General features: G+C 41.5%; 2 pseudogenes; both read left to right on the plus strand.

The window, feature by feature from the left end:
- Positions 1 to 138676: 138676 nt before the first annotated feature.
- LOC148009201 (transcription factor TGA5-like) lies at positions 138677 to 142429 on the plus strand (annotated as a pseudogene).
- A 119-nt stretch (positions 142430 to 142548) lies between these two features.
- Positions 142549 to 144179, plus strand: part of LOC148009202 (pyrophosphate-energized vacuolar membrane proton pump 1 pseudogene) — a 1919-nt pseudogene continuing 288 nt past the window's right edge.

A 144179-nucleotide genomic window follows, 5' to 3' on the forward strand; every position in this document is an offset into this window, starting at 1 on the left:
TATGCATACAATCCATTATCCATCTAGTGGAGAACCTCTCTACCGCTTTATAGGTACCAAGAACTTCTTATACAATGATACTACCACATAGTCCTTGCTCCCCTTAGTTATATTCTTCCAATGGTCTAAAACATTGTGTCTAAATACTTATGGCACCACTCTCTTGTGCAAGCCATCACCCTCCTCCCATCATCATTCATGATCACAACACGTGTTTTGCAATCTATGAGATATCCATACCCTATTGGGATATGTCTAAGGTGCACCCTCTCCCACATATGACCATGATTTTGGGCATAATCATGAGAACCAGGCATATCTGTGGGAAGGGTATCTCTTGGAGTAGCACCCATAGGGATGCCACCTAGAAACATCCTAGCAAAACTTGAAGTCATGGAAGTAGACATCCCTATAGGTGTGACAAACCCTAGAGGTGGCAAGTGTCCACTAGAGCACAAGGAGCTTTTGAACAATTCCTACATAGTAAAACTACTAGAATATAGGAAATTCTCCAATTTTTCCTAGGTACATATATGTGCATTCCCCATGTATAACTACGGAATTACATTCCCTACATCCCGAAGTACTAAATCCTAGGCGTGCATGTATGAATTCCCTACATATAACTAGGGAATTTAATTCCCCACATTTTGAAATAGGGATTGATTAGGCCATATAACTAGGGAATCCTATTCCCCACATATTAGGGAATTATAGTTGGTGACACAACTAGGAAATTGAATTCCCCACATTTCATACTAGGGAATTACAAATAGCTTTATAAAGAATTATATGTATTTTGCAAAAAATGAGAAATAATGATATCACGATATACTTTGTGAAAGATGGTCAATAAACAAATGAGGCTTATGTTAGTTAATTCACTTAATAATTTAACATTGGTTCTCATCCTTTTTTACTAATTTTTACAAAAATTTTCTCCTTACTCTACTAAATGTTACTTGGTGGTGCACCAAGCCCTTTAAAGGTAACTATATTAATTCCATATTACAAAGAATTGGCTTGATATCAATCATCACTTGGATGCCAAGAAGTCTTCTGAAGCCCCTCTTTCCAATAAAGGCTCAATTCAATAACACAAAACATTAAGGTTGACAAGCTAATCAACATTAATATTAACAAACACAATATTAGTGAGTTTGTGAATCTCCCAATTTCCATTTTTTGAATACTAAAAAGGTAACACCCGGATAACATGCCTATAAGTTTCTCAAAACCATATGATGTGATCTATCACTGGAAAGTGCTTGAAGAAGGGAATCTATTGAGCTATAGAGTACTTGATTTGAAGTTATAGTGTACAAGTTATGACAAATCCAAATATTTAACCACGAGTCCCAAACTTATGGGAAATTCCCATATTCCCCAATATGGTGTTAACATGCCACCATAAGACCTGAATGGCTGTATGGCCATTTAAGTACTCTTATATTCTAGAAAGAATCTCACTTTAGAAAACCTAGCTTTAAATAAAGACTATCAAAATTCTATCATGTGAGTCTCTACATCTAAATTTTCTTTGCCCCCATTCTTTTTTGGGTGTATAGATATGATTCCAAGAAATCCAAGATATGCTAGAATGCATAGAGTCCTTTTTCTAAAGCATGAGACTAATAGATTGTGTGATTCCTCACAAATTAGTATTTGAATGAGGAAGCATTGACAAGTAATGTGAAACCATGGAAAACGTGATTGTCTAAGCAAACATTACACTCACATGAAAATGCCATACTTGTCATTTCTAACATATAAATTTATCAGTAATGTGAGTGGATATCCACCAATCAAGAAATTTTCTAGGTAAGACATTCACCCCCAAGTGTCTCCTAATATTGCCCTAAGTTACCACCTCCCCTTGCCAACCGAAAGATAACATGTCTCATTATGTACAATTTATAAGAGAAAGTTTGGAGGTATGAACATGCAATCTTGAAGCTAATGCAAAAAAGTCACATATGTCCATGGCTTTGTGAAGATTTTCCTTGTCAACTTTCAAGAAGGTAAATCTATCATTTGCCAATGCTTGACCAATTAGTTGTTTCTAGATCTTGACCTCGACAAGGGGGACTCTATACGTTGAAGGACACTATCGTCGACCTTGATGTGAAGATCTTGATCAATAACCCAATGCAATGTTATCCATATTCATGCTTCTTCCATGAGGTCGATGCAAAGTTGACTTGGGACCTATACATGTGAATGGGGAAGCATTTGTGAAGATGATACTGATTGTGCTTCCAACGCTTGTGATTGTGGTGGTGGATTTTCTTGATCCTGACCTTGATGGGGGGCTCTCCAAGGTGAAGGAAACCATCGTTGGCCTTGATGTAGGGATCTTAATCAATAACGAAGGGAAATGTTATCCATATGCACACTTCTTCCATGAGATCAATGTGAAGTTGACTGCGGACCTCATACGTGTGAATGTGGAAGCAATTATGAAGACAATGTTAACTGTGCTTCCAAGCATGCTCAATGACAAGTGCAGTGCCATTGTGAACATTGGGTCTTGAGCTATGTCAATACTAGCATCACATCCCCTCTATGCAATATTATATATATTGGCACTAGAGGGTACATCGCTTCTATCTCTATGTGCATTAAGAGCAAGTATCCTGCATGTGAAATTCTTCTACATGTGTTGGTAATGAGCAGGAATGTATGGATAATAGGGCTACCCACAAGCTGAATTGTTTTCTATTATCATCTAAAATTATTATGTAGACGCATTGAAGAATTCTCTAGAAACTTGTATGTGGAGTACAAGCATAGTGGAGTTGATGTGTAGTTTTAGGTATGCTCCTTCTCTTACTTATACTAAAATATGGATAGTATATTGTTAAGGTACCACGTACGATGTTACACGAGGGGTGATCAAGAGCAAGCCTCACTAACAACCCGATGATGAGATGTTAAGGAGTGCCGGTTGGGGTAATTGACTTTGTTGAATGCACAACTCAATTTGAAAAATTTAAATATTTGATAATACACCACAAGCCACATATAGAAACAAGACAAAACACAATGCCTCTTGAAGCTCGAAACAACTAAAAACCCGAATGTGGGTAGAGCATCACACAACCACAACACAACGAAAATACCAACAATTCCAAAACAAACCAAGTGAGATATATTTTCATACCTTAACAACCTTGAGCCAATGCTTGGCGCTTTGACACCCAAAAGCCCCAACTTCCAAATTGACATGACAAGAGCTCACTCTAGCATGTGACCCTCCACTCTCCTCTCTCACAAAATATAGTTGTAATTAAGGGGGAAGGCCCTTAACTCTCCATTCTCATCTCCTTATATAGTTTTCTATCCACACTCACACACATTAGGCTTTTGCTTTCAGCTTTTGGCTTTTGCTTTTCTACTGCTTTTCACTATTTTCGTTTTTTCTGCCCTAAGCCTGTTTGCAACTTGTTTGAATCATAACTTCATCATTTGAACTCCGAATATAGTTGTTCGGGTACTCAAAATGATCCGAACGCATCTGGTCGACAAGCCACCGTGGGCAGAATTACAAAAAATCTATAAAAAAATATGCAATAATATTGATATTCGTAAATCACATCATTTTTCTCCATTTTTTATCTTGGACGACTTATTTCCTTCCTTGGCCTATTGTTCTTGTAATTGCACACACTTTCAGCATACATGTCCTCTTTTCCTTCAAGAAATTATCGTTGATGATGTAAAACGTACGATCTTTTTCCTTTGATCCTTGAGTCTTCAAAATAAATATTCTCTGGATATGAACATGTTTTTTATGCAGTGTGCCCTAGTAGGAATATGCTATGAAAGAGAACTTTGTGCACAACCATACATGATTTAGAATAATATGTAATGTTGGATCCGTGATATGCAACCAATCAATCGATGCTACGCACAAAAATAATGTATGCATTGAAGAAATTGTGCCTAGTCTATCTACATATAATCATGCATCATGAAAAATGCAAATAAAATTTCTTGATTAATTTAAAATTCCTTATCCTCACCTCTCAACTCTCATCAATAAAATATAAATCTCTGCTCCACCCATCCAAAATCTTACAATCACTCTAGAAAATGATGGTCCTCAAGATATTGACCAGATATGAACAACCCATCTCACAATTGGTGGCATCCTTCACGACCCTCTAAACTCACCCAACCTCCTTACACACTCAACCAGAGGTTCCTAACTTTGTGATGAGAATCCCAAATATCGTGTGTGCAAGAAATGTGCGTGCTCAATGACAGGTACTCGCTCATGTGCACGTGCATCTAAGATTTACTACATATAGTTGCAATGGACCTCATGCCGTGCTAGTGCTCAATGATGGTGCAAAACGTGCATAATCCCAACCCATGGTATGGAAGTATTTGATAAAAATAGGAGACGACCCCCAAGTGCAATACATAAAAAAGTGCAACGTGAAGTGCTCGCGAACCATATTCCCCATGATGTGCAAAAGTCTCAATAGGAAAACATACCTAGCTCCTCAATGTTCAGTAGCTATTGACAAACACAAGCTTCATCCTATTCAAAAAAATACCAAGCTTGACCAACGCTATCAAGTTTCACACTCAACAAATCAAACAAAATGACAGAAGCAAATCCTAGGCTAAACAAACACAAGAAATCCAACTACGAAATAACAAAACAAACTATCACGCACATAACTAAGCTAGCAAAAATCAAACCTAACTACAGTTTGACTAGGGCTTTTTTAATTTTCATAAAAACACTTGACAACACCACTATGAGTAGCTACCTTCTTCAATTGTCTTTAAGATCATGGACTTTTGACAATGAAATTTCTATTGAAGTAGTTTGCAAAAATTTCTTTTACTCTTAAGGTACTAGTATTGGAAAGCCACATGAGAGCAAGATAAGAAGCCCAAATATTTACAATTTGTTTCTTGCTTGACCAGAAACAGGTTATGGGGAACTTTTAATCATTTCCTACATAGGAAATAAAAAGGGAATTCCCTATCAATTCCCTAGTAAAAAATACACATAAGTAGGGAAGTAAATCATAGGAAAAATGGAACATTTCCTAGTTTGAGAAACTAGAGAATCACATTTGAAATTTCCTACATAGGAAAATTTCCCTACATAGGAAAAAATGTGATTTCCTTACATAGGAAAATTTTCCTACTTTTCCTACATATAAAAATTTCCCTACATAGGGAAAAATAAAATTTCCTACCCTCCTTTCTTTAACTAGGAAATGTTCCATTTTCCCTATGATTTACTTTTCCTACTTATGTGTGTTTAACTAGGGAATTAATAGGGATTCCTCCTTTTTTTCTTTCTTATGTAAAAAAATTTCTATGTGTGGGGATTTTCCAACATACGAAAATTTTATTGTCTCTCTACATGAGAAATTTTTCTTGCATATGATAGTTTCCCTATCTAGAAAAATTCTTGTATAAATCTATTTTTTATCTACCTAGAGATATTACATTTTTACTAGTTTGCACATGCTTGCTTTTGTCTATTTTTAAGTAAAAATTTATATTAAGAATTCTCAACTAGAAATTTACATGGAGATTATTTAGTTAACTTCAAATAAGACCTAGTGCACATATAATTGATTAATATAAACTCAACAAATAAAAAAATCAATACATAGTGTCAATGAAAGAGGAAAAATAAATGTTCTAAAGTAATAATGAGTTTACAAATGAGCAGTGTATAATAACACTATGCTACAATCTTCACATCGAGACTAATCATATTGTTGCTTGTGGCTATTACAATCTTCCCATTCTCTAAAAGTCAATGAATAATATCATGTATCATATTATCACTTGTTGGTTTTTTTTGAATCCTTACAAAAGACCTGAAAGCTAACATTGGTTTTTTAAAGATTTTTATATGTACTTTTCAATGAAAAGTACATATCATAAATCGTATGCACACCGAGGTACTTTAAAAGTATCGTCTCCATATTTTCTTTCGTCATATCAATCTACATTATAAAATAAATCACAAAATATTCTATTAATATATTTTTAAAAAAATAATTAAAATATAATAATAAAAAATACATATTGATATTATTAGGTTATAAATGAATACCATGTACAAATAAAAAATAATTCTCAAGAAAGTTATCCTTTGAATATCACTGAAAATATCAATTTCAATGCTTGGATTTGAAATATTCTTACATTTCGAATCCAAATAAAATAACTAAATTAGATTATTCTTCCAATGTAAAAGTTATAAAAATACAAGATTCATGTATAATACATTTAGTTTCTTTTCTTTGATGTTGTTACCTCTTTTTTTGCTTGTTTGTTGCAAACAATTCATCATTTTTTTGTTTGACTTAAAAAAATATAGATAATTAAATAATAAATTACATTTAGAATTTCACAACGTTATGTAAATGTAACCATCACATAAATATTAATATTTACCTTTCGCTTTCTCAAAAATTTTAGTGTTACTTTATAATTTTCCTCATCTACATAAATCTATATTTGAAAATAAACATATTAATAAGATTTAAAAATATATAATTAGAATATTTAAAAAGAAGATATACCTTATCTTTGCTTGAGTTGTTGATGTTCTGTTGTATAATTTCTTTAGAATATACTCTTTTTGTTAAACCATGTAACACCAACTTTGAAAAGCTTGCATGAATTTCCATATCAAGATCCTCATCTTCATTTTCAACATCCTTTAGTAATAACACATTTTAACAAAGTAAATAATAAGATAAAATGTTAAAAATACAAATATGCAATCAAAATAAATTTTAACATAAATATCAAAACTTGATTTGTTGTATAATCTTGAAATTCTTGAAAGCTTTCTTCTCCTTCGACAAACATATTTATCTTCCACGAAAAATAAATATTCATATATAAACATATATAAAATATACATTTTTTCATAAAATCATAAAAAATTTAAATAAAATCTTTACCTATAATGATATACCTCTCTTTTTATCTTCATGCAAACCTTCCAAGATGTTTTTTTCTCCAGGAGGCTAAGATAATACCACACATATATATTAAATACATGAAATATCATAAAAGCTTAAAAATCATGCATTAAAAAATAAACACACAATTTTATAAGATACATTTTCCAAGGCTTGATCAACTGGAATATCATCCATAGTCGGAACATATACATCTTGCTTCTGAGAGTCAACAACAAGAGTATGTACTTCACACTACCATCAAAAGGTATATATATGGGTATGGAAGAAGTGAACCTAACAAGATAATCATAAAACCAAACATATGAATAATATTATCTTACTGGTGATGCTACTGTATTTGAAATCATATCTTTAGATATAGGTTCAACGTTATCCAAACTTTCCACTCCAAAAAAAGGCTGTGGACTCTTTCTATATGCCAAAAAATTAATGGATTAACCAACTAGAATTATTTGTCTCAAATATTAGGAAAGTTAATGAGAAAAAATTTGACTAACTTACCTTCTTTCGAAGGCCCTTTCTCCTCCAATACTTCCTCTCATATTGCCTTGTACTTTTCCACCAGTTATAAATATCACGCTCCACAAGTACTCACATCCATGAAACTTCAATGGAAAAAATTCATGGTGATTTTGAGAGATTATTAATTCAATATTTTCTTTTTCAAGCTTTTTGTAGAGTAGATAATTTAACTTGGAGGGGTCAAACCATCTTCGTATCCGCCGATAATTTTCAAGCATGATTGCATGTTTCCTTTTAAAGGATTCAACCAAGAGTTTTTTCCCATAAAATCTACCATTTTCTCTCCTTTCCAAGGTGGGTGGTCAAAAGATTTCATCATATGACGGTAGGCGGATTATACCTTATGAAACTTGATGAAACATTAAGACCAGTAACATCCTTATCTTCCTTTCATGCATTATCTCTTGTAAAATCTTTAGTAATATTTTTTCCTATATTTGCACACAATTAATCAAAGTTTATGTTGATATTAAGATTATAAAATTTTGAGAAAGTAAAGAAACAAATAAAAAACAATGTATTAAGATTGAACCACGTGTTATTGTACCTTTCACCTTATTCATCATAGAATCCACAAGCCCAAGTAAGTTGGGATCTTCACTCATCATCTTCTTTAGAAGAGCCATCATCTCTATGCTAGAAGCTAACATTTGAAACCTACACAAATGTAGTGACTATGAGAAAATGGATATTAATTCTATTGAAAAAATATTAGACATCATAAAAAAGAACGTTAATAAACATACCATCATAAGATTGTTGAGTCATGTGCAAATCAACATGATATAATAGGTATGATTTTTTTTCTTTTATTGATTATCATTGCTTTTGTTTTGATTGCATGCCATCACTTTTGTGTGGATACACACAACCACCAATCTTTCCATTCTGGATCCTCTCCTCTCACCTTCCAAATACTTTCTTGCAAGTGGACATTAGTCAACCATCCCACTTTAACTTGCTTCATTTCATAATTAACTGACCTTATGATGGCATATTTTAAGTCATTTGGCCCACACAATGCTGATAAATCACATTTCATATAAATGATTTCATTCTCCTCTTACCAAGGAGGGATACAACCAATGCAACCTATCTTTGTTAACTGTGACCTTAGTCTCAAATCCTTTGTCTCATATGCAATAATAGAATTTCCATGCTGAAGAATGATAAATTTATGTAATAATGATTGTATTGGTCTAATACAATCCCATGAAAATGGCACAAAGGTATTTTGCAAGCGAGTCATGCCTGTAGTGGTATCCACAACCAAACTTTCATGGCCCCTTTCAATCATAATACATTACCTATACTAATGTGCACCAAAGAAAAGCCTCACTTCACCGTGACATTCTAATGAGAAAAGTGATGATATGCATGCTTTCCAATGACCAACATTTATATCAACACTGGTATTGTCGTCACATCTTACAACTACTCTATCTTTTTCTTTATAAGTTTCTCCCTTAATAAATACTTTTTTGTTCTATTACTCATTCCACCTCTATGTTGAAATTTTGATGGATGTACCTCCTTTCATCACTAGTTGCATTCCTGTATCTCAACCTCTCTCCTCCTATTACTATTCCCTTTGTTATTTTTGCTATTTTGCATCCACAATCATTAGCTTTTGTAGAAAACCTCCATAACTCTTTTGCTTTATCAACACATGATACATGCATGAGACCTGATGTATGCCATTCTGAACGTTTTGAACATCTATAAAGATGCACTAAGTATCCATCAGGTGGCAAGAGAGCTGTGTGAAACTGTCTTATCATCCTTTGATGTGGCATAAGTTTGTCAAGCTAGTCTTTTATTATATGAATGAGTACCCTGTAAAGAAACTCTGCCTTCAATAATTTTCATAAGAAATTTCATTGTCTTTGTTTTTTGTTTTGATATTAACATATGTCAAGACCATTCGTTCATATGTATAACACCAAAAAGCATCATAGCTACCATGACGAAGAATATCATCCAGGAACTCTCTGAAACCTATAATTGATATAATAAAAATATACATTATTAAATTAAAATATAGATACTATAAACACATAAACAAAAGAAAATTTGAGAAGAGTTTATACCTGCAACATGCTCCAACGGTGTTGAGTTGGATCCTAAGAGATCTTCAGACCTTACTCTCCAAGAACCAAGCAATTCTCTCAAAGTATCTACATCTTCTGTAGATCAACCATGATCACAAGTGTAGTTGTAAAAAGCTTGAGCAATGTCTATGAGTAGTAATCCCATGTCATTAAAGACATTTGGAATGCCTTCAACCTCACACAATACATATGGCAGAAACCATTGTATCCAATTTTGATTTTCTTCGGCCTTGTAGCTTTCAGAATATTTACTAGGGTACCTTGGCCATCCACTATATCATATAGAGTACAGAGTTACTTTTGTAACATGATGTGTTGCCTCATCAATTTGTGTTTTGACTTTATTGTCCACAGTCCTTATTAGAGCATAGTATACTTTGAGAACAAAGTGAGAGCCAAAATATGCATGCAATCATATACAAGATCCAAGGACAAATCAAAGCCGTAGAGATCATATAATCTCCACAAGAATGATCTACCAAAAAGTCCCGCTTTTTTTAAATTTTCATCCCTATCTACTTGAGTGAGAGCTCTTTCTGCCATAATCATAGAAGTAACCATTTCATCACTTGATTTTTTGATTGCTCTATGTTTCAATTGAAAGCTGTTTTGATCATATAAGTAATGTCCTGATCCCGCACTTTCCAAGGTAGCTATCTGATGCTACGAGGCATATTCCACGCTAGATTCCGTGAGGTTTTGCGGTGGATTCTGTAAAATCTTATTACCGGGGCTCATACACAAGGTGGACTCTTTGTGCGAGAAGTCAATGGGGACGCCTATCCTTTTCGAGCGTTTTGTTAATCTAATGTGTAAGTGGGTGATTCCATAGCGGGTGATTCCGCAAAATACATATTTAAATTAATAAACATTTATGAGTTTTTGAGTGCGCACTCGTAATAAATTAAGGTTAAGATTGATTTCCAAGCAATTTATTTTTGTAGCTGAAGACAGCTAGGTATTCACTTTTGTCAGTTTAATAGTATTATTTTTCTAACAATTGTGAATGCTTTAGTTGATGTGTAGAGCAAGCAGCGGTGGCATTGGGAAGCATTGGAGGATAGCGTGTATTCAAATTATCATCAATTTTTTATGGGCGTGTATCTTAGGTATAGCGCCTATATTTTGACGCGCTTATTTATCAAAGCACTTGATATTTATTTATTACTTTTGTATGTGCATGGGTGTAGATTTAAATATTTGTATTGGACATTGTATTTGGGTACCGCCTGACTTCTTGGGCGCCCAATTGCTTTAATTCTTTAGTGGCACAAAAGCAAACACAAAAGCTAAAGCGTGCTATTTTGTAAATTGGGCTATTTCTTGAGCTTGAAGATGAATAATATTTAAAATACATTCTTTGTGGAGCACACACACAAGGCATGGGGGGAGATTGCACCCAATTGGTCTCATGTTCATGTCGTTCAAGCTTTCTTCACTCATTGATTTTTGTGCAAAAAGTAGAGTTCTATTGTTTTGGGGACCTTCTAACGTTCACTATGCGCACATGCGGCGTCCGATCTGTGCACCAGTGGTATCAAAGCGAAGCTGAGATCGAGAGCTTCCAATCGCTTACCATCTCACGCGAAGGTGGAGCTCCTGGAATGATGGATCTCTACAGTCAGTCTCGTGGCAAACGGTCGATACTAGTGTGTTCTTGGCAATCAATAACCCTGTGCTGTACACTCAGATCGCGAGGGACTAGCCTCTGTAGGCGGAGGACCACGTGGACAGTTCCTTCATCAAGTCATTGAGTACAGATAAGAAGTTCCATTCATAGTTCTTCAAGTTTGCATAAAAAGCTTATTAAGCTTTACAAGAAGCTTATTAAAAAAGCTTTCTTAATCATTTTTATCTGCCTGCGGCAACAGTATGAACTGGCCGCCGTCGACTCTGGCGAGGACATACTCAGGTCCTCAAAATTGACTCTTAATTAACAAAGCTTTAAACTCCAAGTTCTCTTAGTTACTCAAGTCACTAAGGTCATCATAATTATCTTCAACAACTATCATAAAGGCAGTTCATACTCACCAACACACAAATAAGTCTAGTACTCTCTGAAAGTCCCTGTTCACACTTGCAGTCTTGCTGAACCAGTTTCAGCAAAAGTAGAAGTTTACACGCAGACTATACACACAATTATTTTCTTGGAAGACGATTTTGACAACGAATTTCACAATCGTAAAGGAGAAAGACTACAAAAGCCAAATTTTAAAAAAATACAAGCCTTGTAAACCCGCCTTTGAGCTACACTCATCCTGCTAATAAGGTTTCAAGTGTGTGAGGTCTTTTGGAATTTTGCAGGATGACTAATCAAAACATGGACGATCTTATGGCTGAAGGTGATTTACCCGAACCAACAATGGAGCAAAAGTTGGATTTGATTATGATACAGTTACAAGAGGAACGAAGAGCACGACAAGCTTTGCAAGCTCAATTGGCCAATCTGCAACAAACTACCACGGACCAAGATGGATCGCAACCTGAAGATCTTATACGACGTACCATCGATGCAACACTTGAAGCCCAAACCATTCGGAAAGAAAAAAATATAAGTAAAAGAAACTTCAAATTTCGTACTTTCAATGGATCACGCGATGGACAGACTGTTCTTGCTTTTATCAGTCAATTTGATGATTATTTCCATGAAGAAATATATGCTGAGAAATACAAAATTAAATGTGTCACTAACCATTTAGTTGACCAAGCGTCTTTATGGTGGACTGTGGTCCGCAAAAGCGTTGATTGTTCCACCACATGGGAGACTTTCTAAAAGAAATTTTTGCAAAATTTTCTTCCTCCCCAATTCCACGAAAAAGCAATCAAGCAATGGGATCTTCTACAACAAAGGGATTGCGAACCTATTTCCCAATACACTGAACGTTTCTGGAATGCTCTATTGCAACTACGTATGCTCGAAGATGTACCTGAAGCAACTCATAAACGCAAGTTTATGTCTGGCCTACTTGGACATTTTTATGTGGAAGTCAATATGTTCAAGCCAACAATCCTTGAAGATGCAATTTCCTTGGCCCATGACACTGAAGAAAAAATTCGCGGACGAGACAAGCGACCACAACAATTTCCAACTAATGGTAATTATGGTTCCAAACAATTCAATTCAAATTTTTGAAGATTCAATCTCAGTCAAATCCCAACATTTCTAAACTTCCTACCATTACCAATAATGTATCCAAAGCAAAACCCATAGTTTGTTACAAATATCATCAATCTGAACATCTAGCAGCCAATTTTCAATCCAAGAAGCCATCCGTCCATATCAACTATCTGGAAGCAATAGAAGATAAAGAACGTGAGGAAATGTTGGACTTTACGCAAGATGACAACGACATTGGTACTACTTCGGATACTTTGCCAGGTATGCCAACTTCCCATTCCTTATTAACAATGAAATGTTTTGTGCATGGTAAAGAAAAGACTATTTTACATGATGATAGGAGCACACATGACTTTATTTCTGCAAAATTAGTCAAAGAATTGAATTTACATACTGTTTCTACACATTATCGCATCAAGGCTACATTCTTAGGTATGAGATATAATGGAACACAAGAGGTGCATTATTTAGAAATTAAAATTGGTGATTATACTGAATGAAGAGATTTCTTAGTTGTACCTTTGCAATCTAGTGACATTATCTTAGGAATGCCCTGGCGTCATCAATACAATCCTGATATAGATTATTCTATGCATTCAATTAAAATTTATTTTCAAGGAAAAAAAATCACACTACATGGTATGCACGCTTCTAATAATTTTCCATTGCTTACTCATACTCAGGATAAACGTGCATTACATAAAAATGGAAAATTTTATTTAATATGGGTGAATGAAATTCAAGCTAAAGAAAAACAGATGCATCCTAGGCATGCAAAATTTCTTGCCCAATTTCAAGATTTTTTTGCTACCGATTTACCATCTGGATTACCATCTTTACGACCTGAAGATCATAAGACAGATTTAATTCGTGGAACACAACCACCATGTAAAGCACCATATAGACATAACCAAATTGAATAGAAAGAAATTCAAAACCAAATAGAAGAATTGCTTAAACAAAGGATTAATTAGACCTAATAGTTCTCCATTTGGTGCACCTATTCTATTAGTAAAAAAGAAAAATAATACCTATCGCATGTGCATTGATTATTGTGCCCTAAATAAAATTACTGTTAAGAATAAATACCCGATTCCTAGGGTAGATGATCTTATGGATAAGCTACAAGGATCTGCCATGTTCAATAAGATAGATCTTAAATCTAGATATCATCAAGTAAGATTGGACAAATTTGATATATTCAAAACTGCATTTAGAACACAATTTGGAGACTATGAGTTTCTGGTTATGCCTTTCGGTCTAACTAATGCACTAGCCACAATCAATTGTATGATGAATCGCATATTTCTGAAACATCAGCATTGTGTCATTGTTTTCTTTGGTGACATTAGTTTTCAGTAAAAATAAGAATGAGCATTATGAACATTTGTCTTTAGTTTTTAAGTTATTCAAAGACAATTACTTATATGCTAATCCTGAAAAGAGTGAATTCTTCCAAACAGAAATTGAATATCTTGTAACGTGTCCCCTAGTATCGTCCAGGACACGTCTTAGCAGTCCATCAGAAAGGATATCTAGAAAACTCCACTCCGCACTCCCATTGAATGTTACGGGTTTTGCGATCTAGGCCTTCCCGCGTCTGCCACGTACCCGAAGTATCCTAGCCGTTCCCACTTAGGATCGACTGGAATTAGGGTTTTCCTGTTTGGTCATTAGCTAACAGCAACTAGCCTCAGACTCGAGCGAACTACTTTATGCAGAAATGCCAGGTCCGAAGCGGATTTACGCTGCACTTGGTTCAAGGAGAATGGGAAACGAGAGGGATGCAAAGCTCAACCTCTCTGCCATAAGGCATAGTCCCATTTCGTTCCCCTAAAACAACGTAAATTGGGTAAGACGTAACTCTAGGTCATGTTTCTCGTTATTCGTTTTGATGATGATGATCATCCACTGTTCTTCGAGATTTTGGAGAAAAATTCTCGGCTAACCGGGACCACCCAACCATAGGACGGACCCATGGCCCATCCTCCACACTTTCCTCGGTTTGTTTTAGTTATGTAATTATCTAATACATTAATTTAACATATAACAATCAACTTCTTTAATTAACCCTGTTAAGCACTGGTTCCTTCACGTAATCTTACCATGTGACATAGAAAAAACAATATCAAGAAAGTTCTTTTAACATTTCATCATTTTATCTTTGAAATACAAGGAGTTCCGCCTGTAGGCTTGTCCATAATCCGCCCGAAGGCTATCCAGTGATCCTTAGGGATCACTATTCCAAGCTTCTGCCCGTAAACTAGTATGCGGGCCTCGACATCCAATCCCTAGTCACGTTTGCCTCTTGTGCAGGACCCGGAAGGCGAGGGATTTACGGCCAGAGCCCCCCCTGGCACCCAAGCGTCCTCCTACTCCAAGTAGAGCTCAACGGAGAGACCTCTTGTGGTGGGTTCGGTCCACGTTCCCGATGCGGTGAACAACCCCCTTGGTTAGGGTTAGGCAGGTAGTCGGGGGAAATTGAAACTGCCTCTTCCTTCAGGCCTTTAACCTAAAGTATAGGTACTCATTTAATTTGTAATTCATAATTCAAACAGAGCCCTAAAATCTCTAGCAAGCACAAACATTTCCATTAATTAACCGTGTTGCTTGGCAAATTGCGAAGGAAGTGTTCTTTCCTTTTGAGTGTATCAGCACTCGTTCCCAAGGTGTCTTGTAAATTGGCAAGATCCTTTATATTCCCGTGTAGGGCGCACCTTATTAACCCAACTTGGTTAACCCTAAAGTTTCCTTAGATATGCTAGTTTCCAGTTTACAACTTTCCTTATTTAGAAGGATATCCAAAAATACGTCTTTTTACAAGATAACTTGCGTAGGGATCTGCCATCCTTGATGAGGGTTTTTATCCTTTCTCCTTGTGAATCAATCACAAGAATAAATGATTTCGTACTTGTTGCGCAAGTCCTGCAATGGAGTAATCTATTTAGATCCTTTGAACTAGGCCTAGGGTTTCTTTTTTTTAAGAACCTTAGGGACAAACCCTAGTTCCTTATCTTTACGAATTTATTGTCTCTACAGTAAGGAAGGAGTCAAGTACTTGGCATACGAATGTTTCTATGTTTAGATTGGTTTAGTTATCTTTTGGAATGTAATATTAATCGTCTTGTCATGGTTCTGCTATCCTTGTGACAATTTACTTTCCAGTCAATACAGTTTAATTTTAACTTCCATTTTCCTTACAGATAAACTCATGCCAAATAACAACATTTGCCTTGCTAAGATGTGCAATTAGCAAAGATAACTTCCTAGTAATTTGAGCATCGAAAGAAACCTTTCATGAATTTAACCATTTACAATGATTCGTTGCGAAAGGAATAAGACTAATGGTGCAAGATATAATTTCTACACCTTAGGATTTAACTAAAATATACTACTATAGTAAATGGATAATCTTGCTTGTAATTTATAATGCTTGATGCAATTTGAAGAAAACTAAGTTCTATTCATTATCATTCATTCAAATAAGCTAAACTTCTTTATTACAAATAACTCGGATAAATATATCCTATCCCTTACAATTTCTCTTTGCATGATCAACTTAAACCCAAATAAAAGCCAAGAAGAAAAACCTGGTTTTGGGGTGAGATATCAACATGGATACCGGGAGATGATCCTCCCGCGGCTACGGCTTGGACTTTCTTAGGAGGCATCGCAAGTGTGGTCCATCGAACGTGGAAGTAGCTTTACCACTCCTCCTTAGAATTCCACCGTCGCTCCCTTGCACCGTTCGTCAAAAGTAATTTTTTTTGGAAGGCTCTCTCCTTGAATTCGGGAATTCGAAAGGGTGTTTTAGAAACTTTTACAACTAAGACCCATTGAAGCCATGGGGAAGGCTTAATGGCCTTTGTAAGCTCGCACGAACGGAAATAACAAGGTGTGGAGAAGACACAAGGTGTAGGAGAGCTTTAAGGAAAAATAATAGCCGTAAAGGTTATAAGTAAGGGTCTAAGGACCCTTAGGTCAAACTTGGAGGAAAAGGGCTTATGGGGGCTTACACATGGGGGAGGGTGAAAGGTTTTGAAGCCAAGGTAAAGGCTTAAGGGGTAATCACGGGAGAAGTGGTTTTAAGAGCCCACAGGAAGGGGGTGATTCCAAAGCCAAGGGAATAGGCCTTTTAGGGATTATACACAGGTAAAGAAGTAATAAGACCCTTAAGGCCTTTGTGCTCATGCGGGGGGAAGTGACTCCAAAGTGAAAGGAAAAGGGTTTTAGCACCAGGGGGGGGTGGGGGTGAAAGGGGGCTTACGGGATTTTTAATGCGATGGGGGAAAAAAGGGGGGGAAAGGGGGTAGTAGGGTATAGGAAGGGGGTTTTAAGAGGCCCCCCCTTTGGAAGCTTACAAGCTTCCAGAAGCTTGGGGGGGGGGGTGGTTATGGCCATCCTTCCTGATGGCGAATTGGAGGCGGCTCCTCCCTCCCTTGACAGCGACGCCTATCTACTGCCCAGGCGGCCAGCAATAGCGTCCCTTCTCAGTCTTCAAGCAGCAGCTCACGTACCTCCTTCCCCTCCTCTCACGGCTACAGCGTCATGATCTTCGGCGGCCCCCTTTACATTTCTACTGCCCCTGATTTAAATAGGGGAGGGGAGGGGGATCCTCCCTCCCCTGCGTGTCATCACGCATGCTTCCCCCCCTCGCCCCAAGCTCCACCAAGGAGCTTACTCACTCCTTCTATTCCCCTCCCCCTCCAGCTCGTCAGTCGGCTGGGGGGATAAGGGGAATTTTTATTAAAAAAATCATTATCCAATTCGTTTTTATGGAGTTGGTACATGCGGCCTTTTGGAATATTACATTCTCTCCCCCTTAGAAGAATCGAGATGTCCTCATCTCGAGATAAACTGGGGATACTGATGGATGAGAGTGCCTTCATCTATCCAGGTGGCATCCTCTTCGGAATAATCTTTCCACTGGACGAGGCATTCTCTTAAGGTTCTAGATCTTAACTGTCTCTCCCTAACATCTAAGATTCTATCCGGCCTTAGTTCAAGGACTCCTTGACTAGGCATTACAATTTGTTGGTCATCGAGTACATGATTAGGGTTGGGTACATATTTTTTCAAGAGGCTGATATGGAATACATTGTGAACTTTTAGGTTCTCAGGGAGTTGCAATTTATAAGCATTGGGTCCTAGGCATTTGAGGATTGTGGACGGCCCACAATACCTTGGACCTAGCTTCTTTCATTCTCCTAGGGATAGAGAACTCTTTTTAGGGCGTACACGAATGAAGACCATGTCTCCTTCTTCGAAGATTCTTTCTTGACGTTTCAAATCTGCATATGCCTTTTGTCTATCCTTGGCCGCTTGTATGTCTTGTCTTATTGACTTTATTTGATCATCCATGTCTTCCAACATCTGTCTTGACGCTTCAACTCTTAGGGTTGGATCAGAAAAGTTTAGGGGACTTGGACAATCATGACCATACAATGCCTGGAAAGGAGTCATCTGAATGCTCTACTGGTAAGAAGCATTGTAGGCAAATTCAACCAAAGGCAAGAATTGAATCCACCTCTTTGGCTCTCGACAGTAGTATGCCCTAAGCATATCCTCGATGACTTGATTTACTCGCTCTGTTTGGCCATCCGTTTGGGGATGGTAGGCGGTGCTAAAACAGAGTTGAGTTCCAAAAGCTTCAAAGGTAGCTCTCCAAAAGTGTGATGTGAAGAGAGAATCTCGATCACTAATGATTCTTCTAGGTAACCCATGTAGCTTGAATATCTCCTTGATAAACAATCTTGCAATGTCGCAGGCTTTATAATTTGTCTTTACTAGAATCAGGTGTGCAACCTTGGTAAGCATGTCAACCACAACCATAATGGAATTGTATCCTCCTTGGACTTGGGGTAAGCCCACAACAAAATCCATACTGATGAATTCCCATTTCATTTGGGGAATGTCAAGCGGCTGCAGTTTCCATGGCATCATGACATGTTTGGCTTTGATACGTTGGCAAGACAAACACTCAGTGACATACTTGAGAACGTCACCTTTAAGACTCTCCCAATGATAGCTCTTCCTAACTGCATTAAGAGTCTTAGCATAGCCAGGATGTCCTGCAAAAGGAGAATCATGAGCTTCCCATAATATCTTCTGCTTAAGTGACTGGCTTGCTGGTATACATAGCCTTGTTTTGTAGTAGACAAGTCCATTATCAATGGAAAATTCCTGATACTTAGCTTGCAACTTCTAATTCTGCTCCTTGGTAGATATTTCCTTTATCATTGTTTGGTAGGCCAAATCATGGCATGCTTCCTCTCTAGCTAGTTCAAGTATAGGGTTGTTTGGTATGGATACTTTTGTAGCCAGAGATCTGGCCGTTGATTGATTCTGCAAGATTAGGGAATTTAGGAATGCCTTGCGACTGAGTGCATTGGCAATTACATTATCCTTCCCTGGTCGGTACTTGATTTCAAAATCATATTCCTCCAATACTTCAATCCATCGACGTTGTCTCATGTTGAGTTCGTTCTGGGTAAAAATCCATTTGAGACTCTTATGATCGGTTACTAGAGTAAACTTGTTACCGAACAGGTAGTGTCTCCAAAGCTTTAGAGCATGGATGACAGCTAGTAATTCTAGATCATGCATGGCATAATTCTTTTCATGACTCTTCAATTTCCTTGAAGAGTATGCTACTGGATGACCTTCCTACATACATACACACCCCAAGGCCAGAATGCTAGCATCAGTTACTACCTCAAACTCCTTATTGAGGTTAGGAAGTTTTAGAATAGGAATCTATTGAAGGTGGCAGGTGCATTGGTAAGCCCGAATGACATAACCAGGAACTCAAAGTGCCCATATCTTGTATTGAAGGCTGTCTTTGGAATATCATCTTCCTTGATCCTTATCTGATAGTAACCTGACCTGAGATCAATCTTGGAGAAGATCTTTGCACCCTTAAGATGATCAAGAAGCTCATCTATTCTAGGAATAGGATACTTGTTCTTGATTGTTGATTGATTCAACCCCCGGTAATCAATACATAGTCGAAGGGTCCCATCTTTCTTTTTTTGGAATAGTACTAGAGCTCCCCACAGTGAGTTGCTAGGCCGAATGTAACCCTAATCTAACAGTTGCTTGAGTTGTTCCTTCAACACAATTGATTCCGGTATGGACATTCTATAAGGTCCCTTTGCAATTGGTGCAGCTCCAGGTACTAGCCTAATCTCATGATCTACTTCTCTTTGAGGTGGAAGTTCAATCAGTTCCTTAGGGAATACGTTAGCGTATTCCTTTAGCCAAGAAGGTCCTTCATGAGACTCTTGCTTTTGATCTAACTTGTTGAGTTTGATCAGGTAAACGGATAATTCTTTTCTGACTCCTTTTATGATTCGAGATACTTTGGCTGATTGGATTCTTGGCACTCCTGCCTCACCTTGAGTTGTGACAAGTTCCCTTTCAGAGTTTCGAAAGGAAACTTGACCCTTTCCACAGTGGATGTGGGCGTCCTTGAATCCATCCCAAGTAGACACTCATGGATACCTAAACTCATGACTCTGAATTTGACTGAAGTCTTCTTTCCTCCCAGAAAGAATTCCACCTTAGCAGTTTGCTTGGTACAAGTTACCTCACGACTGTTTGCCAATCCCACAAGCAGGGTAGGTGCTTCTACTATGGCTATTCCTAATCTTTTTGCACATGCTGGTAAGATAAAGAAATGTGTACTGCCACAATCAATCAAGGTTTTGAAACCTTTACCTTGATAGTCCGACAGTGTTTGAATCACCGAGAACTGGCGATTCGGCCCTTTCTTGTGTAAAATGGCATGGACTATCACTCTTTTGAATTCTGTTTCCATAGTCGGATCTTCCTCTTCTTCTTCTTCGCATCTTTGCCTATTGGAAATTCAGGCAGTTCTTTCCTCTTCCACAGGTGGCGACTCCTTCACCGTGGCCTGCACCTTGGAAAGGCGTTTGATGATGTCCTCCGCTGAGCTTGGGACATTGCCTCTTGAAGTGACCGGGCTTGTTGCAATGGAAACAACGGAGGTTTCGGTCATTACTTTGAGTGGGAACAAAGTTGTTGACATTATTTGTCCTTGCTTTCTTCCTTTATCCCTGATTGTGACCTTCAACTCTCTTCATTTGAGGTCTGAATGCTCCTTTGTTCGGGTCATTATAGGACCAAGTTTTGTTACCCCTTGGTCTAGCTTGCACCTCGTGAATTATAGACGCCGCTCGAATGAGTGCATCCTCAAGATCTGATGGACGCATAGATTTGAGACGGGTATTTACGGGTGGATTTAAGCCCGCACAAAATTTGGACACCTGTTGCGTCATGTCCATTTGTGGCGCATACTTTAAAAGTGAGACGAATTTAGAGTAGTATGCGTCAAGAGTGAGTCCTAGTTGTTTTAGCTTGTAGAACTAATTCATTTTCTGCGTACGATATGCAGGTGGCAAATATCTTCCCTGCACGGCTTTCTTCAACTTCTCCCAGGTAATGGACCCCTCTGAAGTCCCTTGATCCCTGCACCATTGCTTCCACCAAAGTCTGGCTTCGCCGGTGAGTTTTAACTTGGGAAGCATGGCCTGGTTGGTAGGTGTAGTACTAGCTGCTTCAAAGTAATCCTCCATGGATTCAATCCAAATTTCAACATCAGCCTGGACGAATCTGCCTCTCCCGTCAAACTCGGGTGGCTTTATCTGCTTGAGGAGGAACTTCTTCTCCTGGGTCACAGCAGTACTTGATGTAGGAGGTGAATTTGGAACCTGTACTTGGGGTTGTGCCTGGATAAAAGTTTTCTTAACGTTATTACATGATAATCGACGTTAGCTTATCTTTCATTTTTTAGTTCAGCTATCTCGTAAATAATGAAGCTACTTAACTTTTTAACAACTCTTATGCACAGCCAGATATTGATAAAAAGAAGTCTTTATTTGTATTTACATGGGCATAGCCTTATACAATGTTTCGTGTGACGATAAGCCAATCATTACATTCAGTTTGGAGAGAACAACGTTGTATTGCATTTGTCTACAAGAACTATGTAATACTAGGGTTTTGGGTCATGGATCTTTAGGAATCGATAATTCATTGGACGTTCAGGATACCCTTTCTGTTGGAATCCATACTTCTCATGGCGGCCCAACACTTTAATCCTGTTGGCTGGGATTACACGGGTTGCTTCCTCATATACATATGAGTTCATTTCAACCCTCCGACCTTGAATATGTAAAATCGAATTTACGTGAGCTTCCACAAAAATGAACAGCTTTACGACTTTCAAGTCTTCCAACCACTGAATCCTCTTTAGGTTGGTCTGTAGATAAGCAAACCGGTGGGTGGCTATATAGTAGATTCCTGAAGACCCCGTCCATCTTCGTTCTATGTATAAAGGTGATGGATTATAAACTTGCTCTAGGATGTTCATCATCCCAATTCTTTGTCTATAAAGGGGAGAATGCATTGCAGTCATAAACATGACCCGAAATACCAAAAACTTGTTCCACGCTTCATAATTCTGCAAGACAGCATTGACGATGAGAAAATGTTTGGACAGCAACAATTTCTTTACTTCCTTTTATTGAGATCTCATAAAAACAATTCCGTTGTTGGTCGGCTCTGATACCAACTGTAACGTGTCCCCTAATATCATCAAGGACACGTCTTAGCAGTCCATCGGAAAGGATGTCTAGAAAACTCCGCCCGGCACTCCCATGGAATGTTACGGGTTTTGCGATCTAGGTCTTCCCGCGTCTGCCACATAGTGGAAGTATCCTGGCCGTTCCCACTTAGGATCGACTGGAATTAGGGTTTTCCTATTTGGTCATTAGCTAACAGCAACTAGCGTCAAACCCGAGCGAACTACTTTACGCAGAAATGCTAGGTCCGAAGCGGATTCACGCTGCACTTAGTTCAAGGAGAATGGTAAATGAGAGGGATGCAAAGCTCAACCTCTCTGCCATCAGGCATAGTCCCATTCCATTCCCCTAAAACAGCGTAAATCGGGTAAGACGTAACTCTAGGTCATCGTTCTCGTTATTCATTTTGATGATGATGATCATCTGCTGTTCTTCGAGATTTTTGAGAAAAGTTCCCGGCTAACCAGGACCACCCAACCGTAGGACGGACCCATGGCCCATCCTCCGCACTTTCCTCGGTTTGTTTTAGTTATGTAATTATCTAACACATTAATTTGACATATAACAATCAGCTTCTTTAATTAACCCTGTTAAGCACTGGTTCCTTCATGTAATCTTACCATGTGACATAGAAAAAACAATATCAAGAAAATTCTTTTAACATTTCATCATTTTATATTTGAAATACAAGGAATTCCGCATGTAGGCTTGTCTATAATCCGCCCGAAGGCTATCCAATGATCCTCAAGGATCACTATTCCAAGCTTCCGCCCGTAAACTTGTCAAGATTGTGGGAGAGAAGGAAGGAGACTCACTTGTAGCTTTCTTGCTTGCACAATGGGGGAATACACACAAGGGTGGAGGCTGAAAACAGTTTTCCTCTTCTTAGTTGTGTAAGCCAAAAGAACTCTAGTACAAAGAAATAGAAGAACCCTATATATGGGTCTCAAACCAAACTCAACTAACTAAGGTGGCATACTAACTGAGCCACGAACTAGAGTAGATAAGGATAGCTATCATGTAGCTATTATTCATGGGCGGTGTACCAACCGCGTCTGCAACTGACAAGTTGGTGACATAAATACACAACGGTCACCCTGGCATATCACGAGTGGAGCTCGATATCTCAACACTCCCCCTCGAGCTCAATCCCAATTCCTGCACACCAAGAAGGTCTCTAAACTTGCGCAGTTTCTCTGCGCCCAATGCCTTCGCGAATATGTCAGCTACCTGATCCTCTGTGCTAACATAAACTAGATCAATAAGACCTAGTAAAACCCTCTCTCGCACATAGTGATAATGCACCTCAATGTGCTTTGTTCTAGCATGATAGACTGGGTTATTTGCCAAGTGTATACTACTCATGTTGTCACAATAAATGACAACTGGTCCATCTGTAGACTGATGCATATCATAAAGTAGCTTATGCAACCAAGCTACCTCACATGCAGCCATTGCTGCACCCCTGTACTCAGCCTCTGTGCTCGAGAAGGCAACTGTAGGCTGTTTCTTGCTGCTCCAAGTGACTGCAGCACTCCCAAAAGAGAACACATATCCACTGGCAGATCGTTATCAGAAATACTACCAGCCCAATCAGCATCAGTGTATCCATGCAACTGTATCTGAACCCCAGTCTCATAAAATAGTCCATACTGCAATGTGGACTTCACATACCTGAGTATGCATCTAGCCGCATCCAAATGTGGTTTCCTTGGAGCCTGCATAAACTGACTTACCAATCCAACACCATAGCTCAAATCTGGCCTGGTAATAGTCATATAAATCAAACTTCCTACTATGCGTTTACACATAGTAGGGTCTTCTAGAAGCCCACCTGCATCTGTACTCAGCTTCACACACTGCTCCAAAGGAACTGAAATAGGCTTACAGCCTGTCATCCCATATTTGGACAGCATGTCCAATCCATACTGCCTCTACAAGAGCTGTATCCCACTTGGTGATCTAATCACCTCAATGCCCAAGAAATAACGCAGCTCTCCCAAATCCTTCATCTCAAACTTCTACTTCAATAGCATTTTCACATGAAGGATATCTTCATCACTGTTACCTGTCATAATCAAATCATCGACATAAATGACAAGTAGCGTAATACCTTTCTCTGTTTTTCTCACATAAAGTGAGAAATCTGCCTTGGAAATCTGAAAGCCAATAGTGACAAGATACTGTCCTATCTTGTCAGACCATGCTCTAGGTGCTTGCTTCAAGCCATACAAGGCTTTCTTCAACCTGCAAACAAACTCAGGATGAACAGCATGCACATAACCTGGTGGCTGCTCCATATAGACCTCTTCTTGCAAATCACCATGCAAGAAGGCATTCTTTACATCCATCTGATGTAAAGACCATCCCTTTGATGCAGCCATAGCAATGACTGCTCTTACGGTTGCCATCCTTGCAACCGGACTGAATGTTTCTTCATAGTCAATGCCATATGTTTGTGCATACCCCTTGACTACTAATCTTGCCTTGTATCTGTTCACAGAACAATCTGCATTGTGCTTCACCTTATAAACCCACTTACAACCAATTGCATTTTTACCTTTAGGCAAAGGTACCAATTCCCATGTAGCATTTGCTTCCAAGGCATCCATTTCTTCATCCATGGCTTTCTCCCATTTTTCTTTTCCCATGGCTTGCTCAAAAGAAGTGGGTTCTGGTTCCTGTATCACTTTGACCATATATGCATAGTGAATGGCTGTAAATCCATCATATTTCAGCCTATCCACAGGATAACTAGCTCTCGTAGACCTGCGCAAAGTAGGTTCACTCCCAGGTGCTCTCAAAACATCCCTGGTCTTCCTTACTCCAGGTGTAACAATAGAAGGAATACCCAACTCATCATCAATGCTCTGTTCTGAGCCACTGGATTCACCATCCACATAAGAGTGACCTGCATTCACATCAAACATGGGCTGATCAACCTTCTCTTTTCCTTTTCGTGATACTTGCATACCACTATCTGCATTACTTTGAGAAGATTCTCCTGATCTCAATCTGCCTGTCCATGGCGAAGAATGTGAACCACTACTAGAGGACGCTCCAGGTCCACTAATATTTTGTGACTGCTGCTGTGAATTCTGTGCAGCATTACCATTTTGTGCATCTACATCATCAATCACATTTACTGGTTTATACCAGCTACTCATCTCATCAAAAACAATATCTCTGCTCACTGTAAACTTACGAGTAGAAGGGTTATAGCATCTATACCCTTTTTGCTGCAGAGAGTAACCAATAAAGATGCACTTCTCAGTTTTTGGATCCAACTTGGATCTCAACTCATCTGGCACATGTACATAGGCAATGCAACCAAAAATTTTCAAATGAGAAATATCTGGTTTCCTACCAGTATACCTCTCCTCTGGAGTCATTCCATGTATTGCTTCAGTGGGAGTCCTGTTCATTAAGTAGACTGCTGTAGCAACTGCTTCAGCCCAATAAAAATCTGGCAAGTCTTTTTCATTGAGCATGGCACGAGATACCTCTCCAATATGCTTGTTTTTCCTTTTTGAAATTCCATTTTGTTGTGGGGTATGACTGCATGAATATTGCTGCTTTATGCCATGCTCCTGTAGGAACCTTGCAAACTCATTTGAGAGGTACTCTCCCCCTCCATCTGACCTTAGGAATTTTATCTGCAGGCCTGTTTCTTTTTCAACTATCGCTTTAAGAGTTTTGAAATGCCCAAAAACTTTACTTTTCTTTTTCATAAAATACACCCAAACTTTTCTGCTATAGTCATCAATAAAACTGACAAAATAATGACAGCCTCCAAGAGATGTAGCTTTAGTTGTCCACACATCAGAGTGGATTAATTCCAATGGCTTCTTACTCTCTTGAACATGTCTAGAAAATGGTTTCCTTGCCTGTTTTCCAAACTGACAGGCTTCACATACCTTATGCATTTTTGCAACCTTGAATTTGGAGAATCCTGCAACAATATTTTGGGCCTGCATTGATTTAAGTCACTGTACATTAACATGACCAATGCGTTTATGCCAGATATCAATATCTGCAACTACACCGGTCCCATGTGCAAACATTGCTGCACTCAATTCAGACATGCCTGCATCCAATGTAAACATTCTGCCCTTCTTCTTTCCTTTTGCTATCAAGCGACCTTTATTTTTCATATCCTCAACAAAGCATCCATGAGGATTAAATCTGACTTGCAAGCCCTGCTCAACCATTTGACCAACAGAAACCAAATTCTTGGTGATATTCGGGACATGAAATACATCGGACAAGTATTTCTTTTTCCCATCCTGCATAGACAAGGGAATTTTTCCAATCTGCATAATAGGATGTGCAGTATCATCACCAGTCTCCACAAATCCTGGTTTTTCCATTTTTCTTGCATCCTCCATCCATTCTGCATGACCTGTCATGTGGTTTGATGCACCTGAGTCAACATACCATACATCATTGCTTTCTTCTACACTTGTCATAGAATTGTTCATGTGCTGCACCATAAACAAGTGCTCATTTCTGTCATCACCCTGTCTACTAGAAGATGCATAATTTCCTTGTTGCAGTTTTCCATTCATGATGTCATTCTGCTTTTTATAGCAATCTTTAGCCATATGACCCATTTTACCACAGTAGTAGCATTCAACATTACTGTTTGCATTTTGGCCTCTTTGCCATCCATCACGACCTCTTTGGCTCCCCCTGCCTCTAGAGTTACCACGTCCTCCTCCATAGGACTAGTTTTTCTGAGTTTGCTGCATATTCTGATTTCTTCCACGGCCTCCAAATCGACCTCCTCTACCTCTGCCTCTACCTCTTCCAGCATTTGAGTAGAAGACAGCTTCTTTTGAAGTTCCTCCTTAAGAAGATGCACCACCATTTCTCTGTTCCTTAGAAATTAGAAGAGCAATCAACTCCTCAAAATCAGAAAATCTTTCACGAACTGAAATGGATGTCCGAAACTGTGTATAATCCTTTCCTAGACCATTCAAGGTCACAGAAACTAAATCATCATCTTCCACTGGTGACCCAATGGAAGCAAGTGCATCTGCAATCTTCTTCACCTTCATGTGGTAGTCGTTGATGCTCATATTTTCTCTTTGCACATTGTGCAACTCTTGCTTGAGCTGCATTTTCCTGGCTTGCGTATTTGTGCTATACATTTTTGACAAAGTATCCCATGCCTCCTTTGGCGTACTTGCATCCTGAATATGCACAATCATAGAGTCTGAAATGCTGATAGACAGCCAATACATAACTTTCCTGGCTCTCTCATGCCATGCTTTAAATGCCTGCATTTGCTGTTGATTGGGAACATCAGGAAGAACTGGTTCTTCTTCATTTCCTGCAACAAATTCCCAATATCCTTTTCCCATAAGGAAATTTGTCATTCTAAACTTCCATGCTTGGAAGTTGTTCTTGTCAAGATTTTCAGTGACAATCTGTGAAAGAGAATCAGATGTCATTACAGAAGACTGCAAAAAATTCTATCACTGCAAAAAACACAGCTTCACCCTCACACGGGAAAATCTGCAAAACTGACGAAAGTGGTATTTGACCACACAATCACTTCCTAGTGACGATTTTGCATCAACAGGCAACAGGGATGATTCTGTAACTCCCAATGTCTATGCACACAAGCATACAATGCAATTTTTACAGTAACTTTTCACCGACTTGTAGAACAGTGGCTGCACAGCATAAAATTGGGCCTTTTCCTGAGTGCGTGCAGAAAACTTCCGCCTCCAAAACAGGCCCCGAAATGGCCTCAAATCAGAAAAACAAGGTCGCCTAGGCTAAAGCCCTCTCCCGCAGCATATACTGCCCTCTTGCTTCATCGCGAAGGGCGTCTCAACCTGAGACAATGCACTCCTGCACTTTCCGGCTGTGCTACCTACAGATATCTGCTCCCAAAACAGAAAATGAAAGCAACACTGCTCCTCTTACCAGAACACCGCAAGCATGGCTTGCTTTCTTGAGCTCCTTACCACGAACAAGGCTCTGATACCATGTCAAGATTGTGGGAGAGAAGGAAGGAGTCTCACTTGTAGCTTTCTTGCTTGCACAATGGGGGAATACACACAAGGGTGGAGGTTGAAAACAATTTTCCTCTTCTTAGTTGTGTAAGCCAAAAGAACTCTAGTACAAAGAAATAGAAGAACCCTATATATGGGTCTCAAACCAAACTCAACTAACTAAGGTGTCATACTAACTGAGCCACGAACTAGAGTAGATAAGGATAGCTATCATGTAGCTATTATTCATGGGCGGTGTACCAACCGCGTCTACAACTGACAAGTCGGTGACATAAATACACAACGGTCACCCTGGCGTATCACGAGTGGAGCTCGATATCTCAACAAAACTAGTATGCGGGCCTCGAGATCCAATCCCGAGTCACGTTAGCCTCTTGTGCAGGACCCGGAAGGCAAGGGATTTATGGCGAGAGCCCCCCCTGGCACCAAGCGTCCTCCTACTCCAAGTAGAGCTCAATGGAGAGACCTCTCACAGTGGGTTTGGTCCACATTCCCGGTGCGGTGAACAACCCCCTTGGTTAGGGTTAGGCAGGTAGTCGGGGGTAACTGAAACTGCCTCTTCCTTCAAGCCTTTAACCTGAAGTATAGGTACTCATTTAATTTGTAATTCATAATTCAAACAGAGCCCTAAAATCTCTAGCAAGCACAAAAATTTCCATTAATCAACCGTGTTGCTTGGCAAACTGCGAAGGAAGTGTTCTTTCCTTTTGAGTGTATCAGCACTCGTTCCCAAGGTGTCTTGTAAATTGGCAAGATCCTTTACATTTCGGTGTAGGGCGTACCTTATTAACCCAACTTGGTTAACCCTAAAGTTCCTTAGATATGCTAGTTTCCAGTTTACAACTTTCCTTATTTAGAAGGATATCCAAAAATACGTCTTTTTACAAGATAACTTGCATAGGGATTTGCCATCCTTGATGAGGGTTTTTACCCTTTCTCCTTGTGAATCAATCACAAGAGTAAACGATTTCGTACTTGTTGCGCATGTCCTGCAATGGAGTAATCTGTTTAGATCCTTTAAACTGATGTATGTCAGGCCTAGGGTTTCTTTGTTTTAAGAACCTTAGGGACAAACCCTAGTTCCTTATCTTTACGAATTTATTGTCCCTACAGCAAGGAAAGTAGTCAAGTGCTTAGGGTATGAATGTTTCTATGTTTAGATTGGTTTAGTTATCTTTTGGAAGGTAATATTAATCGTCTTGTCACGGTTTTGCTATCCTTGTGACAATTTACTTTCCAGTCAATACAGTTTAATTTTAACTTCCGTTTTCCTTACAGATGAACTCATGCCAAATAATAACATTTGCCTTGCTAAAATGTGCAATTAGCAAAGATAAATTCCTAGTAATTTGAGCATCAAAAGAAACCTTTCATGAATTTAACCATTTACAATGATTCGTTGTGAAAGGAATAAGACTAATGGTGCAAGATATAATTTCTACACCTTAGGATTTAACTAAAATATACTACTATAGTAAATGGATAATCTTGCTTGTAATTTATAATGCTTGATGCAATTTGAAGAAAACTAAGTTCTATTCATTATCATTCATTCAAATAAGCTAAACTTCTTTATTACAAATAACTCGGATAAATATATCCTATCCCTAACAATTTCTCTTTGCATGATCAACTTAAACCCGAATTAAAGCCAAGAAGAAAAACCTGGTTTTGGGGTGAGATATCCACATGGATACCGGGAGATGATCCTCCCACGGCTACGCCTTGGACTTTCTTAGGAGGCATCGCAAGTGTGGTCCGTCAAACGTGGAAGCAGCTTTACCAGTCCTCCTTAGAATTCCACCGTCGCTCCCTTGCACTGTTCATCAAAAGTAGTTTTTTTTGGAAGGCTCCCTCCTTGAATTGGGGAATTCGAAAGGGTGTTTTAGAAACTTTTACAACTAAGACCCATTGAAGCCATGGGGAAGGCGTAATGGCCTTTGTAAGCTCGCACAAATGGAAATAACAAGGTGTGGAGAAGACACAAGGTGTAGGAGAGCTTTAAGGGAAAATAATAGCCATAAAGGTTATAAGTAAGGGTCTAAGGACCCTTAGGTCAAACTTGGAGAAAAAGGGCTTATGGGGGCTTACACATGGGGGAGGGTGAAAGGTTTTGAAGCCAAGGTAAAGGCTTAAGGGGTAATCACGGGAGAAGTGGTTTTAAGAGCCCACAGGAAGGGGGTGATTCCAAAGCCAAGGGAATAGGTCTTTTAGGGATTATACACAGGTAAAGAAGTAATAAGACCCTTAAGGCCTTTGTGCTCATGGGGGGGGAGTGACTCCAAAGTGAAAGGAAAAGGGTTTTAGCACGGGGGGGGGGGGGGGGAAGGGGAGGGGTGAAAGGGGGCTTACGAGATTTTAAACCCAGGGGGGAAAAAAGGGCGGGAAATGGGGTAGTAGGATATAGGAAGGGGGTTTTAAGAGGCCCCCCCTTTGGAAGCTTCCAAGCTTCCAGAAGGTTGGGGGGGGGGGTATGGCCGTCCTTCCTTACGGCGAATTGGAGGAGGCTCCTCCCTTCCTTGATGGTGACACCTATCTACTACTGCCTAGGCGGCCAGCAACAACGTCCCTTCTGAGTCTTCAAGCGGCAGCTCACGTACCTCCTTCCCCTCTCTCTCACGGCTACAACGTCATGATCTCGGACGGCCCCCTTTACATTCCTGCTGCCCCTGATTTAAATAGGGGAGGGGAGGGGGATCCTTCTTAGAAGAGACTTCAATAGACCATTCTTCTTAGTAGTTACTGACGCAAGTGGATGCTTTGAGTAGAAGACCGACAATTCAAAATATTTCTGTGATATCATTTTATTCCCTTATTTCCTATGAAAGATACTTATCATCAGGATCCTACTTTTCAAGCTGATTGGAATAAACTAGTTGCAAATAATTGGATTCCTATTCATTCATTGTCCTACACTAATGGATTTATGTTTTATGAAAAAAGATTATGTGTGACTGTTCCATTTCGATCATTTGTTTTGCATGAAATTCATTGTCCTCCATATCAAGGTCATAGAGGAATTATATCTACTTTGCATACATTGATTGAAGATTTTTATTGGCCACATATGGACACTAATGTATCTACTTTTGTATCTGAATGCTTAATTTGTCAAAGAGGAAAATGACACCATGGTAAACAATATGGTTTACTAATGCCATTATCCATTCCATCACGACCATGGGAACAGATTTCAATGGATTTTATTACTGGTCTACCTAACACTAAAGTTAATCATAATATGATTTGGACTGTTGTAGATAGGTTTAGCAAACAAGGATATTTTATTCCATGCAAGAAAACCTTAACTGCATCTCAAGTTGCTCAATTGTTTTTGAAAACTGTTTTCACTAACTATGCTTTACCAAAAGTCATTATTTCTGATCGTGATTCTAGATTCTGCAACACTTTTTGGATTACTTTGTTTGCTAACTTAGGAACAAAGATTGATTTCTCATTTGCATTTTATCTTGAAACAAATGATCAAACAGAAGCTACTAATAGTACTATTTTAGATCTTTTGCGTGCACAATTTCAAAACCACATACATGGGATACATATCTACATTTACTTCAGTTTGCATATAATAACACACCACATACATCTACAAAGAAAGCACCATTTGAAATTATCTATGGATATCGATTACCTACACTTGTTACATCATTATCAAATAAAATTCAGATTGCTGATAATATTACTAACATGCATGCTACTATTTTTGATGAAGTTAAATATATGATTGCCAAAGCCCAGCAATCATACACAAAACAAGCAAACAAGAAAAGATAGGCTATGAATTTTAAAGTTGATGATTATGTTTGGTTATGAATTGAAAAACATAGATTACAAAGTGTAGATAAACACCCCATTGTCAAATTAGCACCTAGATTTTATGGACCATTCAAGATGATACACAAAATCAATGACAATGCATTTAAACTAGAACTACCACAACATTAGAAAATCCACAACACCTTCCATATCAGTTTATTACGACCTTTTAGAGGCCAATTACCTGTACACCCTATCTATGAAAACCCTCCTTTGCTAGATGATGAAAGTGAAATTCTTTAGCGTGAAACTATTATAGATACTGACTTTATGACCACTAGAATTGGCCGTAGATATTCTAGATATTTGGTCAAGTTTAAAAATCATCCTGTTGAAGAGGCCCAATGGATGCACACAAGAGACCTAAGTGCTTTCCCCACACTGCTAGCTCCACATTGAGCTAATAGCAATTGAGGACAATTGCTATCCCACCTCGGGGGTATGATGCCAGGAGGCATATTCCACGGTGGATTCCGTGAGGTTTTGCAGTGGATTCCATAAAATTTTATTACCGAGGCTCATACACAAGGTGGATTCTTTGTGCAAGAAGTCGATGGGCACGCCTATTCTTTTTGGGCATTTTATTAATGTAATGTGTAAGTGGGTGATTCCATAGCGGGTGATTCCGAAAAATACATATTTAAATTAATAAACGTTTATGAGTTTTGAGTGCACACTCGTAATAAATTAAGGTTAGGATTGATTTCTAATCAATTTATTTTTGTAGCTAAAGACTGCTAGGTATTCACTTTTGTCGGTTTAATAGTATTATTTTTCTAACAATTGTGAATGCTTCAGTTGATGTGTAAAATAAGTAGCGGTGGCATTGGGAAGCATTGGAGGATAACGTGTATTCAAATTATCATCAATTTTTTATGGGCGCGTATCTTAGGCATGGTGCCTATATTTTGACATGCTTATTTATCAAAGCGCTTGATATTTATTTATTACTTTTGTATGTGCATGGGCGAACAATTTAAATATTTGTATTGGACATTGTATTTGGGTACCGTGCCTAACTTCTTGGGCACCCAATAGCTTTAATTCTTTAGTGGCACAAAAGCAAACAAAGCTAAAGCATGCTATTTTGTAAATTGGGCTATTTCTTGAGCTTGAAGATGAATAATATTTAAAATACATACTTTATGGAGTGCACACACAAGGCATGGGGGGAGATTGCACCCAATTGGTCTCATGTTCATGTCATGCAAGATTTCTTCATTGATTTTTGTGCAAAATGTAGAGTTCTATTGTTCTTGGGGACCTTTTGACGCTCACTATGCGTGCATATGGCGTCCGATCTGTGCACCACTATCGCTTTGTGTCTATGACAAAAAGATTGACCACCCTCTTTAAAAGATCCAATCTTGCATTGATCTGGATGGTCACCAGTTACCATCATTAGCATGGCACATGCAATGAATCTTCTATTGAGAGAATTTCTATATTCAGTAATGTGTGTGATTGGATAATTGAAATATACTTTAAATCCATCAACAAACATACTATCCAACTCATCAAACAATGGTTGCATGAAGACATGAAAAAGCTTGCTAGAGCTCCCAAGCACCTTTTTACATCTGAATGGAATAAATAAAACTGGTATAACTCAAATAAAAGAGTTCTTTCCAACATTGAGGACCTTCACCTCAACAACTCCACAATTCTTTTGGGTTGTCTTTGAGGCCTAAAACCCGTCCCATTGTAATTTTTTTTAAAAAAATGTGGATCACCTTGCTCATCAAAACCAAGAAATATATATATATATATATATATATATATATAAGTAATCGATATCAAAGATTATTCATGGGATTTTTAAAAATCTACGTTGCAATAAAGTGTACCTGGTAAAATAAAGTAAATACAATAATATAGCATTATATATGGAAATATATAATGGGAATAGAAGATAAGAAAGAGGAAATGTATACTCCAAATATATAAGAATGATCGAGAATGTTTAGTAGTAAACCTTGTTGTTGTATAATCACAAAATACAAGGGTGTACATAAATATTTGGAAGCCAATATTTGCATTGAATCATAACATAAAAGGATTTAAAGCTTCCAAAGAATGTTGTTCATTATATTATAAGTAGAGTGAGTACATCACAATTGGATAGCCAAGTTTTTCGCTTGTAGTACAATAGAGAAAAACCACTATCTAAGGTGGTACATTTGACGTATGGGTGAACCCTCCTTGGATCCACTATTTCTGGTCTCATAATCCTCATCCAAAGCATTTAAACTTGCTTGATCTTCATTCCCCTTCTCCGTCTTGATTCTCTTGTGCCTATAGCAAAGAGCAAAAGAGTACGATGCTCACTTTATCTCCCTTTCCCTTCTTCCTCTTGATTCTCTGGTATCTGTGTCAAAGAGCAAGTGATTACAATAAGAAAATGATTGAAATGCTTCAAATAACACCCTATATAACAAATTGTAGACTACTTATAAATATTTCTTATTTTATTGAAGTTCTTGTGGCACAAGAATATTATTGCTAATTGTCTTTCTATCTCTTAAGAGGTAACCCCATATATCTTGTCTATTGTGTCATTGATGATATGTTTTCTTGGACTTTGTTGGAAGTTGGCCCATAATATCCATATATTGGACTTTTTTGGAAGTTGGCCCATAATATCCATGTATTTGATAATAGAGATATACATTACAAGATATAAGTAATGTTAGAAACACATAAGCTTAATGAAATGAATTATTCATACAAAAAAAAATCTGCCTCACATGAAACTCATCCTCTTGATCCAAAATGTGAGGCTCTATATTGTTTCATCTAGATACAATGCACCTCTTTATGTTGCTAATCGATAACCCCTTCCATTGCTCACTTCTTTACTTCCTTCCACTCTAGTATATGAGCAATAGTAAGTTCTCCCATTGGAGGGAGACCTTGCTCTATCCTTTGCGTATTGGTATATGCATGCCACATCAATAATGACCTCTTCTGAATAACATTTATTATTTCTACCAACAAGCATTGTTTTTGTTTGTGATGGAGATCCTTGAGGGGATGACTGATGTCATGTATCTATCCTTAGTCATGATGGCTGAGGACAAGATTTCATAATCTATGTTGATGGATGTGATCTAGAAAATTGAGGTTTAGACCCTTGAGGCTATGTTGCATTCCATAATTTATATGGTATAAGCTTTGACATATAGTTAAACATCTCCTCAGAGATGGGGGCATACATAAAGTAAGCCCGCATCTCAGTCACCATATTTTCCTGGTTTGATTTCTAGGAGGATGAAATCGGGAACATGTATAACATGGCAATAAACAAACAAATATGCATTTTGAAATAAGCATCCACAAGCTATTTTGTAATTTTTAACGTATAAATAGATCTAAAAATATATTTTATTATCATATAGGTGAACATGGAACAAAACACTAGAGGAGAAAATGTACCTTGATGTATGCTTTGAAAAAGAAGATGTTGCATAAGCAAACACAAGCACAAGCTAACAAATAACAACACATAAGTAAAAGACTTTGCATAAGAATATAGGATTAATATTACTTATTGTTAACATCTTTTACATATGAGAATGACTTGTTACCATTGTGATACCACTTCGATTTCAATAATACAACATCTATTTTACTCAGTGATTGACTATAAATTTACTTACGTGTTTACCAATGCAAGAATTTGTGGGATAAAGCATTTAAAAACATGTTTGTTTACATATGATAAGCCATCTTCTATTCCATGTTTACCACCATAATGAGGAAATAGGAAAATAAACATTTACTAAAGTGTTTACCTATGTAGGAAAGTTGTAGGGTGACTAATGTACATAGCCATTTTGATGCACCCATGTAAATAACAAGGAAAACCCCCAACTCTTGTTCGGCCAAGGATCACAAAGCATAATATCTTGAGCTAAATATCTCATCTATGACTGCTACTTATTTTTTCAACAATCATAAAGAAATAGGAAACAATTGAAGAGACAAAGGAACAAGATAATCATTGAATACACAAGCTTCATGTATCATTAGTGAAGAGAAGGAAACCAATAGAGAGCATACCTTTTCTATCTATCAAAGAGGAGGAGTAAGAGGAGAAGGAAAGGGCTCCTCACACATGTGGGTTGAGAAAGGTAAGGCTTCTCCTCCCCATGGGTTATCAATCTTCATTTCTTTTTCTGTTTCGGTATTTGAAATAGTGTATAAAAAATAAGATTGGATGCCATTTGGAATGGAAGGGTTTAAAAGATTTGGAACATCTAGTTTCTATTATTGGTAGAGTCAGAGGTATGTTTTGATGCACATTGCGACATGATAAGGAGAGATAATGCATGCACGATGATAGACAACGTCTGTATTAAATTCTTAACATAGCTGCACAATTTCATGATTGTGCATGGGTTTTGAAGGCCCATTGATTGATTGGGGAATACGTCCATATCCTTAGGAGGGAAGTCCCCTCCACATCCTCAAGCTTACTTTTCTTCTAGTGATATAGATTATGAAACTTTACATTTGTATCATTACTTGGTATGGTTAGGGCTAAAGATAAAATGTATGTGTAACCATTGTCAAGGATGCATTTGAGAGGCACATGGAATCACAATAAAAATTTATGAAGAATGGAATCCCAAAAATCATTAGTAATGTCTTGCTCAATGAAGAGTTAAATGAACTACCACTTGAATTGAAGATATATGTTTATAGTGACTTGGAGGTTTGCTAAATACAAGAGTCCAATGGGCATCCACACATGCTACCATATGTACCATGAAAGGAGGCCAAGAACCAATGAGAGGAGACATAGGTGCCATATTATGTAGAAATTGATGACTTCAAGGGTGATGAGCCTCCTCACGAAATTAAAAAGGAGGATTTATTGGGAAATATGGCCCATAACTTCTTTTCTCATGAGAGAAGTGAGAGAGATGATGGAATGGAGCATAAGTATACATATACTTTGGCATGAACCCCATTACATGAAGGGTGTTGATTCTCTATGCAATTGAGAATTTGCATAAACATAATGGATTTGGCTAGCTAGACCTCCAACACATGAAAACGTCCATATTAGCATCCATGTTATCTTAAAGTACTTGGTTAACCAAAGTCATAACTCATGGGGTGTGAACTCACAACATCTTAGTATGTTGTCCTAGTCTCTCTCTTTTCTCCTCTCACTTTCTTATAGAAATGAAAGTACATGTCTCATATTATGCACATTAGCCAATGTTCTTTAGTACATACAAGCAAACCTATGGACGATGGAGAATGGAACCTAATGCAAATACATCTTCAATTTCATATTGCATTTAATTTATATTCAATGATATAGTTCTATAGGTTCCATATAACAAATGATTTTATACATTAAGAAATGACAAATTTCAATTCATTATTTTAATATAAAAACAAAAAGATATTTATACAATCCCATAGAACCCATAACTCTAATATCCTACCAATTGTGCACTTTATGCTTACATGTACACTTATATTGAGCATAAAAAGACCATAAAAATAGAAAATCTTTAAAAAACACTAAATATGAATAATCCTAACAAGTGGGAACTCTAAACAAACAAAAAAAGAATTACCATAAAATTAGAACTTCTAAACAAAAATACTAACCAAGAATTTGCTCATGACAGTCCATGTCTCGAAATCCTATACTGGAACCTTAGTATATTTCTCAATCCTAACATTTTGAATATTTTTAGCCCATGATTAGAATGTAAGGATGGGGAAATATATTTAGATTTGTGGTGCAAGAATTGGACATTTAGGTGGCATGACTTAGGTAATTGAATACTCGGTTACTTAAATCATGTCAACCTATGCCTCAAAATCCTTCATCTTAATATGAGCATATTTCTTAGTCCTACTACTTTGATTATGGGTATATAATTTTATAATTTTAGAATATGAAAGTATAATTAAGTCTAGGAAGCATGATTTTGAGTCTTGGGTTACACGAGTTAGTCAACTGAATATAAAGGTTTCTATATAGCTTCCACTATTCCATACAAAGTATTGTGATCATTATTGATCCCCGAATTCCTAGAGTCTAGAGATTCCCTAAAAGTTAGCTTAACAATCAATTTCTTCTTTTGGAAAATATGGCCCTTTACTACATGGAGGTCATCTCTTACAACTGGAAGTTGTCTTTCTCTATGTTGAAAATTTGTATAGTACCATATACGAGTCTAAAAGTAGAGTATACCAACATGAGCAGAAATCTAAATAGGTAACATAAATACTAGTGAGAAATTGTTAAGTGTTAAAGATCTCTAGGTTTGATTTGAAGGTCTCAAAGCTAGGTTTTTCAACATAGCTAGTAGCAAAACAATTTATCTATGTTTCATTTCATGTGTTATGAGAGAGGTGGTAGAGTTGTTCTCCATCCTTTATTTATCTTTTCCTTTACACAAGATTCAAGAATTTTCAAACATTGTAAATGCAACAAACAATTGTATCTTGTAGTGAATCATAAAATCTCAAGGATTAAGCAATGTGTATATTAAATGGGTACACTTACATTATTTGCGAGACTATCAAATCTCTTCTGAAAGGAGATTAAAGTTAATAAAAATGATATATAAATCTACATTTGATCATAACAAAGATGAAAAATTTCATGGTTGGTCCAACTATTAGACATGAACTTCAATATCTAAGGTTAATGTCATCAAACACTATAGTGGATTATGTTACTGGTGTAGAGGAGAGAGAAGATGGAACTCAATGGTAGGTTAGAGAAGCTTGGTTTCAATACTTGCAAATTGATGCATATTCAATGAACCAATTATCAAAGTTGAAAGCTATGTCTCCACTCAAGGATTAATCATTTTAGAGAAAATGAGAAAGCCTTCTCTCCCTTGCACAAGATATTGTAGTTGTAATGTAGATATGAACAATGTCTCAACCATTTTAGAGCATTCCTTATTACAAATGGTGGCATATAACATTTTGGGGATTTGTGGATGAAATCTATACTCATGTATATATAATCCGTAAGCCTTGGTATCCAAAGGTATCACATCATGAGTTCCTTGTGACCTTACAAGAAATCTTGGTTGACAATATTTATGGCACAACATAGTACATAGCAAGAACAATAAATCACAATGGCACTATGAATACAAACATGAATGGAAATAAAAATGCTTTCCTGATGGACAATCATGTGCTTGTAGAGTATAAATGGAGAAGCAATCAACAATGTGTGGTATGGGCACAAAAATGGAAGGAAGAAAATAAAAACCAAGACGATTCTTATAACATCGTTGAAACATACTAAATGCACTATATGAAAATGTACATAAAATGTGGTGTTTATGTAATTTTATTTTAAGGAAATGATCTTTAATGAAATTTATGATTTGAAATATATAATATACACTACAATATACATGCCTCATACAGACATTCAAAGCGAGGAAATTGTTCATTAAAAAAATTGCCCATGTCATTGCTAAACGTGTTGGTATCAGAGTCTCCATAAAATTGTAGCTATTTGTGTCAGTATTTGCATTGCTATTACCGTCGCAATTTGTGTCGATTTTGTGATACTAATAGCAACGCAAATAGCGATGCTTTGCAATGTGTATTGCGATTCTAATAGTGACACGTGCAATTTATTTGCAATGCTAATAGGGACCGTTACAAAGAAAAAAAATTGTGGCCCTACCACATATAGCATTATGTGTTGTATTTATAATCTACAAGTGGATTACATGTTAAGTGTGAAATGGCCCCATCAAGATGAGCACAAAATGTACTTGAACCCACAAGAGTGATACATAGAATAAGTACGAGATGGTTGAAGAAAACTCATGGAATTATGGCAAGATACAAAGTGTGATAGCAACATATTATATAGAAGATGCCTACATAAATCATAGGACAAAAAAAGAAGAGGATGTGCACTCTATAAATCCAAGCGCGATTTAAAAGCTTGTCTTGATGCAAAGGAGCATCAAACAAACTTTGCAAAATGAACAACTACACATTATTCCACCATACATAATACATTTTAATAAAAATAATAACTACAGACAAGAAAGATTATTGACTTATTGGGCTGTCGCGTGTATACAGTCTATCGATCAATATAGTGAAACCGTGTCCCTCTGTATATTGAGTCTCCAGGTCTGTGGGATCGTGGTTTATAATGGAGTGCTACAAAGAAAACAAAATACAACTATTAGAAACATGATTATCAGTACAAGTAATATTGCAAATAAGAAAGCAAGAAGAACAAAAGAAAAACTTACAAAATCCTTCAAAAAAGTCTTGTGGTTTCCACTCTCAAGATGATGGACCATCCCTCCCACTAGTCGTGCCCTCACTGCCTCTTGCTGCTATCATCAACATCTTGGAGAATGTGTAGCCTCCTCCTTGAGTCTCTGCTAGTCATGTGCATCTAACCACTCGGGCTTTAAGGAACCACTCTTGAGTGCCTTGCATGCGTTTGCTATCGTCTGTGTGACATGTACGCACATTGTCCTGACGGTCCATGTCCACCACTGCAAACCTTAGGGCGAAGTTTTTCGCCAATAATTTGAACACATTAGTCAACATCATTAGGAATTTATTTTTCATTGTGTGTGTCTTTTTGTTTGCATTTTTGCATGATGCACAAGCACATGTAGTTAGGCTAGGCACATTTCCTTCAGTGCATTTATAAATTTTTTGTAGAAGCATCATTTAATTGATTGCATTGCATGGATTTTAATTTGCAAACCACATGAATGATTGAGCACAAAATTCTTGTAATATTTCCGCGTACCCCGTACCGCAAATATTAACTTTTCGCACGCCGTGTAAACCCTGTGCAAGAGTATTTCCCTACTTCGTGATTATTGGTAACCTAATCCACACCCTGCATGCTCGAAAATGAGGTCCCACGTCGAGAATTAAAGGCCGGGGTTGAGGACCGAAAAACCGCAAGGGAACGACCGCTTGGGAAGGGCAATAGGATAAATACAATGCAATTTATTTTTTTTTTTACTATTATCCCTTCCCCCAGCCGATGCATGGCTGGAGGAGAGGGAGTGGGAGGGGGATGGCCAAGAAGGAGTGAAGTGGGGACTGCATGAGGGGAGTCCTCCACGTGTGTGGAGGCCCTCTTCCCCACCCCCATGCCTATATAAACACCCCCCATCAAGGGGGTGTGGTAGAGAGAGGAACTGTGGGAGAGAGCTTGAAGGAGAGGACGGCTGTGATAGAGAGCTGGAAGGGGAGGTCGCCGTGCTGGTCGCCGAGCAGGAGGAGGTCGCCCAGTCCGCCGCTAGCTGCCGGTCCGCCAGCCACCGCCACGAACCGCCATCGCTGCCACCCTGACCCCGGCCATCTCAGGCTGCCCCGCCACGTTGGATCACCCCCCTCCCCCCCCACGTGTTTCTGTGGAAGCTCAGAAGCTTCTTAGAAGCTTCTTTAGAAGCTTCTAAGAGGGGGCCTCCTTAAGCCCCCTTCCCACCACATTTCCAAGAAGACCTCTTCATACCCCTCCCCGGAACTTTGAAGAGGGGACGATGAAGCCATAAAGACCCCACAAGAACCATCAAAAAGGCTCTCGCAAAAAGATTTTTAAACCGCAAGCCGTCCGATATTAATTTCCATGCCGATTCGAGTTTTCTTGAAAGACTCCTAAAGCCTTTGCCGCAAGTACCATCCCGAAAAGGAATCTTCCGCATACAAGGATAAAGGCAAAGGTCGGAAGGCCGCATTCTGAGGCCAGTCACTTCGTAGACCGCAAGGGCAAATCATAAGTCGAATCCACGTCTACAATGGCCCCAAAAAGATCACAAGGCGCGACCGCGGGAGGCTCATCTCCGAATGTACAAGTGGACATCTCCCCGAGCCCTCAAGTCCAGGTTCCTTCGAGTTATTCTCGCATGATTAGGCACGCTTAGCTCATAAAAGGAATTGCATTTTTACACTTAATTTTAATGCATACGGAAATTGGAAAGAAATACATGTGATAAAGCATCTCTTGAAACATTAGGCAAGGTTGAATTATGTCATGAATTTGAACGATTAGAAGGCTAGTTGCATGTAGTTTTGGTACATTATCAAAGTAACGAGTCTAATCCTAGGCAAGGAAATGGGATTTATAAGTGCATTATCTTTCGTCCTAGACATGGTAGAAATAAGCGTGTGCCGCATGTTAGGCAACATCCTTCTCGTAATGATTTCGTGAGGCAAGGTTAACCCCATAAGGTATTATCCGAAAAGGAATAATAGAGTACGAAGATGATCTTATGAACTTGCAAATAGCATGTAAGATGGAATAAGTTAACACTAGCTTTGGATGAGTTTCATTGACTACTTCGTAGCTAGGAGAATGTTGTGTATTGCGTAATCGTCATGCGAAAAATGACATTCATTAAGAACCGCATTTAGGAGTCAAAGCATAAGATGCCAAAGTGTAGACAACAAGGTTGTAGGTATGACTATTGATGTAAGACCTAGTAGTCCTAGGAAAAGTAGTACCCAGATTATTGTGCACCAGAGAAGGATAAAGTTATCATGGACCATGTGTTGCGTAAAAACAATAAACCGCATGTTTACGCGAATTGGTGGAGTTATAACTATTGTCCTCCGTTAGATTTAGTTTATTACCTTTAGAAGGATCATCCTTGTCGCAAGACAAGCATAATTGAATTGACTAAACCACAAGGATTCATATGGGCATGATTGAGTCGATATGATAAGTATCCCAAGTGTTAACTAGGGTTAGTGCAATAATAATTCGACCTAGCATTACACTGGTTGCCAAGACAAAACCCGCGAATCTAAAGATCTTACCCACGTTCATGAAATGTCGAATCAATTGGATTTTCATACATGAAATGATCTAAGGTTTTATCCTAAGGATCATTCGTTCAAAGTGATGAAACTCCGACGGAGTTGCTTATCTTTAGTACCATGGGCCAACATAACTAGGAATAGTTTGGAGGATACCCTAAAACCCTGTTACTTGGCTGGAGGTAAATTCCGTGACCGGAAAATGCTAAGCAATGGGTGGAATGATCCTGTGAAATTAGATGCAATACATGTGCAAAAAGCTGCAACATTGTATAGACTTGAGATTTGTCCACAAGAGAGTTTTGTCATCTCTCGAAATGAGGTTGGCAAGTTATTGAAGGAATTTAACTTACAAGAGGATGAGTAATCATCCTGTTACTCACTTTCCTTGGGGAATAATTGCCAAGGGAAAGGAAAGTTAGGTATTTGCAAAGGACCAGACAATAAACTAAAGCGACATGGTCGCTGGATCCTGCCACAACAAAACCTAATGTATTGGTAGGGTATGACCCTAACCCAAGAATGATAGGAATCTTGCCAAGTTGCAATTGATTCCGGATCGAATGCGGGTTGCATTCGGGGAAAAGGAGTCACTCCTTAACAGTTTGCCAGCTAAACGACCACTGGAAATTGATTGTGCTTGTAACAGTTTAGAAAGCACTGTTTGCATTGTTTGCTTAATGAACTAAAGGATGAAAATACATCTAAATACTTCAGGTTGAAGGCCTGAAGGGAGAGGCAGCTTCAGTTACCCCCGACTGCCTGCCTAACCCTAACCAAGGGGGTTGTTAGCTGCGCCGGGAACGTGGACCGAACCCGCCGTGAGAGGTCTCTCCGTTGAGTTCTGCTTGGAGCAGGAGGACGCTTGGGTGCCAAGGGGGGCTCTGGCTGTAAATCCCTCGCCTTCCGGGCCCTGCACAAGAGACTAACGTGACTCGGGATTGGATCTCGAGGCCCGCATACTAGTCTACGGGCGGAAACTTGGATTAGTGATCCCTGGTGGATTACTGGATAGCCTTCGGGCGGATTATGAATATGCCTACGGGCGGGAACTCCTTGTATTGCAAAGATAAAAGGATAAAATGATAATAAAGAAGTTGTTTGGCATTGTTTTCTTTATGTCCTGTGATAAGATTACGTGAAGGAACCAGTGCTTAACAGGGTTAATCAAGGAAGCTGTTTGTTATATGTCAAACTAATGTGGTAGGTAATTACATAACTAAAACAAGCCGAGGAAAGTGCGGAGGATGGACCATGGGTCCGTCCTACGGATGGGTGGTCCCGGTTAGCCGGGAACTTTTCTCAAAGCATTCGACGAACAGAAGGACGATCGACATCACCGAAACAAGTAATGAGAACGATGACTCAGAATTACCGATTACCCGATTCAAGCTGTTTTAGGGGAACGGAATGGGACTATGCCTTTTGGCAGAGAGGTCGAGCCTTGCATCCCTCTCGTTTCCCATTCTCCTTGAACCAAGTGCAACATGAATCCGCTTCAGACCTGGCGTTTCTGCGTAAAGTAGTTCGATCAGGTCTGACGCTAGTCGCTGTTAGTAAAATGACCAAACAATTCCAGTCGATCCTAGTGGGAATGGCCAGGACGCTTCCGTTACGTGGCAGACGCGGAAAGTCCTAGATTGCAAAACCCGCAACATTCAGTGGGAGTGCCGGGTGGAGTTTTCTAGACAACCTTTCCGATGGACTGCTAAGACGTGTCCTAGAGGATTCTAGTGGACACGTTACAGTTGGTATCAGAGCCGACTTACAATGGAATTGTTTTCATAAGATTTCATTAGAAGTGAAGTAAAGAAATTGTTCCTGTCCAAACATTTTCTCATCTTCAATACTGTCTTGCAGAATTACGAGGCGTGGAACAAGTTTTTGGTGTTCCGGATCATGTTCATGACTGCAATGCATTCTCCGCATTATAGGCAGAGAATTGAAATGATGAACATCTTGGAGCAGATTTATAATCCATCACCGCTATATATAGAACGAAGATGGACTGGGTCTTCAGGAATCTACTACATAGCTGCCCACCGGTTCGCTTATCTACAGACCAACCTGAAGAGGATCAAGTGGTTGGAAGATTTGAAAGTCGTGAAGCTGTTCATTTTTGTGGAAGCTCACGTGAATTCGACTTTGCATATTCGAGGTCGTAGAGTTGAATTAAACTCATATGTTTATGAGGAAGTAACCCGTGTAATTCCAGCTGATAGGATTAAGGTATTGGGCCGCCATGGGAAGTATGGTTTCCAGCGGAAAGGATATCCTGAACTTCCGATGAATTATCAATTCCTAAAGATACATGACCCAAAACCCTACTATTACACAGTTCCTGTAGACAAATCCAATACAATGTTGTTCTCCCCAAACTAAATGTAATAATTGGATTATCATCACTCGAGATGTTGTATGAGGCTACGCCATATAAATATAAATAAGGACTTCTTTTTATCACTATCCGATTGTGCATCAGGGTTGTTGCATAAAGTTAAATAGCTTCATGAGTTACGAAATAGTTGAACTAAAGATAAGCTAATTATTATATTATAATGTTAAGAAAACTTTTACCCAGGTGCAACCCCAGGTACAGGTTCCAAATTCACCCCCTACATCAAGTACGACTGTGATCCAGGAGAAGAAGTTCCTCCTCAAACAAATAAAACCACCCGAGTTTGACGGGAGAGGCAGAGTCGTCCAGTCAGACGCTGAGATTTGGATTGAATCTATGGAGGACTACTTCGAAGCCGCTGGCACTGCACCCACCAATCAAGCCATGCTCGCCAAATTAAAACTCACCGGTGACGCCAGACTATGGTGGAAACAATGGTGCAGGGATCAAGGGATTTCAGAGGGGTCCGTTACCTGGGAGAAGTTAAAGCAAGCCGTGCAAGGGAGATATTTGCCGCCCGCATATCGTACTCAGAAAATGAATGAGTTTTATGAGCTAAAACAGTTAGGACTCACGCTTGACGCATACTACTCTAAGTTTGTCTCACTCTTAAAGTATGCGCCACGAATGGACATGACACAGCAGGTGTCCAAATTTTGCGCAGGCTTAAATCCACCTGTAAATACTCGTCTCGAATCTATGCGTCCAACAGATCTTCAGGATGCACTCATTCGAGCAGCACCTATAATTCAGGAAGTACAAGCTAAACCAAGGAGTATTAAGAATTGGGCTTATAGCAACCCAAGCAGAGGAGCATTCAGACCTCAGATTAAGAGAGTTCAAGGCCACAATCAGGGACAAAGGAAGAAAGCAAGGACAAATAACGTCAACAACTTTGTTCCTACTCACAGTAATGGCCGAAACCTCCGATGTTTCCACTGCAACGAACTTGGTCACTTCAGAAGGGAATGTCCCAAGCTTAGCGAGGGACACCGTCAAGGTGCTGGCCGCAGGCAGGGAGCCGCCGCCCGTGGAAGGGGAAGAGCTGCCTGCATTACCAATAGGCAAAGATGTGAAGCAGAGGAAGAGGAAGATCCGACTATGGAAGCGGATTTCGAAAGAGCGACGGTCCATGCCGCTCTACACAAGAAGGGACCGAATCGCCAGTTCTCGGTAATTCAAGCACCGTCGGACTATCAAGGTAAAGGTTTCAAAACCTTGATTGATTGTGGTAGTACACATTCCTTTATCTCACCAGCATGTGCTAAGAGATTAGGAATAGCCACAGTAGAAGCACCTACCCTACTTGTGGAATTGGCAAACGGTCGTGAGGTAACTTGTGCTAGGCAAACTGCTAAGGAGGAGTTCTATCTGGGAGGGAAGAAAACCTCAGTCAAATTCAGAGTCATGAACTTAGGCATCCATGAGTGTCTACTCGGGATGGATTGGCTTAAGCCCAATGACGCCCACATCCACTGTGGAAAGGGTCAAGTTTCCTTTCGAAACTCTGACAGAGAGTTTGTTACGACTCAAGGTGAGGCAGGAGTGCCGAGAATCCAGCTAGCCAAGGTATCGCGGATCATAAAAGGGGTTAGGAAAGGATTACCTGTTTACTTGATCAAACTCAACAAGTTAGATCAAAAGCAAGAGTCTCATGAGGGACCCTCTTGGCTAAAAGAATATGCTGACGTATTCCCTGAGGAATTAACTGAACTTCCACCTCCAAGAGAAGTTGATCATGAAATAAGGCTAATACCTGGAGCTGCGCCAATTGCAAAGAGACCTTATAGAATGTCTATTCCGGAAGCTATTGAGTTGAAGGAACAACTCAAGCAACTGTTAGATCAGGGCTACATCCGGCCTAGCAATTCACCATGGGGAGCTCCAGTCCTATTTCAGAAAAAGAAAGATGGGACACTTCGACTATGTATTGATTACCGTGGGTTGAATCAATCAACAGTCAAGAACAAGTACCCTATTCCTAGAATAGATGAGCTTCTTGATCGCCTTCAAGGTGCAAAGATCTTCTCCAAAATTGATCTCAGATCAGGCTACTATCAAATCAGGATCAAGGATGAGGATATTCCAAAAACGGCCTTCAATACAAGATATGGGCACTTTGAATTCTTGGTTATGTCATTCGGACTTACAAATGCACCTGCCACTTTCAATAGGTTAATGCACGATATTTTTAGGCCATATCTTGATGATTTCGTGCTTGTCTTCTTCGACGACATTTTAGTCTATTCTAAACAGGAAGAAGATCATGAGGCCCAACTACGGATTGTGTTGGAGACAATGAGGTCTCATAAGCTGTATGCAAAAATGAAGAAGTGTGCATTCTTCAAACGTCAGATTGAATATCTAGGATTCATAGTATCATCAAAAGGAATATCAGTGGATCCGGCCAAAGTCAGAGATGTGCTTGAATGGCCAATACCAGTATCGGTCAAAGAGATACGTAGTTTTCTTGGCTTGACAGGATGGTATAGGATCTTTATCAAAAACTATGCTTTGATTGCAGCACCTCTTACCGACTTACTAAAGAAGCAAACTTCTATTACATGGTCAACTCCCGAGCAAAATAGCTTCGATCAATTGAAGCAATGTTTGGTATCAGCACCTATTCTGAGACTTCCTGATCTCAATAAGGAGTTCGAGGTAGTAACTGATGCTAGCATTCTTGCATTGGGGTGTGTTCTTATGCAGGAAGGTCATCCAATAGCATATTCTTCAAGGAAATTGAAGAGTCACGAAAAGAATTATGCCACTCATGATCTGAAGTTATTAGCTGTCATCCATGCTCTAAAGCTTTGGAGACACTACCTGTTGGGAAATAAGTTCACTCTAGTAACCGATCATAAGAGTCTCAAATGGATTTTTACCCAGAACAAGCTCAACATGAGGCAACGTCGATGGATTGAAGTATTGGAGGAATATGATTTTGAAATCAAGTATCGACCAGGGAAAGAGAATGTAGTTGCCGATGCACTCAGTCGCAAGGCATTCCTAAACTCCCTAATCTTGCAGAATCCATCAACGGCAAGATCTCTGGCTACAAAGGTATCCATGCCAAGCAACCCTATACTCGAACTAGCTAGAGAGGAAGCATGCCATGACTTAGCTTACCAAGCAATGATAAAAGAAATATCTACCAAGGATCAGAATCCGAAGTTGCAAGCAAAGTATCATGAATTTTCTATTGACAATGGACTTATTTACTATAGAACAAGGCTATGTATACCAGTAAGCCAGTCACTTAAGCAGAAGATATTGTGGGAAGCTCATGATTCCCCTTTCGCCGGACATCCTGGCTATGCAAAAACTCTTAATGCAGTCAGGAAGAGCAATTATTGGGAGAGGCTCAAAGGTGACGTCCTCAAATATGTCACCGAATGTTTGTCTTGCCAACGTATCAAGGCTGAACATGTCATGATGCCAGGGAAATTACAACCCCTTGACATTCCCCAAATGAAATGGGAATTCATCAGTATGGATTTTGTGGTGGGCTTACCCCAAGTCCAAGGAGGATACAACTCCATTATGGTTGTAGTTGACATGCTTACTAAGGTTGCACACCTGATTCCAGTAAAGACAAACTATAAAGCCTCCGATATTGCAAGAGTGTTTATCAAAGAAATATTCAAGCTACATGGGTTACCTAGAAGGATCATTAGCGATCGAGATTCTCTTTTCACTTCTCACTTCTGGAGAGCTATCTTTGAAGCTATTGGGACTCAACTCTATTTTAGCACTGCCTACCATCCCCAAACAGATGGACAAACAGAGCGAGTAAATCAAATCATTGAGGATATGCTTAGGGCTTACTGCTGTCGAGAGCCAAAGAGATGGATTCAATACTTGCCGTTAGTAGAATTTGCCTACAATGCTTCTTACCAGCAGAGCATTCAAATGACTCCTTTTCAGGCATTGTATGGTCATGATTGTCGAAGTCCCCTAAATTTTTCTAATCCTACCCTGAGAGTGGAAACTTCAAGACAAATGTTGGAGGACATGGATTACCAAATAAGGTCAATAAGACAAGACATACAAGCAGCCAAAGATAGACAAAAGGCATATGCAGATTTGAAGCGCCAAGAGCGGATCTTCGGAGAAGGAGACATGGTCTTCATTCGAGTACGGCCGAAAAAGAGTTCTTTATCTCTAGGTAAATGCAAGAAGCTAAGTCCAAGGTATTGTGGACCATATAAAATCCTCAAATGCCTACGACCCAATGCTTATAAATTGCAACTTCCTGATAACCTAAAAGTTCACGATGTATTCCATATTAGTATCTTAAAAAAGTATGTACCCAACCCAAATCATGTACTTGATGACCAACAAATTGTAATGCCTAGTCAAGGAATCCTTGAACTACGGCCGGAAAAGATTTTAAATGTTAGGGAGAGACAGTTGAGATCTAGAACCTTGAGAGAATGCCTCGTCCAGTGGAAAGATTACCCCGAAGAGGATGCTACCTGGATGGATGAAAGCTCTCTTAATCTTCAATACCCTCAGTTTATCTCGAGATGAGGACATCTCGATTCTTCTAAGGGGGAGAGAATGTAATATTTCCGCGTACCCCATACCGCAAATATTAACTTCCCGCACGCCGTGTAAACCCTGTGCAAGAGTATTTCCCTACTTCGTGATTATTGGTAACCTAATCCACACCCTGCACGCTCGAAAATGAGGTCCCACGTCGAGAATTAAAGGCCGGGGTTGAGGACCGAAAAACCGCAAGGGAACGACCGCTTGGGAAGGGCAATAGGATAAATACAAGGAAATTTGTTTTTTTTTTTACTATTATCCCTTCCCCCAGCCGATGCATGGCTGGAGGAGAGGGAGTGGGAGGGGGATGGCCAAGAAGGAGTGAAGTGGGGACTGCATGAGGGGAGTCCTCCACGTGTGTGGAGGCCCTCTTCCCCACCCCCATGCCTATATAAACACCCCCATCAAGGGGGTGTGGTAGAGAGAGGAACTGTGGGAGAGAGCTTGAAGGAGAGGACGGCTGTGATAGAGAGCTTGAAGGGGAGGTCGCCGTGCTGGTCGCCGAGCAGGAGGAGGTCGCCCAGTCCGCCGCTAGCTGTCGGTCCGCCAGCCACCGCCACGAACCGCCATCGCTGCCACCCTGACCCCGGGCATCTCAGGCTGCCCCGCCACGTTGGATCACCCCCCTCCCCCCCCACGTGTTTCTGTGGAAGCTCAGAAGCTTCTTAGAAGCTTCTAAGAGGGGGCCTCCTTAAGCCCCCTTCCCACCACATTTCCAAGAAGACCTCTTCACACCCCTCCCCGGAACTTTGAAGAGGGGATGGTGAAGCCATAAAGACCCCGCAAGAACCATCGAAAAGGCTCTCGCAAAAAGATTTTTAAACCGCAAGCCATCCGAGATTAATTTCCGTGCCGATTCGAGTTTTCTTGAAAGACTCCTAAAGCCTTTGCCGCAAGTACCATCCCGAAAAGGAATCTTCCGCATACAACGATAAAGGCAAAGGTCGGAAGGCCGCATTCTGAGGCCAGTCACTTCGTAGACCGCAAGGGCAAATCATAAGTCGAATCCACGTCTACAATGGCCCCAAAAAGATCACAAGGCGCGACCGCGGGAGGCTCATCTCCGAATGTACAAGTGGACATCTCCCCGAGCCCTCAAGTCCAGGTTCCTTCGAGTTATTCTCGCATGATTAGGCACGCTTAGCTCATAAAAGGAATTGCATTTTTACGCTTAATTTTAATGCATACGGAAATTGGAAAGAAATACATGTGATAAAGCATCTCTTGAAACATTAGGCAAGGTTGAATTATGTCATGAATTTGAACGATTAGAAGGCTAGTTGCATGTAGTTTTGGTACATTATCAAAGTAACGAGTCTAATCCTAGGCAAGGAAATGGGATTTATAAGTGCATTATCTTTCGTCCTAGACATGGTAGAAATAAGCGTGTGCCGCATGTTAGGCAAAATCCTTCTCGTAATGATTTCGTGAGGCAAGGTTAACCCCATAAGGTATTATCCGAAAAGGAATAATAGAGTACGAAGATGATCTTATGAACTTGCAAATAGCATGTAAGATGGAATAAGTTAACACTAGCTTTGGATGAGTTTCATTGACTACTTCGTAGCTAGGAGAATGTTGTGTATTGCGTAATCGTCATGCAAAAAATGACATTCATTAAGAACCGCATTTAGGAGTCAAAGCATAAGATGCCAAAGTGTAGACAACAAGGTTGTAGGTATGACTATTGATGTAAGACCTAGTAGTCCTAGGAAAAGTAGTACCCAGATTATTGTGCACCAGAGAAGGATAAAGTTATCATGGACCATGTGTTGCGTAAAAACAATAAACCGCATGTTTACGCGAATTGGTGGAGTTATAACTATTGTCCTCCGTTAGATTTAGTTTATTACCTTTAGAAGGATCATCCTTGTCGCAAGACAAGCATAATTGAATTGACTAAACCACAAGGATTCATATGGGCATGATTGAGTCGATATGATAAGTATCCCAAGTGTTAACTAGGGTTAGTGCAATAATAATTCGACCTAGCATTACACTGGTTGCCAAGACAAAACCCGCGAATCTAAAGATCTTACCCACGTTCATGAAATGTCGAATCAATTGGATTTTCATACATGAAATGATCTAAGGTTTTATCCTAAGGATCATTCGTTCAAAGTGATGAAACTCCGACGGAGTTGCTTATCTTTAGTACCATGGGCCAACATAACTAGGAATGGTTTGGAGGATACCCTAAAACCCTGTTACTTGGCTGGAGGTAAATTCCGTGACTGGAAAATGCTAAGCAATGGGTGGAATGATCCTGTGAAATTAGATGCAATACATGTGCAAAAAGCTGCAACATTGTATAGACTTGAGATTTGTCCACAAGAGAGTTTTGTCATCTCTCGAAATGAGGTTGGCAAGTTATTGAAGGAATTTAACTTACAAGAGGATGAGTAATCATCCTGTTACTCACTTTCCTTGGGGAATAATTGCCAAGGGAAAGGAAAGTTAGGTATTTGCAAAGGACCAGACAATAAACTAAAGCGACATGGTCGCTGGATCCTGCCACAACAAAACCTAATGTATTGGTAGGGTATGACCCTAACCCAAGAATGATAGGAATCTTGCCAAGTTGCAATTGATTCCGGATCGAATGCGGGTTGCATTCGGGGAAAAGGAGTCACTCCTTAACAGTTTGCCAGCTAAACGACCACTGGAAATTGATTGTGCTTGTAACAGTTTAGAAAGCACTGTTTGCATTGTTTGCTTAATGAACTAAAGGATGAAAATACATCTAAATACTTCAGGTTGAAGGCCTGAAGGGAGAGGCAGCTTCAGTTACCCCCGACTGCCTGCCTAACCCTAACCAAGGGGGTTGTTAGCCGCGCCGGGAACGTGGACCGAACCCGCCGTGAGAGGTCTCTCCGTTGAGTTCTGCTTGGAGCACGAGGACGCTTGGGTGCCAAGGGGGGCTCTGGCTGTAAATCCCTCGCCTTCCGGGCCCTGCACAAGAGACTAACGTGACTCGGGATTGGATCTCGAGGCCCGCATACTAGTCTACGGGCGGAAACTTGGATTAGTGATCCCTGGTGGATTACTGGATAGCCTTCGGGCGGATTATGAATACGCCTACGGGTGGAAACTCCTTGTATTGCAAAGATAAAAGGATAAAATGATAATAAAGAAGTTGTTTGGCATTGTTTTCTTTATGTCCTGTGATAAGATTACGTGAAGGAACCAGTGCTTAACAGGGTTAATCAAGGAAGCTGTTTGTTATATGTCAAACTAATGTGGTAGGTAATTACATAACTAAAACAAGCCGAGGAAAGTGCGGAGGATGGACCATGAGTCCGTCCTACGGATGGGTGGTCCCGGTTAGCCGGGAACTTTTCTCAAAGCATTCGACGAACAGAAGGACGATCGACATCACCGAAACAAGTAATGAGAACGATGACTCAGAATTACCGATTACCTGATTCAAGCTGTTTTAGGGGAACGGAATGGGACTATGCCTTTTGGCAGAGAGGTCGAGCCTTGCATCCCTCTCGTTTCCCATTCTCCTTGAACCAAGTGCAGCATGAATCCGCTTCAAACCTCGCGTTTCTGCGTAAAGTAGTTCGATCAGGTCTGATGCTAGTCGCTGTTAGTAAAATGACCAAACAATTCCAGTCGATCCTAGTGGGAACGGCCAGGACGCTTCCGTTACGTGGCAGACGCGGAAAGTCCTAGATTGCAAAACCCGCAACATTCCATGGGAGTGCCGGGTGGAGTTTTCTAGACAACCTTTCTGATGGACTGCTAAGACGTGTCCTAGAGGATTTTAGTGGACACGTTACAATTCTCTTCCAAATCATATTCTTGGTAGGACACATTGCATGAAAAAATAGGTTCATATAAAGGAATCTATCTCACACTCTGTTGAAAGATACAAAGGGTAGCCCATTCCTGAGACCCATTGATGTAATCCTCGCCGTCACTTGTGCAGAGGTTGTATGCCTTGTGTGTGTTTGATGGTGCAACTATGTATCCCACCCTATGCTGGCATATAGTACAAGAAAGAAGTCCAGGGAGCCTTATGGTGCAGTGCATAGGAACAGATCGTGCATTGTGCATTGAGAGGCCCATCCCGTGGGTGCATTGATGATAAATTATCTTTCATGAATTTAACCATTAGCAAAGATAACTTCCTAGTAATTTGAGCATCAAAAGAAACCTTTCATGAATTTAACCATATACAATGATTCGTTGCAAAAGGAATAAGACTAATGGTGTAAGATATAATTTCTACACCTTAGGATTTAACTAAAATATACTACTATAGTAAATGGATAATATTGCTCATAATTTATAATGCTTGATGCAATTTGAAGAAATCTAAGTTCTAGTCATTATCATTCATTCAAATAAGCTAAACTTATTTATTACAAATAACTCGGATAAATATATCCTATCCCTAACAATTTCTCTTTGCAAGATCAACTTAAACCCGAATTAAAGCCAAGAAGAAAAACCTGGTTTTGGGGTGAGATATCGACATGGATACCGGGAGATGATCCTCCCGCGGCTACGCCTTTGACTTTCTTAGGAGGCATCGCAAGTGTGGTCCGTCAAACGTGGAAGCACCTTTACCAGTCCTCCTTAGAATTCCACCGTCGCTCCCTTGCACTGTTAATCAAAAGTAGTTTTTTTTTTAAGGCTCCCTCCTTGAATTGGGGAATTCGAAAGGGTGTTTTAGAAACTTTTACAACTAAGACCCATTGAAGCCATGGGGAAGGCTTAATGGCCTTTGTAAGCTCGCACAAACGGAAATAACAAGGTGTGGAGAAGACACAAGGTGTAGGAGAGCTTTAAGGGAAAATAATAGCCGTAAAGGTTATAAGTAAGGGTCTAAGGACCCTTAGGTCAAACTTGGAGAAAAAGGGCTTATAGGGGCTTACACGTGGGGGAGGGTGAAAGGTTTTGAAGCCAAGGTAAAGGCTTAAGGGGTAATCATGGGAGAAGTCGTTTTAAGAGCCCACAGGAAGGGGGTGATTCCAAAGCCAAGGGAATAGGTCTTTTAGGGATTATACACAGGTAAAGAAGTAATAAGACCCTTAAGACCTTTGTGCTCATGGGGGGGAGTGACTCCAAAGTGAAAGGAAAAGGGTTTTAGCACGCGGGGAGGGGGGGGGGGGTGAAAGGGGGCTTATGAGATTTTAAACCTAGGGGGGAAAAAAGGGGGGGAAATGGGGTAGTAGAATATAGGAAGGGGGTTTTAAGAGGCCCCCCCTTTGGAAGCTTCCAAGCTTCTAGAAGCTTGGGGGGTGGTTATGGCTGTCCTTCCTGACAGCGAATTGGAGGAGGCTCCTCCCTTCCTTGACAGTGATGCCTATCTACTACTGCCCAGGCGGCCAGCAACAACGTCTCTTCTCAGTCTTCAAGCGGCAGCTCACATACCTCCTTCCCCTCTCTCTCACGGCTACAACATCATGATCTCCGATGGCCCCCTTTACATTCCTGCTGCCCCTGATTTAAATAGGGGAGGGGATTGGGATCCTTCTTAGTAGTTACCATTTTTCTTTGGCCATTCCCTCCCCTATTGAAGTCTCTTCTAAGAATGATCTTCCATTGGGTATATGAATCCTGCATTCAAGAGTCTCTTCACCTCCATCAATAGTGCATCTTGTTGCACAACTCCCAGTCTTCTCAATCTTTGTACTACAAGTTTGGTTCCTTCTTTGAGTTGGATGTGATGCTTCACTGTAGTGACACCTGTAATGTGAGTATAATCAAAAATAAACAATGATACATGCTTCTTGAGAACATTCACATAACTGTCCCTTTCTTCATCCTTTATATCCTTGGATATCATCTTCTCTAGGCTAGCATCCCACATATCTTCTCCTTGGATTCTTGGGTTGTCTTCTAATGAGGTAGGTTCCTTTAAGGTGACGCCCATAACTTTGAGAGTTCTATCACTCTCTCCACTTGAACTCTCTTCCTCTTCTACAGATGAGGAACATCCACTTGAGCTCCACTCATCAACAAACGTTTTTAGTTCAAGGTTCTCTTGACGCCCACTGTTCAAGTTGTAAACCACCTTTTGATTGTGGCCACCCACCTTACGTGGCCTCAACTCTAGATCTCTTGTTGCCCAATCTTGCCTAGCTCCAATGCCCATAAGCCAAGGTCTTCCTAGGATGAGGGGATATCCTTCTCCCTTTACTGGCATCTCATAAACATCCACTGCTGCAGTGATTTCAAAAACAGAAACTCTCAAAGCTTTCACTACACCCACACATGTGACTGCATCATTGTTGGCCATCTTTGCCCTGAAGGTTGAGGATTCCATTACTTCTAAACCTAATTGATGCATAAGCTTTTCTGTCATGACACAAACCTCTGCTCCACTATCGATGTATGTTTTTCGAATCCTTTGACCTTTGGTTTGAGCCTCCACTAAAGGCACTATATCTTTGAGGCCATATGCCTTGATTGCACTAACCATTTTACCTTGCCTCGCCCTTGTGCTTACCATTTTTTACAATTGTCGTCGTAGATTTGGAGAGGCATGAAGTAGTTGTGGCCAAGTAAATTTTGGCCCTTGAGAGCTCACATCTGCTACCAAATCAGAAGGTCATGTCCGAGAACCCAAAGGGAAGTCGGAGATATCAATTTTAGACCTAGCTCGAATCTTTCTCTTCTTCCCTTCATCTCTAGGTGCCCGTGATGTACTTGCCTCATTGATTGCTTCCTTGCTTGCCTCAGTTTGGACACGTACCCACTTGATAGCCATGGTCTCTACTACATCTACCTTCATCTTACCTCTCTCTATTTCTTCTTGGAGCCTTCTATCCCTAACCACCTCCTCTATTTTTATGACATTAACATTTGGTTGAACAGCAGGGATTTCAGCTTGAACATAAGGTGGTTGTAAAATTACAGGTTGTGTGACTACTCTTGCTCTTGAGTCCTAGCACGAGGAGGGCTTACTTGTTGTTGAGGACCTTTGGCAAGGTGATCATATCTTCTAGGGTGAGGAAAATTGTACATGTCGTGCCCATTTTCTCCATAGTTGTAGCACAACATCTCCCTTGCTTGTCACCGCATTTGTGGTCGATTCCCACCATTTCCCTCGATAGGTCTTCTTGCACCTTGCATAAGATTCACTCTCAAACCCTCTAGTTGATTAGTAAGATTGTTAATTTGTTGGATCATGTCTTCTTGACCTCTAACAAGGTCTCGTGCATTAGATGCATTTGGGGGAACTTGAGAGGCCTCCATAGTTGTGATGTTGTTTCCCAAAACTGCTTGGCTAGCTTGGGCTTGGTAGAGAATCTTTCGATTCTTTTCCCTAGTGATTCTCAAAGCATCTTCAAAAGCGTTTGGAAATTTCACCTTTACCTTCTCCTTGAGCAAGGGATACAAACCTGAAATAAATCAATCCTTTTGAAGGTAGTTTGGAGATCTCTCTGCAAGGTTCAGTGCGTCTAACCACTGCCCCCAAAGCTTCAAAAAACTTTCCTCCTAAGCTGCATAACCATAAGGATCACTTTGATGGAAAGCCAAAAGCCGTTGCCATAACTCTTCAGCTGAGTTAGTTTGTTGAAATATCTGCAAGAAAACTGCATTCAATCCTTCCCATTCAGCTCTTTGGGCCGGATTTAGAGTTTGGAACTACATTCTAGCTTCTTCCTTGAGCACCAAAGGAAAAGCCCTCAACTTTAATGCTTCACCATCCCTCCCAAAGACAAGGAAGGCCATCTCAAGGTTGTCCAAAAAATCCACTGCATTTTCCCCATCGCGCCCAAAGAAGCTTGTAAATGCCATGTTGCCTTAGTAGAGTACAAAGATAAACATGTCTAGACTTAAGTTGTATTTTATGAGGGGAAGAATGAATGGCTCATAGATGCATTGATTTCAACAAGACGTCTAGGTCCTAGTATGCTTCTAATAATGCCTTGGAATCTAAGCTTTGTGCTGTCTACAATATGCACAATTTGCATAGCAAGTAGATGGATAGGTCCATACAACTCATTGTGATTCATGAGAAACTATTATAATAAGATAAAGACATGTATATTGAAGGATGCATTGTAGTCTAGCATTGGGAAGATTATAGGTTTTGGTGATACAAGAATCTCCCTTAATCTTTAAGCCCCAAAGTACATGACAAGACGCTGCTGGAAGAAAATCTTCCTACTGATGCATACATTAACTTGGATGTTTTGTACAGAGTGGAAGGTGTAGAAATTTAGGCCATTATTATTATTCATGAGTGGAAACTACTTAAGGGAATAGAGAGAATGCACTTTCTTAAATTATAAAGGATTTTTCCCAGAGTGTTTCTTTCTGGAACCCACCAACTTTGCTATGTGGAGAATTTGCTCACCAGTGATTGTTCTTGCCTTAGTGTGTCCATCCTCGGTGACATATATTTCATAAGGTGTGATTGGCCACCTTTTCAACCACACCCAACCTTCGAGCTAACAATAGTTGAAGGTAGTCTTTATACTTTGCACTTCTACAAAACTCCATACCGTTCATGCATAGTTGTCCTCCTTTGACGTGGATTCAGCCAGAGAGAGAGAGGGATTTGATGATTTGGAGATGAGGACCTCTCGGAAAGGCCTTCACTTTGTTTGCAAAATACTCACCGCAATTATGAGAACTTAGCAATTTATGGCAACATGATTTTTTCCGTTGTAAAAGAATGAAATTTCTAAGGTGAATACCTTTTACCCGCATACGTGCCATCATCCAATAGGTATACTTTCTTTCTTGGGCCTCCTTGGGAGACCATTGTGGGAGGCGTGGAATTCCACTAGCTTCAAAAAAAGTTGGTGAAGGCATTGGAGAAGAGCCACTTGGGGCACTTGTTGTAGAGGATACACCACCATGTGTTGTATCGTCCCGCATGGATGAGAATGTCCTCAGTGGGGGCACCAATTTATGACGAAGGAAATTCGATATGGTAGCCTCTATACTATGCCAAACTCCCTTCTGCCACAAAGTGAATGAGGCAAGCACACCACCCACTTTGTTTGCAAAATACTCACCAAAATTATGAGAACCTAGCAATTTATGGCAACATGATTTTTTCCGTTGTGAAAGAATAGAATTTCTAAGGTGAATACCTTTTACCCGCATACGTGCCGTCATCCGATAGGTATACTTTCTTTCTTGGGCCTCCTTGCGAGACCATTGTGGGAGGCGTGGAATTCCATCAGCTTCAAAAAAAGTTGGTGAAGGCATTGGAGAAGAGCCACTTGGGGCACTTGTTGTAGAGGATGCACCACCATGTGTTGTATCGTCCCGCATGGATAAGAATGTCCTCAGTGGGGGCACCAATTTATGACGAAGGAAATTCGATATGGTAGCCTCTATACTATGCCAAACTCCCTTCTGCCACAAAGTGAATGAGGCAAGCACACCACCTAGTCATAGAAGAGCGGACTAGGATGCTATGCAAGAGGGAGAAGAGATTGTGAGGGAGAAGAGAGGAAAACTAAGAGAGGGAGAGAGAGAGTGAGTGAGTGAGAGAGAGAACTACAAAAAAATAGATGAATCAATAAACTTAAGAGATGGAGAATCCTCGGGACATAACCAATATACACAATATGGACACCAATATCATGGGCTTATTACATTGTAGAGCATACATAAGCTATAGTAAGGGAAGGAATTGCATAAGCTCATGAGGGGGAATGGGGAAGGCTCAATAGGGCTGAAGAAGGGCTCGTGGCTCTCTCTCTTCTTGCAAATTACAAAGGAGAAGGCCTCTTTATATAGGCCTTGAGGGTATTTAGGGAGGAGATTAAGATATAATAGGAATTATCACCACCAAAGCTACATTAAGGCGGTTCCACCAATGTGGAAGCTCCATCTAGATGTTTTGTTGACCAATTTGTACTTAATCAAGCTCCATCATAGGTGAGTTGTCTCCATTCTCCCCCCCATAGCTTCAGTCCAAAAGCTCTTCTATAAACAAATATAGAGAATATTCATAAAATAAGATCATATCTAGCAATAATGGAGAGATAGTAGTGAGAATTAATAAATTACTACTACAATTAAGGATGTTTTGAGGGTGATTTAGGAGGGTAATTCTAATGATCTATTAGCTTGAGAGAGAGGTGAAGAGAGGGAAAAGGGTTGGGAGTCTAATGAATGATGTTTTATGGAAGTATTAAGTGTGGGGAAAAAAGTGTGGGTGCGTATAAAATTGGGAGGTGGTCTCCACCATAGTTGGAAAAAGTTGGCATCCACCATTTTGGCCATATTTCCTGACTCATAGCTTCAAAAAATTATTAAAAAATACCAGGCAATACTTCAACTCACACGCTACAACTTTTATGTTGAAAAGTTTTTTTTGGATCGGAGTGGAAGTATTTTTAAAAAATCATACAAAATCATGTGCCTGATTTTTCTTCCACTAATGCTTCCAAGAAGGGTCCCATTTGGTTGAATTATCATAAGGCTCCAAAGTCTGACATTATGAGCCTCACATACCCTTTGGATGGCTCCAAATCCATCTCATAAATTCTCTTTTCACATTATATGTTTTTCCTTCACCTTCCTCCATTGATATTTACTCTTCACCCTCCCCTTGGTAAACCGGTCCATGAAATATTTTCATCCAGTGATTTCTTGGATTTTCCAAGAGGTTGTTCCCACCCTCTTCTTTATTTCAAAGCTCCAAATGTACAAAAAATCAACAAAGTGTTAGACAAATATTTTTTTGCGATTTTCTTGGATCAGACCTATCCTTGTCCTGGTGAGAAGGGGATCTTTCTGGCGTTTCTCCTTCTCCTTCTTGTGCATCCTGCGCTTCCTTCACTGCCTCCTGGATGAGCGCAGTCAAGACACCTCCATACCCAATAAAGAAGGCTTTGGAGGAGGCTTTCTTTCTTTCTGTAGCTTTAGAGGCTGGAGATTCTCCTCCTACGTGTCACACTTCCTAGGGCCAATGCTTTGGCTGCCTGGTTGATCATTTTTCGCACATACCCATTTCAGTCCACTTCATCTAGGGTATGGGCTGCTACATTCTTCAATAGAAGTACGCTAATTTGATGCATCAATGAGTTGTAGCGCTAGGGGCTGGAGAAGAGCACATGTATCAGCTTTGCTTGCATCTTGGCTTCTGTGTTGGGGATATCTTGGATGCTTATGCCGTCATTTGTGAGCACATATTCCCTCTTCATTTTAAGCATGGCATAAACATCCATTTTGTGTTTCCTCTCCATCTTTGGCTCCAACCCCAAAGCCTTCTCCACCAAGGCTGGGTCTAAGTAGACTTGTACTTGCTTTGCATTTTCTCCTCCACCCACCGTCACAGTGCCACATTCTTGATCTGGGTTGTACGTTCAGAGGAACTCCATGCACTTCAAGTGGTCCGTCTCATGCGAGAAATTTTCAAGATACTCCATGAGGTTGCATTGTTCAACCACCCTTCTAGCTGCCTCCTCCTTAGCCATCACATCTTCTACATTGTGGATGGTTCGAAACTTAAGCTGGCTGAAGGCGCGGCTCTCTAGGTAGATGTGGTATTGCTCTCTTTCCTCGTCTGTGAACGGGAGTCGGTGGGCGCGGTCTTGCTGCGACATTTTATGTTCTTGCCATAAATCGTAACTTTCATTAATGCTTTCCACATATTAATTTGCTGATTGTTGGAAAAGAAAAACTCTATGCTTTTTGAATGAATTCATTAAGAAGCAATGTAGGTTTTCCTTTTCAAACTTGGACTTTTTGCCCTTTACTTCAAAGTTTTCATGCCCATTTTCCTACCCCATCCGTTTTTTCAAAATATATGTTTATGCTTTTCATTGGTTTTGCTTTCATTTACCCCCTTTGATTCATTTATCATCTGATTCATTTCACCTTACCCCCTCCCCTTCCATCTTGAGAAGAAATCTTCCTAGGATTGAGGGTCAAAAGGTCAAGGGCTTTCGGCATATTGGTGTAGGAGTTACTTGTGAAGGAGCCAAGTATAAAAATTTGGATTATATTCCAATTGAGCTTTGCGGTCCAAATCAAAGGGTCGAATTCCCACGTGCATGATGTATGTGAGAACATCTGTGAGAAAGTCACCAGAGTCGACACGGCAAGCAATGTGTAACTCTTCCTCAGTCAACAAGCGATCGAGGTAGGGGTGTCCTTTGATGTGTTCTTCCATGAGTTGGCCCCGAAGATTGGTTAGCACTCTATACGAGGTGGGCGCGACGTAACTCGAATCATACTCTACTATTTTGATGGCATGGCATTGCTTAGTGTTGGTCATTATGCGACATCCTTCAACCTCCCATTGCAACCTAAGAGCGTACCACTGCCTCAAGAAAGGTGGTCCAGTATCAGCGAGTTGTGATAACTCTATGATTTCTTGGTTAATGATAGCAGAAGTGGTTCGTGGACATCCTTCAACCTCCCATTGCAACCTAAGAGCGTACCACTGCCTCAAGAAAGGTAATCCAGTATCAGCGAGTTGTGATAACTCTATGATTTCTTGGTTAATGATAGCAGAAGTGGTTCGTGGATTGTATGACATGATAAGGCGTTGTTTGATGGCTTGCTCGTTGGAGATTTTGCTGTTAAGCAACTCAGCAGCGGAGCGAGAAGCTTTGGCGAACGCGAATTCAAAGGTTTTCCAAGAGCAAGGCATATTTTTCACTTTAGTTGCAAAGGGTTATTCTAATATACCTAAGTCCAAGCGATCGTAGCTTAGCATGAGTGATACAAAAGTATCATCTAGTCTTTTAATACAATCCACCACGTTATCCTCGGTGTCCTCAGTAAGGTCAACGGCTAGTGCTAAAAAGGATTTTCGTTCATAGGAGGGCATAAGGCTGACAGGTGGTTGAGGTTTGATAGAACAAGAGCTTTTGACAATGAAGATGGGCAGTTGGGAGGGTTTATGAGTTTGTGGTTGGGCCGCTTGGATGTTGAGTGGATTAGGAGCAGCCACGACGGATGGGCTGCTGCATTCAGGTTGGAGTTGGGAAGGCGGATTGACTTCGGCGGGTGATGACTCTTATGATGGAGCGTGCGGTTTGGGCCGATAGGCTTGTGGGACTCTCCTGGACCTAGGTGTGGATGAGGCGGATGGTTGTGGTTCAGGAGAGCACTGCGGCTTGTGGTTTTGAGGTTTTATGGACCGCGGTTTGATCAAGCTTGAGGGCGGTGTATGAATGGTGCCTTTGGTCGTGTGGGCCTTAGGGATCCATAGCCAGGTATTTCCCTCATAGTAGCCTTGCGCATGTAAGAGGGCTTTAGGGACCCATCTTTGCTTGATCATGCGGCGCTTTCTGTGATTGTGCCTTGACCTCCTAAGTTTATATTTTTTGGTCTTATGAGGATAGCAGCGTCGTCTCCTAGGCGGCGGTTGTGGCTGCTTAGGCTTCCATTGAAATCTAGGCTATTGAGCCTTATGTTTGCTACTGTGGGCTGTGATTCCTGAATTCTGGGAGGTGGAAGCCGTGCACTACCCCCCTCCTTAGATTTGGTTATGGAGAATTCTATCGGTGGCTTTGCGGACAGTGATGAAGTTGCGCAGCCCTTGCTGAAAGCTGTGACAATGCAAATGTTGCCTATTGCGAGGTGGATGCGAGGTGAATGTTGCCTATTTTGAAAGTGCGCCCTAGCAGCAACTCCGTGCCTGCATCTTTAGCATTTGGCAACACGTAAAAAATCAGTGCGACAATCTCAGACTCGATAGAAATGGCTACTTTGCATTTGCCGAGGAGTGCGTAGGAATGGTGTTGAGAAACATGCGGGATCTAGAGCATGGCAATGAGTTATGGTGGATGGAAGGAGAAGTGTGGACTCATGATGGAGAAGACAAAGACACTGTTTATTACACAAGTGAATTAGGTTCCAAGATTGAGACTTGGACTCATAAACACAATCTTGTGTATGTGGACAATGACATTGACACTTCACTAAAAAGAAAAGAGTACTATCATTGTATTAAGAAAAGGAAGCAAGTACAATGCTTTATAGGAAAGTAGGAATCTGCAGTAGGCACTGTTGTGCATATGGGATAGGTAAGCCTACATGTCGTTAGCCCTGAAGCTCCATACAAAGAGGCTGTTTAGTGAGTGTGATTGCTGAATCTCAACACCCCTCCTCAATCACAACTAGAAAAGCACAAAGTGTGTAGAGGGTGTAATGAGAACCACCTGTAAAGTGTGGGCGCACCAGAAACATGGTAGACACCAGAGGTTGTCGTAGAAAAGGCTAAGTGTTGGCACCAAAACATGATGGACATCCTGAGGCTGTAACAGGGGCCTCACAAAGTGTACAGGGACTGTAATGCCAAGTTACATGAGGAGTTTACAAAGCTTATGGTAGGAAGCATTAGGGCAAGGAAATACAAAACTAAAAAAGTCTATCTGAATAGAAGGACTGATGAGGTTTGTCATTCTCTTGGTCTTCTTCTTCTTCCTTTGCTCCATCTTGTTCTTCTTCTTTGACTGCGACTAGCTAGGCCTTTTGGGATCTCTTTCTTGTGTGGCAGAACTTCTCGGTGTGTCCGGTCCTTTTGCAGAAGTCATAGAAGAGCTGATCCTTCTTGCCTTTGTACCTATTGCCAACATATAATGCATGCTCATCTCTAGAGGTACTTGGTTCTTCCTTAGTTTTTAGCTTCTTTTCCTCTTCTAACAGTGATGCCTGGATATCAACAAGTTCAGGATTTGGCATGTTGATTAAAGTTGTTGATACATTATTATATTTAGGAGGCAAACGCTTAAGTAGAACACCGATGCAAACATCTTCTTCCATTTTAATGTTGATTTATGCAAGTTGAGTTAGGAGTCCTTCCATGTAATTTAGATGAGTGGCAAGTGATGTGCTGGACTTCATTTCAAGCCTGAAGAACTCAATCAGGAGACCATACTTTGATGATTTAGATTGTGCACCGAACAAGGTGTCAAGTCTCTTCCATGTATCCTGTGAGGTCTCAAAGTTATCCACATGGTGGATATAACTGTCGTCTAGCTCTAGTTTGATAATGGCCTGGGCTCTGTCATCATTCTTTTGCCAAGTAGTTGCAAGGTCCGCATTCCGAGGTTTCTTCTCTTTGCCATTTGTGATGGCCCAGAGACCCTTTTTCATCAAGATGAGCTTGATGCGGGTTTTCCAGGTGTGAAACCCGACTCCTTTGAATCGAGCATTTGGAGAGTCTTTTCCCATGTTGAGGTTGCAAGATCAGTAGCAAATCAACACTAGAATTTTGAGATTTTATCAGTAGAAGAGCAGATTGCAATGTGTCAAGAGACACAGTTAATGACAGTGTGAAAACACACTATGTCAGTGTTGATGTTGAGCTTGATTCTCAGGTCCTTCAATCTTCTTGTATGGCGCACGCAGAATGGACGAACAGGCACGGTGCAGTTTTGGGCAGTGATGTTGAATGTCTGCAATGCCAGGGCTGTAGATCACCAATGTTGTCGATTCTTGTGCCAGGAGGGAGCGCCATAAGTAGAGGAAAGTTATGTCTAGAAGAAAGTTCATGGAGATATGCTCTAGAGAGAGAGATATGAAGGCTCCATGGAGGGTATGTCCTGCAGGTCACAGTTGAAGACTATGGCAGTGACTGGGAATTTTCACAATGCTGAGCTTCAGATAGCCAAATGTCATGGATTGATGTGATACAAGGAAGCTTTGTGAGTTGGGGAATACTTTTCCAGAAGGAAGCTCCAAGATTTTTGACATGTGGAGTGAGATATAAGTAGCTCAATCTAATAGGGTGTTGCTGGCTATGACTGCCATGGAAGCTTCAGTGAGGGTAGAGTTGGGAGATGAAGTCATGGGATGGAACTAAGCTGACCAGAGGTTAACATGAGCTGAGAGAGAGCAGCCGAGAGCTAAGCCGAGCTGAGTCATGCCTGACTGGGCTCTGATACCATGTTGAGAAACATGCGGGATCTAGAGCATGGCAGTGAGTTATGGTGGATGGAAGGAGAAGTGTGGACTCATGATGAAGAAGACAAAGACACTGTTTGTTACAAAGTGAATTAGGTTCCAAGATTGAGACTTGGACTCATAAACACAATCTTGTGTATGTGGACAATGACATTGACACTTCACTGAAAAGAAAAGAGTACTATCATTGTATTAAGAAAAGGGAGCAAGTACAATGCTTTATAGGAAAGTAGGAAACTGCAGTAGGCACTATTGTGCATATGGGATAGGTAAGCCTGCATGTCCTTAGCCCTGAAGCTCCATACAAAGAGGCTGTTTAGTGAGTGTGATTGCTGAATCTCAACAAATGGGCCCCATATGGGCTTAATTTAGCATTCGTGGGTTGAAGTGGTGGTCTGCTAAGTTTGGTCCAATGATTGTGAGTTAGGACATTGAAGTCTGCTCACTCATCGATCAAAGCGTTGAAAGCGCATGTTTGTTTTGCAGTGACCGTTATATGGCGGTATGCGGACTCTATGGCTTCCTCATCCTCATCATCAATCTAAGTGATTATGGCCACTCGTACTTTGACAGGCGGTTCTAACATCGGGGGCTCATGCAAAGGATGGGTGGGAGGGTAGTACTTCTTGACATGACTGCCATTGAAGAAGCCTATTCCCTCACCGTCTAAGGTTTGGAGTTCGACATTGCCTGTGCGGTTGATCGCATGAACTTTGAAGGGTCTAAGGCCTCAAAATTTCATTTTCTGTTTATGTCCCTTAATGGAGTAGAGGAGCACTAAGTCACCCGTTCAAAGTCGCGCTACTTGACATGCTTGTCAAACCAACTCTTGCGACGGGCCTTCTCACATATAAGTGCATTGGTGGCTAGAAGATGGGTCTCTGTGTAATATTTCCGCACACTGCGTGCCGTAAATATTGACTTTCCGCACGCCGTGTAAATCCTGTGCAAGGTGATCCCCTACATCGTATTATTGGTAGCATTATCCATACAGTGCATGCTCAAAAATGAGGCCGCCACATTGTAAATACGAGGCCGAGATTGGAGACCGTAGAAGCCGCAAGGGAACACCCTTTTTGAAGGGGCAATTTGGATAAATCAAGGCAAATTTTTTTAATTATTATCCCTTCCCCCAGCCGATGCATGGCTGGAGGAGAGGGAGTGTGGGGAGGAATGGCCAAGGGAGGAGAAGGTCAGATATGCATGAGGAGTCCTCCACGTGTGTGGAGGCCCTCTTTCCCAAGGCCTATAAGAACCTCATTTTGGGGGGAGGGGAAGGTAGGAGAATGGGGGGCAGAAGGCTGTCGTGTGACGGCCGGACGTGCGGGAAGGAGGTCGCTGTGGATGGTGCCGGACGTGAGGGAGCTGGACGGGCTGCTGCTGCCGTGAAGGAAGGGACGGCTGTGGAAGGAGAGGACCGGTTGCTGCTGCCGTGAAGGAAGGGACGGCTGTGGAAGGAGAGGACGGGCTGCTGCTGTCGTGAAGGAAGGGGTAGGTGTGAGAAGGAGGAGGCCGGACGTGATGGGAGGAGGACGTGCTAATCGTGCAGGAGAGGAGGGGGGACCGTGTGAAGGAGGGGTCGCCGTGTGGAAGGGAGGAGGACGGCTGGACGAGCTGGGGGAGGTCGCCGTGTGAGGAAGGGCGCCGTGGAAGAGGACGCCGTGCAGAGGGGAGCCGCCAGCCGCCAGTCCGCCATAGCACCGCCACAAGCTATCACGCCGCCGCCATCCCCAGTCAAACCACCCTTCTTCTGTACGCCGATTGATGTCATCTTATACCACGTGGTATCGTGGTTGCTGCCCGTGATCAGAAGCTCCTAGAAGCTTCTTATTAGGAAGCTTCTAAGGGGGCTTCCTTAAGCCCCCTTCCCACTACATTTTCCCCATAGGTCTATCCACACCCCCCCGGGGCTTTGAAGAGAAAGAGGCGATGAGCCTTCTCACCAATCACCCAATTAGTCCAACCCGGGACTTGAAGAAGAGGAGGCTACAAAACCCCTTCACGCCAGTCATCCCTGGGCCGGGATTTTGAAGAATAAGAGATGAAGCCCATAAAGGCCCTTCCCACCAATCACCCATAAGGCCCTGGGCTTGGGATTCAGAGTTCCCTTTTCCGCAAGGCCCACAAAATCCTTCCTAAACCCGGAATTTCAAGGTGGATTAAAAGCTCTCAAATCTCCATTGTCCAAAGGACCTCATAAGAACCCTAAGGCCTTCCCAAGTCAAATTCCGCAAGTCGGAACTTCGGTCAAGGAAGCCATATCTCAAAGGAAATTGCGCATACAAGGGAGACGGACCAAGGTCATAAAAACTGCAAGCCAAGGCAAACAGTTGAAATCCACAAAGGCTAACTGGAGATCGAATTCGCGATGGCCTCTAGAAAGATCACAAGGTGCGATGCGGGAGGTTCACCCCGAGCATACGTGGACATTTCCCGGAGTCCACAAGTCCAGGTTTTATCTATTTGGATTCCACACAGAAGTATTGAATTAATCACGATAACTTCATGGATTAGGAGGCACTCATGCATGTCAAATGCAACTAGTCAAGTTAAATGCAATTGGAAAATGAATTGGCTATTTGAACATTTATTAGAAATAGCCTAAGATATGAAAAATTGATCATTGGTACGTTCAAAGGAATGGGTGAAAAGAGCATAAGGTGTCTATGCATTTGTAGGACCTTATCAGCAAGTTTCATTTTTGTGTATTCAAAAGTGACGAGCCTAGGACAACTATTGCCTCATTTCAAGGTTGAAATTATTGAGGTACACCTTTTTACTAGGCATGGAAAGATTAATGGCATGTCACCTTTTTAGATAAATCCTCCCTGTAATGATTCATGAGGGAAAGTTAACACCCATAAGACGTTATTCGAAAAGGAATAGAAGGCACGAAATTGATCTATGGACTTGCAAGAGGCATGATTATTTGAGGTAAGTCCTAGTAGGACCTAGGAAAGTTAGTGTCCGGATTATCAGGCATTTTTGCTTTGCCAAGGAGGGATAGGGTTATTGTGAACCATGTGATGCGTAGAAGCAATGAATCGCATGTTTACACGTATTGGTGTAGTTGTAACTATTGATCTAGTTTATTACCTTTGGGAAAGGTTCATCCTTGTCGCAAGACAAGTATATTGTGTTGTCTAAGTCACCTAGACCACAAGGGATTCATTTGGGCATGGTTCAGTCGATATGATAGGTAGCCCAAGTGCTAACTAGGGTTTTGTGCGGTAAGAATTCGACCTAGCTTTACACTTGTTGCCAAGTCAAAACCCGCAAACCCAAAGATCTTACACATAGTCACTAAATGTCGAGTCAACTGGATGCTCATACATAAAATGATCTAAGGTTTCATCCTAAGGATCACTCGTACAAATGATGAAACTCCGACTGAGTTGGAAGTTCCTAGGGCCGTGGGCCAATATAATTAGGAATGGATTGGGTAAGAAGATACCCTAAACCCTGCTACTCGGCTGGAGGTAATTCCATGACGAGAAAACGCCATTCAATGGGTGAAATGATCCCATGGAATAGATGCAACACATGTGCAAAAGGTTGCAACATCGTATAGACTTGAGATTTGTCCATAAGAGAGTTTTGTCATTTCTCGAAATGAGGTTGGCAAGTTATTGAAAGAATTTAACTTACAAGAGGATGAGTAATCATCCTGTTACTTCACCTTTCTTGGGGAATAATTACCAAGAAAAAGGAGAGTTAGGTATTTGCCTGGAAGCAAATGACCAATCAAGGAATTGAAGCGACATGGTCGCCAGGATTTACTATTACCTAAGGTATTGATTAAGTTGGGTTGACAGGGTATGGCCCTAACCCAAGGATAAAAGGGTGAACAAACAAACCCTTGGGGATCTTGCCAAGTCGCAATTTGATCCCAGGTCGAATGCTGGATGCATTCGGAGAGAATGATTCATTTTTTTTAAACAGTTGGCCAAATAAAACGACCAATGGAATTGATTGTGCTTGTAATAGTTTAGAAAGCACTGTTTGCATTGTTTGCTCAAGGAACTAAAGGATGAAAAGATATCTAAAACTTCAGGTTGAAGCCTGAAGGGAGAGGCAGCTTCAGTTACCCCCGACTGCCTGCCTGACCCTAACCAAGGGGGTTGTTAACCGCGCCGGGAATGTGGACCGAACCCGCCATGAGAGGTCTCTCCGTTGAGTTCTACTTGGAGCAGGAGGACGCTTGGGTGCCAGGGGGGGCTCTGGCTGTAAATCCCTCGCCTTCCGGGCCCTGCACAAGAGACTAACGTGACTCGGGATTGGATCTCGAGGCCCGCATACTAGTCTACGGGCGGAAACTTGGATTAGTGATCCCTGGTGGATTACTGGATAGCCTTCGGGCGGATTATGAATACGCCTACAGGCGGGAACTCCTTGTATTTCAAAGATAAAAGGATAAAATGATAATAAAGGAGTTGTTTGGCATTGTTTTCTTTATGTCCTGTGATAAGATTACGTGAAGGAACCAGTGCTTAACAGGGTTAATCAAGGAAGCTCTTTGTTATATGTCAAACTAATGTGGTAGGTAATTACATAACTAAAACAAACCGAGGAAAGTGCGGAGGATGGACCATGGGTCCGTCCTACGGATGGGTGGTCCCGGTTAGCCGAGAACTTTTCTCAAAGTCTGCGACGAACAGAGGATAATGGTCATCCCCGAAACAAGTAACGAGAATGATGACTTAGAATTAACTATTACCCGATTCACGCTGTTTTAGGGGAACGGAATGGGACTATGCCTTATGGCAGAGAGGTCGAGCCTTGCTTTCCTCTCGTTTCCCATTCTCCTTGAACCAAGTGCAGCATGAATCCGCTTCGGACCTGGCATTTCTGTGTAAAGTAGTTCGCTCGGGTCTGACGCTAGTTGTTGCTAGCTAATGACCAAACAGGAAAACCCAAATTCAGGTCGATCCTAAGTGGGAACGGCCAGGATACTTCCGCTACGTGGCAGACGCGGGAAGACCTAGATCGCAAGTCCCGTAACATTCCATGGGAGTGCCCGGCGGAGCTTTCTAGACATCCTTCCCGATGGACTGCTAAGACGTGTCCGGAATGATTCTAGCGGACACGTTACACTCTGATAGGCGTTCCAGCTCAACCATGCATTGCGTCCATGCCTCCTTCCCTTCCCATCGTTCTTGAAGGGCTATTCTCAGGCTAGAAACAAAGAATTCTAAGGCTAGGATTGCTTTTGTTCCATAGGTCAGCCTGAATGGAGTTTAACCGACAGCCGTTTTGTAAGTTGTACGGTAAGCCCACAAAGATGCCATAAGCTTGTTGTCCCAGTCGCTATGGGAGACTGAGACTACTTTGGTCAGAACATTGACGAGAATCTTATTTGTGGATTCTTCCTGATCGTTCGCTGAGGGTAGTATGGCGATTTTGCAATGGATAATGAGAAAGGTGGACAAGAGATGCGCTATCACTTTGTTGATGAAGTGCGTGCCTTGGTCACTGACTAGTTCAATGGGGCAACCGAATCATGAAATCATTGCTCCCATAAGAACTTGGCAGTCATCCTAGCATCGTTTTTATGTGTGGCTCTTGCCTCTACCCATTTCGTGAGGTAATTCGTGGCCACAATGATGTACTTGGCTTGTGAGTACTATGCCGCAGGACTAATGGGTCCTATGAAGTTGATTCTCTATTTTTCGAAGGGTTGTCAAGCAATAATTGGGGTCAACTCCATCTGATCCTTGCGAATCATGAATTTTGTCTATTGGCACTCGTCACAATGCTTGATGAATCGTGGCATCGAGAAAAAGCATGGGCCACAATAGTTTGTAAAATATTACACGGCGCAGCGAACAGAATCTGAGAAAGAGATAGAGAGTACACAACAGATAAGAGGAGAATCAGTAAAATTCTTTAACTCCAAACAACTGATACAAAGATGGCTCTGTCCACCCGTGCGCTTCCACTGTGTGAAGCTTAGATGGCGATCTAGACAGAAGATAGGTGAAGAGCTTAAGGCTAGCTGGAACAACAACTCTGACTGGGTGAAAGATGAGTGTGAGATGGCTACGAAGGGGTTTAGCTTTTATAGCCCGCGAAGGTCGTTAGGTCGGCCTGCTGACCGACCTACCATATGAGCCTCCACTAGTCGGCCAGGGAATATTCCAGGGAATATTCCCTTTACCATCGGGCCGGGGGCGCTGCCCCCGGACCCCCGCCAGGGGGGCCGCTGGCCCCCCTGGGACCCCCCAGCCAGGGGCCGCTTCCGCGGCCCCCGGACCCCACAATAGGGGCCCCTTTTAACTCCCTTACCACGCAACTCAATGCAATGTGCCTCGAGTTGCTACCAGCTTAACCACTCCGTCTAACCCAAAGATTAGACCCACAACAGTCACCTTTTTGCCATCCGGTCACATAGACCTCATCTGATATACAAGTCAGGACTCAACCAATGTCCGGGCTCACATTTGGCTTCTCCTCATAATGGGGGCCTTACAACTTTGAGCACCATGGATCATTGGTAGCACCTAATGAGGGTGGGGCATTGATCATATCTAACACCCCCCCTCAATGTCCACCCATAGGTGAACTATCTCCTCGGCCCAATGCCGAGTCTCTGAAGATGAACTTGAAGCAGATCCTTCGTAAGTGCTTTGGTGAAGATATCTGCTCCATTCTCCTCTGTTGGACAGTAGACCAATTCCACTATCCCATCCTCCATCAAATCACGCACATAGTGATACTGGATCTCTATATGTTTGGTGCGTGCATGAAACACTGGATTTTTGGCAATGGCGATGCAACTCTGATTGTCACATCTCAGCACAGTTGGTTCTTCATCCTGCACTCCCATATGCCATAGAATCCTTCTCAACCATACGGCCTCACATGCAGCAAAAGAAGCTGCCTTGTACTCTGCTTCGGTAGAAGACAATGCCACTTTTGGTTGCTTCTTACTAATCCAAGAGAAAATTCCTGAACCCAAAGAGAAACAATAACCAGAAACTGACTTCCTGGAATCAATGTCTCCTGCCCAATCTGAGTCACAGTTCCCCACAAGAGAAGTTCCGAAACTGTATGTGATACCATAGTCAAGAGTTTTCTTCAAGTATCTGAGCACCCGCATCCCAGCCTTCCAATGACTCTCATGAGGTTTGTTTGAGAACCTGCTCAAAACACCAACAGCAAAACTGATATCTGGTCTGGTGTTACACAAGTAGATTAGACTGCCGACCAACCTCCTATACCTCCCAATGTCTGCTAGTGCTGATGTATCCTCAACTGATAACTTTACATTCACCTCCATAGGTGTAGCTATCTCCTTGCACTCGGTCATGCCAAATGCCTTCAAGATCTCCCATGCATACTTCTTCTGAGAGATGAAGATCTTTCCTGGCTCTTGCCAGACTTCAATCCCCAAACAATAGTGCAGCAAGCCCAAGTCTGTCATTTCAAACTCAAAACTCAAAGCCTTTCGAGTTTGGTTGATCATATCTTCATAGTCACCTGTAATAAGAAGGTCGTCCACATATAGGACAATCACTACAGACTTTTTACCATCCCTGTAAACATACAAGTTAGCATCTGAGGCACATCTTTTGAAGTTTAGGTTTAAAAAGAACCTATCTATCCGCTGGTACCATGCTCTGGGGGCTTGTTTCAGCCCATACAATGCCTTCTTCAGTTTACACACTTTGTTCTCAGAATGGGGGGCCTCAAACCCTGGTGGCTGAGCCACGTACACCTCCTCCTTGAGGTCACCATTTAAGAACGCTGACTTAACATCCATTTGGTACACTGGCCACTTCTTGTGGGCAGCCACTGCAAGTACCGTGCGAATAGTGGTCATTCTGGCAGTTGGGGCAAATGACTCTTGAAAATCAAACCCTTCAACTTGTGAAAATCCTTGGGCAACCAGTCTAGCTTTGTACTTTTCTAAGGTACCATCAGCCTTGTACTTTACCTTCCAGATCCACTTGGTGCCAATAATCTTCCGCTTTGCTGGCCGATCCACTAGCTCCCAAGTATCATTCTTCATTATGCTGTCATACTCCGCCTGCATAGCAGCCTTCCATGATGGATCTGCAAGTGCTTCTTCTAAGTCAGTTGGCTCCTTTACTTCTCTCATAATCTCAACCATCAAGGCCATGTTGACTATGTGAGCAGAAGCCCTCCTTTGCTCCTCTATTCTCTGAGACCTCCTTGGTCCGTCTGCCTTCTCCTCAACAGATGCAGGCCTAGGATTATTGTGGTCATAGAGCTGCTTCACCCAGCGCGGCAATGGCTTTTCCGGTGGGGTGATGTCAGGTTGGTGAACTTTTTCCTCATCATCTGAAGATGATGCTTCCTCCTCCTTAAGGATAGGGATAGCTCTCGGGACAGGTTCATAGTGGACTACTTCTTCGCTTGATGATAAAGTGGAAGACCTTGCCTTCTCCTCCTCCACTGTATGCGGCTCCTCCTTGAACACCACATCACGGCTCGCGATGATCTTCTTTGCCTCTTGGTCATATAACTTGTAAGCCTTCTGCTCATCACTATAACCCAAGAAGATACATTTTCTGCTTTTTGGTTGTAACTTGTTTCTCTTCTCATCTGGAACATGTGCATAACATTCACATCCAAAAATTCTGAAATGTGAAACAGATGGTTTCTTACCAGTGTAAGCCTCATGAGGTGTTTTTCCCTTGAGAGCCTTTGTGTAGCTCCGATTTAGAATGTAGACTGCAGTATTAACAGCTTCAGCCCAAAAATGGTTAGGCAATCCCTTGCCCTTTAGCATGCATCTTGCCATCTCCACAATGGTACGATTCCTGCGTTCCACAACACCATTCTGCTGAGGTGTGTGAGGCGTCGTCAATTGACGCTTGATCCCTTTGCTCTTGCAAAAGCCTTCAAACTCCTTTGAGTTGAACTCACCACCACCATCTGTTCTAAATTTCTTCACACTTTTCCCTGTTTCATTCTCAACAAGTATTAGCCATTCTTTAAACTTACCAAAAGCTTGAGCCTTATCACGAAGGAAGTACACCCACATCTTCCTACTGTAGTCATCGACAATCAACATAAAATAAGAAGATCCCCCCAAGGCCTGTGTAGGCATCTTACCACACAAGTCAGCATGCACCAACTCTAGAGGAGCATGTGCTCTATTCTTGCTTTCTTGTCGAAATGCCTTTCTCTGTTGCTTGCCCATCATACAAGCTTCACATGGTTCCTTCAATTCAGTTATTGTAGGTAGGTGAGCAACCATACCTTGCTTTTGCATCTCCTTCAATACTGCAAATCCGATGTGTCCAAACCTTTCATGCCAAAACTTACTTGTGCCCACTCCAGCGGTGGCTGTAAGAGCACTTAGCTCATACAGGTTGTTCCTTCTTTCTCCTTTGCCAACAATTGTGCCAGCACTATCAATAATTTCTGCACCTGTCTTCTTAAACCTCACTTCATGACCAAGATCAGTTATGGCAGCAACTGATAAGAGATTTCTCCTGATTTCGGGAACATACAACACATTTGAAAGCTTTTTGACTTCACCATTTGCAGCAACAAAAGAAATAGTACCTGTGCCCGCAGCAGGGCATTTAGCATCATTTCCAACCGTCACAGTGATGGAGTCTTGTAGAGGCTGCATAGAACTGTATAGACCTTTCTTGTTGGTCATGTGACGGGAGGCCCCACTATCCAACACCCAAGAGTCAGTGGTAGATTCTTCTTGCGCCGAGGAGCACACTTCCTCAATGGTCGCCATGAATAATTCCAACTCTGCTTCAGCCGTATTGGCTATCTCTTTCCCTTTAGTTTTAAGGGTACCATTCTTTTCATCTGCCTTCTTGACACGACAATCTGCAATTGCATGTCCTTTCTTCTTACAGTAGAAGCACTCTCCTTGAAACCTCTTCTTGCCGCCCTTTTTCTTTTTGTCACCATCATTTTTGGTGGAGGAAACACCTTTGCCTTTTGCATTGGCAGAGAATGCAGCATCTCCATTGTTGCTTCCTTCTCGGGCTTTCAGCCTCAACTCCTCCTCCATTAATAATGCACAAAACTCCTCAAAAGTCAAAGCTTGAGGTCTCACCTGAGTATTAAGGGCAGTTACTAGTCCATCAAACTTTTGTGGACAAATCCGAAGACACCTCCGAGCTAGCTCTTCGCTAGTCTTTTGTATCCCAGCGCCAGCCATCTGGTCGCGCAGATTCTTAATCCGAGTGATGAATGCTTCAACCGTCTCTCCTTCAGCAAACTTCTCCGCTGCTAGTTGATTCTCCAAGTTTTGAATCCTTGTTTGGTTTCGTGTTTCATACTGACTCCTTAGTACATTCCAAGCCTCTGACGCTTTGGTTGTATGCTGAATCAGAGTCAAAACACTGTCAGAACAGCTTGTAACTAAGGCACACAATGCATCTGCATTCCTTCGTTTCCAAGCTCGTAGAAGATCTGCATTCGGAGGAATCATCACACTAGGATTTGATGGGTCGGGGATAGGCTGTGGTTCTGCGTCAGTCCCCAGCACAGTCTCCAGAAGCTCATAAGAATCAAGGATAGTTGTAATTTTGAACTTCCACAAGGTGTAGTTTGTACCATCTAACTTGCCTTCGCTGAAGGTTGGTGGACGAATCCTTAGTGTTTGAATAGCCGGTACAGCAGCACCACCTCCTGCACCGCTTCCTGATGCACCAGAACTGCTTCCCGGAGTCGACATCGTTTCTCTTTGCTGTTGAAGCCTTTGCCTCTTGCACGCTCTCCGATCTCTAGAGCCCCCTGGGCTCTGATACCATGTAAAATATTACACGGCGCAGCGAACAGAATCTGAGAAAGAGATAGAGAGTACACAACAGATAAGAGGAGAATCAGTAAAATTCTTTAACTCCAAACAACTGATACAAAGATGGCTCTGTCCACCCGTGCGCTTCCACTGTGTGAAGCTTAGATGGCGATCTAGACAGAAGATAGGTGAAGAGCTTAAGGCTAGCTGGAACAACAACTCTGACTGGGTGAAAGATGAGTGTGAGATGGCTGCGAAGGGGTTTAGCTTTTATAGCCCGCGAAGGTCGTTAGGTCGGCCTGCTGACCGACCTACCATATGAGCCTCCACTAGTCGGCCAGGGAATATTCCAGGGAATATTCCCTTTACCATCGGGCCGGGGGCGCTGCCCCCGGACCCCCGCCAGGGGGGCCGCTGGCCCCCCTGGGACCCCCCAGCCACGGGCCGCTTCCGCGGCCCCCGGACCCCACAATAGGGGCCCCTTTTAACTCCCTTACCACGCAACTCAATGCAATGTGCCTCGAGTTGCTACCAGCTTAACCACTCCGTCTAACCCAAAGATTAGACCCACAACAGTCACCTTTTTGCCATCCGGTCACATAGACCTCATCTGATATACAAGTCAGGACTCAACCAATGTCCGGGCTCACATTTGGCTTCTCCTCATAATGGGGGCCTTACAACTTTGAGCACCATGGATCATTGGTAGCACCTAATGAGGGTGGGGCATTGATCATATCTAACATAGTTGAGACTGCAGCATCTTCCGTGTTGTCGTGTCTCCACTAAAGTGTCCTCCCGTAATGCTACTATGTGCCTCCGAGAGCACATCGTGCATCTCATGCTCACATACACATCCACGCAACAATGTGTCTTGTCCCAGCCTATAGAGTTTTCCCGCAATTAGCTGATAGGGCTGGATCTTAAGGATTAAGCGTCTAAGTCAGGCTTTTTCTATTGGTCGCTCAGATAGTCCGTGCTCAAGTACTTGGACTATGTCATCCGCCCAATATGGCATTAGATTAGCCTTAAATAAATCTCTCTCGCTCGATAGGTGGAATAGATGGGTGTCGGGTAATTCATCAATGATGCCTTGTCCAATGGCTTCTCCCGTGGGAATGCATGACATATGGTCAGCCATGTAGTGTTGTTTTCCTTTCCAAACAACTACGGAGAAATCGAACTCCAAGAGAAGAAGGAGCCATCGAGCTATGCATCCTGTAGCACAAGGTTTGTTTACTAGATAGAGCATGGCTTGATGGCCCACAAAAAAGATGAAGGGTGTGGCCAATAGATAATGCTGGAATTTCTTCACAGTGAACACCATGGCTAGTCCCTCTCTTTCTGTTGTTGAGTAGTTCATTTCCACCTCAGTGAGTTGTCTGCTAGTAAAGATCAATGGATAATCTAAGTTATGCTCACCAGGTTGGCACAATACTGCCCCCACGGAAAACTTAAAAGTATTAATGTGCACGTGGAAGGTAATGGTCCACTTTGGGACTTGTAGAATTGGTGCTGTGGTTAGAGACTTTTTCAACTCTTAGTACAATCGTTGACATGCTTCGGTCCACTCGAAGACAATCAGCAACTTGTACAATGGTCTGGTGATCAACGCATAGTTCAGTACAAACCACCGATAGTACCCCATATGGCCTAAGAAGCATTGAACTCCCTTGTAATTAATTGGGGATGGAAGGTCAACAATAACCCTGACTTTCGAGAAGTCAGTGGCAATGTTATTCTTTGACACCATGTGCCCTAAGATGCATCCATGCTTTACCCAAATTTGGCACTTTAAGGGGTTCAAGGAGAGACGATGTAAGCGAAACCGTTCAAAGATTGCACAGAGTTTGTCTAAGTGTTCGATCCAGGTCGAATGGACACACAGGTCATTGACAAAGACTTCTAACTCCTTACCAAGCATATCCTTAAAGATGGTGCACATGAGGCATTGGAAAGTGTTGAGTGTTGAAATGACTTGTTTTTTGGCTGATTTTTGTTGTTTTTGAGAGCTGAATGGTTGATTTTATGAGATGATTGATTGATTTGGAAGTGGTTTGAGAGTGTTTTGGATGATATTGATTGGGTTTTGGAAGTTCATGATTTTTTTGGTGGTTCTGTGATGTTCTGATAGGTTCTGATTGGTTCTGTATACCTTCTGTTTTATTCTATTTTGGCCTGTTTTGTTCTGATTGTCTTCTGTAAGGAGGAATAGAGTATTGATTGATGAAGATTGAGATCTTGTGAAAGTTTATTGAATGGTTTGTGAGAGTTTGGAATGATTTGAGAGTGAGTTATGTGGTTTTGATGACCTTCTGTAACCTTCTGTAGGTCTTTTGTAAAGCTTCTGCTTCTGTTTTGTTCTGTTCTGTTCTGTACTGTAGCTGTTCTGGTACTGTTCTGTATGCTTCTGTATGTGTTGTGATGGATGAGAGTGCAGCTTGGGAAAGTTTTCTAGCCTTGGAAAGAGGTGAATACAAGTGCAAAAGAGTTGGAGGAAGTGGAAGAAGTAGCTGCCAAAGACTCAAGTAAAGACTAGAGTGAAGTGACAGTAGTGAGCTATGAAAGGACTCTATAGTGGCTCTGGTGACCCTTCATATCAGACATACCTCTTGGGAGGGGTATCCACGACCTAAGAGGGATTATTGAGAGTGATTTTGAGAGATTGTAGTGAGGATATGATGTATTATTGATGCAGAGAGAGAGAGAGAGCCAGAGATAGCCAATTCTACTGAAACAGAGTGATTGTATATGAGAGATTGAGAAAGAAGACTATGAAGATATTGAAGATGAATACTATGTGATGTATTTCCATTCAAAGATGGTGTATTCCTTTGCTTTCTTTGTTCTATTGATGGATTTTATGAAGATATTGAAGAATATGGTTGATTCTATCAAAACCGTGGGAGATCTACATGATGTTGCATGAAGATTTGTTGTGCCTGGTGTTCTTTTTTTCATTGTGATCATATGAAACATGATAAACAAGCTTGTTGATGTTACAAGATAAATTTTCTTGCAAGAGAATTCCCTTTTCCTTGGTTTTCATCTTGGGGCTCCATGTTTTTGGTGCGCAGCCGGGGATGCTTGCCATCAACAAGCACCAGAAGAGACTGAAAATGAAAGAAATGGCATTGCCAAGAATAGAAGAATTCAATGGATGTTTGTAAAGTTCCTTCTTCCACTGAAGAGTTGGAATTCCTCATAATCAAAGCCACTTTCCACAAGAAGTTCATCCCACAATGGCGGAAACACATCACCATCATGATGCATGCTCTATGTGGTGGACAGTTTCCTCTTCTTATTGAAGCAGCAGAAACTTGCATCTTGGTGGCAAACTGTTTGGAAACAAACTGAAGAGCAGAAACAGAGAGAATGACCATCCATGGAAGATTTGGCATTCATTGAAAAGTTTCCAGACAACATCAAGTGGGAGATTGTGAAGAAGCTTCAGGAGTCTTGGTCTGCAGAGGTTCACAGGGACAAGAAGGAAAAAAGTTGGAATTTGTTCGTGGACGCTCAACAGCAAGATACATGGGATGCTTGGTGTACTGATAATCTTCTGTTTATTCAATTAGCAACCCACTGGAAGTTGGTAGACAGAGTGTTTTTCACAACATACACTGTTGAAACCATCAGAAGCTGGCATTACTATGATGATGGCACCACCACAATGCTCAGACATATGCATTTTGACACCTTCCGAACCGAATACCTTCCTCTGTGCAGTGGCATGAAAGCAGAATTCAGGGACGTTGAAAGGAAAGAAGTAGAAGAAATGTTGGCAAGAGAGTTCTCCAGAGACTGAAGTCTTCTGTTAACCCTCTATCGAGCACTAATAACCTAGTGGAGCCACACCCCTGATGAATGACGCAATAAAGAGGCAAGCGTTAGAACGAGTCCAGAGGTACGTGAGAAGAGAGAAAGCAAGAATCAGAGCTGAGAGCGAGCTCGCAGCAGAAGCCGCCTTTGACGCCCTTGCGGAACTCTTTACAAAAGTCCCAATGGCACATCATGCCCTTCCTCCTGCTGGAGGTCCACTTCCAAGCCAGATCCATCCTGGAAATATTGATGACAGACCAGCGAATGTAGTCCCATTGCTAGTTTTTAAGGGAGAGTACAATGAAGACCCCGATCTTCATGTAGCAGAGTTTATGGTAGCGTGTGTGGCTAACAATGCCAGAACCCCTGAGCATTGGTTAGCGATATTCCCCGCCACTTTCAAGGGCACGGCGTTTCAGTGGTATGAGAGACAAGTAGCAGGAACTTTTGGCACATGGGATGACCTGAAGTTGGCCTTCCTCACTAAATTCAGGTGTGAAGGTTTTGAAGAGAGGATGCGAGAGGAATTTATGAACCTAAGTCAGTCTTCTGGAGAAAGAGTGGAAGCTTATGTCTCACGAATGGAATCCATCCTGAAGAGATGGACTAACCATAATCTAGATGATGGCATTCAGAAGGGGGTGTTTCTCAGAGGATTACAACCAGAAGTCCATAAGTTTGTGGAGCTGCAAAGACCAGCCACCCTGCAAGCTGCAACAGAAGGAGCAAGATTGTACGATGAAGTGGAAGCTAGATTAGCGATGAATATAGGAAGAGGAGTCCTACCTTCTCTGATGCCAGGAATTATGTACCCACCAAATGCAGTTCCTGGGACTGTTCCCTATCCCTACCAACAGATGTCCCCGGTATCACAGTACAGTGCACCAAATCCACAGTGGCCACAATCCATGCCTCAAATGGTGGTTCACCCACAATAACAATGGTCCCAACCAATTTCCTCAATGTCAAATCATCAGCAACAATGGAATCCTACCAACTGGAGCCAATAGCCAACAGTTCAAACAGGAGCTTTGAATCAGAACCAGAACAGAGATCCCTCTGTACCAGCCCAACCCGTTTATGCAGTAATTACAGAAACTCCTCAAAACCCTCTTGCCAGTACGTCAGGAGGAGAAATCTTGAAGGATTATTTATCCAACTCAGTTGCAAACATCAAAAAGGAGTTGATGGATGTGATTACAGAACAACTACAGACGTTGAAAGTGAATATCGCTAGCATATCCAACATTGCAGGAGCAGGAAGAGATGTGATGCGATCAAATACTTGGTGTGGTAAGTGTCATCAAGCAGGCCATTTAGCCACTGAATGTACACGAAAACCAACTATCCCTAGAGCCTTCTGTTCCTACTATTTGCGGAAGAATCATACAGAGGACATTTGCTCTTTGAAGGAGATGCATGATAGGAGAAGGAAGGAAGAAGATGCAAGATTCAACTTGTTGGAATCAAAAATGACAACACAAGATATTGGACCCAAGCCTAGAGATTTTGGTCCTAATTTCGGACCCAGAAGATTTCCTTCCCAAAGTTACAGAGGAAGACAGTCTGGCGGTGGTCAGAGATCAGAAGTGGAATGTTACAGATGCGGAGAAAAGGGACACATCTCACCAAATTGTCCAAATCCTCGAAGGTCAGTGGATTACAAGCCCTTATGCAGTCGATGCAAAGGAGAAGGCCACACTGCAAAAGACTGTCCAAGCCTAGTCCCAGTGAAAAACAGTGCTATTGATAGTCCGTCCAAGGCCCAAGAGCTTACCTCCAATTTGGTGGAATTGGAAGTTGCTGCCATCACGCGTGCAAAGCAGAAGGAACCACCTGTCCAGAAAGAAAATAACCCTCCTACCAGAATAATGAAGTTCAATCTTCCACCAGAAGAACAGAACAGAACAGAGCCTAACAGTGCCGTACAGAGCACTACAGTGCCACAGAGAGTTATAGAGACAGTTGCACAGACAGGACCAGAGGTCCAGGAGACAGAAGAGGAGGAAGTGTCACAAGTGGCAGAAGAAGTTCCCATGATGCCTCTGTTGGAAGAAATAGGAAAAATGAAAATGGGTGTTGCCCCATTCCCTAACCGGTTAGAGAAGCCAGTGGATCCTATTAAGGAATACGATCTAGTTAGAGATCTAGATACCTTTAAACCAAACCTCACATTCCGACAATTATTGATGTTGTCTCCCAGTTGCCGGAAAAGGTTCAAAAGTATACTAACAAGACGACGTGGCTTAAGGATTGCTCCCTCAACAACAACAAAGCCCAACAAGGCTTCAGAGCCTGTAAAAGAAGTGGACGTAGCTAATGCTTTCCTAGATCCGGGTACTCCAGAGACTGGCGTATGGATAGAAGGTTTCTTTATTTCAAATGCACTGATTGATGGTGGTTCATCAGTGAACATTATGACGGATGTGACAATGAAGGATCTAGGCCTACAAGGTGTGCAACCAACCCAATGGCTCATCAGACTGGCGGATCAGAGTAGGATCAAACCTTTGGGCATTCTCCCATATGTGAAGACTACTTCCTGCCTGAACCAGGAATGACTTCTAAAATCACTTCTGATAGTGAGATAGAAGCATGGATGTACTACTCTCCCTGTTACATGGCCATAGCAGAGCCAAAGACAGAGGCAAGAGAGGAAACAGAGAATCTGTTCTTCTATTACAGAGCTCCTACAGAGACAGAGATAGAAACAGAAGCAGAAACCGAAGCAGAAACAGAAGCAGAAACAGAAGCAGAGGCAGAGACAGAAGCAGAGACAGAGACAGAAGAGGTTGGATATGAAATGGACGAAGAAGGTGATGAAAGTGAGCCAGAAGAATCTATCCCACCTGAAGAGGATACATTTGAAGAAGAAGTTCCAGAAGCATCAGAAGCAGATGAGCTCATGCTATGGGACAGAAGGATCATGGTACCATTTGGTTTGGTAAATGGATCTTCTCATATGCAAAACCTTTATAAGAAATGGATTAAGAAGAACAAGCCGTCTTTTAGCAATGACTCATGCCGTCCTAACCCATCCTTGCCAAAGAAAGATGATGATGATGCACCGTGCCAACAAGCACCAATCCCACCAACCCAACAGGTATCAGAGGGTCCCTGTTATGTGACGTTCCTGGATGTGTCATCAGAAGAGGAGTCTTCAAGCCAAGAGGTAATTAATTTTGAAACCAAATCCAAAATGGCTCTAATCCCATTCCAACATCTTAAGGAGCAACCTAAGTCTCCACCAAAAGAAGAAGTTGGTTCTAGTGGGACATCAGAAGAGGACACCACTCCCTTGAAGGAGTCGGATCTGTACCCAGAAGCAGTCCGCGGGACCTTCATCCGTGAAGTAAAAGGTGAAAGGCAGTTAACCTTTGTGGATGCAGAAGGCACTGAACGCCACTTGAAGGTGGGTAGCAGCCTTCCAGAAGAGGAGTTGTCAACCTTGTACAACTTGTTGAAAGAAAATTTGGACGTGTTTGCATGGTCTTATAAAGACCTAAAGGGGATTGATCCCACAATATGTCAACATCATATTGACTTGGAGCCTGATGCCAAGCCAGTACGGCAACGATAGAGGCGAATGAATCCGAATTATTCCACATTGGTGAAAGCGGAGCTGCTGAAGCTTCTGAAAGCCGAGTTCATCTATCCAGTGGCAAATAGTGAATGGGTTTCACCCACCGTGGTTGTACCCAAGAAGAATGGCAAATTGCAAATATGTGTGGATTTCCGAAAGCTTAATTCCAAGACGAAGAAGGATCACTTTCCTATCCCTTTCACAGACCAACTGTTGGACACAGTGGCAGGACATGAGCTTTATTCTCTTCTGGATGGATTTAGCGGATACAACCAAGTGCAGATAGCAGAAGAAGACCAGTCCAAAACAACCTTCACCACAGAATGGGGGACCTACGCTTACCGAGTGATGCCGTTTGGACTCAGCAATGCCCTTGCTACTTTTCAACGAGTCATGATGGCCGCATTTCAAAATCATATGCACGACTTCATTGAGGTATATTTGGATGACTTCTGTGTCTATAGTTTGATCCGTGAACACTTGGAACACCTGGAACAATGCTTTGACCGATGCCAGGAGTATGGGATTTCCCTCAACCCCGACAAATGCATCTTTGGGGCCTCTTCTGGAGTTTTGTTGGGCCACATTGTCTCTGCACAAGGGATATCAATAGACCCTGCAAAGATTGAAAAGATCGCAGCTCTGGCAGCACCCACCAACCTCAAATAGTTGAGGGGATTCCTAGGCCATGTGGGTTACTACACAAGGTTTATAGCCCATTTTGCAACAAAGGCAACTTCCTTGCACAAGCTTCTGAGGAAAGATGCAGAGTTTACTTGGACGGAAGGAATGTGACAAAGCCTTCCACACTCTGAAGTAGTGTCTGATAGACGCACCCATTCTGCAACCTCCTGATTGGACGAAAGAGTTCCATGTACACACTAATGCATCAATTGAAGGCTTAGGTGCTGTCCTCTGCCAAAAGGGCTCCTCGAAGTTGGATCAACCGATCTATTACGCAAGCCGAAAAGTCACTGATAGGGAACGGAACTATACAGTGACAGAGCTGGAGTGCTTGGCAATGGTGTTTGCCTTGGAAAAGTTTCGCCATTACCTCCTATCTACCCACTTTAAATTTTATGTGGATCATGAGGCCCTGTCCTTCTTGATGAACAAAGCAGATGTAAAAGGACGAATGATGAGATGGCTCCTTCTATTTCAAGAGTTCGACTTTGAGGTGATTACTAAGACTGGTCGTTCCCATGTTCTGGCTGATCATCTGTCGCGTATCCCACAAACTGCAGACGAGGAGCAGGATGATCCAAACCTCCCTGATGCTTCCCTATTCTTGGTCGAAACTGTAACTCCCTGGTATGCAGACATTGCCAATCTGCTGGCAGCCCAACAGTACCCTCATGGTATCTCTAGTCGGGAAAGGAAGAAGCTTATGCTGGAATCAGTCCCCTATACCTTGTTAGGTGGTGCACTGTACAAGAAAGGCAAAGATGAAGTGCTCAGAAGATGTGTTGCAGGAGATGAGATTGGGATCGTTCTGAAGGCTTGCCACGATGAGCCATGTGGAGGTCACTTTGTAGGAGAAGCTACAACCAGGAAGGCTCTGCTAGCAGGTTATTGGTGGCCTACCATTCACAAAGATTCCTATGATTACTGTAAAAGATGTGATGCTTGTCAAAGAATGGGGAAACCCACCAAGACAAGTGCCATGCCACTGCAACCTATCGTTCCTTTGAAGCCGTTTGAGAAGTGGGGCATCGACTTCTAGATCCAATCGATCCTCCCACCAGAAGGAAACATAACCGATACATCCTCGTATGTACGGATTATGTCACAAACTGGTGCGAAGCTAAAGCCCTAAAGCAGGACGATGGTAACAGCATGGCCCTGCTCATGTATGAGAATATCATCACCCGTTTTGGCAGTCCCTTAGAGCTGGTAAGTGACAGAGGCACTCATTTCCTTAACAAAGTCATGGAAGAGTTGACAAGTTGTATAAGATCCGCCATCGCAAGTCTACTCCCTATTACCCTAGAGCCAACGGCCAAGTCAAAGTCACCAATCGCATTCTCTGCTCGATTCTAACAAGAACAATTGCCGCACATCGTCTGATTGGGACGATCGACTTACAGAGGCCCTCTGGGCATACAGAACCTTCCATAAAGCAGCAACAGGATAGACACCCTTCCAGCTGGTGTATGGTACAGAAGCAGTTTTTCCTATTGAATTGGAACTACCCTCTTTGAGAGTGGCCATCAAAGAGCGTTTGGGGGATGATGATTCACTGCAACGTCATCTCCTGCACCTGGAATGTTTGGACGAAATTCGTAGGATGGCTCTACAGTGCATGGAAGCCACGCAAGCTCGATGTAAGGTTTACCATGATAGCTTCATCAAGCACAAGGAGTTCAAAGAAGGTGATTTGGTCCTAGCCTATGATTCACGATTTGGCAAGTTTCCTGGCAAGCTCCAATAGCGGTGGATGGGCCCCTATAAGGTACTTGCCGTCAACCCTAATGGTTCTGTCCAAGTGCAGACCATTGATGTCTCTGATGATCCCTTTCTGATCAATGGATATCGCCTGAAGAAGTACTTCCCTTCTTGGGGATCTTGACAATTACGGTCACCTGATCCTTTCCCTCATTGGCACGGCACTGTACTTCTTATGATGCTACTTCTGATAGCCGTTCTTCACTCACTCCTGATGAAGTGGACGCAACCCTCTGTTCCCTCAAACCCCCCTTCCAGCCTTGATCTCTTATCCTCTATTTTCCACCAGCATCAATGGCGAGGTTGGTCTTGACACATGGTAGTTCTACCATTCCCTTGCTCAATTCGAACAAAAAAGAAAAAAAATATACATATCGGTTATGGGAGAAAAGGACTTAGGTCCCTGTCATGCCGACCTATTCTTCGAGAAAAGGTGGAAACACCCTCGGGATATGGGAAAAACAAGAAAAAGAGAAAAAAAAAGAAAGAAAAGAAAAAACTATTATGAGAGAAAAGGAAGCAATTCCCTGTCATAGCAGGCCTCGTTCCAAGAAAAGGTGGTAAACACCCTTGGGCGAGAAGCTAGCTGTGGAAAAGGTGGTAACACCCAGTAGTCCAGAAAGTGGATTCATTAATTGATATCCCTCGGATCCAATTCCGACGCTGCCTCCCTTGGTACGCTATGTCCTGGGTCTCTCTGCAAAGTGACTACCTGTCCTCTAGCAGACGACATGTTCCTGTCCAATAAAACATTCGCTTTGATAGCTACCTCCCTGGGTATGCCTCTTCAGCAACAACTGATGACGCGATCTTCATCGACAACCCCTTGAGTGATGTGAGCTTTCATCCTAACCGGATGGGGAAGTGAGTATGGTTGCCCTCTGTATCTATCAACAACGAGTGAGACAAAGGGTGGGGCGAGAGACCAGTCTTTTCCCTTCAAATCAAATGAGAGGTGAGTAGTGTGAATGAAGTGTTGCACGCACGGGATGGGCCTCTCAATGCACAAGGCACAATTTTGTTTATGTGCACTGCACCATAAGGCTCCCTGGCCTTCCTTCTTGCACCGTATGCCGGCACAAGACGGGATGCACAGTTGCACCATCAAATGCGCACAAGGCATACAACCTTTGCACAAGTGATTGTAAGGATGACATCATTGGGTTTCAGGAAAAGGTTGCCCTCCTGTGTCTATCAATAAAGAGTGAGACAGAGGGTGGGTTGAGTGTGACTGGAGTTTCTTCAATCAATTACCAAGAGGTGAGATTGAGGGACATTACGACACTTGGAGTCAGGTATGTTCCCGTTTCCCTGTGCACCCACGGGATGGATCTTTGCCGTCCTCATAAGCCACGCCACCCTATTCTGTACACTGCACTGTAAGGCTCCCTTGCCTTCCTTCTTGCACTTATGCCAGACGGGTTGGACGCGCTAATGCACCATCAACTGTGCACCCTGGCATACTTTTTCTGTATCATTTCCCCCTTGTTGATTCCTCAACCGGGTATGAGATATGAGTTTCCATCATTATTCCTCGAGTGATATTAGTCATGGGGCGAGTGACTCTTCTTTCATTTCATTTGAGTGACTGTGAGTTGAGTGCAATATCCCTCATCATCGACGAATTTCCTGCGATTCCTTCAACCAGCTACCTCCCTGGGTGCTGCCGCGTGGTCCCTGCCATGACGAACGTGTGCCGAGAAGATGCCTTGGTCCCTCCAGAAGCCGACAACCACACTGGACGTGCCATCGACACTCAACCTTGCTTTTTGACGAAATGGGCCAAGTTTTTCTAACCCTACACCTTCTGTTTCTTCGTGACGGTCATGTTTTAAGTGTGGGGACGTTAGTGGATAGTCTGTGGCATGGTCCTAGGTCCCTGTTGCTTGGTTAACCCTATCCGTTAAGGTCTTAAGTGTGGGGACGCGTCCCTGCGCGTCTATATTGCATACCCCTTTGCATATGCCTTACCCTGTTCATGCATGTTTGCCATGACTTTCTTTTACTCTACGGGGATCCTTTCCACCCCCCGGTTATATTCCACCTACCCTTGGGACTGTTCCCCTGCAGTTTTCCTTCATTCCTTGATTTTGAGGTCCCACTATGTGAATGCATCCTACGTTCGCCGAAGTCCAAATCCAACCTTATAGCCCTGTTCCTCCCTTTGAACTGACCATTTTTCCTTTTTACCTACCCCTATTCCGGTCCACGGTTTTTGCATTATTAATTTTTGAAGCATTTTGCGCAATTTATGCGGTTTTCCATGTGAACGTACTTTTCTTGCTTCGAAACTATGATCTGACATCCTAGCCCTGCCAACCACTTTTCCCCTGATATTTTTCCTTCTTACTGCGCATCATTCCGATACACGGTTTGTCCGTTATTAATTTTCCGGGTTTTTTACGACTTTTTCGTGCGTATTTTTGACATTTTTCCATGTGAACCTGCCCTCTTTGCATTGAAATTCCAATTTGATATGACAACTGTGTCCCTTGTGCCTTCCCTCACCTTTTTCCTTTTTTCTCCACCCTCTTTCGACTTTCGGATTTTTACTTATTAATTTTTAAATAAGTTTTCGGGAGTATTTTTGGAGTTTTTTGCATGTGAACCCCTCCTACTTCCACCGGAACTGCGGTTTAACATTATAACCCTGTGTCACCCCTTCCTGCGGACATTTTTCCTTCTTACTGCATGTCATTCTGGTGAACGGTTCGTCCGATATTAATTTCCGATCCCATTTTTGGGTTTGTTTTTTGGGTTTTTCCCATGTCAACACGTCTTATCTCAGTCAGAATTATGTTTTGATGTGATAGGATTTTTGGGCACATCTTTTTGCACAGTTTTCATTTTTTCTGCACCTCATTCCGATGCACGGATCTTTTGATATTAATTTTTAATTGCATTTTTTGGTTCCTTTTTTGTGTTTTTTTGCGCGTGACCGCCCTTTACCCCTCCCGGAACCTTCGTTGCTTATTTTTTCTGTCTTCCCCCTATCGTACTGCCCACTTTTTGTTTTTACGCTATTTCGTTTTGACGTCCGGATTGAGAGTTATTAATTTTTCTTTATTTTTACGTGTATTCGCGCGCCCGTTTTGCGCGTGAATGCGCCTTTTTTCGATTTTACTCGTCTCCACGCGCCCCGGTCGTGTTTGCATGACCCGTCCCATTATCCCAGCGCCATTTCAATCCCGTCATGGCAAATTTTTTTTACCCCGCCCCGCGCACGTGCGCGGGACAGGGGTATGCGCCCGTGGCCCACCCTCTACCCCCCTTGGCCCACCCTCTACCCCCCTTGGGCCCTGCCCACCCACCCTGCCCACCCACCCTTTCTCCCCGCCCATTGCCCCTCCCCTACCCCACCTATTTCTCCAGTCCATTGCCCTTGCCCGCCCACCCTGCCCACCCACCCCTTCCCCCCAACCACCCGACCCCTTCCCTCCAACCACCTCCCTCTCCCTGCGTCCTTCCCTACTCTCCCTTCCTCCTCCCCTCCTCCTCCATTTCCTCCCCTCCTCCTACTCCTCTTCCCCCTTCTTCTTCCTCTTCTTCCTCCCTCCTTCCTCCTCCCCCTTCCTCCTCCCCTCCTCCTCCATTTCCTCCCCTCCTCCTACTCCTCTTCCCCCTTCTTCTTCCTCTTCTTCCTCCCTCCTTCCTCCTCCCCCTTCCCCCTCCCCTCCTCCTCCATTTCCTCCCCCCCTCGCTGCTTCCTTCTCCCCTCCATCTTCTCCTCCTCCCTACTCTTCCTCCCTCCCTCCCCCGTCTACTGCAAGGCTCCGCCGCCGCCTGGGACTGCTGCGCTCCGAGTCGCCGCCGACTTGTGCTCCGTCGCCGCCGACCTGCTCCGTCGCCTGTCGTCGTTGGAGCCCGCTGCCGCCTGGACATGCCGTCGTGTGGACAGCCGTCGCCGCCCGGCGCCGCGCCCCGCGCCCGAAGTTCGCCCGCCCGCTGCCGCTGCTGCAGCGCCGACACCGCCGCTGCCGGCCGTGCCATCATTCTCCTCTCCTCCACCTCCCCCACATTCAGGTTAGTTCAACTAACCTTAGGTTAGTTGTTACTAACCCTAGTTAGTTTACTAACCTTAGGTTAGTTGTTACTAACCCTAACACTAACCCTAACCCTAACCCTAACCCTAACCCACCTTAGGTTACCTAACCCCCTTTAGATTAGTTTCTACTAACTGGACTTATCTGACTTATCCAACCTGACTAACCTAACCTGACTTGACTTCCTGTGACTTACATGACTTACCCAGATTAACCAGACTTAACTGACTTACTTCTAATTGACTTATCTGATTACCATGATTTATATGATTTAATTAGTTTCTAAATTAATTTTCCCATCAAAATAATTCAAAAAAATTTCTAAAAATTCCCTTTGCTTTTTGCCAATTTTTGGGAGTTTGTCCGCTGGAAATCACCTACCCTAAAATTTCTGAAAATTAAATATTTCCTAATTTTACCCCTAAATTGCCAATAAATGTAGAAAATTCATTTAAAAATAGTAAAAAATTCTTTAAAAAATACTAAAAGATTCTCAAAAATTCCCCTCACCTCCCTTAATCATTTTCCATTTATTCAACCATAAATAATCACAAATTACAAATATTAAAAAACCCATACAAACCAAATCCACACATCCGCTAAGATGTTGTCGTTGTTGTTTCATCAGTGGTCTTTACTTTTCCTTTACTGGATTCACTTCTTTTGGGAGACTCTTCCGTGCGCATTTCTGCATTACATACACACCCCTTCCAGGTATTTATTTTATGTGCTTTATTTATTTTCATTTCCCCTTAATCACAAATTAATTGTTAAAATGAACTCTTTAATTCACTCACAGTTTCCATGCACATTTGCGCTAAACACACATACTTTGTAATTAAAATAAACCCGCCGTTCACTTAGCACGCGCTACGTGCGTTAAAGAGGCACTTTAATTTTTATTTAAAATGAACCAGCCATCACATGAGCACGCGCTGGCAAAAAAGCGCTCCACATCACCTTAATTTGTAATCAATGAACTTGCATTTAGAGACCTAGTCGGGTATCGAAGTGGGGATTCGAATTAATGCACTGCTTCACCTAATAATTGGTAATTAAATTTATAATAAGGAACCGTCGTTTTCTTTCTAAGGTTTATCACCTAATAAAAATTCACCCATTCTTAATAATTTATTACAATCAACCCTTCATTAAATTAATTTTCCCTCACTGCACTTAATTCCCCTTTTTAATGAACCGTTTCGTGGGATAGGTATGCGTAGTCATTAGCGTTATTTTCCATGGTCCAGTCTTGGTTTATCATCGATGTAGTATTGATATGTGTCGGATATGGTATTGTTTTGATTTACTGTCTTTAATACGGTTACGGGTACGGTATGCAGTTTTTTTTTCTTTTATTGCCTGTTACGGGGTTCTGGGTGTTTGTCTAATGCATCACATGAAGCTTTCGGTTGCATTTGTCTCAAGGTCATGTCGAATTTTTTTTTTAGGATGTGGTTTGCTTGGGGTTAGTTGGTCGAGTCACGTTTTCTTGTTTGGTTATTCTCTTATCCTTGGTTTTTTTTGTCTGTTGCTTTGCAGGCATTCTCCTTGATTGTCTGTGTTTGTGGTGTGTGTGTAACCATCTGAATGGCGCTTTCTCATGCTCCTCCCCCTATCCAGTACGTCCCACTAGTCAGTAGGGATTACTCTTCCCTACTTACTTTTGAGCCTCTCACGAAGGCGGGCCTTGCTGCTTTTGTGGCCACTTCTTTTCCGTTGCTTCCAGCGGATCCGTCGTTATGTGATGAGTTCCTGGCCTCTTACAACAAGAAGACAGGATTAGTCCAAGGAATTTCTATGACTTTGACATCTTGAGGCTTAGGGAAGGCTCTATCTCTTCCCTTCAAAGGTGAACCTTTTGTGACCACTCGTCAGATTTTCTCTAATGAAGAGATTCTAAAGCTGTTGCAAAAGCAGACAAGGGAAATGTTCGATGTTAAGAAGGTGATCAACTCTTCAGGAGTTTCTTTTTCTATGATCACTGATCCCGTATGGAAGACGATCTGTCAGTTTCTTCAGGACAGGTTTATGCCTGCCAAAACGCCATCCCACTATTTGTCCAAAGAGCTTTTTACAGCTTCCAGGATGGTGTTGAAAGGAGTTGCTATTGATTGGAGCACTTACCTCCTCACTAAAATGGATCAGCATTTTGTTAAAGTCACCAGGGGTAATGTTACCAATGTCACATATGGATCATACTTGTCTGCCTTCTTGACCTATTCAAGTTTACAGAAGACTATGCCTCCACCTCCTCCTTCAGATCCAGTACCTCCTCCTCCACCTTCAGATGAGTCAGAACCCATTGACATAGAGGATGATGATTCTCCGCCTCCCCTGGTCATTCAGCGCAAACGCTTGAAGAGGGTAGCGGATACAGCTCCTTCAGTACTTTCTTCAGTACCTATCCCTGCTACCTCTGGTAGTGAACTCCCTGGGTATCTCACTTGTACTAACCTGTTCAGAGCACATCGAGAAGGATCATTGGACATCTCAGTTCCCTCCCTGAACAATCTAGTCTCAGGAGATGCGATTCCTTTCCTTTGCAAAGATATTCAAAGTTCCATTGAATTGTCAGTGACAGCCTGTGTTCAACAGCTGTACGCGTCCTTTTATGAAGAGCTCATGCAGTCTAAGGACCAGTTGCATAAGGCAACATCTGAGTTAGCTTCTGCTAAGGATACCCTAGCAGATTTATTTAAGCAAATGGAACAACAAACCCAACTGGTTGCCACCCAAAGTGATGAGATTTCTTCTTTGAAGATCTAGTTACTAGAGGCTCAATCCCAGGTTACTAGCCTTTCAGAGGAGAAGGAGAGGATGTCCAGAGAAGCACAGGAGTTCCAAGCTATCTTAGATGACAAACTTTCAGCTTTACAGATTGCTAATGACATAGTGGCCAACCAAGCCTCCCAAATCAAGCAATTGCAAGATCAACTTGCAAAGTCCCGCTCCGTTCCTCCAAGCCCTCATGTTCCATTGATTCCTTCTCTTTCACATCAGGACTTGGCTGCTCTTCAGAGACAGGCTACTTTGTGCCCTCTATTCCAAGATAAAGTGGAAAGATTGCAGTCCAGAATGGACTTGTTATGGTCTACCTTTGATCAGTTTCAGGAATATGTCTTACCAGACCATTCTTTCTTTGTCCACTACCACTTACAGAAGTTGGTCTTCTACATGAAGCTTTCCACGATGGATTTACCTTTTCCAGAGGATGGCTGGAGTGGGGCTTGCTCTGCTGAGTTGTTGACAGAGGTAGTCAGAATGGTGTTTGAAGATTCTGTCCTACCAGATACCATGTTGATGTCGTACATGTATCTACAAGGAGACTTGTTAATTCCAGATGAGGTGAATATGGCATGGTATGTGGGGGATGTGGTCTTACAAGCTATTTTGTATGTCAATCATTTGGAGTTGCGCATAGTTGACATGTTCCAAAGTTATTCCTCTAAAGTGGCTGATTGTCATGATAATTCGTGGCATCCCATGATTGATTCTGTGGTCTTAAATCAAAGACAAAACACAGCTTCTACCTTTGCCCAGAGTACTAATCAACTGAGGATGGATATCTTAGCCTATCTTTCAAAGCATAATCCATTTGATGTTACCTTCTTTGATGCCTATCATAGACAATCTCTCTTAGGACCTTCTGTTCCTACCCTCTATTACCAACAAATGGCTCACTGCTATGCTATATATCTTTCCCTTTGTCAATCTAATTCCACAACTATTTTACCCCTTCTTTTTCAACCTTCATCTTTTCCTCAAATTTCCATTTTTACATATTGTTCCTTTATTGAGGATAGGGTATTTTCCCCTTCTCCACCCTGTTCTTCACCATCCATTAATGTACCCTCTACATTTCCTATTTATCAGTTAACACCCTTCCTTAGTGATTCCCTCCAAATTTCTGCCACTCCTTCTTTAACATTTTCTTCTTTTTATGATTTTTCCTATCCCTCACTTCATCCACTCTTCCTTATTCCACTACCCTCTCCTAACACTTCTATATCTCAACCACCTCAATTGGTTAGTGACTGTGACGGGTTTGATAATCAGATTTCCAGAAGAAGGAGATGGAGTTCGGATGATTGCCTTACAGGACCGCAGATCAATTGGCCAGTAATTCCAGGAGAATGGACAGCTTCCAGTCAAGCTTATCAGAACTATGTTCATTTTGTCCAGTAGTATTCACAGTCTGCAGATCCTTCAGTGAGATTAACTGCTCACTTTGCTTGGTACCTGGCGTATATGCATAGGCACTCTCATAATGATTCTAAGCCTATTCCAAAGTTGTGCATGAATGTCAATGTAAGCATTGATTCCCAGCAACTGGATATATTGTATTTTCATGCCCTCTGTTTGCCTAGCAGATACCTGGTCCTGTTGGAAAGGATGTGCTGTCTCCAATTTTTTCAAAATCCTCCCAAAAACTTTGTAGATGAATCCTTATCTATGGATCGTTTCCGACAACATCAATCTTTTAAGAGGGATCATCTTCATTGATACCTTTCCAATGTATGGTGGAAGCTTTTTAATGAAAAACTCTCTTTTTGAAGGAGTCATTCAGATGGTTGTGTTGTGTATTAGTGTTTGTGTTGTGACTTCATTTATGTCAAATGAACATGGTGGTTTCCTATTGGATTTCGTGTACGAGCTACGTTTTGGAGAATTGTGGTGCTGGGTTCGTGGTTGGAGAGTTGAAGCAGATGCAGATGAAGAAGAAGCAAACTTTTATATCCTTTACAAATTTGTTGTGATTTTTAGTTTAATAAGCGGTGTTAATGTATAAAGGGTTTTCCTTTCTTTGTATTTTTATATTAGAAACAGGTTCTACGTTGGGGTCGTGGTGGATGGATTATTTTTGAGGAGATATTGAAGGTCAAAGTTGAGATTTTCAATGAACTTGTATTCCCTTTTTCCTGGGTCGCGAGGACGCTTCCTTATTAAGTGTGGGGATATGTTGAGTGTTGAAATGACTTGTTTTTTGGCTGATTTTTGTTGTTTTTGAGAGCTGAATGGTTGATTTTATGAGATGATTGATTGATTTAGAAGTGGTTTGAGAGTGTTTTGGATGATATTGATTGGGTTTTGGAAGTTCATGATGTTTGTTGGTGGTTCTGTGATGTTCTGATAAGTTCTGATTGGTTTTGTATACCTTCTGTTTTGTTTTGTTTTGGCCTGTTTTGTTCTGATTGTCTTCTGTAAGGAGGGATAGAGTATTGATTGATGAAGATTGAGATCTTGTGAAAGTTTATTGAATGGTTTGTGAGAGTTTGGAATGATTTGAGAGTGAGTTATGTGGTTTTGATGACCTTCTGTAACCTTCTGTAGGTCTTCTGTAGAGCTTCTGCTTCTGTTCTGTTCTGTACTGTAGCTGTTCTAGTACTGTTCTGTAGACTGTTCTGTATGCTTCTGTATGTGTTGTGATGGATGAGAGTGTAGCTTGGGAAAGTTTTCTAGCCTTGGAAAGAGGTGAATACAAGTGTAAAAGAGCTGGAGGAAGTGGAAGAAGTAGCTGCCAAAGACTCAAGTAAAGACTAGAGTGAAGTGACAGTAGTGAGCTATGAAAGGACACTGTAGTGGGTCTGGTGACCCTTCATATCAGACATAACTCTTGGGAGGGTTATCCACGACCTAAGAGGGATTATTGAGAGTGATTTTGAGAGATTGTAGTGAGGATATGATGTATTATTGATGGAGAGAGAGAGAGAGAGCCAGAGATAGCCAATTCTACTGAAACAGAGTGATTGTATATGAGAGATTGAGAAAGAAGACTATGAAGATATTGAAGATGAATACTATGTGATGTATTTCCATTCAAAGATGGTGTATTCCTTTGCTTTCTTTGTTCTATTGATGGATTTTATGAAGATATTGAAGAATATGGTTTATTCTATCAAAACCGTGGAAGATCTACATGATGCTGCATGAAGATTTGTTGTGCCTGGTGTTCTTTTCTTCATTGTGATCATATGAAACATGATAAACAAGCTTGTTGATGTTACAAGATAAATTTTCTTGCAAGAGAATTCCCTTTTCCTTGGTGTTCCTCTTGGGGCTCCAGAAAGTGATAGGGGCGTTAGTCAACCCGAAGGGCATGACTATGTAAGCAAAGACGCCCCACTCAGTGGCGAAGGCGGTCTTGTGCCCGGGTCTTGTGCATGTCCGCCGCAGGATGCACTTGAACCTGGTTGTACCCTGAGAAGCCGTCTAGAAAACTGTAGGTTTCCTTGTCTGCCACCCTCTCAAGCATGTGCTCGGTGTATGGCAATGGATAGTTGTTCCTCTTTGTAGCATCGTTCACCTTCTTGTAATTGACACACGCTCATATTTTTCCATTCTTTTTCATCACGATGACTATGGGTGATACCCAGTCTGTGTGCTCAATTTCGTAAATCAATCCCGCTCTTGTCAACTTGTCAATTTCCTCTTTAACAACATGAGCATGTTTTGGATTCATAGGGTACGATCGCTGCTTGACCAGCATTGCTTCTAGCGTCATGGGTATGTTGTGAGTCATAACACTGGGATCTACCCCCTTAAGCTCTTCCAAGGACCAGGTGAATACGTCTATGTACTCTCACAAGAGAGCGACAAGACTAGTTTCTTCTTTCTCAGTCAAGTCATCAACAATGAAGACTGGTCGGGGTGTTTTCCCTTCGTGGGCCAGATTCACCTCCTTGACCGTGGCTGATCCCTCGATTGGTTTGTTGGCTTGTCCTTGAAGTTTCGCACCTAACAGAACTACTACCCTATTCCCTTTTTTGAATTTCATGAAGCACTTAGGGAGGTCCTGCGGTTTTTGTTGTTCTTCCGTTCGTGTATCCCTAGGTTGTTTTACCCTTTCCTGCCTTAACCGTCTATGCCTCAGGTGGACGAGTAGGTCCCCCTTCGTGCGTCTAGTTGTGGGCGGCCTAGGGATTTCTGGATCACTATCCAAACTAACCTCCGAATCAGAGTCGAACTCCCCGTCTTCGCTAGAAGAGGTAGTCTCCCCTGGTGGACGTAGTTCAAATGGTGATTCTGTCCTAAGGACTGGTGTCGTCCGTGGTTGGGCTAAGCTTGCTTGTTCAAGGTCTATGGCTCCTAGGTGTTCCAACCACGCGCAGACACATTCCGTGTGCATGACCCCTTGCTCCATCCTAAAGATATTTCTTTTTAACGGCTTGGAGTCTGCTCGTATTTGCTCTATTTCTTGTTCTTCAGTGTTTTATTCTACGGTATCTACTTCACCCTCAGTTCCATCACTGAAGGATTGGCAGTCTTCGTATTCATCGTTAGAATCCCCTTCATCAGACTGCTCGTCATCTCCTAGGGCTTGGTACACCTCTTGTCATTGGTCAAGGAGTAGGGCCCAATTATACATGAGGTTTAAGTCATGCACTCTGGTCCATTGCCACTTGGATTCATCTAAGAGATCCTGGAGTGGTTTGAAGTTTGCAGCTAAATTGCCAGCTAGCTTGTCTATCAAGTACTCGAGCATCTCCTGGAGTTTCCTTTTGTTAGTTGGGACTTGGAAGTTGACAGGCTTAGGCTTTCCCCAAAGGGTTCCTGCCATCATGCAGACTGGTACGGATAGTGTGTCGCTAGGCTTGCCAATCATTTTGATGGTTTGCTCATACGCCTCATGATCTGAGAATGGCAGGTCGATTGTAGCAAGAATGTGCATCCAATCCCGCTCATCCTCTGGGCATGGGATATACTTGGTCAAGGGCCCATAGGACTCCTTGACCTGAGTGTTACCCTTGAGCATAGCGGAGATGGCGTCTATGTCAACTGGTGAGGTCTTCCAAGTATCCATCTCTATCCTTACGGCATCCGTTTTGTTGCCAAGGAAGATCAAGCCGTTACCCCAATCTTCGATGACTCTAGCATTGCGCATCCAGGGTCGGCCTAATAGGATATCGTAGTCCACTTCCTTCATGACTATAAAGTCAACAGAGAACTGGATGCCTGCAAACTTCACTGGCCAGTTCTTAAGTACCCCGAATGGTTTTACTCTCATACCGTTTACTAGTGTGACATTAAACCTAACAGTTTTGACAGGCGAGTTTCCCCAATTCTGAAGCACTACGTGACTAAGCATACTAACCCCAGCTCTCGTATCTACGATTCCCTTTCTTGTTGTGTTTCCTAGGGCTAGGACCGATAAGACTGCGTGCATCTCAGAACCTTCCCAGAAGGCATTGACGTGCAAGGATTTAGGCACAGAGTGCAGCGTCAAACTTGGTATTTGTGTTTTTGCATCATGTTCTTGAGGGCTTGCCGTGACCTGCTCTCGTGACCCTTCGACCCACTGCTTAAGATCTTGCCATAGGGTAGGATGTTGCCTAAGCAGATCTCCCAGGCTAAGTGTTACAGGGATAGTTACTAGCGTGGTTGTTGGATACTCATCTCTCCCCTAACTTGGATTGTCCTGGCCAATGACCGTGACTGATCTGCGGCTCTATAGCATCAAGGCTTGGTCTTAGCGGCATTGCTTGTGGTGCGGCTGCTTCTGCCGACTTAGGTTGAGGAAGTGATATTGGCGTGCTTACATTGGAGAGATAATCGATCTCGTCCTCTATGATGGGCTCAGCATCCTTGAGATGCTCTTGAGCCTCCTTCACCCATTCCTTCACCTTTTCTATGGCCTCTTACTGTCGCTTTGGATGCGGGTATTCCCCTACCTTAGCACTTCCCTTTTCAGCCGTCTTAGGGGCTGAAGTCTCTGTCTCTGCGTCTGAAACCTTCTTTCTAGTAGGCAGAGTCATAGCACTCTCGGTTTTTAGTGAGACTTTAGCTTCCGATCTCTTCTTTTTTCACCTGCGGCTTTTCTTTCCTATCGTGGTTGCGTCAAGATTGCTAGGTCCTGGCAGAGAGATGCCGGCCTACTTCATTTGGACTCAGGTCATGACCCGCAATAGGATAGGTGTGGCCTCCCCATCGAGGTTTTCGACATCAAACATCCCCAATGGGACAGATGGTATGTTGGCTGAGCTAGAAGATGGCTTTCACTTTGGGCAATCTATAAAGAGATAGGTGATTCCGCACTCTGTGCACCTTTGGTCAGCCTTGTCTCCGTTTTGCTGCTCTCTTTCAGGGTAGCGTGATGAGACATGATCGGGGTGACCATAAGTCCAATAGATGATTGGATCATGGGTCTTCCCTCCTAGGCCTCTACCTCGTCCTCTTTCTAATGCCATCATCGGCACGGGTCGATAGTCCATGAGGACATCGTTGCCCTCATCGTCATGCGAGACGTAAGGGTATATATAAGTTTCTTCCTCACTTGTCTCTTCCACGTAGTGGACTGGAGCATCGCTTGGTGGATGGGTCACGTAAGGACCAGGCGGTCTACGGATGCCCGTAGGATTTATTTCCATCCTAGGAACAACTGGCTTCATATCATTAGGCACGGGAAGGGCCAATGGGGCTCCCCTTCCAAAGAATGGCTGCGGCCTGTTCACTAGGTAAGGCTAGCCGTAGGGTTGCGAGTAGGGAAGTGTTCTTGGTAATCTACAATGTGCGGTGTCATGGTCAAACCTACCGCAGTTAGCACAAGGTCTTGACCTAGGGTCTTGACACTCGGCCGGTAAGTGGTTTCCGCCACAATACACGCATGTGCGGGCGCGTTGGTCGTCTCAACATGTCTTGCAACTTGGCTAATTCCATCTTGACATCAGCCAAGCCTTGGTCTGTCTTGGTGGCCTTCCTCTTATCTTGGGATGATGGGATTGATCACTCACTAGAGGTTGACGCTCTCTCTGAACCTCGTGAGTTGGTCTCCTCTACATTTGAGCTCCTGGAGCTCCACTCTTTTAGCTGATCATCGAATCCGATGGCTTCCTCAAACACTCTAGCTATTGCATCTTATTGCAAGCTTGAATTGCCTGCCAAAGCCTTATATAACTCCTCGTCTTGAATTCCACTGATAAATACAGTCGAAACTGCTCTTTCAGTCAGTCGCTCACCAGAGGGATTCTCTTGAAGAGACTTCTCCCATGGGTTACGTAGTCGGGAATTTCCTCCTTCTCTTCCTGCTTGAGTTCATCAAGCGTACTAGTAGCTTATCGGAGTATCCGGGCTCGGTAAATATCTTAATGAAGAGATCCTTGAGGCCATTGAGGTTGGCTCGCTCTACAGCATCTAGGCTTGTATACCACGTCCTACCCTTGTCGCCTAGGCAAAGCTCGAACGCTTGTGAGCGTTGAGTTAGGTTGTTGAGGCCGTTGGCTTCACAGACTTGCTCAAACTGCTCAACAAAGCTGTATGGGCCGTCATGGGTTTGGTACTTGTCGAGTTGCTTAGCAAGGATAGGTATTTTGGACTGGCTCTTTGAGCCTTGGTTCGCCTCTAGTCCTGTGAGCAGCGATGTGCTAGTGCCACGACACTTTTCTCTGTAGCCATATTATCTAGTAGTTGCTTCATGAGAAGCTCCCTCAATGTAAAGTCCCCCTCTAGGGCTCTCTCGTGATCTATTTGGTTCCTACCTGCTAAGTTCAACACTCGCTGCACCTCGCGCAACTCTGTACTTTGCCTTTGGCTTCTAGCCTGTTGATCCCTATTGTATTCGGCTATGCTTTGCGGGCTAGCTTTCTCTCCTCTTCTAGATCTGCGATGATAGTGTCTATTGTCCTACCGCGGTGTTCATACTGGGCGTGTGCGTCATAACTGCTTACCAACTCTGTTGAATAGCATCTGGGAAGATGTTCAAATCGAGTTCCTCATTAGACCTGCAGTCTGAGCTTTCCTCTACCATTGTCGAGTTGTCTTACTCCACCAAGATGTCAATCAGGTTCAGTAGACTTGTTAAATCCACGTCATTGGCGCCCCTTGCTTGGTCCTAATCTGCACTTTGATGGTTTGTCTATGTCTTGGATCCTCTCCTATTGGTGGGTTCCTTGAGTGGTTTATCTGAGTGAGTTCCTTTAGTTATTGAATACAAACCTCAATTTATGATCACTCAGTACATGTGTCGTTTCTCGTGTACTTGTGCTCAATCAGGCTTTCAACTTTCTTAAGTGTACTTCAAGTGCGGAAATTCAATGTGAGTGCAGTAAGCAATTCCTAAACATCTTACGCACTCTCGCTTGTTTCAGGCCTGATAGGCTTGTAGATCAATTTTCTGGCCGTTTTGTCAGGGTTTAGGGTTTTCCTCGTATGTCACCTTGTTTGTTTTCGGTCAGTCAAGTTTTACAGCTCAGCGGTTTGTGTCTAAGTTTTTGGGTCTCGCAACTGCGTACTTCTAGTTGCTAAGCGGCTGCGTGCCACGATTTTTTCTTATTACATGTGCCAGAATCAAGTTTTGAGCGCCTGAAGGGTCTCGACAGTCTGCGCTGCTGCGTTTTAGCCGGGTCAGCTCAAATTTCTAAAAAAATTTGATAAAAATTGTACTCGGACCAACTAGTCCGAATTGCAGGGTCCGAGTAGGTCACTCGGATGGGCAACGGCACAGGGCTGAGGGCTGAATTTCAGGGTTTGACTCATATCGGATGGGCCGAATGGCAAATTCGGACAAGGTGATTCGGACGGGTCGAGGCACTTGGGCCAAGGGCCAAATGTGGAAAGTGACCGAGGGCCGAATTTGAGACTCGGACGGGTCGAATGGGTGGACTCAGACAGTTTGCCTCGAACGTCTGAGGGCAGACTAGGGTTTGCCGAGTGGGCCTAGTGACAGGGGCCGAGGGCCAATTCTGGGACTGGGCCCAGAAAAGGCCACTCGGATGGGCCAAGTGTGGCACACGTAAACAGCGCGAACACAAATTTGATCGATTCACAAGATTTAAGCAAGCACAATGGCTATGCACTTCTAGATCCTATCTAGGGGAGTAGAGGGAGAGATTCATACACCTGAACGGGGCGGTAAGCGCATCGGTGATGCAATCGAATCGATGCGGGCTGGAGCTCTCTATCTCTCTCTCTCTCTCTCTCTCACTGAAATGGCACAAATGAGCTCTCCCTTGGTCTCTTAGCTGTTATACGCCTTCCCAGGTGTGGTTTTGATGCCCCAATCACTCACTTGCCGATCTTAGGCATCACTAGCGAGCGTTTTACCAATTTTTGCACGATTTTTTCCCTGTTTTGCCCTGTTTTGAAATACTAAACCCTACCCTTCTTCGGTTCGATTTCCTAATTCTAACCTACGCTAAATGCAACAAAAATCAAAGGCAAAAAACTGAAATAAATTCTCCATGTTTTCCAATCATCAAACAACCAAAATATCCCAAAATACTTACTTGTTTTGAAAATCAAAAACACCAAAACTTCCTATCTATTTCAAGCTCTGTTTAGGGGATGAATCCCCTACTTCGATGCTCGATATGAGGCACGCAAGTGCTCAAGCTTGAATTTGTTGGTCCCAACAACGGAACCAAAATGTAGTGGGAGCTACGCTCAACCGCCAAGATCCACGGACCGCTTATTGCTTCAATCATTTCATGTGAGCTCTAATGGCTATCTCTCACCTAGGCGACGCGCTGTCGATCCTACGAGTGTAGTGAGCTTACCTTGATGCCGATGTGAGAAGCCTCCTCCCTCATACACCTCGATAGCTCCACGATTCTTGATGCTAGCTCAAGCATCCTCAAGCCTCCTTCATCTCCAAGCTCCATCCTTCATAGCCGTGTGTGCGAGAAAAGAGAAGAGAAGAGAAGAGAAGAAGAGAAGAGGAGATGGTGAAGAGCTTCACCCTCTTGATCCCTCACTCCCACATACTCACTCCCTCACACTCTCACACTCCCACTCTCAAGAGAGCACACAAGCAAGAAGAAGAGAAGAAGAGAAGAAGAAGAGAGCTCTTGTTAGCCACACACCAAAGAATGAGCTTCCATTCACTTTTTGAACTTTATATACAAGCCCTAAAATCCATGAGCACCCATCCCCTTTTTTACATGACCGGCCATTGTCGCAAGGTCCTTTTTCCATTTTCCTCTTCTAGCCTTATGCCTCTAGCCTATGCCTATCTAATATTTTATAATTGGCATAGAAGGGACCCTGGCGCTCGTTTACAAGAGTTTTCCAAGTTTTTTGAGGTGCCTTTCATTTAAAATTGCGCCTTTGGTCTCGGCTTAGCTTTTAGAGGCTGCCTGTGTGTCTTTGCTCTTTTTCCATGCTTTTTTTGCTTTTTCCTTCATTTTTTGCCATTTTTTGTCATCTTGACTTGGGGTTAACATTTGATGTTCCACTAGAACCAATGTCCTCCTTCTGAACAGATGATTCATTTGTCTGTTGAGATTTCTGGAAGGGTATCAGAGCTTTGTTTGCTTCTGTGTAAGTGGTAATATCTTCTGGACTTAGGGATTCATCTTCAAAGGATGCGTCCAGGAATGTTACATAACACGGACCTTCTAGAGGCCGAGGCTTTGATAGCTCTGGCTTTTGTTGTGGCAGGGGGTATCATCATCGTCTTTTCTCTGGACTGAATGGTCAGGGTGATAGGAGCCACTAGTAAACTTAATTTTTATGCTTTTAATTCATTGTTTATACAGATTTTGCATACTTTGTGGTCCATTAGCCAACCCAAATGGAACCATGGTCATTCTATCCTGAGATCTTTGGCCTTTGAGGTCTCTGTAGGGACATCAACTTAATCATCCACTATCAGAGGAAATTCTTCATCTCCACTTTCATAACCTGCTTCATTTTCTTCCTCATCATTTTCATCCTCTTCCTCTCGAGGCTCTGTCTCTGCTTCTGTAGAGTCTCTGTAGGAGAAGAATAGATCTTCTATCTCTGCATCTACTTCTGCTGCTTCTGCTGCTTCTATTACAATCACTGTCTTTATGACTATCTTTGGTTTTGTCTCTGACTCTGCTTCTTCTCTGTATTTGTGATTATCTCTGTTACTGCTTCTTTGACTGTCTCTGTTACTATTACTGCTCTGTCTCTGCTCTGCCTTTGTGACTATCATGTAGCAGGGATAATAGTATATCCATGCTTCTATTTCACTGTTAGAGGTGATTTCAGAAGTCAATTCAAGTTGAGTTAGAAGGTATTCTCCCATAGACAAGGATTTTGCTTCCCTTGGTAGTTGGCTTATAATGCCCACTATTAGGAACTGTATCTTTGTTTTCTTAGGAAAGATCTGCTTAACAGCCTCTTCGTCTCTTGATGTACCATCTGTTACCTCATTGGAGGAGTCAGTTATGACTTCAATGGATATGGATACTTTGCCTTTTTGCTATCCATACAACTTTAACACCACTTTGTTGGGTCCTCGGCCTAGGGTTAGGATTCCTTTGAACTAGCCTGTCCTGGCTCTTGCTTCAAAAAGCCAAGATCTTCCCAACAGTAGAGGGTATGAGGTCCCATAAGAATTCGGTTTAACCACCAAATATGTCAGTCAATAGTCTCTTCCTGCAAGGATTTCTTTTATGTATGGGAGGATGCCCAATGGTTTGATTCTGCTTTGATCCACCAATCTGATAAGCCACTATGTAGGTTGAATTCCTTGCAACCCTAAGTCCTTCATTGTCACATCCGTCATTATGTTTACTGATGAGCCTCCATCAATCAATGCATTTGAAATAAAGCATCCTTCTATCCATACACTAATCTCTGGGGTTCCAGGATCTAGGAAGGCATTAGCCACATCTACTTCCTTTACAGGCTCTGCGGCCTTATTGGTCTTGGTCGTTGTTGAAGGAGCGATCCTTAGTCCATGTCTTCTTGTCAAGATGCTTTTGAATTTCTTTCGGCAATTGGGAGATAGCATTAGTAACTGCCGGAATGTTTACTGATGAACCTCCATCAATCAATGCATCTGAAATAAAGAATCCTTCTATCCATACACTAATCTCTGGGGTTATAGGATCTAGAAAGACATTAGCCACATCTACTTGCTTTACAAGCTCTGGGGCCTTATTGGTCTTGATCGCTATTGAAGGAGCGATCCTTAATCCATGTCTTCTGAAGATGCTTTTGAATTTCTTTCGGCAGCTCGGAGATAGCATCAGTAACTGCTGGAATGTTAAGTTTGGTTTAAAGGTGTCTAGGTCTTTGACCAAGTCATAATATTTGATAGGATCCACAGGCTTCTCTAGCTGGCTGGGGAATGGGGCTACACCCATTTTTATCTTTCCTTTTTCTTCTAATAATTGCGGCATCGGTACTTCCTCTGTTTCTGAAGGTGCTTCTATATCATCTATCTCGTGGACCTCTGGTCCTATTTCTGAGACTATCTCTGTAACTCTTTGTGGCACTGCAGTGCTCTGTGTACTGCATTGTTCTGTTCTGTATTGCTCCGTCCCTCTGTTGGTAGGTTGAACTTCACAGTCTTGGCAGGAGAGTTATTTTCGTTTTGAACAACTAGTTCCTTATTCTTGGTGCGTGTGACAGCGGGAACTTCCAACTCTACCAAATTGGAGGCACACTCTTGTACCTTTTGTTGGCTATCAATGCCATTGGCCTTTACAAGGGCTGGGCTTGGACAATCCTTTGCAGTGTGGCCTTCTCCTTTGCATCGACTGCATAAGGGCTTGTAATCCATAGACCATCTAGGGTTTGGACAATTTAGGGAGATATGACCCTTTTCTCCACACCTGTAACATTCCACCTCTAATCCCTGTGACCACCGCGAGACTGTTCTCCTCTGTAACTTTGAGAGGGAAATCTCCTTGGACCAAAATTAGGACCAAATTCTCTAGGCTTTGGTCTAATATCCTGTGTTGTCATTTTGGATTCTAGCAAGTTGAATCTTACATTTTCATTCTTCTATCTTCGTTCGCGCATCTCTTTCAGAGAGAAAATATCCTCTATATGGTTCTTTCGCAAATAGTAGGAACACAAGGCTCCAGGAATGGTTGGTTTTCGAGCACACTTAGTGGCTAAATTTTTCACTTGATGACACTTTCTGCACCATGTATTGGAGCACATTACATCTCTTTTAGCTCCCGTAGGGGTGGATATATTGGTGATATTCACCTTCAACGTCTGTAGCTGCTTTGTAATCACATCCATAAGCACTTTCTTGATACTTGCAACTGAGTTGGATAAGTAGTCCTTCAGATTTTCACCTCCTGAAGTACTTGTAGTAGGGTTTTGGGAAGCTTCTGTAACTACTGCATACATTGGATAAGTAATTACTGGGAAGTTCTCTATTCTAATTCAGATTCTTCAGAGCTTCTGCTGAGACTTGGGATTGTTGATTCTATTTGGTAGGGCTCCACTATGGTTGAGTCACTATTGGAGGAATTGTTTGAGGCCATTGTTGTTGTGGTTGAGCCATAATTTGAGGTACTGTCGTTTATGGTGACCAGAGTGGACTAGGTGCATTATACTGCGGCACTGTTTGCATCTGGGGATAGGGGTAGGGAACTATCCCTGGGACTGCATTTGGTGGGTATACCATTCCTGGCATGGAAGAAGGTAATTCTCCTCGACGTGGAGTCATTGACAACCTTGCTTCAACTTCATCATTCAATCTTGCACCTTCCACTGCAGCTTGTAGATTGAGTGATCTTCTCAATTCCATGAACTTGCGAAATTTTGGTTGTAGGCCTCTAAGAAACACTCCTTTCTGAATGCCTTCATCCAAATGATGGTTAGTCCATCTCTTCAGGATGGTTTCCATTCATGAGACATAAGCTTCTACTCTTTCTCTAGAGGACTGACTTAGGTTCATGAACTCCTCTCGCATCTGCTCTTCCTTCATGCCTGAATTTAGTGAGGAAGGCCAACTTCAGGTCATCCCATGTGCCAAAAGTTCCTGCTACTTGCCTCTCATACCACTCGAACCTCGCGCCCTTGAAAGTGGTGGAAAATCTCACTAACCAATGCTCAAGGGTTCTAGCATTGTTAGCCACACATGCTACCATGAACTTTGCTACATGAAGATCAGGGTCTTCATTGTACTCTCCCTTAAAAACTAGCAATGGGACTACATTTGTTGGCATGCCATCAATATTTCTAGAATGAATTTGACTTGGAAGGGGACCTTGAGTTTCCATGGGGACTTCTGTAAAGAGTGCTTTTAAGGCATCAAAGGAAGCTTCTGCCTGCAAGCTCGTTCTTAGCTTTGATTTTTGCCTTCTCCCTTCTCACATACCTTTGGACTTGTTCTAACGCTTGCCTCTTGATTGCATCATTCATCAGGGGATTGGCTCCAACTAGTTGGTCTGTACTCAACAGGATAGTATTAAAGAGGGCTTCAGTCTCTAAGGGATTCTCTTGCCAACGTCTCTTCTACTTCCTTCTTCTCAACATTTTTGAATTTGGCTTTCAAATCACTACAGAGGGGGAGATATTCCATTCTAAAAGTATCAAAACTCATTCTTCTTAGGATCATTGTTGTGCCATTATAATAATGCCAGCTTCTGAGGGTTGCAACAGTGTATGTTGTGAAAAACACTCTATCTACCAACTTCCTGTAGGTTGCTAATTGGACAACAGAAGATTGTCAGTGCACCAAGCATCCCACGTATCTTGCTGTTGAGCATCCATGAACAAATTTCAACTCTTTTCTTTTTTGTTTTTGTGAATCTCTACATACCACGACTCCTAAAGCTTCTTCACAATCTCCCACTTGATGATGTCTGGAAACTTCTCAATGAATGCTAAATCTTCCATGGATAGTCATTCTCTCTGCTTCTGTTCTTCAGTTGGTTCCCAAACAGTTTGCCACCAAGATGCAAGTTTCTGTTGCTTCAATACGAAGGGGAAATAGTCCACCACATAGAGCATGCATCATGATGGTGATATATTTCCGCCATTGTGGGATGAACTTCATGTGGAAAGTGGCTTTGATAATGAGAATCTCCAACTCTTCAATGGAAGAAGGAACTTTTGCAAACATCCATTGAATTCTTCTCTTCTTGGCAATGCCATTTCCTTCATTTTTAGCCTCTTCTAATGCTTGTTGATGGTAAGTTTCCCTGGCTACGTACCAAAAACATGGAGCCCCAAGAGGAAAACCAAGGAAAAGGGGATTCTATTGCAAGAAAATCTATCTTGTAACATCAACAAGCTTTTATTTCATTCGTTTGATGACCCAAACAAAGAAAACAACAATTCTTCATGTAGCATCATATTAGATATCTCCCACGAATTTTGATAGAATCAACCATAATATTCAACATCTTCATAGAATCCACCAATAGAACAATGAACACAAAGGAATACACCATTTTTTAATGAAAATCAATCACATAGTATTCATCTTCAATGTCTTCATAGTTCTCTCTCAATCTCTCATATACAATTACATTGTTTTGATAGAATTGACTATCTCTGGCTCTCTCTCTCTCTCTCTCTCTCTCTCTCAATAGTGCATCATCTCCTCACTAAAATACTCAATAATAACTCTCAATAATCCTTCTTAGGTCGTGGATGCACCTCCCAAGAGGTATGTCTGATGTGAAGAGGCACCAAAGCCACTACAGTGTCTCTAAATAGTTAACTACTGTCACTGTCACTCAAGTCTTCTCTTCAGTCTTCAGTAGCTGCTTTTTCCATTTTTTAAAGCTCTTTTGAACTTATATTCAACCTTTCCAAAATTTAGAAAACTTTTCCAAACAGACATTCTACAGAATAGTTATAGAATATCTACATAATAGTATAGTACAATATCAGAATAGATATAGAACAATTCTAGAGCAGAGACAAAGGCTCTACAAAAGGTTTATAGAGGGTTACAGAAGGTCCTCAGAACCTCATAACTCATACTAAAACCATTCCAAACTATCAAAAACTATTCAATAAGCTTCCAAAATATTTCACCCTTTATCAATCATCAATCCATGCTTCATACAGAAGAAAATGAGAACAAAGCAGAAGCTATACAGAACCAATCAGAACCTTAATAGAACCTATCAGAACATCACAGAGCTTCATATCTCCACTAAAAATCATCATGAACTTTCAAAACATAATCAATATCATAAAAAAAACTCTCAAATACTTTCATTAACAACCATACATCACTCTAAATCCATAAAAAATCAATCATTCAGTCCTCAAAAACAACAAAAATAAGTCAAAAATTCAGTCTTTTTGCACTCTCAACCCGTCTTAGATTGAATTGAGGACAAGCATGGTGTTTTGATGATATTTGTGGCTGGTAATGAGTACTCCTCATTGATGGCTCTCTTTCTCAAAGGTTGACATAATAGTCTGATCAATTCCCTTTCCTTTCATATTGGATGGCTGAGTTGAAGTGTTTTCAATATGAATAGTGGGCTCATTTGGTGTAGAAGATGTGGGTTGAGTCTTCAAATCCTTCATAGCTGCTACTACACCCTCAAATCCACTCTTCACGAACTTGACTAGTTGTTGAAGTCCTTCATCCACTTTGTTTGATATATTCTCAATCTTCCCCAAGGATTTGGAAAGTTGCTCATATTGATCATGCATCCCAATGTTCAACATATGCATCTCTCTTGAAAGCATGTGCTTTTCAAAAATATCATGAGACAAAGGATTTCCATCATTATCCAATTGTGTACTATGGGCATTACCAATTCTTATATCATCATCTTGTCGATCATGATTGAGGGCTTCATTAGTATTGATTTGATCATTAATATATTATTTGATATTTTCTTGAATGGTCTCCATGACTTGATCTTTTCTCTTGTGTTTGGTCAATAAGGTTAGGTGCTATCAAAATGAGTGTGGAGGAGAAAATTATCAATAACCTGCTTAGTATTGCACCAATGCCAATGACTTATTGACCCAAATGAAGCTTATATATTAGGGATATTCTAGATTTGGTAATATCTGATCTTGCAAGAGGGTATATGGGTAGAATAAACTCAAACAGTGCATCCAAGATAGCCTATTTAGGTGCAGTCTAGTAGACCCCCTGTCAGTAAATTGGCCATAACCATATAGTGCATTTAGTACGTTTCAACGATATTATAAGAATCTTCTTGGTTTTTATTTTCTTCCTTCCACTTTTGTGCCCATACCACTCATTTTTTATTGCTTCTCCCTTTATACTATACAAGTACATGATTGTCCATCAGCAAAGCATTTTTATTTCCATTCATGTTTGTATTCATAGTACCATTGTGATTTATTGCTCTTGATATGCACTATGTTGTGCCATAAATATTGTCAACCAAGATTTCTTGTAAGGTCACAAGGAACTCATGATGTGATACCTTTGGATACCAAGGCTTATGGATTATATATACATTAGTATAGATTGGATCCACAAATCCCCAAAATGTTATATGCCACCATTTGTAATAAGGCATGCTCTAAAATGGTTGAGACATTGTTCATATCTATCTTGTACAAGGGAGAGAAGGCTTTCTCCTTTGCTCTAAAATGATTAATCCTTGAGTGGAGACATAGCTTTTAACTTTGATAATTGGTTCATTTAATATGCATCAATTTGCAAGTATTGAAACCAAGCTTCTCTAACCTACCACCACTGAGTTCCATCTTCTCTCTCCTCTACACCAATAATATAATCCACTATAGTGTTTGATGACATTAACTTTAGAAATTGAAGTTCATGTCTAATAGTTGGACCAACCATGAAATGTTTCATCTTTGTTATGATCAAATGTATATTTCTATATCATTTTTATTAGTTTTAATCTCCTTTCAGAAGAGATTTCGTAGTCTTGCAAATAATGTAAGCGTACCCATTTAATATACACATTGCTTAATCCTTGAGATTTTATGATTCACTATAGGATACAATTTTTTGTTGCATTTACAATGTTGGAAAATTCTTTAATCTTGTGTAAAGGAAAAGATAAATAAAGGATGGACAACAACTCTACCACCTCTCTCATAACACATGAAATGAAACATAGATAAATTGTATTGCTACTAGCTATGTTGAAAAACCTAGCTTTGAGACATTCAAATCAAACCTAGAGATCTTTAACACTTAAAAATTTCTCACTAGTATTTATGTTACCTATTTAGATTTCTGCTCATTTTGGTATACTCTACTTTTAGACTCATATATGGTGCTATATAAATTTTCAACATAGAGAAAGACAACTTCCAGTTGTAAGAGATGACCTCCATGTAGTAAAGGGACATAATTGGCAAAAGAAGAAATTGATTGTTAAGCTAACTTTTAGGGAATCTCTAGACTCTAGGAATTCACGAATCAATAATGATGACAATACTTTGTATGGAATAGTGGATGCTATATAGAAACCTATATATTCAATCGACTAACTTGTGTAACGGAAGAATCAAAATCACGCTTCCTAGACTTAATTATACTTTCATATCCTAAAATTATAAAATTATATACCCATAATCAAAGTAGTAGGACTAAGAAATATGCTCATATTAAGATGAAGGATTTTGAGGCATAGGTTGACATGATTTAAGTAACAGAGTATTCATTTGCCTAATTCATGCCACCTAAATGTCCAATTCTTGCACCATAAATCTAAATATATTTCCCCATCCTTACATTCTAATCATGGGTAAACAATATTCAAAATGTTAGGATTGAGAAATATACTAAGGATCAAGTATATGATTTCGAGACATGGATTGTCATGAGTAAATTCTTGGTTAGTATTTTTGTTTAGAGTTTCTAATTTTATGGTAATTCTTTTTTTTAAAGAGTTTCCACTTCTTACGATTATTCATATTTAGTGTTTCTTTAAGAGTCTCTATTTTTATGGTATTTTTATGCTCAATATAAGTGTACATGTAAGCATAAAGTGCACAATTGGTAGGATATTAGAGTTATGGGTTCTATGGGATTGTATAAATTTCTTTTTGTTTTTATATTAAAATAATGATTGGAAAATTTTCATTTCTTAATGTATAAAATCATTTGTTATATGGAACCTATAGAACTATATCATTGAATATACATTGAATGCAATATGAAATTGAAGATATCTTTGCATTAGGTTCCATTCTTCATCGTCCATAGGTGTGCTTGTATGTACTAAAGAACATTGGTTGATGTGCATAATAAGAGACATGTACTTTCATTTCTATAAGAAAGCAAGAGGAGAAAAGAGAGAGACTAGGACAACATACTAAGATGTTGTGAGTTCACACCCCATGAGTTATGACTTTGGTTAATCAAGTACTTTAAGATAACATGGATGCTAATATGGACATTTGCATGTGTTGGAGGTGCAGCTAGCCAAATCCATTATGTTTATGCAAATTTTCAATTGCATAGAGAATCTACACCCTTCATGTAATGGGGTTTATGCCAAAGTATATGTATAATTATGCTCCATTCCATCATCTCTCTAACTTCTCTCATGAGAAAAGAAGTTATGGGCCATATTGCCCAATAAATACTCCTTTTTAATTTCATGAGGAGGCTCATCACCCTTGAAGTCATCAATTTCTACATAATATGGCACCTATGTCTCCTCTCATTGGTTCTTGGCCTCCTTTCATAGTACATATGGTAGCATGTGTGGATGCCCATTGGACTCTTGTATTCAGCAAACCTCCAAGTCACTATAAACATATATCTTCAATTCAAGTGGAAGTTCATTTAACTCTTCATTGAGCAAGACATTACCAATGATTTTTGGGATCCCATTCTTCATAAATTTTTATTGTGATTCCATGTGCCTCTCAAATGCATCCTTGACAATGGTTACACATACATTTTATCTTTAGCTCCAACCATACCAAGTAATGATACAAATGTAAGGTTTCATCATCTATATGACTAGAAGAAAAGTAAGCTTGAGGATGTGGAGGGGACTTCCCTCTTGAGGATATGGACACACTACAACAAAAAGGCTCCACAGACATGCTTATAGACACGATATTTGAATTGTGTTTAAAAATGTCGGGTGCGTTTATTACCGTGTCTACTAGCCCGTCTAAAATTTCACGTCTACAAGTGTGCTTATTGTGAAAACTACGTGCGCATATAGATGTGCATATACACCCGAAGATAGATGCTCCTATAGACGCACTTATAGATGCGCATATACATGCGCATATACATGTGGACATACATGCGCATATACACGCGTATATACATGTGCATATACATGCGCACATAGATGTGATTATAGACGCGGAAAACAGTGTATGAAAAAAAAACCTCAAAGGAGATGTGGTTGTTTAATGCGAGCGCGTCTACAGGTGCGTCTACTCTTTGGATTAGATGCGCTCTTACACGTGCCAGGTCCACAAAACTCAAAAAAACCTAGGAGGTTTTATGGATCTTCCACACTTGCATGTCTACGAGAGAGTCTACTCTGTATATCAGATGCTCTTGTAGACGTGAATTAGCAGTGAAGCACAAAATAAAACTAGGAAAAGCAAGCAACAACTAACATACCCAAAGCTAAGAAGGAACCAAAGTACAACTCAGAGTAGACACAGAGACAGAGAGAGAGAGAGAGAGAGAGAGAGAGAGAGAGAGAGAGAGAGAGAGAGAGAGAGAGAGAGAGAGAGAGAGAGAGAAGAGAAGGACTCACCTTGAATATTTGTGGTGATGGGCAGTAGCACAACTACAAACTCCTTCTTCTCCTCCATCTCCTTGCTCTTTGGCTATTCTCCTCGTCGCAACAAACATACCAAAAGCTAAGAAGGTAGCAAAATACAACTCAAAGCAAAGATAGAGAGAGAAAGAGAGAGAGAGGGAGGGAGGGAGGGAGCAAGGGAGGAAGAGGGAGAGAGAGAGTGTGTGTGTGTGAGTGAGTGAGAGAGACAAGAAGGACTCACCTTCAATCGGTGTTGTGATGGGCAGTGACAGGGCTACAAACTCCTTCTCCTCCCTCTCCTTTCTCTTTGCCTCTTGCTTCCTCCTCTCTTTACCCTTTCTTCTTTGCCTCTTCCTTTCTCCTCTCTTTGTGTCATGTGCCTTTCAAAAAAACCCAAAAGAAACGCACGACGGGGCTACTTTGAAAAAAATGACACACAAGTAATATTTTTCAAATTTTTTTAAAATTTTAGTGCACGTCTGTGCATGCATCTATAAGCATGTCTATAAGCGCATGTATATAGAGGAAGAATTGCTTATAGACGCGCTTATATATGCACAGTTAAACGCACTTATAGATGCACATATAGATGCGCATATACACGCGCTTATACACACACTTATACACACGCTTATACATGCGCATATACATGCGCACATAGATGCGATTTCACCTGCAAATTAGATGCAAATATAGACACGCAATTGCATCTATATTTTTTAACTTTTTAAAAAATTTTAGTGTGCGTCTGTGCACGCGTCTATAACTGTTGCTTGTTGTAGTGACACGTCTGAAAACAAATCTATATTCACGTCTATTTGCGTGGATATATAGACGTAAAATTCGCGTCTATTTACACGCACATACAAACGCGATGATAGACGCGCCCAACTTTGCGCGTCTAACATGCGCGTCTATGCCTCATTTCTGTTGTAGTGACATGTTACCCAATCAATCAATGGGCCTTGCAAAACCCATGCACTATCATGAAATTGTGCAACTATGTTAAGTATTTACAGACGTTGTCTATCATCGTGCATGCATTGTCTCTTCTTATCATGTTGCAATGTGCATCAAAACATGCCTCTGACTCTATAACCAATAATAGAAACTAGATGTTCCTAATATTTTAAACCCTTCCATTCCAAATGGCATCCTATCTAATTTTTTATACACTATTTCAAATACCAAAACAAAAGAAGAAATGAAGATTGATAACCCATGGGGAGGAGAAGCCTTACCTTTCACATCCCACATGTGTGAGGAGCCCTTTCCTTCTCCTCTTACTCCTCCTCTTTGATAGATAGAAAAGGTATACTCTCTATTGGTTTCCTTCTCTTCACTAATGATACATGAAGCTTGTTTATTCAATAGTTATCTTGTTCCTTTGTCTCTTCCATTGTTTCCTATTTCTTTATTATGATTAATTGAAAAAATAAGTAGCAGTCATAGATGAGATCTTTAGCTCAAGATATTATACTTTGTGATCCTTGGCCGAACAAGAGTTTGGGGTTTTCCTTGTTATTTACATGGGTACATCAAAATGGCTATGTATATTAGTCACCCTACAACTTTCCTACATAGGTAAACACTTTAGTAAATGTTTATTTTCCTATTTCCTCATTATAGTTGTAAACATGGAATAGAAGATGGCTTATCATATGTAAACAAACATGTTTTTAAATGCTTTATCCCATAAATTCATGCATTGGTAAACACGTAAGTAAATTTATGTTCAATCACTAAGTAAAATAGATGTCGTATTATTGAAATTGAAGTGGTATCACAATGGTAACAAGTCATTCTCATATCTAAAATTTTTTAACAATAAGTAATGTTAGTCGTAGTAATAGTCATAGTCGTGGTTGTAGTAGTAGTAGTAGTTTTCTTGTTTGTTGTTATTGTTGTTTTTGTAGTTTTTTTCTTTTCTTGTTTATTGTTGTTTAGTTTTCTTGTTTGTTGTTGTTGTTGTTGTAGTGGTAGTAGTTTTAGTCGTAGTAGTGGTAGTAGTAGTAGTAGTGGTAGTAGTAGTAGTGGTAGTGGTAGTGGTAGTGGTAGTGGTAGTGGTAGTGGTAGTGGTAGTGGTAGTGGTAGTGGTAGTGGTAGTGGTAGTGGTAGTGGTAGTGGTAGTGGTAGTGGTAGTGGTAGTGGTAGTAGTAGTAGTAGTAGTAGTAGTAGTAGTAGTAGTAGTAGTTGGCATTGACTCATTAAGAATACACATTGAATCATTGAATTAAAAAAATAGAGTTAATAATTACTCGAAGTACCATTGCCATCCTCGAAGTGAGCAAGGATGCCACAATCTTGGGTATTTCTCTTTTCATCTATACGTTGAGTTCGAAGATGTTTACCCTCACACCAAAGTGCATTGAATAATGTGCACTAGTCGTAAAAGATAAAAGATCAAACTAGACATGCTGGACCCTCACGAGGTGTCAGTAGCAAAATATACTAGGTAGATGAAAGAGCCCTTAAGCTATGGTACACTTACTTGGGCCTTAAAACAAAGATCAGCATTACTCCTACTCTAGACTTGGATAAAAGTGCCAATGGAGACTCGAGTGTTTTATGGCTCAAGACTCAATCTATGAATGGAAAAACATCACGTCCACATCTGGGTTCTATCCCACCCTTCAAGTTCAAAAAGGGCATGGGGTTTGGAATTCCTGGCTTTTTTAAAGGCAAGCCAAAACCATTGAATAGTTTGATGGAAGGCCCTCTCTTTTTCTATTTTGAAAATGTTGAGAATGTTCCCAATTCAGAGTGGGAGACAATCAAACGGCATTTTAATGGCATAGATCCAGAGTTCACAGACTCTAGATATTTTTTAGCATGCTTTAGGCTGAGGTGGTTATGTTTATAACCTTCCACTAGATGGAAGAAGGTTGATCCTTCCCCCTGCTCCCATGACAATCTTTGAGGTGCTTCCGAAAACAAAGAAGTATTGGCCCCCATGGGATCCGAGAAAGAAGCTGAATTGCATAAACACACGGGGTGCCCCTAGCACTATATGTGGATTGATCAAAAAAATATTTTCTTCCCACAAAGAAAGCAAGATACCTTCTTATCTTCAACATGAGATTGTCCTGGCATGAAAAATATGGAACTTGGTTTGGGTCAGCCAAAGCCAAGCTGCCCCACTTGAACCCCATGAGATTGAGCTGGTGCTTGGATATGATCGTGACCACACTTGAGGCTGCTCTACCTTTTCAGATCAGTATGATGCATTGGGCAACTCATTTCAGGTCAATACTATTGCATACAGTCTTTCACCACTAAAATAATTATATCCACAAGGTTTAATAGTTCTGTCCTTATTCTCGAGCCTTGGTGGGAAAGAAGTGGCATTGCACAAATTGGGTATAATTTTGAAGGCTATTGTTATTGTGGAGATCAATGATAAATGTAAAAACATAATAGCTTGCTAGTGGAACAAAACTTTACAAACAAGCCGATTTCAAATGGAGGATGATGTTAGAGATCTTACTGATGATAAGTTGGCTGAGATTGTGGATGCAATGGGAAAGATTGACCTCATAATTGGGGGAAGCCCCTGCAACAATCTCTCAGGTAACAATAGAGTAAGCAGGGTAGGCTTGGGTGGCAAAGAATCCTATATTTTCTTTAAATTTTCCAAGATTATGAGTAGTTTAAAACATATCATGCAAGCAAGAGGTTACCTGAATATGACCAAACCTCTTAACAACTAGTATTTTTTTGAATAGGGCATGATTGGATAGGGCATGATTGGATGTATATATGACATAATTACACCTGGATCATATGCTAGGACATGATATACATGTATAGGATCATACATACATGATATACATGTATATATGACATGATATACATGTATAGGGCATAATATACATGCATAGGACATGATATATATTACCAACTTTACTTCTTTCTGAGTATTACAAATATACATCCAATCATTCAAAGCTAATTACATATATGTGATTTCATGCCCTATATACATCCAATCATGCCCTATACAAATGTGATTGGATAGGGCATGATGATTGGATGTATATATAAATCAAAGGTTGACTTGTGCATTTGCAATATATATATATAACTGATCAATACACTCACATGTCTCATTTAATGTTGTGCACTTAACCTAGCCATGCATGCGAATTCATAGCATGAGTAGATTGATGTAAATCAGTTGGCTTGTGCATATGCAAGCTATTCCAATCATGTCAAGGTACACTTATAGTGCACATATATTTGATTGATTGATTGATAATATGCATTTCTCTATCTCTTTCGTGTACACTTTCATTGCATTATCTTTCTCTAGCTAAAAAACCTTTCATGCTTTATCCACCTATTGATATGTAAGTGGGATAATATGCAATTGTAAGTGGGATGGTCTAGTAAGTCACTACATATATATGTGCCAATTGACTTGTGAATGTGTTATCTATGTCATGACATAGGCCAATTGATTCCCTAAATGCATGCATTGATTTCTTAAATTGTTGCTGCGCATCTGTAAGCGCATGTAACAGGAATTATCTGCGCATATACACACACTATTACATGCGCTGACAGACGCACCACGCAAGTATAGAAAAATTTAAAAAAAGTTGTGGCTTTCTTTTCAAACTTGTGCTTTCCTGCATTTTTTGCGTGTTTTCTGCCGTTCGAGCTCAACATCACTACTTGTGTCTATCTATCACTTCATGAAGACAATGAGGCAAGGAAATAAGAGTAAAAAGAGGACAGGGGGAAAGAAGAGCCAAAGAGTAAAGAACAAGAGCCAAACAGCAAGGAAGAGAACAAGATTGAAGCAACTTACCAAGGGAAGGGAGAAGGAGGACAAGGATCTTGCAACCTAGCCACCGCCACCCATTGGAACAAGCAAAGAAGGTGAATTCTTCTTCTCTCTCTCAATCTTGTTTGGTTTCTCTGTTTGTTTGTCTCTCTCTTCTCTCTCTTCACATGCTAGATCTTGTCATCTATGGAGGTTTTTTAGCTTTGTTTTTAAAGCAAGTTTGAGAAGAAATGGTGCGACTGTGCACGTCTATCAGCGTGTCCAAATGATAGTGTAGACACTGCTATAGATGTGGAAATAGACGCGCTGACAGATGCCCACAGAGACGCGCTGACAGACGCTCACAGAGACGCAGGTATAGATGCACATAGACATGCAGGTATAGACACTGTATGTAATATGTTTTATTTGCATAGGGTAAAATGATTTTTATTGTGTAGATGTGGAATCCTGGATCCTCCAGCACCCCATTCAACAAGGAGCAATTCATAGGGGAGATGACCAATTATCTTGATCGCCCTCCCGCTGCAGATGAGGTTTTCAGTGTGATGTCTAGGGCACCTATCACATCTCTGCCTACACAGGGATCAGCTGAGGTACATGGATCGGCCGAAGCACGTGCATCTGCAGAAGCACGTGTATCGAGTGAGGTAGAGGGTAGTGCACGTCGAGGGAGGAGGGAGAGTGGTGCGGGAGGACGAGGAGGTCGAGGGCTTTGTGGGGGTTGCCTAGGTGGTGGCTCTTGATCACCCTCACCAGAAAATGAGAGAGGTGAGCCTCCACAAATGTACTACTCTATCACTGATGTTGGTGGTATCTTGCATGACTTTGAGGGGAGAGAAGTGATAGCCTACTTGAGGAGTGTCGTGTATGCCACATACAAAGATTGCATGATTCCCTTCAAGCACCAAAAAAATGGTTTGTGGCAAGAGGTGTTGCGGGCAGTACATAAAAGGTACCCTAATCCCTAGAACTCACGATTCTCAGATAATTGGGGATGGTCAAAGGTGAGAGACGCACTTCATAACAAGCGGTTTCACCTTATGACGCGCGCCAAGGAGTCATTGCGGAGACAAGAGCAGGGGCACCCTGGATATGGCCAACCACCCAATTGCCACCGCAAGGAGTGGAAAGAGGCCAAGAAGAGAGCAGCGGAGAAAATGACAAGTCGCCAGCATGCAGAGGCGCGACGTATCCAGATGGCAACCATGGGATCGTCGCATTATGGATCGGGTGGCAGGGAGTCATGGGAGGCTGAGTTTGTAAGTATTATTTGATTTCTTTTTTTAAATTAAGTTTTGTAATTTATTTCACTTCATTATGCAGTGTGTTTTAATATGTTGTATGTTCAAATTGTTTTGTAGTATCATATCGTTGGTAGGATGCCTACTCCTAGAGAGGTAGGCTATCATCGAGGTCATAACCGGGCGTCCACTTGGCAGCATTTCTACGAGGAGGGACTCATCACGGAGGAGCAATATAATCGCGCCATGAGGATTCCACCACCAGAAGAGGTATGTTTTATTTTTTACATGAAAAGTATAGATAACTCTAATTTATTGTTTGTAATGGTACTTATATACCTTAATCCTTTGTGTAGGCAAACCCTGATGCAGTTGAGGATAGCAAAGGGGGGACTAGCAGTAGCGGTGGCGGCAACGGCAGTGGCACAGGCAACGGTGGTGGTAGCGATGATGATGCCTCTTCCGAGAAGATATAGAGGAGGCCCAATCATGCATGCCTCCCCTTGGCTTGTAATTTTTATTTTTCATATGTATTACTTTCAGCTAGTGCTTTGTAAAATATTACACGGCGCAGCGAACAGAATCTGAGAAAGAGATAGAGAGTACACAACAGATAAGAGGAGAATCAGTAAAATTCTTTAACTCCAAACAACTGATACAAAGATGGCTCTGTCCACCCGTGCGCTTCCACTGTGTGAAGCTTAGATGGCGATCTAGACAGAAGATAGGTGAAGAGCTTAAGGCTAGCTGGAACAACAACTCTGACTGGGTGAAAGATGAGTGTAAGATGGCTGCGAAGGGGTTTAGCTTTTATAGCCCGCGAAGGTCGTTAGGTCGGCCTGCTGACCGACCTACCATATGAGCCTCCACTAGTCGGCCAGGGAATATTCCAGGGAATATTCCCTTTACCATCGGGCCGGGGGCGCTGCCCCCGGACCCCCGCCAGGGGGGCCGCTGGCCCCCCTGGGACCCCCCAGCCACGGGCCGCTTCCGCGGCCCCCGGACCCCACAATAGGGGCCCCTTTTAACTCCCTTACCACGCAACTCAATGCAATGTGCCTCGAGTTGCTACCAGCTTAACCACTCCGTCTAACCCAAAGATTAGACCCACAACAGTCACCTTTTTGCCATCCGGTCACATAGACCTCATCTGATATACAAGTCAGGACTCAACCAATGTCCGGGCTCACATTTGGCTTCTCCTCATAATGGGGGCCTTACAACTTTGAGCACCATGGATCATTGGTAGCACCTAATGAGGGTGGGGCATTGATCATATCTAACACCCCCCCTCAATGTCCACCCATAGGTGAACTATCTCCTCGGCCCAATGCCGAGTCTCTGAAGATGAACTTGAAGCAGATCCTTCGTAAGTGCTTTGGTGAAGATATCTGCTCCATTCTCCTCTGTTGGACAGTAGACCAATTCCACTATCCCATCCTCCATCAAATCACGCACATAGTGATACTGGATCTCTATATGTTTGGTGCGTGCATGAAACATTGGATTTTTGGCAATGGCGATGCAACTCTGATTGTCACATCTCAGCACAGTTGGTTCTTCATCCTGCACTCCCATATGCCATAGAATCCTTCTCAACCATACGGCCTCACATGCAGCAAAACAAGCTGCCTTGTACTCTGCTTCGGTAGAAGACAATGCCACTGTTGGTTGCTTCTTACTAATCCAAGAGAAAATTCCTGAACCCAAAGAGAAACAATAACCAGAAACTGACTTCCTGGAATCAATGTCTCCTGCCCAATCTGAGTCACAGTTCCCCACAAGAGAAGTTCCGAAACTGTATGTGATACCATAGTCAAGAGTTTTCTTCAAGTATCTGAGCACCCGCATCCCAGCCTTCCAATGACTCTCATGAGGTTTGTTTGAGAACCTGCTCAAAACACCAACAGCAAAACTGATATCTGGTCTGGTGTTACACAAGTAGATTAGACTGCCGACCAACCTCCTATACCTCCCAATGTCTGCTAGTGCTGATGTATCCTCAACGGATAACTTTACATTCACCTCCATAGGTGTAGCTATCTCCTTGCACTCGGTCATGCCAAATGCCTTCAAGATCTCCCATGCATACTTCTTCTGAGAGATGAAGATCTTTCCTGGCTCTTGCCAGACTTCAATCCCCAAACAATAGTGCAGCAAGCCCAAGTCTGTCATTTCAAACTCAAAACTCAAAGCCTTTCGAGTTTGGTTGATCATATCTTCATAGTCACCTGTAATAAGAAGGTCGTCCACATATAGGACAATCACTACAGACTTTTTACCATCCCTGTAAACATACAAGTTAGCATCTGAGGCACATCTTTTGAAGTTTAGGTTTAAAAAGAACCTATCTATCCGTTGGTACCATGCTCTGGGGGCTTGTTTCAGCCCATACAATGCCTTCTTCAGTTTACACACTTTGTTCTCAGAATGGGGGGCCTCAAACCCTGGTGGCTGAGCCACGTACACCTCCTCCTTGAGGTCACCATTTAAGAACGCTGACTTAACATCCATTTGGTACACTGGCCACTTCTTGTGGGCAGCCACTGCAAGTACCGTGCGAATAGTGGTCATTCTGGCAGTTGGGGCAAATGACTCTTGAAAATCAAACCCTTCAACTTGTGAAAATCCTTGGGCAACCAGTCTAGCTTTGTACTTTTCTAAGGTACCATCAGCCTTGTACTTTACCTTCCAGATCCACTTGGTGCCAATAATCTTCCGCTTTGCTGGCCGATCCACTAGCACCCAAGTGTCATTCTTCATTATGCTGTCATACTCCACCTGCATAGCAGCCTTCCATGATGGATCTGCAAGTGCTTCTTCTAAGTCAGTTGGCTCCTTTACTTCTCTCATAATCTCAACCATCAAGGCCATGTTGACTATGTGAGCAGAAGCCCTCCTTTGCTCCTCTATTCTCTGAGACCTCCTTGGTCCGTCTGCCTTCTCCTCAACAGATGCAGGCATAGGATTATTGTGGTCATAGAGCTGCTTCACCCAGCGCGGCAATGGCTTTTCCGGTGGGGTGATGTCAGGTTGGTGAACTTTTTCCTCATCATCTGAAGATGATGCTTCCTCCTCCTTAAGGATAGGGATAGCTCTCGGGACAGGTTCATAGTGGACTACTTCTTCGCTTGATGATAAAGTGGAAGACCTTGCCTTCTCCTCCTCCACTGTATGCGGCTCCTCCTTGAACACCACATCACGGCTCGCGATGATCTTCTTTGCCTCTTGGTCATATAACTTGTAAGCCTTCTGCTCATCACTATAACCCAAGAAGATACATTTTCTGCTTTTTGGTTGTAACTTGTTTCTCTTCTCATCTGGAACATGTGCATAACATTCACATCCAAAAATTCTGAAATGTGAAACAGATGGTTTCTTACCAGTGTAAGCCTCATGAGGTGTTTTTCCCTTGAGAGCCTTTGTGTAGCTCCGATTTAGAATGTAGACTGCAGTATTAACAGCTTCAGCCCAAAAATGGTTAGGCAATCCCTTGCCCTTTAGCATGCATCTTGCCATCTCCACAATGGTACGATTCCTGCGTTCCACAACACCATTCTGTTGAGGTGTGTGAGGCGTCGTCAATTGACGCTTGATCCCTTTGCTCTTGCAAAAGCCTTCAAACTCCTTTGAGTTGAACTCACCACCACCATCTGTTCTAAATTTCTTCACACTTTTCCCTGTTTCATTCTCAACAAGTATTAGCCATTCTTTAAACTTACCAAAAGCTTGAGCCTTATCACGAAGGAAGTACACCCACATCTTCCTACTGTAGTCATCGACAATCAACATAAAATAAGAAGATCCCCCCAAGGCCTGTGTAGGCATCTTACCACACAAGTCAGCATGCACCAACTCTAGAGGAGCATGTGCTCTATTCTTGCTTTCTTGTGGAAATGCCTTTCTCTGTTGCTTGCCCATCATACAAGCTTCACATGGTTCCTTCAATTCAGCTATTGTAGGTAGGTGAGCAACCATACCTTGCTTTTGCATCTCCTTCAATACTGCAAATCCGATGTGTCCAAACCTTTCATGCCAAAGCTTACTTGTGCCCACTCCAGCGGTGGCTGTAAGAGCACTTAGCTCATACAGGTTGTTCCTCCTTTCTCCTTTGCCAACAATTGTGCCAGCACTATCAATAATTTCTGCACCTGTCTTCTTGAACCTTACTTCATGACCAAGATCAGTTATGGCAGCAACTGATAAGAGATTTCTTCTGATTTCGGGAACATACAACACATTTGAAAGCTTTTTGACTTCACCATTTGCAGCAACAAAAGAAATAGTACCTGTGCCCGCAGCAGGGCATTTAGCATCATTTCCAACCGTCACAGTGATGGATTCTTGTAGAGGCTGCATAGAACTGTATAGACCTTTCTTGTTGGTCATGTGACGGGAGGCCCCACTATCCAACACCCAAGAGTCAGTGGTAGATTCTTCTTGCGCCGAGGAGCACACTTCCTCAATGGTCGCCATGAATAATTCCAACTCTGCTTCAGCCGTATTGGCTGTCTCTTTCCCTTTACTTTTAAGGGTACCATTCTTTTCATCTGCCTTCTTGACACGACAATCTGCAATTGCATGTCCTTTCTTCTTACAGTAGAAGCACTCTCCTTGAAACTTCTTCTTGCCGCCCTTCTTCTTTTTGTCACCATCATTTTTGGTGGAGGAAACACCTTTGCCTTTTGCATTGGCAGAGAATGCAGCATCTCCATTGTTGCTTCCTTCTCGGGCTTTCAGCCTCAACTCCTCCTCCATTAATAATGCACAAAACTCCTCAAAAGTCAAAGCTTGAGGTCTCACCTGAGTATTAAGGGCAGTTACTAGTCCATCAAACTTTTGTGGACAAATCCGAAGACACCTCCGAGCTATCTCTTCGCTAGTCTTTTGTATCCCAGCGCCAGCCATCTGGTCGCGCAGATTCTTAATCCGAGTGATGAATGCTTCAACCGTCTCTCCTTCAGCAAACTTCTCCGCTGCTAGTTGATTCTCCAAGTTTTGAATCCTTGTTTGGTTTCGTGTTTCATACTGACTCCTTAGTACATTCCAAGCCTCTAACGCTTTGGTTGTATGCTGAATCAGAGTCAAAACACTGTCAGAACAGCTTGTAACTAAGGCACACAATGCATCTGCATTCCTTCGTTTCCAAGCTCGTAGAAGATCTGCATTCGGAGGAATCATCACACTAGGATTTGATGGGTTGGGGGTAGGCTGTGGTTCTGCGTCAGTCCCCAGCACAGTCTCGAGAAGCTCATAAGAATCAAGGATAGTAGTAATTTTGAACTTCCACAAGGTGTAGTTTGTACCATCTAACTTGCCTTCGCTGAAGGTTGGTGGACGAATCCTCAGTGTTTGAATAGCCGGTACAGCAGCACCACCTCCTGCACCGCTTCCTGATGCGCCAGAACTGCTTCCCGGAGTCGACATCGTTTCTCTTTGCTGTTGAAGCCTTTGCCTCTTGCACTCTCTCCGATCTCTAGAGCCCCCTGGGCTCTGATACCATGTAAAATATTACACGGCGCAGCGAACAGAATCTGAGAAAGAGATAGAGAGTACACAACAGATAAGAGGAGAATCAGTAAAATTCTTTAACTCCAAACAACTGATACAAAGATGGCTCTGTCCACCCGTGCGCTTCCACTGTGTGAAGCTTAGATGGCGATCTAGACAGAAGATAGGTGAAGAGCTTAAGGCTAGCTGGAACAACAACTCTGACTGGGTGAAAGATGAGTGTAAGATGGCTGCGAAGGGGTTTAGCTTTTATAGCCCGCGAAGGTCGTTAGGTCGGCCTGCTGACCGACCTACCATAGGAGCCTCCACTAGTCGGCCAGGGAATATTCCAGGGAATATTCCCTTTACCATCGGGCCGGGGGCGCTGCCCCCGGACCCCCGCCAGGGGGGCCGCTGGCCCCCCTGGGACCCCCCAGCCACGGGCCGCTTCCGCGGCCCCCGGACCCCACAATAGGGGCCCCTTTTAACTCCCTTACCACGCAACTCAATGCAATGTGCCTCGAGTTGCTACCAGCTTAACCACTCCGTCTAACCCAAAGATTAGACCCACAACAGTCACCTTTTTGCCATCCGGTCACATAGACCTCATCTGATATACAAGTCAGGACTCAACCAATGTCCGGGCTCACATTTGGCTTCTCCTCATAATGGGGGCCTTACAACTTTGAGCACCATGGATCATTGGTAGCACCTAATGAGGGTGGGGCATTGATCATATCTAACATGCTTGTGACCATGACGTGACAAGCACTAGAACGCATAATGTAAAAACGTTTCATCTATATATATGAAATTTTGTGTGCTACATACATTGTTTTGTTTTTAGTATCCAATCTTCAAAATAATATTTCTCTGTTTTCCCTAAGCATAAAATTTGATGTTGATGGGGTGAAAAAAAAAAACCAGAGAGCATGTGGCTTGCAAAGCCACATTCTCTCTGGTTTTTTTTTCATACCTCTGTTTTGCGCGTCTATCAGCGCGTCTAAATTGCAGGATAAATGCACATCTATTCTCGTCAAAAAATTTCAGAGTAAATGCAGTTTTAGACTCGTAAATACATGCTTGTATAGATACGCAATATGAATATGTCTATTTTTTTATAAATATGATTATATATTTATGTAGCGCGTTTATATGCGTGTCTATAGGCGCATCTAAGTGTGCGTGTAACTCTGATCATAAGGGCACTTTTAGATGCGATTTTGTAGATGCGCAAATAGACACGTTAATAAACGCACCCAATATTTTTTTTCAAAATTCAAATATTGCACCTACAAGCGCGTCTATGAATCCTTTTTGTTGTAGTGTGAGATGGAGGCAATGATAGATGCATTGACGCCCAAGGATGTCGAGACTTCTAATCCGCTTAGAGAGGAAGCATCCATACAATAATATGATGGGTGCTGAGTATCTCACCTGAAGACACTGCTTGCACTCCTAAGTGTGTAAGAAAAATACGGGTGGAGCGATGCAAGTGTGACTGAGTTGTTCAGGTACCTTGTACATACTCTTCATTGATTTCTTTTTGGCACTATCATTAAAAACATTTGTGCTTTTTCAAGGTGTTTTATGATTTTTTTAAAGGTTACTGAAGTATGATATATTTCCACTTGTAAATACCATGCCTGAGTCTTGTGATGATGCACAACATGTTTTACGAAAGCTTGGCATGGACTACAACAACATCCATGCATGTATCAACGATTGCATACTGTTTTGAGGAGAATATAAGACTAGAGAGACATGTCTAAAGTGTGGTGCTCATAGGTATCAATAGGACTTGCAAGGACAAACCATCCCTCAAAAAGTTATTAGATACTTTTCGCTAATCCCTTGCATAAACCACATGTTTCATACGTCAGGCATGGCGAGCTTGACAACGTGGCATGTGTAGAATAGATCCACAGAAGATGGAGTTCAACAAATATCAACAGATTCATGTGCATGGAGCCACATTGACTCTACCTTCCTAAGCTTTGTCCGAGAGCCAAGGAATCTTCAGCTCGGTCTTACTATGGATGGGGTGAACCCATTCAGTCAGCACTCAACTTCTTAGAGTGTGTGGCCTATAGTCCTTGTCAACTACAATATCCACCATTGCTTTCTATGAAGAAAGGACATCTCACCATTAGCTTGCTCATTCTCAGCCGCTACAAAGTCAAAAATATAGGTGTGTATCTTTGTTCATTAGTCGACGACCTTAAGATTTTGTGGCACGAGGGGGTCACCTTGCAAGATATGAGCAAGTGCGATGGTTCATGTGGACCATGCATGAGTTTCTGGGATTTGGAGAGTGCTCAGGTAAGTAGGCTTCCATTCTCGTTGGTAATATCTATTATAGCTCGTTTAAGTTTATATTCATTGGATAGAGGTGTTGGGACAGGTCTGGTTACCTCACGTTATCATGTAGGTCCATTGTTTGGGCAACAGTTAGACTCCCGAAGGTCACGAACCATGAAGAAGATGGTATATCAAGGACACGCCACTTTCTTGCCAGAGGGTCATGAATTCAGGGAAGGTTTTCTTGGATGACCTCTAGCATGTATGAATGCCCAAAGCTGGTATGAGCTGAAAATTATTTACATAGAGTCACATCCAAATGGAATGCAACAATTCTTAATTTTCTACGAGTTCCCATATTGGATCCACTTATAGATCAACCACTTGTTGGATATCATGCATATTTTCAAGAACATGGGCACCTTGCTATGGGACCACATCACAGGAAAGAGAGACATTGTAGGGGCAGGAATGGATTTGAAGGAGGTAGACAAGATGGAGGCGCTTTGGCCACAGTCGAGTGGTGATGGTTGCTTGCAACTACCTCGCGCTCCTTGGGTTTTGTTCACTAAAGAAAAGTGCATTGTGAAGTAAATAGTCACTCTATCTGCACTCCGACGGGTATGATGTGTTTTCTCAAGTCCGCGTTTTCTAAAGAAGACCAATTATCATGGCTAAAATCCCATGATTGGCATAAGATATGTCAAGTTTGTACTACAAATGGATTGTAAGTAGCATGCGTATTTTGCTATTTGGAGTGTAGTTGTTGTTCATAATGCTTCCTTGTTTGTGACAGTTTGTACTACCGATCGCAATCACAGGATGCCTTACTCTAGAAATACACGGGGTAATTTAGAGATTGTCAACTTTAATGCAATGGATCTCACAGAGGGAGATTAAGATATCCTCTATTGAATCCGCAAGGCGGGGAGCAATGGAGATGGTCTGTCTCTTTCAAAAATACCTGCATACTAGCATGCTCACGACACAAATCCACCTTCTTATGCATCTTGTAGATGAAGTGGAGATTGTTGGACTTGTCCATACACCATGGATGTTCTTTTTGGAGTACTTCATGAAAACCCTGAAAGGCTTTGTGCGACAACGTGATCGGCCAGAAGGTAGCATGGCTGAAGGTTGGTTGGTGTCTGAGGCACTATTGAATATTTCACAATGGCTACCAACGATGGATTCAAACAACAATATGCTATGGTCGCTGAAGGACGATAATGGACTAACCGAAGATGTCATGATTGAAAATGGGGTAGAAAAATGGAGAAGAAACTGAATCGCTTTTATATGTTGCACCATCCTTGTATGGAGATGTGGCTTGCTAGATATCAACAAGCTAGGAAAGATCAAGAGGAAGAGTGATATGAATTTTGACGTAGTATGCACCATCGAACTGATTCGATATCCCAAGCACATGGAGCAGATGCTACAGTTTATGTCAACGTGATGGTTGCATGGAGCTTTGACCGCAACATCTTGCGAAGGGGTGGAGGTCTCAACCGAGGAGTGGGAATTCTCGAGGGGATGTAGTCCAAAGATGATGACGTGTTTAGGGGTTGTCGTATCTATATTTGATATACGACAACTAATTGAGTGTTTCAATGTACAATACAAAATATATAGTGTGGCGTGGTCATGCGGACGACATTTCCACGTGGAGCATATTAACAAAATGCGATGCACAACAGATTGTGGTATCATGGCAAGGTTCAAGCAAGAGAACTGACGATGAGCAACAGATCAAAACATGGTTATAGATGAGATGGAGTATTTTGGGAACTTGCAAAGCATTGTCACGGTGGATTACTATAGCTTCTCCATGATCCTATTCGATGTGTAGTGGTTCAAAGTGGTACTTGAAGGAGCTTGAGCAACAGTTCGAGGAGGTCCATCTGGATTTCTTGAAATAGATTCCAGAAAAAAATGGACGGATTTGCGTGATACGTTTGTGTTACTGGCCCATTGTGAACATGTGCATGAACTCATGTGTTTTTTAATTTTATTTGTACGTGATTGTGAACATCCAATTTTTTATATAAACCCCTAACAAGCTCGATGGTTGTACCTTAGCTTCCCAAAGTGCGAGAGTATATGATCAAAGTGATGTTCCGAGCATAGATGAAGAATATAGTATGCAAATAGAGAGGTCGATATTACAAGGGGTAGAGGCCACCGAAAGCTTGGAGCATGTAGAGGAGCCAACATCGAGTAACAATGATAGAAATACAAGAGTCAAATAATTCTTTGAGAATGAGATGGACTCATCCTTTTGTGGTGACATGTCTATCGACCGTCTAGTGTATGAGGATTTGTGTTAGGAGATTAACATGGAACCATAGGTACTTCATACTTGGAGCATCCACCTACTCAATTTGTTGACGAATCGCTTACAAGGGTACATAAGATATGCATTTTAAGTAAGATCGTTTTTTAAAGATTTATATTATCGTGCTTTGTGTGATCTATATTGATTATGCTAACATCAATTTTTGTCTGTGCAGGTGACCTTTGTGGATATTTAGATCATCATGATAATTCGAGGGATGAGGATGAGGAGCTACAAAAGATTTTCACACCTATGTCTCCAGATCAGATGGTGAGATTTAAAGATATGGAGGACTAGGAGCTGTCTCGAACACCATCACACCACTCTATTAGATCTACTTTGACATGCTTTGATGCTTTAATTTCCAATTGACAAGGTCGACGCTCCCGACTTGGGCCAAACGAAGGGAGTGGTTTAGAGGGATGTTGCGTAGATCTGGATGCACTGAGCCCATAGTTGGCTTGGGATATAGGTGCCACTCCTCGCTCTCATAGCAGTTCGAGAGAGCGTGGCTTAGGTGGTTGCTATGGAGATACCAACGCAGTGTCTCTGTCTCGTCATTTAGCTGGAGTTGCGTCACCTCCAATATTTGTCACACCTGTGGGGACATCTACTCCCGTCACTTTGGCTTTTTCTCAATTGTCCGCAGGTGGCACCCTTATGGGTGCTACTCCAAGAGATACTACCCCAGTAGGTACATCAAATGTACAAGGGTCTCTTGGATATGCCCACGAGTATGGTCGTAGGTTGGAGAGAACCCATCTTAGGTATACCCCAGAGGGGTATGCATACATTGTAGATGATAGATCAAGATCCATCATCATGAATGATGAGGGGAGGAGGATGATGGCTCGTATGAGAGAGTTGTACTAACAAGTTTTTCAGCACAATGTCTAAGATCATTGGAAGAATATACTGGAGGGGAGCAAGGACTATATACTACCATCCTTGCATGAGGATTTTCTGGTACCAACCGGAGTAGATAGATTTTCTAGGGGTTGGATGATGGAGTGCATGTGTGCATACATGTCACACAGACGATCAGACGCATGCAAGGCACTCAAGAGTGGGGCTTCAAAGCCCGAGTGGCTAGACGTGCACGACTGGCACTGACTCATGGAGGAGGCTATAGATTATGTAGGATGTTGGGGACAGTAGCGCAAGGCAACTAGGGCATGACTACAACCCGGAGTGGTCCATCATCTTGGGAGTGGCAGCCACATGATATATTTGGAGGACTTTGGAGTGGTCCATCATCTTGGGAGTGGCAGCTACATGATATATTTGGAGGACTTTGTAAGTTTTTATTTTGTTCTACTTTCTTATTTTTTACAATATCCTTTGTACTGACAATCGTGTTTTTAATAGTTGTATTTTTTTTTCTTTGCAGCACTCCATTACAAACCGCAATCCCACTGGCCTTGGGACTCGACATGAAGAGAGGCACGATCTTACTACATTGATCGACCGATTGTATAAACACGGTAACCCTGTAAGTAACTCATCTTTATTGTTCGTAGTTACTAAGTTTAATTAAAATGCATTATTGTATGGTGGATTGATGTGTAGTTGAGTCCATTCGATGCTCCTTTGTGGCGGGACGAGGTTTCGGATGGCGAGGATCTATAGCTCACCCTTGGATCCCTCGAGTTGACATACTTGTCTTTTTTTGTCACGTGATCTGGGTAGACATTTTCTATGTAGTAGTACTATCTTGCTATGATTGTATTGATCACTTTCATTATGCGATCATGTATTTATTTCATGTATCAGTGTTATGATTTAAGTACACTTTGCCTTTATTTACACAAGCATTGTACACATTACTGAAACTATTTTATATGGCCTAAATAAAGCACATAGTGCTATATGCCACAAAATTTTTTCCCGTATTATCGTCACTATTAGCATCGCAAAATGCATCGCAAAGTGTCGTTATCAGCGTCACTATTTGATTTGTGACGTTGATATCGACGCAAATAGCGACGCTGATAACAACGCTAATACCGATTGTTTTGTGGCGTCGCCAATAACTGTTACAACTATATATATCATCTCTCACTTAACTTGGATCTCACCTATATATACTAACTCTACATCAATATAAATCATTCTTTGGAAGCATGTCTTGTGTATGTCTCTTGTATTCTCTCTCTCTCTCAACATGGTATCAGAGCTATGGATACGTAGCAACAACAAGGAAGATAAGTTATTTCATTATTTATAATTGATTGAATTCTTTGCACACGTGATGATTTAATACATGAAATTGTTCAAATTAGAAGTATTAGTTAATTTTGTCTTTAAAAACTGCTTGTCAATCAGAATTCTGGATCAAAAGTTATGACAGTTCAGGATTCAAAACAACAATTCTGCTCGAATCTGCGATTCTTTATTTAAAACTGTAATTCGAATTATAGTTCATTAATCCCCAATTACAATTCATTAATCGCTCCTCTTCATTAATGATGTTGATTACAACAAGCAAACATCTTGCTATTTTTAGCGATGTTTTATTATCGTTCACGTTCTTTGCTCGACCGAAATAGCACTTTTCTTATACGCGTCATCTCGTCTTACACGTTATGTCTCTCTATTTCGGGCTTTCTTTTTAGTCACTCAATACTTTTCGTCGTTCTTACGTGCATCTCCCTATTTTGACTGTCGTGCATCTCAACTATGCTCATCTTGATCATGGTTTGCATATTCTGCAATCTCATCTTACTTGTTTTCTCTCCACATACATGCATGGCCAATTGCGTAATTGTTAACGGATATCCGTCTAGCCAACATTCAGTTCCCTTCTTCCAAGGACAAGGATTTCCTGGGTGGAAAGCAAATATGATGCTAATTCTTGAAGGTGACGAATTATTTGATATTATTTTGGGCAACCTGTCTTGCCGAGTTCAACCTATTGATGTGATGAATAACAATTTTGTGATTACTGATGGCCCGTTATTTGAACAATGGAAAATTGATCATATTGATTGGATTTGTCGTGACAAAGCGGCTCGTCATTATATATTGTCCGCACTTCCTGACTCACTTATGTTGGATGTCTTTCATCTGGAAACCTCTCATGTTGTTTGGGAGTATCTTATCTCAACGTTTGAGAAAAAATCGGTCACTGAAAGTTTATACCTCCAAACTTGTTTAAAGAATCTTCAATATAAGGTTGATACTTCTATGCATTCTCATATCGAGGCTTTTAAAGACATTATCAATCAGCTTGGTGCTGCCGGCACTCCTATTGCTAAAAATCAGATTGTTACTCAACTTCTTCATACCATCAAAGATCCTTTATATGATAATATCATCATTATTTTGTCTAACAAGGATGATATCCACTTTGACAAAGCATGTATATCTCTTATTGAATATTCTCAATGTCATGAGCATCATTTGGAAAAATATGATGTTGTTTTGGTCACTCGCGAACGAAGGGATTTTGATGCTGCTTTTGTTGCTTGCAAGCATCCCGCTTCACGTTTTCAACAGGGTGGATGCCCTAATCAAGGTAGTAAATCTTCTCATCTTGCTTATCCTAACAAACATTGTTCTTATATTGTGATAAGAAAGGCCATGTGGCTTCTGATTGCTGGGCACGTCAATATGATGAGGAGCATGGAGTTACTACAAGGCAACCTCGCTCGTCCAAAAGTTTTCCTCCTTGTGATTATTGTGCACATACAGATCATCCATCTCGTCGTTGTTATAAATGCAGATATGATGAAGAACATTCTCGAGCTTATATTGTTCAACAAACTACAGCTGATGACGATCATACTCATCAGGAGCTCAATTTCGTCCATCACGATATCTCTCCAGAAAAGGTACTTCATGTTCATGATGGTTCTCTATTCATCGTTGATTCAAGTGCCACTGGAAACATGACATACCAATTGCAGTGGCTTCACAATTATCATTCTCTTCCTGTCAAGAAGTTTATTTACCTTGCGGATGATACGACTTTTCAAGTCAAAGGAGTGGGTGATTTATATCTGGGGACTGTTTCATCCACTAGAATATTAAGAGGAGTTCTTCATGTTCCCAATTTGCAAAGAAATCTTATTTCTCTTGCTCATCTAGTTGATCTTGGTTTGTTTGTTGGCTTTGATCATAATCAAGTCATATAGAGAAAGAGAGACATACTATAGCAGTGGCTCCTCGACATGGTAATCTATTTGAGCTATCATTGAACAATACAGTTGCAAATGTTGTTGCTGCCCCTGGAGATGCAGATTGCAAATTATGGCATCAACGATTTGCACACTTCAATTTTGCCAAAATTCTTGATCTTCATCGTCATGGTCTTGTGCAAGGTATGGATCTTAAATATCATCTACGTATGGGAATATGTGAGTACTGTGCACTTGGAAAACACCATCATTCGCCTTTCCATACTTCTAATTCATCACATTCTTGTGCTCTCCTGGATTTGGTTCATACCGATATTTGCGGTTCTTTTCTTGCCTCAAAGTCTCAATATCGATATTTTATCACTTTCATTGATGATTTCTCATGGTACACACATGTCTATCTTCTTTGACATAAGTCTGAGGCTTTATCTATATTTAAACAATATAAGATAAGTGTGGAGCTTCAAACAGAATTCTCTATAAAGACTCTTCGCAGTGACAATGGTGGTGAATATGTATTCAATCTATTTGATGACTTCTGTAACGATCAAGGTATTCATCATGAGTTTACAATTTCTTATTCTCCTCAGCAAAATGGTGTTGCTGAGTGCAAAAATTGCACTATTCTTAATGCTATACGTTGCATGCTTGTACACTCTGGTTTGTCTTGAAAGTTTTGGACTGAAGTACTTCTAACAGCCGTTTTTATTCAAAATCATCTTCCAACAACTGCACCTGCTGGTAAAATTTCTATAATAATCTGGACAAGGAAGACATCTTCAGTCTCTCACTTTTGCACATTTGGGTGCATTGCTTATATTCATGTGCCCAAGGACACTCGATCCCAAGGACACTGGACATAAGTTGGATCCTCCAAGTTTGAAGGTTATTTTTATTGGTTATTCAGATCATTCCAAAGGTTACAAATTTTATGATCTTTCTACTCAAAAGGTTATCATTAGTTGTGATGCTATATTTTATGAGAAGACTATGGGTGGCACATGGTCGTCTAATGTTTCAGATGATACACAGTCTTTGCTTAGTGCATTTCCTTACTTTGTGAGTCTACTAATTTTGATGATCATAAACCTCCTTCACCTCCAAAGAAGATTGATGAAAATTTGGAGATCTATGTGGATCTTCCTATTGAGATAGAGCATGGATTCTATTCTATTGAATATGATGTCTTTGATGATGCTATGTCTATCCAAGAGGATCCAATATCATATATGGAAGCTATCAGTTCGTCTCAAAGGGATCAATGGCAAGAAGCTATACAAGCTGAGTACGATTCTTTAATCTCCAAAGGTACATGGATTCTTACTGAACTCCCCCCAAATCCTGTTCCTATCAAATGTAAATGGGTTTATAAAACCAAGACCAAAGCTGATGGCTCATTTGATAAGTTCAAAGCACGAATTATTGCAAAAGGTTACTCGCAGATTGCAGGAGTAGATTATCAAGAAACATTTTCTCCCGTTGTGCGCTCCACAACTATTAGTATGATTTTGACTTTTGCAACACTATTTGATCTAGAAATTTACCAAATGGATGTTAAAACGGCTTTTCTCAATGGAGATCTTGAAGAAGAAAATATATATGGAGCAACCTGAAGGTTTTATGATTGCAGGAAAGGAGCATCTTGTATGCTAGCTTCATCGTGCATTATATGGATTGAAGCAAGCTTCTCGTGCTTGGTATTTAAGATTGATCAGTTCCTCACATCTAAAGATTTTGTTGCATGTTTTGCTGACCCAAATATTTACATCAAAAGGAAGGACAAATGTTTTATTATTCTTGCTCTATATGTTGATGATACTATTCTCGTGTCAAATAATATTGCTTTTTTGGATGCTATGAAGAAGTTATCTTCCCAAATTTTCCAAACCCTAGAAGGTCCTTGGATTACAAACCCCTCTATAGCCAATGCAAAGGAAAAGACTACATTGTTAAAGACTATCCTAGTCCCTATCAAGGCTAATACCATAGACTACTAATAGAAGAATTAGGAGCCTCTACCTCCAATTTGGTAGAATTGAAAGTAGGTGAAGCTACATGTGCCAATAAAATAAAATCAATAGTTCAGAATGAGAATGTTCAACCTGCAAAAGCTACCAAGTTCAAGCTCTTGATACAGCCATAAAGTAGTACAATAGAGGACAATATAGTGTAAAAGAGTCCATTGCCATAGTAGGACATAGAGATAGTCTATGACATAGACCTAAAGAACCAGGAGTGAGAAAAGGTGGATGTACCTCCTGTGATAGATGAAGAGGTGATGCAACCCTTGCTTGAAAAAATAGAAAAAATGAAAGTACATATCACCCCATTTTCTAGTCACTTTTGGAGAAGCTCATAGATCCCATAAAAGAGTATGATTTGGTGAAGGAGTTGGATACACACTTGATGCTTTTTTCCCAATTGCAGAAAGAAATTTAAAATCATTCTCACACAAAGACATGGCCTAAGGGTTGCTAACCTTGCAACTATTACAAAAAACAATAAGGCCTAAGAGCCTATGAAAGAAGTGAATGTGGCCAACGCTTTCCTCAATCCTATAACTCGTGAGATTAGCATCTCGATAGAAGACTGCTTCATTACAAGTGCATTGATAGTTGAGGCTCTTTAGTGAATATCATGAGATATGTGACAATGAAAGATCTAGGCTTGCAAGGCATGCAACCTACTCAATGGCTCATCAAAATAGCTAATCAAAGTAGAATCAAGCCTTTAGGCATCCTTCTTATATCAAGACCATAGTTGCAAGAAGAGATTACTGATGACATACGTAGTGGTGAAGCCCAACTTTTATAGAACATCTTACCCTCTATTACTCGGAAGACCATGGCTATTTGAAGATAGATCAAGGATGGATTGGTTTAAAGGAATACTAACCCTAGATGGGCGACCCAATAAAGTGATGCTGAAGTTCTATGATTTGTAGAAAGTCTATGCGTCCACCTCCATAAAGTCTCAATTGAAGATGAAGGACCAAATGGAATATAAATTGAAGAAGACACTATCAAGAAAATTGTCCCAAAGAAACAAAAAGCATAATTCCTAATAGTGGGCACAAAAAAGCCATCTCCTAAAAGATGTATCGTCATTGCCAATGCATGAATACCTCACATTGACACCAAGAATGACTTTTGAAATTATCTCTAATAATGAGGTGGAGGGCTGGATGTACTGCTGTCCTTGTTACATGGCCACATTAGAGTGAAAGATAAAAATAGCAGTAGAAATAGAGAGTCTATTGTTCTCTTCTAGAGCCTCTACAAAGGTAGAGACAAAGCTTAATGTGGAGGATGAAGTTGATAAAATAAAGGAAGAGCAAGAATCCCTTCCATTTGAAGAAGGATGTCCATGAGGACATGACCAAGGCTTTAGATTATGAAGAGCCTGTTTGAGCTCCTTAATGGTCCCTTTTGAGGACTATGGTCTCTTTTGAGCTCCTTAATGGTCCACAACACATGTTGAGGATGTACACAAAAAGTGGAAGAGACAAACAACATGAATCCCATAGTATCAAATATCCTTAGAAGATCCCTATCACGTTACATTCTTGAATGCTTCCTCAAAAGATGAGTCCTCAAGTCAAGAAATGAACATCCCACAACTCACATACGAGATAATCCTCATACCATTTTAGCATCTAGAAGAATCTATGGAGTTGCAATTGAAAGTAAAACAGATGGCTCTAGTAGAGCATGAGAGAAAGAGGCCATGTCCTTGAAGGACTTTGACTTGTATCCAAAAGTAGTACGAGACACATTCATTGGAGAGGTAGAAGAGGAAAAGAAATTGACTTTTATTGATGCAACATTAGGAGAAATGTGAACTCTCTTTTTTGCCCCTTAAGCGGTTTCTCTCACCTCTCTCTCTCTCTAAAAAGAGATTTCAAAATAATATTAGAAAAAGAGATTTCAAAATAATTACAAGCTCATGCACTTAGTTAATAACAAGACAATGCAAAGCATAAACAAGAGTATTAAGGACAAAATGAAAGTAGTTAAATAATGATGGAGGTCACACAAGAGTCACCCCAAAGTAAACATTTCCATCTCCCTAGAATAGATTTTGTATTCCTTACTTCTCTTCGCCTCTTGTGACTTGATATATTCATGATTTATGGAAAATGTCTCATGAAATTAGTAATTATTTCTTACATCATTGGGTTAGCATGCTTTGTGAGTAAGGTTTTGGTGCAATAATAACTAAATCTAACAAGCCTTAATCTATCTTTGCATTCTCAACACTCTACTCTTGTTCTTCTACGGTTGTGTTTGTATCTTTTTCTCTTGATGTTTTATGCTAAAGGGGATAAAGCCTTAGAAAATGGGAAAGCAAGTAATTAATAGGCTAGTGCGAAAATGAGGAAGCAAGTTGAGAACATGCTATGGACAAGGAAAGTAGGTGATTAACAAGATGCTTAGAAAATGAGGAAGCACGTTGAGAATAGGCCGTGGACACAGGTTGTGGACATGGAAACTCTAAAGACAACGTCCAACATCCAACGCTCGGCATCGCAATCCATCGCATCGAGCATTGGTCGATCCCATGGAAGCCCAGGACTCATGGCAGCTGGCTCAGGTCTGGCTGCAGTGGAAGGCCAAGGTGCAGGCCCTCCGGTTTGCCCTTGTCTCCAAGAGCCCTAATTCCCATGTCAGGTAGCTTGTGAAGGACTGCATGAGCATCTACAAAGCCTCCCACAAACCTCCCCCCACCACTGATGGATTACTTGCAACTATTTCAGGTCAGGCTTCACACACTTTTTATTTGTTGCATTGCTTGTGGATTGCATTAACTTGTATTGAATTGTGCCGTTGCGAGACTCTTAGGCCCATAGGCCCATACGACAAGAAGAATTCCTTCATTATTCCATTTTTCCCATAAGTCCATACGACAAGAAGCATTCCTTCACAATTCCATTTTTCCCCATGGCCTGCATTTCACCAAATGAAAACTTAGAACTTTTCTGCAACACATCCTGTGAAAGAGAACATAATAAACATATAGTGATGGTTGTCCAGGAGAATTGCCTGACACAAATGTACTCTAAGCTAGCATTAAAAAAGCACTAATAATATTCTATTGGAATTGGATATTGCATTACTTACCTTCATTGCATTAGGGAGCCATGTATAGAGTACTTTCAGTACATAGTTGGTAGTCATTCTATCCAGACATGCATAGAATACTAATCTAAACACGCTCAATGGCTTACTTTCATTGCCTCAAGATGGGCTTATTGATTTCTCAAACCATTCAAACACTCTAGCTTGTTTCTCAAAGTTATTCTTAGCACATATTATATCTCTTCTTTCCAAAACTCTCATCAGGAAAATTGTCTTGACTAACAGCTTGGCTTACACATATTGTGTCTAGTAAGTAAAACATTCAAGCTAAAATGATAAATTTTCAGAGAATCTGTTGTATATATGTGTGTAGGTGATAGAGTGAGATTTCAATCCACTTTTGGGTGGCCAAGAAGAGAATGCAAGTATTCTTTGGCTTTACTGTGTTTGATTCTTTCTACTTGCCCCCACTCAATAGAGTTTTGTGTTGAGGCATGTTTTCTGGTATTGGTTAAAGTTTTTTCATGCAGGGCATCATTCCTCTGCTCTTGAAGAAGCATTTATGTGGATAGGTGGTTGGATGCCCACATCAGCTAGAACACTCGTGTACTCGAAAATGAGTATTGATGTGCAGAAGCTTAATGGTTGCATAAATCATGATGATGTGACATGCCTGTTGTCAAAGACACAGTTAGCTTCAATGGATGCTTTGCAGCATTCACTAGGCAGAGATGGAGCTTTGAAATCAACTAGCAACCATGCAGGTGAACCTTTGCTTCTTGAGTTTTCTATTGCAATTTATCATGTTTCTGCCAAGCCATTTTGAAGCTGTCTGCCATGGTCTGGCATGATGCGCACAAGAACTTTTCAACAAATTCTCACTATACTTCCCACATTGTGAATTAGGACAACATCATGAGCTTCTCCAAGGGAGGGACCACATACCTAGCTCCGTGTGGTTGCTCCCTGCCCCCGACCAGGTATGTGGTCCCTCCCTCACAGAAGCTCATGATGTTGAATACTATAAGAGAAAACAAGGGAAAAGATCCCCTTTTCCCAGTGACATGGGAAAGTGTCTAAAGCTACTTGTGATTCATAATATTCTAGCTTTTCTAGGTTTGCTGAGCCTGACTACTACTTTGGGTTCTTTCAGATGCTTATTGCAGATCAAAGCATGAAAGAAGCCATAGGGATTGGGAGCTCTTCTTTCATCATGTCAGACAACATAGTGCAAGGACAACAATTAATGGAGTCAAAGCTTGAAACTTTGAGTTCGCTATTTAAGCGATCGAACTCTCTCAAGCTGCATACCTTCCAAGAGCTACAAAACCTGCTGACCCCAATACAGGCAGCCCATTGCACACTTGCAGCCTTTGAGCTGGTTTTTTCCTTGAAAACATTGGACCTAAAGACCAAAGCTAAGATGGAGGATGATAGAGAGAACCACCAAGTATTGTCTGGTCTCCTCCCTGTTCTGTAGATGCTGCTTGTAGACCACCTTATTGCCAGGGAAAATATCATGCTCATGGAAGAGAATCACCATTGGCTTATTGCAAAGAAGCCGCATTACTTGACGGAATCAAACACACATTAGCTGACTATGAAGAAACCATCTTACCTAATGACCAAGTATATACTTCAGCTGGTGCAGAAGAAAATGCATGTACCTATGAAGGTGAAGACAAACTCCTTGTCTTGAAATTTAGTCATTCTATAATTTTATGTTTGTTCTGGAGGTGTGCATCTTACAACCAAGTTTCTAAATTTTATCTCAAGGATCAGTTGCATAGCCTTAGAGCATGGTCATAATCTAGATGTGTCTACTCTTTTGATGTCATGCTTGTGGTCTTAGTTCAATTTTCGGATCAACTATAGGCCCTTTTATGTAATCAAGATTGATGTCTTATATTGATCTTTTAGTATTTTTTATTTAATTAAGTTGTATAAACTAGCATATCAAATGAGGGCATTTGATGCATTATGATAGTGTACAGTTTAGTGGCAGATTGATATGTCTACATTGATATTCGAGGGGCATCACTTTCAAATCTATCATCATTTTGTTTGCCGATATACTCAATTGCAGCATGATGATGTCCATATTTGTGTATAGAAAATAGAAATGACAATCTCATGTGTTTTTGTGTTTTTGGTGTCATTAGATGTTTTCCACACATTTTTCCCCTCCTTTCCATAAACTTTGAGAAATGCTGAGAGTGTGTACATGCTTCATCATATATCAATTAAAAAATTGATGGTGTTTTTTACACTGTAGAGGTGAAGATAGGCAGATTTTTAGTTGCAATATATGTAAATAATTGTTGCATCATTACTAGTTTGACAATTCTGATACATTTCTCTCTCTGGTGAATTTCACAGGTTGCAAGTCAGGAGACATTTGGTACACTTGGAACCATAGTAGAGAGTAGGACAGGGAATTGTGAGGGGGTTTCTGACAAATCGACATGTTGTGGTTGATTTGGACTACCCCAACCAGAAGATGTTCCATCCACTGCCTCCAAATGTTGGACATGGTGTTTATTTGAGTGTAGTGGAAAGGGCAACGTCTTTTATTACAGATGAGCGGTGGTATGGCATTTTTACAAGTGTGAATCCAGGTTTCCCTCTTTGCTACTTGTTTTTGAGCTATCTGTTGTTAAGACATTCTGTATTTTCCATTTTATAAACTTCTCTGTGAGTTGAAAGAAGAATTCTAGTTTCCGTTTCTTGATATGAGAATATTGATACTTGATTATGTTTGCTCATGCAGCAGAGACATTTGTGCGAGCTGATGGTGCTTTCATTCCATTCGGTGCAGTTTTGATGTCTCCAAAGTCACAACTACTATCAAAGGGGTAGGTGAGATGGGAGATGTTATAACTATTGACTTGTAAACAAACATCAATAGCATCGTGGGGAGGAGGGTAATTTAAGTTGGCAGAAGCTCAGGGCTAACAGAAGAAAGCATCATGGCATATGCCTTTGAGTACAATGACAAGAAGGGCAATTGCTTTTTCACTGATTTCCTGATTGTGGGCGAGAACCAGCAGGCATTTGACATGTAGGGAGACAGTGGCAGCCTGGTACTGATGCAGGGAGACAGTGACAGTGACAGTGACCATGAGACAGTGAAACAGTGACAGTGGCATTTGACATGCAGGGAGACATGAATATGTACTTGGAATGGGCAGAGATTAATGATGCATTTGCTTACCTTTCCAATTCAACATCTTAACTTTGCAAGAATGTAGTGTAGCTCTTGAAGCGGTTTTACTCTATGCCTTAGCAGTATTTTGTTAACTAACTTGTGGGGTATAATTACTGGTGCAGATGATATAAATAACTTGTTAACTAATGAAGATGCAGATGATTCTGACCAACCACTACCAGATCGCTATCGCAACCGGTCTCTTGGCCTTCGAGCACAAGTCGAGGCCTGCCAGCAATGGCTACACCTTCCTCGACAACAATGACACCCACAGTCACAACATCGTCAATGGATCATTAGATTGTGATGAGGAGGATAGATTGGATGAGGAATCAGATGTAGAAGCTATTAGGAAATGCGTTGAAATTCAACAAGCCATATCCATAGGAGCCACATCGTTTTTACTGACAGAGTACAAGCATTTGGTTTATTTCATGGGCATATTTGCTGCTGTCATTTTCTTGTTCCTAGGATCTGTGAAGGGGTTCAGTAGTAAGCCCCAGCCTTGCAGATACGATCCAAAGCAGGAATGTGCCCCAGCTCTCTTTACAGCAATTTTCACTACAGTTGCATTTATATTGGGAGCTTTGACAGAGCTTTGACGTCCATAGTGTCGGGATTTTTGGGCATGATGATCGCAACATATGCGAATGCTCGCACAACTTTGGAAGCCAGAAAAGGGATAGGCAAAGTATTCAAAATCGCCTTCCAATCAGGTTCGGTGATGGGTTTCTTACTTGCTGTTAATGGCCTCATAGTTTTATACATCACTATAAAACTGTTCCAGCTTTATTACAAGGATGATTGGGAGGGCCTTTTTGAGGCCATCACTGGCTATGGGCTTGGATGCTTATCCGTGGCTCTATTTGAAAGGGTTGGAGGTGGAATCTATACCAAAACTGTGGATGTTGGAGTAGATCTTGTTGGAAAAGTAGAAAGGAATATCCCAGAGGATGATCCGCGAAATCCAGCGATCATTGCTGACAATGTGGGTGATACTGTGGGAGATATTGCTGGAATGGGTTCAGATTTGTTTGGCTCCTTTGTTGAACTTCTTGCGTAGCTCTTGTTGTGGCTTCCATGTCATCATTTGGCACAAATCATGACTTCACTGCTATGTGCTTCCCTCTACTCATCAGCTCTATGGGCATTGTGGTGTGCCTCATCACAACCTTGTTTGCAACTGATGTGTTCGAGATCTCAAATCTAAGGGATATTGAATCTACACTAAAGAGACAATTGTGCTGATATCCACCATCTTAATGACATTCGGTGCAGCTTTTGTTTGTTGGTTGACACTGCCATCCACGTTTTACAAATATGATCCTAACGATGGTGCAAAGATGGTTCAAAACTGGAAACTATTTTTTTGCGTTGGAGTAGGGATTTGGGCAGGGTTGGTAATTGGCTACATTACAGAGTATTTCACTAACAATACATACAGACCAGTCCAGGATGTTGCTGATTCTTGCAGGACAGGAGTTGCTACCAATGTCATCTTTGGTTTGGCACTTGGCTACAAGTCTGTAATTGTTCCAATATTTGCTATTGTTGTTGCCATCTATATCAGCCATACCCTAGCAGCCATGTACGGGATCACAGTTGTAGCTCTTGGAATGCTTTGTACCATTGCCACCTGTCTAGCCATAGATGCATATGGTCCCATAAGTGATAATGCTGGTATCGCAACCGGTCTTTGGATGACCATGATACTTCTTACGCATCTCTCCACAAGAAGCACAGCCACAGTATAGACTATGAGGTCGCGAAGGCTTTC

This window comes from Lygodium microphyllum, unplaced genomic scaffold (genome assembly GCF_053477565.2).
Source record: "Lygodium microphyllum isolate KBCC unplaced genomic scaffold, Lygodium_microphyllum_v1.1.10 scaffold_33, whole genome shotgun sequence".
NCBI lineage: Eukaryota > Viridiplantae > Streptophyta > Polypodiopsida > Schizaeales > Lygodiaceae > Lygodium > Lygodium microphyllum.